The sequence below is a fragment of the Blennius ocellaris genome (genome assembly GCF_963422515.1).
Source record: "Blennius ocellaris genome assembly, chromosome: 14".
Taxonomy (NCBI): domain Eukaryota; kingdom Metazoa; phylum Chordata; class Actinopteri; order Blenniiformes; family Blenniidae; genus Blennius; species Blennius ocellaris.
Genome location: NC_137663.1, coordinates 23,237,435 through 23,377,870, shown reverse-complemented (window position 1 = coordinate 23,377,870; position 140,436 = coordinate 23,237,435). Strand labels below are relative to the sequence as shown.

Below are 140,436 nucleotides of genomic sequence, written 5' to 3'. Positions count from 1 at the left end.
CTCGAGTGTTGCCGGACCGGAAGAATTGTGCCCCAATGACCTTTTAGATTTAAATGTTAAAGCATTTCTCTGCTGTGAGGCAGAATATATGTGATGAAAATGTCTATTTTAACAAAAACCAAATGATTACCACAGAAAATGTCGCCAATCTCAACACCTTTACTGAGTATTAGCAGTGGAACTCCGTTAAAAAAATGTTTGATAATTAATTGGCGACTCAGCAATTTATTCATTCTTTCAAATGATCTATGAATGACCAGTTTGAGGGATTGAATGAGTCGTCTAAATGTTCCCTCCCTGTGCTTTTTTGCTCTCAGGAATTGCGGCAACGTCTTCTGTAAAGACTGTTGCCACCTGAAGCTGCCGATCCCGGACCAGCAGCTGTACGACCCGGTGCTGGTCTGCGTCTCCTGCCACGACCTGCTGCTGGAGTCCCGCACCCGGGAGCTCCGCAGCCAGCAGCTGAAGAAGGCCATCGCCACCCGCCTCCAGCTGAGAGCAGCGTCTCGTAGCGTCGGCCCGCCTCGGCTCTGTCCCGCTCGTTTGAGGACGGATGACGGTGTAACCCCCGCCCCCGCCCCGACCTGTTAGAGGAGGAGGAGGAGGAGGAGGAGGAGGAGGGATTGTTACGTTTTGGAGGGGAGGTGCAGTTGGAGGTGGAGGCTGGTCAGCAGGTGGGAGAGGGAGCGTCCCCGCCACGTCAAGACATTTTAAGGCTGGAGGGCCTCCGTACGGCCCCGTCCAGTCCGAGACACATCTCCGACCCGACCACACACACACACACACACACTCACCCCCCCACCCCTCCCCCCTCCCCCTCTCCTGACAGCACTACAGAGGACAATCACTCGCCCTTCCACGTGTCGGGAACTCCGAAGCCTGTACCTGTTCAACTGGAGGCTTTCAACTTTAAAAGAAACGAATTGCTGCTACAGTATTTAAAAGTCTAATTTTGTATTCTTATTTTGTGCACTACTAGCTGTTGTGTGTTTGAGGGAATCTGAGACCAAACCTGAGCAAAAGGGAGAAATCTGCTGTTTACTTTGTCATTGCATCATTGTTTTTTTGTTGTTTTTTTCTCCCCCCCCCCCCTTTGGAGCCTGAATGTAACACTCAGTGGGGAACCGGATGGAAATGCGTTCATGTACATTTGGTGGGTCGTGTGTGTTCATTGCTGCAATGTGTGCTCTAAACTGTGTATATGCCCGGTCTGTGGTTCTGTCTTTCTCAGCGCTTCTCTGCGGCGCCGACGCCGCGTGTTTTTTTGTTTTTCCGCTCGCTGTGTCGAGACGAAGCCGGCGGGAACGAGGCCGGGAGGCGGCAGGTTTCTGGAAAGTCACTTGTGGTGGGAGTCGAAGCTGTTCTGAAGGAGCTGTTGGTGACCGGAGGAGGAGGAGGAGGAGGAGGAGGGGGAGGGGGAGAGAGACGGACGATCCCAAGGGATTTCTGTTGGAGACGCTTGTGATTGAATCAGTGTCCACGTAAAACTTGATGTCCATCTGACTGATGACTCGTCCTCACGTGTTTGAGGCGGCGGGACACGCTGCTGCGGGGGAAAGACTGAACAGGGTGTCTGGACTTGTTCTGTACGGGGAGATTGGCCACGCCCCCCCCCCCCCCCCCCCAATTCTGTCTTTTAAAAAAAAAAACAACAACAATGTGTTTGTGTCTACTGGTCGTTCCTTGAGACAATAGTGCCATATTTCATTTCGTCTATTTTTAAAAGCCTTTTGATTTCTTACAGTCGGCAGCAGGTTTCTAACTGGCCTCCTCTGTCTTTACTAACGGTACAGGTAGCTCGCTGCTTGATAACACTGAGGCAACTGGAGGCGGTGGGGGGAGTTCGCTAACGAGGCTAACCACGTCACTATACGATGGGATATCACTGAATTAGTTAATCTCTGTGGTTTATCCATCCTTAAGGAATTGGGATACGTTTGCACGGTGGTTATGAAGACGAAAATCCTTTAAGAGGAGCTCAGATATGTAACATATTAGTTATCTGATCTGTAGTGGCTAAAAATTGGCACTAAATGAATAATTGTTGTAAAGAAATGCACTGTAAAAGTTAAATCCCATGGGTTAAATAAAGATTATATCAAGAGTCTTGGGTTTGCTTTGGTTATTTGTTTGGGATCCGCAGCAGGACGAGTTCTCCTGAAGGTGGGTCGTCGCCACGTCGTCTCAGAAAGCGACAACGTGGATCCAGAAAACCGGCCGAAGACTCCAGGACCCACATCCAGCCGAGCACTGGCTGGGAAAACACCCGTACTCGCATCAAACTTGTGACTTTCAAGCCAGCAAGAGTACTTACTGCATCACTGTCAAAGAAAAAAAAAAAAAAAAAAAGATTCATTATCGCCACTAGAGGGAGCCAAACATCAACAATTCTCACCTTGATGCGCCAAAAAGTTTGACCTGAAAGCAGCGACGTCAATAACCTCTATCCTCTCGTATCATGTGTTGAATAACAAATTCACATCACTGATGTTTGTAAATCTCTCTTTATAAGAGCTATTAAAAACATTTGAGGACTTTTTTTTTATTTAAGAACTTTCGGCTCCATAATTTTCTCGTTGTTGCTGTATTTTATGAAATGTGTGTTTTACTGCACCCATTTTATGTACATTTGTTATCCGTGAGACATGATTTATGAATAAACTTTACCTACTTACATTTCCTTTTTTTTTATTGTCAAAGTTGTTCCATTTTTAAAAACCTGTTTAATCAGTTCCATTATCGATCCATTATCTCAAACTGCGAAAGGAAATTAAATAAGTAGCGCCGACGTTCAGTCTGAAATGAGAATGAACCATAAAGATCCACGTCACTGCTGGTTCAACACGTTTTCATGGGCACTCACTAGAAAAACCTGCATTTAAAAAAATACATCTAATAATGAATGGACCGTTTTTATTTCATAATCTGTCACCGAGAGTCGGTACAGGTATTAATATCAGTTGTTCTTCTGCTGGCGGGTGGAGGAAGGCAGCTGGTAGTTAAAGCCTTCACTTTATATCAGTGCATGTTCTCCTGAAAGCGTGGTGCAGAATAAAAGAAGTAGTTTTTAAAAGTGTTGGAAGTATTTGATACATGACTTTAGTTTTTTTCTTTTTAAACCTATAAAGCTCCGTTGTGTGAACGGGGATAAAAAAAAAAAAAAAAAAAGGCCTAACAGTTCTCAAAGAAATACGCAAGCATTTTTAGAATGATAAACCATATTATTTAGCAAGTTAGATGAGATGTGTGAAACTATGTTCAGGTACTGAGCAACTTGAGTGAAAGATAAACAAATGGCTTCATGAAATACATTTTTCTATCATTTAACTGTACAATTCTAGATATTTATGATTAAATTGAGATTTGTTACACGTGAACCAGGAATAGGTGATTACATGAAAATGATTATAATAATAAGCTTAGGAGGCCTTATTTTCCCACAATAAAACATTTTTTTGCTTGAACCGTCGTAATACGTTGTGACTGTATAAATAAATACGTTTTCTTTGACACTTTTATGACGCGACTGTGCTTCTGAATAACCTGGATGTTCAATCTGCGAGAGCTTTGTGTTTTTCTTCCTTTTGTCCACCAGATGGAGAAAAACACAAAGAGAAGCTTTATAACGAGACCAGCACGTTCAGCCAATCAGATCATTTAATCTTCATTGTCGTGGATCTTTAAATATATATCTACATACATTTAAAGATATATATATATAGATATATCACACATCACCTCCATCCAGCACATGAAGCTGAATTCTAATCGTGTGATTCTATGAACGTCTGCACGTGCACGAAGGTTTAACATGACAAAACGTTTCCTGATCTTCTTGTTTCTGGCGAAACGTTTCAGGAGGAGCCGCTGATTCGTGTTTTTTTTATGTGGGACTTCTGCCAATGTGCTTCATTGTACTCACTCAGCATGATCAATAATTCACTATGAAGGTTTGTTGTTGTTTTTTTCACTCGGTGAATGAAAATGAAGGCGGCAGCTCAAACTTTCCTGTGAAAAAGATAGTTGTGGAAAGAAAAATCCACACACCAGAACTAATGTTTCTCCAGGCAGTTTTTTGTTTTTTTATTTCCTCTAATGTATGTGTGGCTTCATTTCCGTTCAGACTGAAGAAGATTAATTCAGTTATGTTACATGAATATAAATGACATTGCCGCAGGGCTATATTATAGCTCACACCACATTTAAATGCGTAAAACAACCTGATCATACATCAGTGACTGGATATTTTATCACAGCTTCTCGTATGATGAATATATATATATATTTTTTTTTTACTTGAATAATTGTGCTATTATTAAACTCTCCTGCATGCTTCGTCTTTGCCAAATCATCATTTATTAATTCCTGAAGTTGTTTTAAAGACGTTGTAATAGAACTTGTTCATGTTACAGACTTTTAACCCTAAAATATAGTCATTTCTTTATTGCGGCTGTTGTTTAATTCGTGGCTTTATAGCATTGAAAATGTGCGGTTTATTAGAATAAGGAATATTTATTTCCATCGTCCTGTCCTCTCATTAATTATGAGAGAGGGAAAAATCAGGCAAAGCAGAATGTTTTGTCACCGTCGAGCCCCACACTTTAAAAAACAGTGAGTTAGAGGGGGGGGGGGGATCATTCAGGACCTGCAAGTGATCATGACGACAGTGGATATTTCGAATCTCACGTGCGTAAAAAAAAAAAAAAAAGATCAGAGGGAAATCAAGGCGTTCGACTGTCTTCTCTGGTCTTCAGCCTGTGAAGATGGAGCCCGAGCTACCTGTGGAGCAGCCTCACACCTCCATCTGATGTCCTCCCACCTTCATCAGCTCGGATCGGGTTCAATCAAGCAGCCCGTGACGCGCTCCGCTCTGGCGCGTCGGGGGCGCACCGACAGGCCGCTTCTCATCCGAGCTCCGCATCAAGCGCACCGCTTTATCTGGAGGCGATGCCCGAAGGGGGAGGGGCCACACTTTCTTTCCCGTTGGGGTATGGTGATAGATAAGTATAAAGACCCCCCGCGAGAATGCGATCACATTGGACAAAATCAAGGCATTGTGTCGCTTCCTCTCGCTCCTCCAGCACGAGACGCACCGACATGCAGCGGCTCATCCTGCCCGTCCTGCTGGCATCCCTCTGGACAACCTGCACAGAAGCAGGAGGTGAGTCTCTCTGCCTCCATCAGGGGCTTTTCTTTTATCTTTTAATACAACCATGCCATAGATCCAGGAGTGCTAATGTCCAATAAAATGGAGTATTGCCTGATGGGGTGCAGGAATTAGGAATTAATGCTTCAGTATTTTTTATACAAATGCAGAGTTTCCACCAATTTTTCTTTCTTTCTTTCTTTTTTTTTTTTTTTTTTGACCAAAATCTGCGAATTTACTTTCTAATGACGTGGCTAAAAATAATACGAAACGAATTCTTCAAACTCTGTAATCAAATGGCTCCTTTATCGGGGCGCAAGTTGCTTTTGATCTCTTTTCTCCAGTCTTGCCCGCGTCGTCATCAATTATAAAGTTGATCTATATTAACGGCTTTAATTCGTCGCATGTTAGAATAAATAAATGAATGAAAAATAAAGATCGCCGTGCTGAGAGAGAAGCCCCGCTGTCTCCTCTCCTCCTCCTCCTCCTCCTCCTCCTCCTCCCCTCCGTCCACCTGCCCGGTCCGTCACGCACCGGAGGCACCTGGAGAATGTCTCCATGTGTCCGCCACGCGCGCTCGTGCGCTTCTCGCCACTCAAGGGCGCGCGGAGACACCGAGATCCCGCATCAGCTGAGACACGAGCAGACAGAGCTGAGGTTCCCTCAGAGCCTCCGCGTTCCGGACACCCTCCTCTCCCCCTCCCTCCCTCCCTCTCTCTCTCCCTCCCTCTCTCTCCCAGGTGCACCTGCTCGGATGCGCGCTGAAACGAACCAATCACAGCCGTTTGCGTCTTCGCCGCAGCAGGCAGGCGCGTCGCGCGCAGAACTTATATTATGTCTCCAAACCCTCCCGCTTGGATGCGAGGCGATAGTTTTGCAGATCAAACCTCGAGGTTTTTGGCACGAGGACTCGGGGGGAATCAATTAAATGTGACTATTGACTGAGACGAAGCGGGAGCTCCAGTCGAGTGCGCGCGCGTGGAGGGAAAACGACCACGCGCTCTGGTTTGAAGCGTTTTGACGACTCAAAGTGTCCGATCCGGTTGTCAAAGCGACATTTGCTCATTAAAAAACGTGTTTGTGGATTCACGTGGCTCGATCGCAGCCCATATGTTCATGCTCAAGTATTTCTGTCACAATTTCTATCGATGTGGCGTCTGGGAGTTTTTTTTTTTTTTTTTTTTTACTGCAGTCTGTTTCAGGCGAATAATTCAACATGAAGCGTCTGGATCCTCCCGAGTTTCCAAAGTTTCACAGATTCACAATTCGCTGCGGTGACCCCCGGAGCGCGCGCACCTCCGCGTCACGACGAGCCTTGGGTCCCAGGAGGAGAGCGCACGTGCGCTGATGACTTGGGAACCCGCACGCTCCGACCTCTGGCGTGACTCGCTCCCAAATGTGCCAAACTTCTTTCTTCTCGCCTCTTTTCTTCTCCGCGCTCCGTTTGTGTCTGGCTCGGCTCGGCTCGGCTCGGCTCGGCGCGCTCAACACAATGGCGCGAGACGTCCCGTCTCCCTGCGCCTGCGAGTTCCCCGCGAGCGGCCTCAGATGTGGTCGACGTGCCGGTTGACGGGACCTATTTGTTTACCTCCAGTCCGCCTTTTGTCTGCCCCGCTGGCAGCTTCCTCCGCTCGCTCTCAGATCTGCTGAACACACGCGCATTGTTCGTTTGCGCCGCTGCCGCGCGAAACATCAAAGCCGGGCGCTGATTGGCGGAGGCTTGTGCGGACAGAGCTGTGATTGGCTGCGCTCGGGCCCAGAATAACAGCCGGTTTTCACGTTCCGTCACACTTAATGGGACCGAGAACGTCGCACAATAAATCAAATATAAAGACTAACGCACTGAAAACACGTGTTGATAGAGTGAAATTTAATTATTCTCTATTCTATTCACAAATATACACGTTTGCCCAAAAGTTTGCATAATCAGCATTTTATTTGATCTTTTTTTTTTTTAGACAAAACTCAAGGGAACTGAGTTTTGTATCCTTAAATTATGTTAAAATAAATCAAAAATAAATATGATATATGTGACAATTCATGCATGTATGTTTAGCTCTTCTATTTCTGGACCTGTCCACCACGCTGTTGTGATGTAGTGCAGAATGTAGCTGACCCTCCAGATGTGCACGTCACACACGCCGTGTGCTATATTAGACCTCTGTGACCTCAGAGGTGTTATGAATCGTGCACACACTGGTGGATGCAGTGATTGTGTGCCGCTACTTACAGAACAAATCTTCACATTTTATTTGAAGGACTCAACTCTATTTAGTCAATTCACAATATGACACTTTGATAACTAAATATATAATTGAGTCAATTCATAATTAGCCTGATTTTCTCCAACTGCATCGTCAAAGCCTGAGTTAGTGTGACACTACCACTCATAATTGTAATAAAAGTCACCAAAAGACGACATTTTTACAAGTTGCCTTCACATTCTGTGAGGAAACTCCTCCAGCCAAGGTCATGACTGACAACTGGCCGACTGTGATGCTGAGAATATCACCATTGGTGCTTCTCGCTCGTCAGACCTTGAAGGCGAAAGTGAGTCAGGGTTTGAAATTAATCATAATCCTTTTACGCACCCAGGCAGTAACCCGCGGAGAGTAATTAAGAACTCCCTGACTTTCTCTCCTCTGTGTGCAAATCCTGCAGCAGAGGGAATGAGAGACACTTTCTGACAGACACCAGTTTGTCCTTTTCACCAGAGAATGATGGCACCACAGAAGCGCCACGAACGTTTGACCCGCACTTTGTTTATTTTCAGTCTCCATTATCGTGCAGGAGCAGGAGGAAAAGAGTTGCCAACATGGCACCGAGAACCAAGGACTTCCTTCACAAACACAGGGAGACGTCCTCATACAATTCTAATAACAGAGCAAGAGACCCCCCCCCCCCCGTATTTTTTCAATGGCATGTGTGTTTTTTCATAAATATTTGATTTGTTAGATAGCTGCAGATATTTGTCTCCGGGTAAAGGGTGGAAACATGCAAACCCAATTGTGAAATATTAATAAACCCACAGACAAACATGTGAGACCAGGACTGTGCTGCGGCGAACGATTGGCTCTGTGTTTATTTAGAGATTAAACACAAACGGCAACTTTTTCTGCGAATAGGAAGACAAGTTCCTGTGTTATTTGGGCGGTTTTGGGCAACAGTTGACTTAAACTCGCCGGAGAACAATCGACTGTTTTGTAATAAGGGGAATAAACTAGACATGGCTCTGCTCCCGCAGCAGGCCGAGGAGACTTGGAGTCCGCGGGTTCAAAGGTTTATGGTCTGAGTCGCGTTCTGCAGCCAACACGTCAGTCCACATGTGTTCTGTGTTGCAGAGTGGTGCTACCAGTCCCAGTTCAGCTGTGATCATCGGTGCAACGGTGAGTTGAAGTCGGAACCACTCAGACACTCAGAAGGGCTTTTTTTTCCCAGTGTTCAACCTCGCCTTTAGCACTGTTGAACTCAAGTTGAAGTTAAGCCTCTAATCCGAAGCAGATCGAGGAATTAACCACGTGAAAATGTGTCTTGATGAGATATTTAGGAAAGAATCGACCAACAGAGGCTTTATAGATCAGGACCAATCGTTGACCGCTGTCAGATTTGTGAGACGTACGAGGTGTGAAGACCACTCAACGCTCACTATTGTCCTGCTTTCAGCGCCGGAGAAATGGGACCACGTCAACAAGGAATGTGCGGGACGACGCCAGTCGCCCATCAACATCGTGACCAGGAAGACGCTGAGAGACGAGCGTCTGACTCCGCTGCAGTTCAAGAACTACCAGCAGACCTTCAGGAGCACCATCAAAAACAACGGACACTCGGGTGAGTCCCTCGCCAAGCGGGCGCCAAGCGGCTCTGAAGCTGTGATTTCAACCTCCCTGCTGTGTGTCCACTGCAGTTCAGGTGGGAGTCCCTCATCTCAGCACCATCTCAGGCGGAGGTCTGCCCAGCAGTTACAAGGCGGTGCAGTTCCACCTGCACTGGGGCAAAGACGGGGGGCCGGGCTCCGAGCACACCGTCGACGGGGAGCAATACCCCATGGAGGTGAGAAAAGCGTCCGGAAATGGTGGGGAACGGTTCAGACCGTTGAGTCTGCTCACGCAGGAGGCCAACAAATTAAAACTGCACAAACAGAGACATTTAATTATTCATCCTCTTTTCAGTGCATTGATTTATGCTTGTTTGTCGGTGGATGATGAACTAAATCATTAAAGTTACTTCCATCAAATAAACAAGAGCAGTAAAAATCTAAATCAGTGGCATCAAACACATACAGCCCAATTTCCTCTTGAGTGGTAAAATAGTGCTATAAAGTACATAAATTTTGGGGCACAAATGTCAACATATTTCCAAAAACAAACAATTGCTACTTACAATCTTGACATGAAGTCAATTCTAATGAAACCTTCCGGTGCAAAATATGGTGAAATATCGAACAAAATGTCTTAAAGCTGCTGCGTCCTCTACGTTTCTTCAGCCCCTGATTTAAAGATTGCATGTTAGTACATCCTGGTGACAAAAACTGAAAGTCTGACACCTGAAACATTTAAATTTTCCAATTAAATTCGCTGCCAAATACAAACATCCTTCTGTGATTGATGTCCTTTTCTGCTTATTTTAATCTGAAAGTCCACAAATAGAAAATCCCCTCCCCAGATGTTGTGATGCATGTAAACTGGTACGGTTTAATACACCATGAGACAGACGCACCCTCCACTGTTTTCTACATGCTCAGCTCAGTATAACCACCGGCACTTCTCGCCAACAGCTGCACATTGTGCACATGAAGAGCCATTACACCGACTTGACGACGGCGCTCAGTGATCCAGAGGGAGTCGCAGTCCTGGGATTCTTCTATGAGGTAAAAGCTTTTCAAACCTGCGCAACATTGCTTTAGACAACAAGTCGCAAACGTGAACTGCGATTTCATCCTTCTTTTTTTTCTCCCTTCTTAGAAATCCAACAGTGCAAACAGGAAGTATGACTCCATCATTACCGCGCTGCGCAGCATCAAGGCGACAAGTAGGAGACAAAGTCCATTACCCCCCGAGGAATCCCTCGTCATACCTGCTGCTAACAGCTTTTATTTCCTTTTCTTGTGACGTTCGCGGTTTCAGACGGAAACACCTCGGTTCCTTCCATTTCCCTGGCGCAGCTGATCCCGTCCGAGCAGAACATGACGTCTTACTACCGCTACAAAGGCTCCCTGACGACCCCCGGCTGCTCCGAGTCGGTGGTCTGGACGGTGTTCGAGAACCCGGTTCCTCTGAGCACGGAGCAGGTACTGCTTCTATTTGTAAAAGGTGGTGTGGAGTGGCGATGGATGGACGGATGGATGGAGGACTTAAAAGCTTTGTTGTTTTTGCATCAAACTATCAAACAAAGCAACAAAACATTTCAGTAACTTGTTTGACTCGAACACTTTCAAACTTTCATTCACCGATTTTTTTTTTTCATTCAAAAGTAATAATTTAAAAAAATACTCCCCGCAACAAAACTTCCAATCTGACACAGTCTGAATGAAAACGAGCAGAAGAGAAGATCAGTCTCATGATATCTGATCCTTTCTTACCGTCCAATCACTTTACATCAGTCTGTTATTTTGTTAAAGTCAAACTTTCTAAATATTTTCAGTTTCATAAGATATTCGTGTATTGTATGTACATTATTTACAATATACAAACACTAAACAATACATTTTTAATTCAAAAAGATGCATTTAGCTCTGATTTTGTCCACTGCTTCATGGAAGCCATAATCGATGTGACTCTCGTCACACTCTTTTTTTTTTTTCCATTTAACCGATTCATCTTTCTCTTCAGCCTGATGCGCTGCCATTTTTTTTCTCCAGCCGCTCATTTTGCAAGCTTATCTTTGTTTGTACTGCAGACACTTTTAAATAGTATTAGAATATTTTTAAATAAATGATACTCTTCTAATGTAAATGCTTAAATTTAGTAGTTGTGTGACATCAATTGATTAAATGCTGAGTCGGCTGCTTTCAAAACAATCTTTTTCCCCTTTAAAATCCCCTTTAAAAAGATTGCTTTGTGATCCTCCATGAGTCTTTCGTGTCCCATGAGGTTTGTGGACAAAAATCAAACTGTGACAATTTCATTCCCTAACATTTTTGTGTCTCCGCTCCTTTTCAGCTGCAGGCATTTTCTGAGCTCCAGTTCCCCGAGGGGAAGCCGCTGACGGGGAACTTCCGGCCGGTGCAGCCCCTCAACGGCCGGCAGGTGTTCCGGTCGGGCGGCGTGGTGATTCTGGCCAGCGCCGCCCTCCTCCTGGGCGCCATGGCGACGGCGTTGGGCCTGTCCCTGCCCAACTAGAGCGACACCTCACCCTGCTGCGCTGCGACGTCCACGAACACGACCCGTCCTGCGATGGACCTCGGCTGCTTTGGGACCACGTCGCAGTGCCAGCATGACTCACCTACTGACCCCCATCCCCCTCCCCGCCCCCCCTTATGACACAGATGACAAAGGTGTTGGAGGAACGCCTTATGATTGGTGCCGTAAGGGTCCGATCGGCGTCCGTGTGCATGTGTAGTGAAGCAGTAGTTCTCATTTCAGCATTATGAATGTGCCATAAAGCAGGTTAAAGCACACAGAGTGACAGCTGGAGTCAGAGCCAGGTCCCTGAGTCACGTCCTCATTTCTTTTTTTTTCTCAGCATCATCCCGGACACCGACACACACACCCACACACACACACACACACGCAGACACACACATTACATCCACCTTGTCCAATGTCAGGTAAATTTAGTCTCTGCTAATGTCAGAGTGAGTTCCCCCCCACCCCTCCAGTGCCAACGTTACCCCATGACCTGGCACGTGATGTGATCTTAATGGGGCATGTGAACTGCGTGGAGCTAAAAATAGCACGCCTGAGTCATAAAAACGAGCTTCATTTCAAGCCAGCGGTCAAAAGAGTCAGCACTTTTTGTTTTGTTTGGGTTTTTTTTTTTTTTTTTCATTACAAAGTCCAGGAGTGCCCAGCACTAACGTCAGGTGAAGCCCTCACAGCCACACAGTCGGCAGGCGGCTTGAGGGGAAAAAAAACAAAAAACAAGGGGCAAGAAGGCAAAAGTGTGTGTGTGTGTGTGTGAGGGTTTAGTATTTTGTTTTCGCCCCAGACTCCAGTGTGAAGAAATTCGACAAAGCACAAAACCGTTGTCCCCGAGAGCAGAGCTGCTCTCTCCTCTCCTCTCAGAGCCGGAGGACGTGGACACCTGAGGACGTGGACACCTGAGGACGTGGACACCTGAGGCAGGAGACGCTGACCGAGGGTCCCGGACTGAGCGGAGAGGAAAGACGAGGCTCTTCTGGGGACGAAGCGGCAGAATCTCCTCGAGACGCTCGTCTTTGTTTTCATGCTTCTCAAACGTGAACTGCATGAATACGCATGCCTTGGTGTTTTCCAGATGTTTACCAGCACACACACACACACACACACACACACACACACACACACACACACACACACACACACACACACACACACACACACACACACACACACACACACACACACACACACACACACACACACACACACACACACAGAGGTCACCCCACTGCGTGTTTCTACTTCCGACCCATGAAGTTGAGTGAGTTTATAGTGAGAACATGTGACTGTTCATGGCTTGTATTTCAGGCTCTGGGATGCACTGAATGTTATCGACTGTGAATTACACCCAACTGAGTTCTCACTCATTTATTCAGGAGGACTTGTTCTGTGTTCCAGTGAGAGATCTGTGCAATTCTCCGCCAAGACTTATTGTGACGACAGAGCAAGGGATCTGTATATTTTCCATCGTTTCATAGGGCATCGAGCTATATTTCTATGCCGTGTCTACTGTACACATTTATTTATGTACTGAATGTGTATATTGATATGAGATGCACAGTTATTGTTATTTATGTATGACAAGATTTATATATATAACAGAATGCAAATCCATATATCGAGCATCGAGTTGTTCATGACCAATCGAGTTGACCTGTGACGTTCAAAATGTATGAGACCGTCCGGTTGTAATGCTTGAAAGTATCGTATATAATATGGAGAATGTGTTCCAAACTGAACAATAAATGACTTGCTTTTTCTTTTTTTTAAATAGCGGTGTCTTCTGCTTGCACGGCTATAATTTAGCCTTGATGTCAGCTCTGCCGCGGTGTCTCGGCACTGTGAAATCTGATATTAGAATACACTCTGTTGGCTCTGTTGTTTGTCTGCTGGCACACACACACACACACACACACACACGCACATGCACGCACACACACACATACACACAGGCTTCTCAGTTTGCTGACCGATTCCCTTTCGGTCCGTCAGGCGAGTTTAAAATCGCTCACAGATCTGAAACTTCTTAATCCCTTTCTAATTAACTTCATCATATAGAGGCAGGTTTGTATTTTATAATAAACCCAAGCCTGCTCTCAGAGGGGAGGAGAGGTGTAATCCCAATTCTCAAAATGTCCAATTAAAAGTAAAAGATATAAATATAGTCTCCCAATGAGGATGAAGGAATTCACCTGTCTGTAAAAAAAGACTGAGCATGAAACCAGTCCAACGAGTCAAGACTGGTGTTTGAGATGATAAAGATTCAGCCCACAGGTCAGATCAGGTCAGGTCAGGTCAGGTCATGTGAGCCATGCTGACCTTCCTGCTGCACCATCTTGGCCGTGAACGCAGAGCTAATTGTCCCTCCGATGTCCTCTCAAAAAGATGTAAACATGCTTCTGTCCCAACTATTTCAGTGAGCGTGGAATTTTAAATGCTGGTCAAATATCTTGGCTCCCAGTGTGAGAGCTGCGTTTGTATACTTGGCAGTAAGACGGACCTGCCCATGGCGCCTTGTCAGCCCTTTCATTCCAGACCTTCGTGGACCGGGTGTCGAGGCGCAGCCGGGTACAGGAGGGCGTCATGTTGGGGGGGGCCGGAGGGGGGCCGGAGGGGGACCGGAGGGGGACGTCGCCGCTCTTTGCGGATGACGTCGTCTATCTGAGCCTCCAGCGTTCACGTTGGGCTGCAGATCAGCGCCTCCAAATCTGAGTCCGTGGTCCTCTCACGGGAAAGGATGGCAGGTCCTTTCAAGGTGTGTGGGGGGGGGTTAAGTATCTCGGGGTCTTATTCGTGACTGACGGGAGGAGGGATCGTGAGATCGGCCACAGGTTGCAGTAATGCAGCGACTGTACCGGACTGTGGTGGTGAAGAGGGAGCTGAGCCATAAAGGGTCGACGTCCCCACCCTCACCTGTAGCCATGAACTTTGGGATCACGGGTACAAAATGCCGAAAATGAATTTTTTTTCCCCGGGGTGGAGGCGTCACTCTTCACGACAGGGTGGTGCTGCTGCTCCTGCATGAGGAACCATGTTGAGGTGGCTTGGGCAGCTGATCGCGACGCCCCCTGGTGGCCTCCCTTTAGAGGGCTACCAGAACTGGGAGGAGGCCCAGCGAGGTCAACCCAGGACTCTGACCTGGAGAGGTCAGCTCTCTGGCTTGGCCTGGGAGCCGGTGAGCTGGAGGGGAAATAGGGATGTCTGGACTTCTCTGCTCTGGACTGCCACCACGACCCCAAATCGACTAAACTGGAAAGAAGATGGATGGATGGTGAAATATCTTAATGTTTCTCTTGTGATTATAGTATTGCTGCATTTATACTAAACCCTCTAAAGGCCACACTGTCAAGAATGGGACGATACGTGCACACGTATAAATTAAGTGATTGAAAAGTATAAAAAGTCAACAAACTGAGCACAATTTATTTTATTACAATTGTCTTTAAACTATCCTCTGAATTGTATAATTTACTGAGTGGATTACTTTAATAGACTGTATATACCAGGTGTGTCAAACATGAGGCCTGTGGGTCAGAATCGGAGTTCGAGAAGGAAAAGATGAACCGATGAAGCCACTGCTGTGAGACGTTTCCTAATGAGAATATGAAAATATCATTTATTTAAAACTTCATAATAAGCAGAAAATGTGGTGAATTTCCTGATAAAGGGTTAAACGAACAAGGGAAATTACTTCAAAGCGTTTTAATTTAGTCTGTCAACCTTTAAAACGACATCACGTCATACACAGAAGTGAAAACCAAGAAATCCAATCCCTTTTTTAAAATTCGCCCCTGCAACAGACGGCAGGTGCCCTTTTAATATTTTACCAACACCCCCCCCTCCGCATCTCCTTCTGCTTCCCACTCGGTCATTAAGGCATCAAAAGTCTTATTGTCACAGACAGGCTGCGGCAGCAGTGTACAGTGACGGGACGACGCCTACAGCCACCCCCCGACTCTCTCCTGGAATACCCCCGCAGGTCGCCAGCCTCTCTGGAACAAAGGGGAACTATTTTCCCTGTGAGAAACCGGAGGCATCCTCGTGTGAATGTGACCCTCCTTCACAGCGGCCCATCAGATAGCTGACTGCGGTGGAAAGGTCACCGGGCCGCCTTTTCTCCTCGTTATTTGGAGAAAAACAAACAAGTGTCACCTTTACCGCCCGTCTCCGCTTCCCATCTCCCGCGTCGCGGTCTCGGATATTAATCCCCCCGCACATCCACAACCTTGCGGCCGAGCTGTCATCGGGGGGACATTTGTGATTCGGTCAGGTTTATGCAAATCTAATTCGTCCACCTGCTAACCTCATTAACGTGACTGTCAGCGATAAAACTCGTGTAGGAGTCAAACCTGCAGCAGCGGCGGTGGTGGTGGTGGATGATAATCCAGGAAAACGCAGCCGCAGCCTCCCTTTTTCCTCTTGGGATCATAAAAGAAAACAACTAAACATCAATTTCCCTCTGTATCGAACTCAAGGGAGATACTGAGAGTGACGCTTTGAGCTACACGTTCTAAAAGAAAATGTACAGAAATAAAGCAAAGGACCATTAACTTCCAATACATTTCAGGAGCCTGCTTGTCGCTGTGCCGAGGCTCTTCCAGCCATTAGCATGCGTTTCCCCATCTGTGGGGGAATTAATCTGTCCTTCCTGCAGAGCGGCTGACACAGTTCGCGTGCGGCGTCGTTATAAATGATGAGAAGGAGAATGAGGCAAGTCAAAGACTTTATATCTCACAGAATGAGGAAATCTGTGGATTTAAGTGGGAAACTTTACTGTCAAAAAAAAAAAAGAAATGACTGCTTTTATCAGTACGTGTGATGTTTGGGGTGTTTTAGAGGCAGACATGCTAAATATACATCAAATTATCACAATGATTGGTGTATGTCAGATGGAAATAAATTCCCCGGGGTTCCCCTATGATTCAGTCAGTAAACAAAAAACTAAGATGACTGAAAGCTACATTTATTGGCTCATTAAATAGATTTTGTGGAAAAGTTTAAATGACATTCAATGCCCAGTCTGAATTCATGTACATCATATACGAAGATCTGCAGAGGTTTACACCTCTGCAGATCTTGGTTTTATTACACCGTCGCTTCTGTCCAATTCATCTTCTTGAGCTTATTCGTCTCTACTCACTGCTCCTTAAATTAAAATGATCAGTCAGCCTCTCTGAAGCTGCGGGGCGCCTCTCCTCCCGACGACACTTTTTATCAAACGGGCGCTAATAACCGACTCCTAAACATTTATTCTGAATCACTTCAGCAAACATTGTTAATTGTCTTTTGGTTTTTAATGGTCCATCAATCTATAAATTGCCATGTTCACTGGTGTCTATTGTTTATTAGTGTTTTCTTTGCTACAAATTGACAGGCTGCAGTTTTAGAGGCTCAGAATTACAGTTACATTTTTATTGATGTATTTTATGATGGGATATAAACCATGAGGGGGTATGAGCTCCACCGCAGCTTGCTTTTGCTGACGTGTCCTTGAGCAAGACTCTGAATGATGTGGCAGCCGCATCAGTTTGGAGGTTCGAATCCCACAGCCGACGAGCTGCCACTGTGAGTCCCTGTAGCGCCGCATTACGTAGTAATGGTGCAATATTCAATCATGTAATTTCAAACTCATTTTGTAATAATCTGCGGCATTTTGTAATAAAATCCTTGAACACATTTTCTAATAAACTGTGCTACATTTTGTAATAACTTGTTACAAACTGCTACATGAGTGCAATTTCTATTTTCTTGAAAAAAATTAAACCAGATTCTAATTTCACTAAGGGAATTTAATGATTTAACTCATGTTTTGTAATAACTGTTGCACGTAACAAGTTATTACCAAATGCGTTCAATAATTGTATTACAAAATGCGTCAGTTTATTACATAATGAGTTGAAAATGTATTACATATTGCACTATTATTACATAATGCATCGCGACAGTCGCAATCAGATGCAGACATTTTTTTTAAATTTCCCAGATGGGATTAATAATCCACACGACTTTCAGGTCATTTCGCAGGTGAATTATTGACTTCAACCCATTTAGTGATCGTTGTAAGTGTCAAAGAAGTACAACTGTTCCTCAAAGGGCTTTAGATCGCTCTTTCATCTTGGCTTCATTCACTGGCTTCATTAGCAAAGAGGACAGCAGCTCCAGAGCCTAAATGTCAGAGAGAGCTGTCACTCTCTGAATGAGGTCGTAGTCATCTGATCCAGAGCAACGACTTCATCGAGTTGTATTTTTAGGTGTGTGACTTTCAATTGATTATGGTTTTAATTGTAAAACGAATAGTTGTACAAGTGTGTCAAAAAGCCAAATATCCCTGAACTTTTCTCACCTTACCAATAAGACGCACTTCGGTCTGGAGGTCGGAGGGTGTGCAGCTTTGAAAAGAAGCGAGATTTACTCTCCGTGAGCCCTGATAGCGAGAAGCCCTGCGACACAAGAAGTGCTATTGTCTGAGAACCCGAGCAAAGATATGTGGAGTTTAACTTTAACAAACCATTTCAGAGTAAATTTGCTCAAACGGGGTTGAACATCGGGCCCGGCCGGAGAGTGAATGGAGGGAAATCAGGAAAGGTGATTTGAGTCTATGTTGTTAAGGACACTCCTGCTGACCTGAGTGCCAATTTGGACTGAGGTGGCGTCAAGCAACAGGAAGGCAAGCTCGGGTTGAAACACTCTCACAGAAACAAAGGCACCTTAAGAAACAGCTCCGACAAAGAACCGGAGGCAGAGTACTGCTATTTTTTGACAACAATGGTTTTGTGCTGCTGTGTTCTCCAGACACTGCACGTTCAGAGGGGTTGGTGATTAGTGAGGACCGTCACGAAGAGCGAGTGGTTGCGCCCTGGATACAGGAGGACGGCGGAGGAGCCAGAATTTAATAAGTGGGTGTCTGCAGGACATGGTGCACATCCTCTCCAAATACTTTGCGACCCAATCATCATTGATTGCCTGAATTCTCCCGTGAGGATGTGATGCCATCGCACGCTCTTTTGTGTACCCGTCCCTTGAATGCAAATTCTTTCCACTGCTCCCAACAACTTGTCTCCCGGCTGACGCCACACTCTCTCCACCCAAAACAACCCGAGGAAGCAGGAGGGGCAGGGTGGGGGGGTGGGGGAGATTCTAATTTTCCAAATCAAATCCCATGAATCACTGCGAGCGCTCACAATGACGGCGAAGGGCTGCTGCCCGCACGCTGGTAGATGATGACAAAGCCCCACCTCCACCTCCACCCCTGGCACTCAGCCTTGTTGGTATTGGGGAGGGGGGATGGGGGGGAGGGGGAGGGGGAGGGGGGGGGGGGGGGGGGTTGCTCAATACAGCCAGGTTTTGGACCACGATCAAACAACATAGTAGAAAAAGACAGTTTGTCCTTTGCTAAAAGTAATATTTATGTGTTTAGTCGCGGGTGCGGCCAGATGAAGAGGTCAGTGAAAGAAGTGTCCTTGTATGGCAGCATGGCGATCAGTGCCGTCTAACAGGAGTACAAACGACCTATTACGCCCCGACAATGGCCGACATGTCCAGTTTTGTGGTGGGGTGTGATTATCAAGCTCGCTTTCTAATCTTCTTTTGCTGTGGGAGACTTCAAACCGCGACTGTGGAGATTTAGTCTTAATTAACGCCTCCTCTAATCGCACCCCACACGAATCATTCAGATTAACCTCCCAGGAGAGTATTAGTTATTATACTCCTACTCGTGCACAGTTCGGGTAACAGCAGATAAATGAGGGTGAGAAAACTTCCAAGTTTTCATGTTCTAGGAGATAAATTCAGCATTCTGAAGTTTCACGTGTGTGATGTTTCGGAGTCAATCGAGAAAATTTACAAAATGTCATTATTATTTGACAGAAATCAGACGAAAAGTGTCAAACTGACCAAAATGACAGGTACCAATGTCCTGAAAGAAAACGTTTTTAATAAAAGGTCTTTGATCTGTATCTGTTTAACAAACAGGAAGAATCTGTAAGAGGCCATATATGGTCATTTCTATATAATAAAGTTGCAGTTTTTAGTAATAACTTCACTTAATTGACTTAAAAAAGTTGTCGTCAGTGAATAAACACATGAAAACATCTCATTATCACAGAGACAATCTATATTCAGCGCATATGTGTCACAGAGTCTGTAGGTGTTTTATTATACCTCATTCTAATATAAATATGTTTTTTTTATGTTAGCAAACTCTATTTCAAGGTCATGAAAAAACTTGGATTTTCTCTCATTGTGTGCTTGGATGAACATTTCCTTATTCGATTAACATAAAATATAATCTGGCCACTGTTTTACTCCTTGTTTTAATTGTGTTTTATTTTGCAAATGTTAAAATAGAATCTCCCAGAGTGAATGAAAAATTACAAAGTGTATTTAGATTTTTGGTTTTTGGTTTTAAATGGAAGGAGAAAATCTAGTAAACTTTCCAATTCCTGCATTAAAGCAACATCTTCCACTTGTAAATCCCACAGAAGTTCATTAAATGAGAATCATCATTGAATTTTATTTTCTAATCTGATTTTTGCTCAGTTGGCAAATGTACACGCTATAATGAAATGTCGAGTGTGTCTGGTAGAAATCCAGAATAAACTTCTTTACTCAAGGAAAAGTTAAAAAAAATCAAACATCCATGACTTCATTCGATGAAGAGTCGTTGGGTGAATAATGTGTTTTGAAGCCAGGTGTGCACTTTAAGTTCACAGATGTTGAATAACTGAATTTGCCGACATCTCTTGATTACAAATGTCACAAATTTGTAATCACAAAAATAAAAATAAAAAATTGTGGTCGTTACCAAGTTACCAAGTCTTTACTTCCATGTTTGTTATGCATGAAGTACGATGATAGTTTCTCTAAAGCCACATTTCTTTTTCTCCAAATGATTTAAATCAGTGACAAATGACAGGATAACAAAGTCCTGATTTCTCTCAAACTGCAAAAATTTAAATAATCCAACTGTTTAAGTATCTGTCTTAAACAGGCTGCAGTTGAACCTTAAAAGGAAAAGAAAAACTTGAGTAGAGTTTTGGAATTTAATTTCCTGTAGAAAACAATGAAAGAAGTGTTTGAACTTGGTTACTTCCCACCTTTGTCTCTGCATCCAAACCAGTTTGTTTCTTACATAATTTTGTTTTCTATTACTTACTTTTAGACAAAGTATGAAAAAAAACACACGGAATAGTGTGTATAACTATCTACAGTAATTCTACGAGTGGAAGGTAACCAAGAGGAAGTGGGACATTGTAAGTTTTAATTATTGGCATCTCCTACTAATCATCAAAACTAGTTTTTCTTTGGTGCTCTTTGCAGAATCTTAAACTGTAGAATGGAGTGACGGAGGAAAGAGACGAGGAACGAGCGAGCTTCAAGACTGATTCCCGTGTTTCATCATCGGATTTTATCGGATTTTTTCTTCTCATCTGAAGAAATGGGTGTTTGATAACTTAAGCTTTCTTCCACTTTCTCACTTTTTGATCCCTTTTCTGACATTCTGGTTGGTGATTGGATGATTATGATGCTTAAAGATGAAAAAAAAAAAAAAAGGCTTAAGATCAAAGTGTTTTCTGAATTGAACCCAGACTCTGATGGGACGTCTCACTGTCGGATTCTCAACTGGCAAATAATTTTAATGAAACTACAAATTTAAAGAGATTGCTCTTATATCTACAGGAAAGGGTTAACTCAAGTTTAGCTTATACCCTGAAAACTGGCTGAATTAAGCAAATAACACAGCAGGATGTACTTGGATTTGGCACAAACACTAAGAAGTCGTCCACATAAAGCTAAATTTGTATTCCGCATTTTTTTATAATGACACCTGGAACATCTGAGCTGCTATAAAGAGTGTTATTCCAGAGATGTGTCTAAACAGAAGTGGGCTCAGGGGACATCCTTGAGGAGTTCCTCTTTGTAGGCTGAAAGGTTGTGACGCCTGAGAGTCTGCCAGACGATGAGGTTTGAATCAAAACAGAATTTTCCTGTGACTTAGAAGAGACAACTCCATTCCACACAGTCTCACTGTTTCCTTCTTACAACAGTAAGGCTCTGGGAAAAAAAACAGACTGGCAGAGGAAATTACTTATTTGTGCAGCAGTTTACTGGATCTCTCATGTGTCACTTCTGAAATTACGGTTAGGTGTTGTGAAATTCCAAGAAATGGTGACGATAGTTTGGTAAACTATTGTTGCATTGCTCGGTTAAACCACTTCAACTCACCTGAGTATCAGTTTATTTAAATAATTACAGGAAATGTCTTAGGAACACTATTTCTAAGCAGTCTACATTGTGTCTTATCATGAAATTCATCAAAAATTTATCATTTCCTGCTTCGTGAAGGCCAGTTCAAGCTAATAATAACATACGGTAGCATTTACCAAAGAATTTAAATATTTTGAAATCATTTATCGACACTATGTCAGACAAACAAAAAAAAACTGTCTTTCATTTTTGATTTACTTTGAAGTCACATGACCCGAGCAGTCAGTCCCAATAACCTGATGTACTTGAGCATCTCAGGTTCCGCGGCTAAAGTTAGCGACGGAGACAGCTTCTCTGCAGCGGTTCATCTGCTTCCATGATCTTTCCCAGATATAATTGGGAAAGAGCGGAATGTTTTTTTTTTCTTTCTGTATAGCCTCCGTAATGGAAAGTCCACTTTACGTCAAAGGGAAGGTTGTGTCACCTCTCCTCCTCGCAGGCATATATCCATATATTGTTACACCGCGCCACCACCTTTCCCAAGAGACGCTGAGGCAGAAATCCATGGATCGGTGCGCAGCCACCGTGCAGACGGTGCTAAATCCTCACCCCTGACTCATTTCTAACAGAGGAAGGAATCAGGAAATATTAAACACTTCCCCCTCTTTCTCCCTTTCTTTTCTTTCTTATTAGTCGACTTCCAGCGGCTTGTCATTAGTACCGTGGAGGACCATTAACACCAGGGAGAGCTTCCTCGTCAGACATTCATTTTCACGGCTCGGTGAAGTCCAGGGGTGCGGCGGCACGCCGCAACCCAGAGGCGCGGATCATATTCGACCACTTCAATTTAACGCTGAATTGGACAAAACACTCCAGTTTCAAAGGGGACGCGTCGGCAGGATTTGGTGGCCAAGTCGATCAGGAACAAGGACACTGAGTGTGGCCTGCAAGAAAAGCACCAGGGTTGTTGTGTTATGATGTCCAAACACAATGAAATGAAAGTAATAAAAACAAAAAGATCCGCTTGTGTGGTGGCTGCTTGTATTAAAGGAACGGATATTATTATTATTATTATTATTACCATTCTTACATAACATTGACAAGCTAGAAATGTGTCACAGAGCTAATCACACGTCGTCCTCCTCAGTGTCCTCTTGGCATCTGATTCCCGTGCTGTGCAGTTTGGGACACTGCAAGCCTCTCAGATGTCTGCTTTAACTTCGTCCCCCCCCCCTCTGGCCTGAAAGAGGACAAGGGCCTTTTCGCCCCCCCCCCCTTTGCTCCTGCTGACTTTGTGCTGATTTGGAATGAGAAGCCGAGAACTTTTCAAAGGTTTCCGCGAGACACCCCACAGAGAGAGCACAGCTCTGCTCTCCGTTTCATTTTTTCGGTGCCCTCTTTTTTCCCCCTCACATATATATATACACCCCCCCCCCCCCCCCCCACACACACACACACACGCACTGCATTTTGTTTTGTTTTGCCTGTGTGATCAGATGCTAGTGGGTGTCCTCATTCTGCCCCGAACCAGGCTGCACAGATTACAAGTTTTGCCAGCGTCAGATGGCTGCGTGGCTTTTTTTGATCGGGGGGGGGGTTATATCTCTCAGATCACACAAACCCAATAAGACACTGAAGCTGCAGGCAGGAGTCACTGGTGTAAAAAAAACAAAAAAACACAACGGTGACCGTGAGCGACACGCCTGCGCTGGTGGAGGAAGGAAGCGGCTCACTGTGGACGACTTTAAAGCGATGATGTCACGGGAGGAACAGAGAGCAGCTCTGCTCACTTTGACGCGTCTGCCGTTCTGACACGCCGGCATCACTTTGAAGTTTCTGCCTTTACTGCCGCGGTTTACGTTGGGAGGGAGGGAGGGAAAAAAAAGGTGGAAGAAAAGGAATTGTATTTTTAGATTTTTATCATGACTTATTTATATCGGAACCTTTCTAAAGTGACTCTGTTTTACCCCGAAAATACTAAAGACGCTTCCACTCACTTGTCATTCATTCCTCTTTAGATAGATAGATAGATAGATAGATAGATAGATAGATAGATAGATAGATAGATAGATAGATAGATAGATAGATAGATAGATAGATAGATAGATAGATAGATAGATAGATAGATATCTTTGCAATTTTACACGTGTTTCTGTTTTTCTTTTCGTTTTTTTTTTACAGATTGCTAAACTGTCACCATCTCCTCTCTGATCTAATTCATTGAAAGTGAATCATTTAGCTACAAAATGATCCGCCTTTTGCTTCCCATGCCCCCATACAGATTTATATGAATTATAGATCAATTAAGTTTTATTTACATTTTACACTGTGTCGTAATCCCTCTGGGAGTTGGATTTTTGACAATCGTAGTCACATGTAACACAATGCCATATTTATTGTTATGGATTTTGGTACATACATATTTGTATGAGAACATTTTCTAACAAGCAACCGCATCTATACACGAGTCAGAGGTCAAATGAAACTGTGTTAATATTAAGCTATTTGGTATCCGCCCACACAAAGTTATCACTTTTCCTGAATCTGTCATTTCTAATGTTTTCCCACAGTCGTGTCTGCATGCGCCGAGGCCTGTTTGGGTTTTTCCTGGTCCTGAATTTTCTGTCAGAAGTGTGGCTCTCAAAACACTGGCCCCCTGGATTATTAATATTTATCACTCGCACATCCTGCCGTGAATTATTCTCCAGAATAGGATGAGATTTTGTCACTGGCAAACAAAACGAGTTTATTTATGAAAACAGGGGCGCCTCTATGGGGGGGGGGGTGTGGGTCTTTATTTGTGCCTCACACGCTCTCACAATGACCTTGGATTCAGATGCTGATGTCACGAATCCACACAGTCGGCAGCAGCATTGTTGTCAGTCGGTGAAATGGTGAAACGAGTGGGAGCCGCCGTGATGTAAAGCAGGTCACGTAGACGGACCCCGGGCATCTTAAGCAGCTCATTAAATTTTGTCTTCAGCATAGATGGAATTTTTGATTAGATGAGCTAAAATTGCCTGCGAGACAAGGAACATTTGTGTTTACCTGCTATCGTCTTCTCGCCTGGATCTTTTCCCTCAGCAGGAAGGCTGCCAACCCCACAGCCTGCAGGAACACACTTAATTTACTAGTGAGAGCAGGAGCCTTTTAAGATTCAATCACACAATGCTTTTTTTTTTTTTTTTTTTCAGGTTTACACATTTTGCTGTGAGCTACACCTCTTCAGAGAGGAAAACTGTGACTGAGAGTATCTCGAAATAGACGTCTGCTCAACTTCCTCATTATTCTTGTCAAACCACTACTTTCATGTTGTTACTAACAACTTCATCAAAGGAGCATTGGGTTATTAATGTTTTATGGGAATATGAGGAAGCCTTCCTGTCATATTAAGAATATTTTATTACGATATAATGTATGGCTATGTTTAGTCTCCCCCCATTACCTCCACAAGTTTGACACGGGTGGGTTTGATATTCCTTCAAAATATATTGAATTAACTCTAACGGTGTCCTCTGACGTTAACTCCTGCCATCATTACCGGTTAAAGACCAGATATTTAAGAATCAGAAAGAAAAAAGATCTGCACTTCCTACTTGCAGTTTTGTTATATTTGGGAATTCTAGGAATAGATGTGCAATTTTTTGTCTTGGTCAAACACTAAAGTGCCCCCCCCCCCAAAGAGATGGATTCCTTTACGTGCTGCATTCAAAAATGGAATTGAATTGAATTGAATTGAATTGAGCCAACATCTTAAGCCGTCATCACTGTACTAACCTAATTGACGCCTCCTGCTTTAAGGCATCATGAGGCCTCATTTTCATAGTCTGGATTCAAACTGCAAATCAAACTTCTTCCGCTCTCCTCCTCTACAGGAGGTTTCTGTCCTTCCTGAGCTGAACACCTCCGATCATCCGAGTTACATTTTGACACTTTCCACAGCATATTGCCGTCTTAATGGCCTAAAATCAGTTTTCCATGACCGATGGTGTCATTCAGTGCTTGAATTCTACATAATCTGCATACTAAAGGTCAATCTCTAAAATATAACACCTTTGTTAATGTGCATAAGGCAGCAGCTTTCATGGTACATGGGAGTTTTTGTTCTGTCTATTATATCAATAAAGTGATATCTGTATATGTGGAGTGTAATAAGAACATGTGATTAAAGGATCTGCTTGAGGTCTTTCTGCAACGTGTTTCATAACTTGGTATGCCAAAGCAAGGATTTTTTAACGATCAATTCAGTGATTATAAACAAATCTGATTCACCTATCCACCATGTGGACCTACTTTATCTAGAACCAGGATGTGGCAGAGTCAGGGGGTTCCAGGCAAAAGTCACTTGGAGGGACTCATAAGGAACCAGGAATCCTTCATTTAAAAAAAAAAAAAAGATCAGTATCAGCATAGGCCAATGCTTTGCTTAAATCATACAAAAAAAACGTAATTTTCACTTCTTGTCTTTGCACTTTTCGTCACTTCGCAATGACATCAGGTAAGAAGCCAAATAAACGGGGTCCTCATGTATCAGGAGATCATCAGGAGGCAACAGGAGGCTTGAACCTCCCTGAAAACCACAAATCTGCGATTGTGTTGTAACATTTCTCATTCCATATAAACTTTCCAATGTTTTGAAACAATGGACTTTGACAGCGATGTGATTCCTCAAACCAACCCAAACACGTCTGCTGTTTGTTTTGTTGCAGATGGCACGGCGTGGGGCCGGACCGCCAACGCTGACCCGCGGGTCTCGTCCATATTGTGCGGCGGGGGGCCGGGGTCACAGGATACGCGGGAGAGACGATTGGTCTCGATTAGTGACATCACACTGGGAGGATGTGCAACAGATAACCACGGCATTGTTTTGCGTTCGGCCACGGGGAAATAGATGAGCTGGACAACTGGAGATAAAGAAAACAATCCCTCAGCCTCTGGCTTCGTATTCTCTAGTCAGGTCGTGGCACACAAGAGAAACTGACTCCTGACGGTTTAATTAAAGGCATTCGATGTATTTTATCATCGAACCGCAGCCCTGATGAGGAATTCTCACAGTATTTGGGGCCTAAAACCTCCCTGACATTACAGGCCAGTCCAGATGTTTCACCCTGGGTTGTTTATTGTGGTTGATCTGTGCGCAAGGCCACGACTTTCTCATGACAAGTGTCCTCTTCCCACTACAATCGCTGCTCATTCCGTCGTGATTTTCCCCTTAACTTATTGCTTTGAACCTTCCTGCTGTTCTGAACACTTTCTCTACCCATATACAGTCATTTGAAGAGTAAAGGACAATAGAAATGCTCGTTCTTGTCCTGCTTTGAATCCTTAATTCCTTGTGAAACATTAAGTGTGATGTGACGGCGAGGAAAAATTAATTACAAAAAAAAAATTACATTCAAGCTCCAAAGTATTTAAAGTGCTGCTTTGGGCGGATGTATCTGTGAGGTGAAGTGAACCAAAAGCTTTCAGGGGAACAAAGAATCTAATTATGTGAATAAATCTGCAACATCTAAACGATCTAAAAGATGGGTTTTTTTTCGTAATGATTTCCCGTGTGAGCGAACCTTGACTTTACGTAAGGTTAGTCATCCTGCAATTGAGCCCCGAGGTCACGCTCTGAAAAAATCAATATTTCTCCTGCGTGCATCCAGTCGGACGTTCGCCTGCAAACACGAGGCAAAGACGAAGACAAGCGATGATGTTGCCCGTCAGATCAAAACCACAGCTGATTAAACTTTTACCGTGGTGTTGGTGAAAAGAGAAGGAAAAACACATGATGTTGTGGACACATAATCTGCGTCTGAACATTAAAACACTGACACAACGGCAAAACTCGCTTCACGTGGCCTATTGTTTTTCTCTTACAGAATGTACCAGTGATAAGATATGATCACATTGTTACCTCGCATGAGACTGACTCTTGTATTTCCAGCTTCTACAAGGATTCTTTCTAGAGTTTTTAATGTTATTTATTTCCCACCTAACAACAAATGAACAAACATCTCATTTATCTCAGGTCACAATCTTGTCATATTCATTACTTTTACTTATACACATATACAACAATGTACATTTCTTGTCTTAGTAATAATAAACGTAATAAAACACTAGTTTCTAGGAAGACAGGAAGTGTCCGTCTGAAACTGAGACAGGTATTGGAAAAACAAACAAAAATAAATCTATACATGTATATACATTTACATTCAAACTCTCCAAGCTACATATTCATTAGAAAAAAAACTCAAAGTGTTAAAAGCATTGCTATGGCTTCTATTTTCACATTTTTCTAGTTTTAGTTGTGGTCTTTGCTGTTTGAGGTTTGAGGTTTCAGCCGACACATTGTTATAACTGTCCCTCCAATTAAAAGCAAGACCCTCCACAGTCTCTGCCCTTTAGATCTCCAGGTAGTTTCTATCTCCAATATGCACGCTGCAGGGTTAAACTTTAACTCAATTCCCTCTGTTTTTCTCATATTTTTTGCACAATTTTCCCCAAATCGTCCATCTTCAGGCAATCAGATATGAGTAAAATCATCTATTTTCTCACCGTTCCTCCGACACTAATCAGAGACATTATTATATTTCTGTGTGACAATTGATGTGTTAAAAGATCTTCACTTTCCAACTCATGACCTGAATGTTTCCTCCCATTTGTCGTCTGTCATCATTATATTTGCTTCCAATTCCCTTTTTACCTCCATGATTTTGACGCTTGATTCATATTGTAGCTCTTTATAGATTTTTCCAAATCAGCTCTATTTTTATTTTTTTGATTATAGATTGTTTTTCTTCAGATTTCTTCAAAATTTAAAACATGAGAGTGATAGAGGGGTCGTCTCTCAACCGGAAGGTTGCAGGTTCAATTCCCCTTCTCCCCGTGTGTGTGTGTGTGTGTGTGTGTGTGTGTGTGTGTGTGTGTGTGATTAACAATGTCAAGTGCTTTGGCGGCTGTTCAAGCATTGAAAAAGCACTATTGTATATATAAGTTAAATCTATTTACCATATTAACAAGATTGTCACGGCGTTGAGTTCACGCTGTACCTCATATCGACCAGATGTAGGGACCGCGCGATATCGTTTCAAATAGAATAGAATAGAAAGTACTTTATTAATCCCAGCGGGAAGGTCTTTATGTCCCACAGGGAAATTCTTTAAGAAAGGCACAGGAAAGACCATAAGCGCAGTCTGCGGGATGCAGCCCCAAGAAATTCCCAATGGGGAAAAAGGTCGAGACACCTTATCCAACATGGGACAATGGGAAATAAAACCGTGTCACGTCATGCGACACAGTCGCCGGGAGTCCACTCCTGTCAAATAAAGATAGAGGCTCCTGATGTGAATTGAAATTGAACCGAGCTGAAAGCCTTTAATGTCGTCATACCAGGCGCATGACGAAAAAGAATCGACTTCCACTGATGCAAAACCGTAATTTTAGAATACATGAGAATGATCAGCCATCAATATATAATACGTCCAACATAGAATATCCCAAAAGTTCTTTGGTTAAATATTGTGATTATTGGGTTTGTCCAGTCGTCCTGCTGGAGTTCAGGGATCTGAAGGCCCACAGATAAAAACTTGGAAAGTTGAACGGCAGCCGCCCGAGACGGGAGCGATGGTCGTTTTTGCCGCTGTGCCTTCGCCTCTCCGGGACGAGGCCAGACATGAAGTCGATTCATTAGTCTGTGACGTGTTTCTGTACGTGAAGCTGCCTGGTTTACCTGCGGCGTGCTCTCACAGTCCTCTAAACATAAACACCCCCCCCCCCACCCCTTGCGTTGATATGATCTGAAAAAGTGATTAAGTTTGCCTTTTGCAAGCACAAGATAAGAGCTGGGAAAATGTTTGTTGTGCTGATGCCAAGAACAATAAATGTACAGGTTGTTAAACAGGAGGAAGTATAGAAGAAAACATGACTATAGGTTTTTGTTGCACGTATAATGAGTACTTTAGAAGTTTTAAATGTCCGAAGAACATTTGTCGGTTAGTCAGTTAGTTAGTTAGTTAGTAAATTGACACAAGAAAAGCAAAACTATTCAATACAACAGAAAAACAGACGTTTCCAAACTTCTGAGTAAAAGGGAGCAGAAAGAAGAATAAGGTTATGGAATCTGCCCCCTGATATCAAACAATAATTTTATAATGAGAAAACTAAAGAAGAAGAAGATGACAATTTATTTTTATTCGGCTCTTTATTGCTTTTATTGTTGCTCTTTATTTCAATATTTCAAGAAAACATTGAGTCTGTTTTCATGCTTATTTTCAAAAAATGCCAGTGGCTCTCGGCTGTAATGTCTGTCCCCAATTTTGTGTATTTCTCAATCAGAAAACAAACTAAATGACCAGTTTACATGCATTAACACTGTTCACATACACATTTACTCTGTACTGACAATAAAATCTGTGTTAAGCACAAATCTGTGTTCTGAATTCGCCTCACCACAGAAATTTGAGCCACATCACTTCTGAAAGAGCTCATAGTATCCTGTCGTCTCATCTGAACACTTTGTTTTCAGAGAGCTGCCTCAACCAACGCTCCTCCAGTTCCTAAAAATAGAACTGGAGGCAGATCGAGCTGTCAGCTTCAAAAGCTCATCTGACCTCTGGTTCACTTCAGAAAGGTGGGAAATGTTTCCGTCTCCAAAAACCAGAATTTAAAACTTTCCTTTCCGTCTCAACCAGGCGGGCAGTTATGAGCCTGAGACACGTTCTTAGTTGACCTGCTGTAGGTTTTCGGTCGCTGGGAAAACCTTCTTGAATGGCTTGAGATTTTATGATCTTTACGTCTCTTCATCCCTCTTTGTCTCTGCACCTTCCTGCAGTTTCCTCGAGTCATCCTGATCTTATCAGTACAGCTACGTTGAGTGTTTAATTATTGAGCTGTTGCTGATAAGCAATATAAATATCATAGTGATCAAAATGAATCCATGGGCTTGAGGAATTTTATATGTTGTCAAAATGTCATGTTTACGTGAGTTTGTAGTAATATCAATTACAAAAAGTTTTTTTTTTTTTTTTGTCATCTTACGATACTAACAGAACTAATATATCATACATTTGTAGCAAAACGTGCCAAATGTTGTGTCCCGACTTCAACGTCTGCAGTCAGAGTCCAGGAATAGTTGGACCTGGAGTGTGACACACGTTTTCCCAATAACTTCTTGCGTGCGCGCCTTTGTTTGGCTTCGCTTCAGAAGGCCAAAATACTTTGTAGTCTGAATCGCTGGACCCTGCGACCTTTTCGCATGTGTTTATTTACTCACCGATTTCAACCCTTGAAGGTTCGGTTCGAGGGTTCGAGGGTTCGGGGGCTTGGGGGTTTTACGACCAGGTAGCCGCGGGGCGGGACGGTCAAGGCGCGTGCGTGTTTACGTGCCTGTTGTGCGGGGCTCCATGAGAACTGCCCTCTCCCAGACATCCTCTGTGTCTGCGTCGCTGTGCTCGCGCTGCTGAAGCGCCTGCCTCGTAGTCTCCTCGGGGCGCAGGAAGAGGAAGCCGAGTGTTCAATTGTGTGGGAGCCAAACACTAATCACAATTTCTCCAGAATCCGACTCTTCTAACAACAGACGATGCCATGAGCTCAGAGGTGGCGCAACGGCGATCGGCATGTGAAAGAAACTTTCACCTGACGTGCGTCATTTTGCACGCAGACTGTGTTCCTGCTTCGAGCGCCTTCGGCGAGTTCGGGGACGGGCGGGGAGGAGATGCTTTATTGTCTCAGCTGACGACCAACAGGACATCGGTCCGACCTCGGGACCCCTGACCCTCGGCCGGGAACATGAACCTCATCTTGTTAGAAACAAATCTGAACGACTCACAAAGGGAATCACCTCAGATTGCATGTCATATTTGTATGGTAATAAGGCATCGTGGCAAATTCACTTCAATTTACACAGAACTCACCTCACTGTTTTAATATATTTAAGTTATAGTTGTTGTTTTTTTTGTTTTGTTTTTTTTGAGGTTGCGATTGTTTTGGTTCAGTCTCACTGTTCTCATCGGCGTGTGTTCCAACAACAGGCGGCAGCTGTTTGATGCCTCTCTCCGCCATCTGCTGAGCACCAAAGAGCAAACACGTCCATATAGAGACTGTAAAGTCTCGATATAGCCAAAGAACATGCAACTCCAAATACTGGAAAGTGGCCGTGTGCCAACAAAGTGACCAACGTGTGCTCGCTTTCCACATGAGATTTCTGTCCGGAAGACGGTAAATATCTTTAATACTTCTCCACAGACACCAAGTCATGAAAAATTTAAAGCGCCCAGTCTAATTTCCCATCGGTGTGGAGAGTTATTGCTGCGGCAGCAGCCAGGTCTCCTTCGCAGGACATCAAATACCGCGGTTTGTCAAAAGCTGCTGGAAACTCGGAGAAACACACAAGGTGCCTTTTGGCGTTGATGACAGGAGGAAATCAGGTGAGGGAGATAAAGAGATAAAAAAACAAAAAAACAAAAAACAAATATGAAGGTACATGCAGGGTGCAGGTCTTGAAAATAATGAGTTCAATATGGTTCTTTTTCTGTATCTTTACATGTAGTTTTAATTCAAGTAGGATTGTACATCCGTCAGCTCTGACAAAATGTGGTGTTTTAAGTGAAATAGGAGAAGTGATTGACGACACACTGAAACCTGAGAAAATAAATAAGAAAAGTTTGTCAACACACAGGATGATGGTCTTTGGTGTGAGAAATGACCGATTGAGAAATTTATAAGCATTTTTAGGAAAGTCACTGTGAACAAGTTCTTGATTGGCTCTGGCTCAGTTGATAGAGTGGTCGTCTCGCAATCGGAGGGTTGCAGGTTTGATTCCCCATCTCCCCCCTGTTCACATGTTGAAGTGTCCTTGGGCAAGACACTGAATCCCAAATTGCTGAGCAATTTGCCTGGCAGCCATGTCACTTGGTTTAAAGAATTCCTCCCTTGGGTTTAATAAAGAACCTCTATTCTATTAGCATATATTATACTATTTATCGTTAGTAAATATAAGAATAACTAAGACTCATCCAGACACCTCTGTGAACAATATGTGAGAAAAATAGGTCTTTTGTGCACATAGAAAGAGTCTTTAAGTTCAGCTCGTGAAAAATGGGAGGGAAAAAAACAAAAGTGCAGTGTATATATTGTTCAGTATATGAGGCATCAGATTGTATATTGTCATTTCCAGGTTCAGCCACGCAGCCTGTCCAATTACATATTGTTCATTATGTGTCGGCGTAATGTATTCCTGCAGTACCTGCTGAATGAAACATCCATCTGTCATTAAAACAGGGAAGCCCTGAGCGCTTCTTTAAAACAAGCGCGGATCAGCTCAGCTCGCTGCACAGTGTTGGCACACACGCCCTCGCGTCTTGTCGTCATACACGCTGCTGTACACCGAGTAAACTGTGTCTGTGAACGGCGCATCCGCCTCTCTGCTCTTTGCATGCTGAGCCGCTCCGCGGCGTGTTGCCACAGCTTCAATGAAACTCTCGGGTTATAACCTCCACCACGCGTGCACATCTCCCCTCCACATCGCTTCAATAAGTAAAAAGTGCAGCAGGCTCTTTTGTCTTGCCCGGGGGGGTGTGTGTTTGCTTCTTCACATACATGTGAGGTGTATATTTAGAATGATTCTGTGTAATGGTGGGTGCCGCGTGGGCGGATGAGAGGAGTTTACTTTTAAAACTGGAGGCGGTGACCCGTGTCCGAGAAAACAATCACACGTGCGCGGGTTCAAATGCGCAGGCACGGGCCTCGTTGCCATGCACAGATGCACGCATTTATTTAAAAATAAAAAATAAAAAAAGGATGGGGGGGATAACAGATCAACCAGCTCCATCTCCACTCCCCCCCTGCATAGGAAACCCCAGCGTGCAGACACTGCTCTGCGTGATGCTGCAGTGATGCATTATTTACCATCTTTAAACATGGATTCTCCTTTTCACTCCATTTACACAGTTTTATTCATTCAGAGAGCTTCAGTGCAAGAACAAAAAAAACAAAAAAAAGCTCAAGCATGTGAATGCAACAAATCCAGCTCGGAACAGATGAAATGAAGCCGATCTGAGCTCTTCCAGCACTTCCATAGATTCTGTCTTTGTGTGTGTGGAGAAGATGAGGGATCATTCAGAGGGGGAAGCCCTTCTCCCTCACTCTCTTCCGCTCATCAGCATGCATCCTTTAATCACACACATATTCATTATTCACCCTCCCACCGGCCATGAATTATTCAGCTCTCAGATTTCCACATGAGAACAGTGAGAGGAGATGCGAGGAATGCCTGTTCCCTCTCTCTCTCTCCTCTCCCTTCTGCTGCATCTCCCTCTCGACGCTTCTCGTCCATGCAGCGCCGTCACTCCGACACGTCCGGGACACAAACGAGGAGGAGAAAAAAATCGCCCACCTCTGATTAGTGTCCATGGTAAACCGTCAAGGAATTTAAGAACTGAAGCCAGATTTCACGTGTAATTCTAAAATCTGTCGTTATTGACTCGTAATCAGATTAAACCAAAACTTGCAGGATTAAAGACGCTTAATATCTTAATAAATGCAATGGAGGGAAACTTCCAGATTGATTATGTTCAGCATGGCTTTGAAAAATGTGCGGAATATTCTAAAAATTAAACACAAAAGGGATGATAATCTCTCATTCTTAATTCACCACTCATTAATATTCCAGTTCCACACATTTCTTTACATTTACCCTAGGTAAAAACTGTATACTATGATATACCAGTGACCCAAACCTGAGGTCAGGGACCCCCGTTAGAGGGTTCAAGACTTTCTCTGCTCTCAACATGTCAAAGAAAACCAAACTGGAAATGGCCTTTTGTTTTCATCTCATCTTGTCTGACGGCGTGAGAGGAAGTGTCCACATCAGTGTGAAGGTTTGACACAACGAGGCTCTGCGGCACCTTTCTTTAGGGCCCATTCACACAACAGCGTTTTCAAGTAAACGCAAAACTTCCGTCGCGTTTCGGGTGCCAGTTTACACAACAACGGTGCCGAAAATGCAACTTTTGCAACGATCCGCACTCTGTCGACGTGTAAACGGGGGGAAAAAAATGCAACTTTGTGGAGACCGTCATCACACGTTGCTCAAATGGCGGCAGCAAAGTATGACTGGTTGCACCAGAAGATAATAATCTGAAACACATGAATTTTTTTTTTTCCTGATCAGACCCTAAATAATCAGAACATTGGCTCCACTAATAAAACAACTTTTATTAGTCGAGATAACAAACCCGGTGCCTGATCCGTTATTCATTGTTGTCGTGCTATCATTCTCCTTGTTTGGCCCCACTGCTGTGGTTGTACCCTTTAATTGAAGCAACTTGGTTTGAATATTCAAAATATCAGTGTTGAGTTTTGAATGCAGAAATGTCCTTGCGGAATCACGTCATTTATCACCGATCAACCAAGATCGACCTTACAGCTGCTTCCCGCCACCGAAAAAAGATGAGGCATCCTCATTGCCACTACGTTTCTCTCTACGGCTTCAGCCACATGATGAATCTTCAGCAGGTTGTGTCCCTCACCTATATATGCAGGTAACCGTGAAAACAAGGCTGCCGACTGATGCAAGATGTTTGTTTTGTTCAGCCGAGATGCTGAGAAACGCCGTGTTCCTCTATCTCTCCTCGGCATCAGCTCCATTTCCTTCCTCACCCTCTATATCTCTTTGCAGCGTCTTCAGACAGGGACACGATTGGAAATTGAATTGGAAATTGATCGGCGGGGGTTTGTGCGCCCGTGCAGCTGAGGCTCCCAACGTCTCCCGCGTCCTCCGGCGTGGAGATCCGCCGCAATACGTCTGTGTTACTGCTTCCACCGGGAGCATCTTGCACTACAGGGGAAAGGACCTGTTTTATTGCTCCTGTTATTCGCTCACAACCCAGCCCGACGCGGGATATAAATCTCTGGCTCCAATATAAGACACGCAATTCAACACACACTTTGACAGATGGCAAACCCTCTCGGCAAGCTTAAAACTTGGGTGTGCTCCTCCTGTTGAGAGCCGGGGAGATCATTCCACAGCTGTGACAGGGCTAGTCGGCATGTCACCTCCTCAAACTCGGCATCGCTGGAGGAAAGTGGTCATTAGCGGGGGGCGGAGGAGAGCGGGTGCTAAGGTGGAGGCAGTTCCGCAGGCGACTGATCACAGCCGGGGGCTTTGGCAGCACCAAACCTTGGCACAGAGGGAGGCACAGCGGGACTTAAGAGATGACTTCCTACTCCGTCATGCATGCGCCCACACAGCCAATCTGCCACTACTGCTATCCCAGTGGCCCCAGGACCTGGACTGCACACACACACACACACACACTCTCCCATTTGGGCTTCTGCAAGAAAATGGTGCACTGTGTGTTTTATGTCACGGTGAAAGGAAAAGGGTGGAACAGAAACACACAGTCGTGTGCGTCGGCATGCGAGTGTCTGGTGTCAAATTATACAGTAAATTATCTGGATGTCAAACAGCAGTTTTGGTTGAAGAGAGAGGTCATGATGGACAAATAAGCGTCAAATAAAGACACATCTCAAAGTTACAAGTTTAAAACGGCCATCAGGTCAAATGAAGGACGCCACTGACGTCCCTCTTTAATATTTACACCACTGATTGGAAATATACCATTTATTTGTTAATTTAAGCTTTCTTTTAATGTTAATAATCCCACAGTTTAAATAGGGCTTCATTTTCCACCTTTATTTATACCAGTTCTGAGGCGTCGCTTCATCACAATGTTCTTTTTACACTTGTGATCGTGAAATCGGTGACTTATTAAACTGAACCCTGAGCAGCTTCAGTGGTGCAAAACAAGAACACTGTTTGAGCGTAGAGTTCCATTTATTCCATTATTTCCTTTGGAAAAAAACCCCACATATAAACGTCCTCAAAGTGAAATCAACTCCAGTCCAGTACTTAGTGTCCGTGCTGCTTTCAGGTCTGGCAAGTTGCCGCGACGACTGACATCAGAAAAATGTGGTGGTGCGGGTAAATGACGGACGCTCGGATGCCGTCGAAGCCCTGAATGTGGAAAAATGTAGTTGTTTTGCAGTATATAATGCAAAATGCTGTCAAATCCCTGTCAAATCTAAATATCCATTCATCTCCTTTTAGAATCTCCACGTATCCTCACATTGATTGTAGAGAAAACAATCACATGCAAACTGCACAGAGAAAAGACCCCCGAAACAAGGGCTCGATGTGATGCTCGTTTTTAAATGAGCGTACTGACCGCAACACCGCGGAGTGACCCAAATGTTTAAAAAAAGGTCAAATAAGAGACTCTCATGCCTGACGAAAGTCCAAATGCATTATGGGGCGTAACTTCTTAGCAACACATTTACACGCCTATTTATAGGTGTGTAAATGTTCCACTGTTCAAATGTTAAACTCATTTCATAATAATCTATCAGTGACTTAAAGACACAGTGACTCAAACGTCATCTGCATTAATACGTGTTAGAAGCTTCACCACGGGACGACTTTATCCTGTTGTTGTCTGGTGTTTACGTGTCTTTTTCTCATTAAGATCCAATCCACTTGAGAATATTTCAGGTCTTGGACACGTGACACGTCTGCGCCGCCCTGTACAGACGGTGTGGATGAGAGGAAGCCAGCAGGATAATGTCACCTTGTAACACATGTTCACTTTGCACAAGTTGTTAGAACTGGAAGAGGGCCGAAGAAAAACCCGAATGCCTCTGGAGCGACACCTTTTTAACCTATTTAAAGTGCCGCTCTGGTGAGGGCAGGAAACTGGATTCAACACGGTACAGGCGAACATAAAACCTGGTCATAAGCCCAGTTTACAGGTGAACACGGAAACACGAATAAACAATTAAACATAAAAAACACAAACTGCCTCCTACAGCCTCTGTCTTAATTGATATAATAAAACTAATTTGAATAAAATGTGTAGCTTTAAATGTTCTTTCTTTATATTTTTATATTGATTCTCTTAATTCCCCCAGTAATTATCACATCTAATTTGTACATGATTCAATCAGTGATGTAGAGGAAACATGCACAAGGTCACCAGACTCACAAACTCATGCATTAACTACAAGCAACTTAGAGAAACGTATTCACCTAATACGTGTTTAACTGCGAACTCTGCCCAGAATCAAACGTATGATCTTAACAAGATCGCAAACCACGACACCACTGCACAGCTTTTTTAGTACGTGTCAATATGATTGCCTGATGAATCAACAGATACACAAACCAATGTCTTGTCTTAATCACTCACACATTCACTCATACATACATTTATGTTATTGCTGATGAGATTTAAATATGTTTAATCATAATGAACATCTTACAACATAAAACTGTTTTTTTTTTTTTTAATCAGTAGTATAAATGCATATTATATTCAGTATTGTTATGTTGTTATGTAATATTTGCTATTTGGATACATTCATTTACAGAGAGTAAGCAAACCAGAAAAAATCCTGGTGTATCGCTGACTTTTTGGGACTCACGGTGGAGAGACGCTTATCAGATGTGACCTTCAGCAGCGAATGTTTATCCGACGATCCCAACAATAAAGAGGAAACGGATGCAAAGTGCACCATAGGAAACGTACAAATACATCTGCACTGGAACCAGTTAATTAGCAGCTTGTTTTTGATAAATAACTGGATTACTAACATAAGAACAAATCCCCCCTAAAGAACGATGACGTTATATTGTAAACACCCTGCAAAAGGAACGAGTGTTTCACTGCAGTCCATTCATAAAACCAAACGCAAGCTGCCAGTGAGGAAATGTAGCCGGTGTCTATTCCTGATGAGGATGATAAAAAAAAAAAAAAAAATGTTAAGACTGCATCTCTACAAAAATACAGAATGAGGTAAAGATTTTGCAGTGTGATAGTTCTGACAGAGGACATCCTGTACTGCTCGCGTGCTGCAGCCTGAGCGGTTTTCTGCGCTTTATCTGTCGCATGTTGGTGGGTTTTAACTCTTTCTGGTGGGAAGGCGTCTCACTGTCAGGCTGTTGCTGCTCCTCACCACCAAACGGCTCCTTCTTTCTCCATCAGCACTTGTGTGTGAGGTGTAAACACAGGAGCCGCAAAAAAAAAGCACATCAGCAGAAGCCGTGGCTTCAGGGAGTCGTACTCCCCTTTATTCCCAGTGCCTTTTGTGGTGTGTGGCTCTATTTTCGCATCCTTCTCAATAATGCAATGAATGAGCCCCCTCTAGAAACAGCTCTTCCTGTACCCTGCAAGTTTTTGTCGATTTTTGCAGACTGACATGTTCATTGGGAAATACATGTGGGAAGAAATGAACAAATGCAGAACAACTATAATTCGTCACAATCTGCACCGGCAGGCAAACATCGGTGTCTCAGGACGGATGACGAACGGGTCAAACGTCAGTCGCCTCGTTGTTGAACAGCAGTCGGGGACATTTTGGGGGCTGAAGGACAGAGAGGACTCGAGCGACGTCACATGGATGGACACACTCGCCAAAAGCGAAGCCCCCTTTCCTCATGCTGATGTGACCGTGACCTGCCAGTTTCATTTTGTTGGTCGAGGTTGTGACTTTTGTTCAGCTCCTCTCCTTTTCTTTTTTTTAAAAATCTGATGCATCTCTGAAAATGTGTAGAACATAGAGAGTAGAAGTCAAACTTGTAGAAGCAACACCTCGTTGGAAGAGAGCGCCAATTTTCACCAAATCCTAAAAAAACTAAAGCATATCAGACAGTAAAACTAATCATCTTTTGAAAAGAGATAAAATGATTCTGATAAATAATCTAATAATAACATTTTTATTTTACCAGGTAGGTCAATTAAAAAGCATATATAAACATATGTATATGTAAGCACATGCAACCTGCTGCTATAAAGCCACATGTCGCTCTTCAGCACATCTGTATCTTCTTCTTTTTTAAGTTTTATTTGCAGACCTGGCTAATTTTCAAAAAGCTTATTCAGGCTATAGTGGTTAAAAAGACAAAAACTGCAAAAAAATATTACTCAAATAATCAGAGGGGAAAGTGTTAGAAGGAGGATTGGCTGGTCAAATGGTTAAAATGGCAAAAATGACTCCACACATGAATAAAAACATACTTTTGTGGATAAAATCCGAATTGAAATAGTGATATAAGTACAGAACATGGAAACAGTTCTAACAGCAGAGGCTTAGTCGATATTTCAAAGTCTTATTTTGAGAGTTAAGCTTCTTATTGTCTGTGGATCCTTTAAACAATAACGTCTGATAATGTGGAAAAAACATTAGAAAGCCTGACATTCGGGCCATAAATTAGTCCTTGATGTGAAAAGGGGATTCATCCTCCCACACATTAAAAAAAAACCCTCATCTATAAGGGAATGAGGTTTGATGCAGCAAGTTTTGACAATAAGCTGCAAACGGAAAGAGCAGGTTTCTGCAGAGGGAAGGAAAACATCCTGTGTGTTGATGTGGAACCACAGTGGTGGAAGTGGACAGGCTGAGGATGGCAGGTCGTTTCTCCATTCAGTGGAGCCTGTCGGGCTCCATGAAGCTTCACATGGTGTCGCATAAAAACCTGACGCTCTCGTCTCGGGGCAAAATTTGTAGCGGCTCCTTGTAGCTTTTGCACAATAATGTGCACACAGCAGATTACAGATTACTTCACGATTGCTCCTCTCATGCAACAAGTGTGACGGTGTCACCTGTTCAGTCTTTTTCTCAGGGCAATAAATACATTTCAGGCTCAAGCTAACAGTAGGAAAATTTCAAAAAAGACGTCTTGGTGGGAAATAAAGAGATTAATTAAGAGATATTGCTGTTAAATACAGATTATAGTTGATTGGTGGTTCATTATGAAGATTTCAGACTGTCACTCTGTCCTACGACATGTATTTGCTTTTTGATTTTAGAGTCGCCTGTAAGCTTGAGTGCCGGTCTGTGTGACTGTCCAGTGTTTCAATAACGAAAGTTTCTTAAATGTTTCTGTGTTTACTTCCACAGAGCTGTGTGATGGGCCTCACTACACCGTGGTGGGAACCAACAAATGATTCATGGCTCCAAACATACATTTAAAGAAGTTTTATATCAAAACACGTTTAATGAACTGGTGGGAAAATGCCTCGGGTCGAGACGTCACACAGGAAATTAACGCTGAACTCACCATGAACCTTACATTATTTCTTCCTATGGCAGTGGTATGGATTGTCTGGATGAGACGCTCAGTCAAAACATATCTTGTCTGTGTTTTAATGCTACAAGAAATGGAGAGTCGAGTCACATACATCACTAGAATGTTCCGATTTCATGAGAAAGTATGTTCCAAAAAACGGCAAGATCAAAGTTTCATCAGTGGAAACAGGAGGTCGCGTGTGAAAGAAATGTCAACCATGAATAATTAGAAGAAGAAATAAAACAGAAAAACTTCAAAAGAAACTATTAAGCTATTTGGAAATTAGAAGGATTTACAAATACGATACGCGATAGTGACGGGAAAATTAATCTGGAGAAAGTTAATCAAAATTAACTTTTAGTACACTTAACTGTCAATTCAATAGGAATCGATTCATCATAGTCAATTAAATTACTTAATAGGAAAATTACAGAGAGAAACCCTAAGAGTCTGCTTTCACCTGTGATGCCCAGAGCCATGACTGTTTTGGACAAGAAGCTGTTGTGAAGTCAGAACAAGACAAACGATCCTCCAAAACTATTCATTCATGTCATATTCTTAACTTTTTACTCAGACAATTGCACCACTTTAACTCCTCTGCTGACTTTCAGTGTCTCCAGGCCTCCTTCATTCGAACAGAAAGTCTGAACCAGTACAAATATTGTTGCATGACTATTGTCAAGTTTATGATAAACCAGGGACAAGTTCAAGGTTTATGGTCGGTTTCCTTGACCCATTGACAACAAGACCCCTCGTGACCTCATCGTAAAACCTGCAACTGGCCTTAAGTGACCGCAACCTTTCCTGTTTACACTGCTGGTCACAAACACTCTCGGGACAAAAAAATGCAAGAGCACCGAAGAAAAATCACTGTGAAGGAGATTGAAGACTTGATCCAACAGATCCTCTATCTACCTTCTATATTGCTTTACCTTCTATATTGCTTTACCTTCTATACTGCCCATTCAGGATGCAGCCTGGACGGGCTGCCAGTCCATCACAGGGCAAGCAGAAAGAGGTGAAACACATTTTTCTGAACTGTGTGAAGAAACCATACAGAAGAGAGAATGTGCAAACTGGATAATCTGGGATATTTTCAGTGAAACGAGCACACGAACCACTGCACCACTGCCCTGAGCCAATTAAAAGGCTCACAGCTTCATAAAAGTCTAATTATATATATATATCTTGCACAAGTGCTTTTGATATTTTTTATAGTAAACTGTTTTCTTTATTTAGACACCCCCCCCCCCCCCCCCCCCAACACACTCACTCACTACATTCATTTATTCATTAACTGTTATATATGTAAAATACTTTGCAGGTGTGCATTATAAGCTGTTATATAATGCAGAGTTAATTAAAAGGATTGAAGTTCTGCTGCAGCTTTCCGCATTTTATTTTATATGTATGAGTGTGTAGCGCCTCTTGGTGTCAGTTATACAGAGGTGCAGCTGCATTGTTCCAGGCATTTAGAATAGAATAGAATAAAATAGAATAGAATAGATAAGAATAGAATAGAATAGAATAGAATAGAATAAAAGTATTGATCCCAGAGGGTAATTCCTTAAAGCATTGGTCAACCTTGGTTATATAGAAATAAAGTTAAATATCAAATTAGACAGGATAACGTTTAAATAATAATATTACAAGGTTTAACAGTGACTAATATCAACACAGAAATGATGAAAATAACCAAAACACAGCAACACAATTTACAGACAGGATTTACAGAGGCTTAGGGCCATTTTATCTGATTTCTAAGCAGTTTAACTTATTTTATTTCCATTTTGAAGCTTTATATTTGAAATTCTCATTCTACCATTTTTTTTGTAGTTGTGCCTTTTTTTAAATTCCTTTTTTTAAATCCAAGAGATAAAAGTCATTTCGATAATAACTCTGGTGTGTAAATAAAATAACAATGAATGTTTATTTAGCCGATCGTCGCAGACTTGCTGCTGCAGCCCCTCCTTTTCTTTCTTTTTAACTTTTAGTTATTATATATTGCATCAATTGCCATTGTGTTTAAATCAAAAAATAAAAAACTTTACTCACAGCGGTGATGTTTATGACGGTCAGTGACGTCATCAGCTTCCCGTCTGGTCACGTGGACGCGGTCATGTGACTGAAGCAGACGAACTCGTGTGTTTGTGAAGCAGTGGAGGCTGCGAAGCGGTCCAACATGTCTGTGGGTGAGAAAGTCTGGATGTTCCGGGCTCTGTGGCTCCTCTCCGCGCTGGACGCGGTATTGCTGCTGGACTCCGGCATGCTGTACCCCCGGGAGTCCGCCTCCAGGGAGCGGAAGGAGCTGGACGGCCTGTGGGCCTTCCGGGCGGACAGGTCCCCGAACCGGAACCAGAGCTTCGAGGAGGCTTGGTACAAACAGCCTCTGGCAAAGGTGAGCAAAGAAAGCTGCAGGTAAAACTGCTCTTGGTGTTTGTTTGAGCCGAGGAACGTTTAATGGTTTGAGGTTAAGTGCAGATTCCTGCAGTGGAAGTCTGAGCCAATAGGAAATGGAAATAAAATAAAAATAAACATCCATCTCCTAAAATCATTTCAATAATCCATAAACCTTTGTAAAGAGCCGCAAGAATGTGCTTCATATGTCTCTTTTAAATTCCGATTACAAACTATTAATCAAAATAATATCCAAAGCACTAATAATTATAATAATTCATTTTATTTGTATTGCAATTTACATTAGTGAATCTCAAAGTTTTCCAAAAAAACCAATATGAACTGAATCAATTATAGAAAACACTTCAAATATCGGCAATAAAACTCAATACAATCGGATATATAAAACACCTTTTAAAAAAACAGTCTCGAACCTCGCCTACCTTACGCCATATCATATAAATACCGACCAAACTTGTTTCATAGTCACGGGATTATCCAACAATATAAGATTTCACAACATGATACTCGGACTACACCCTAAGAAAACCAGATCCTGTCTCTTGATGCTGAAAACACCTTTGATCGTATGGAACAGCCCTACTTATTTCGACTTATTGATCAATTTATCGATTTTAACTGGATCACTGTTTGACTCTCCCAAAGCAATGGTCACATCCTCCAAGCCTCCAGAGGCAGCAGGTGGCGCTGCACTCTTTGCCCTGTTCACTGTTCACATCAGGCCTAATGTTAAAACACTTTATTATATTGTCCCCGTTGGTGTTCTTGCAGACGGGAGCCGTCATCGACATGCCCGTCCCCGCCAGCTACAACGACGTCACACAGGACCCGGCTCTGAGGGACTTCATCGGCTGGGTGTGGTACGAGCGGGAGGTGCAGGTGCCGAGTCGCTGGATCGCCGACGAGGGGACAAGGGTGGTCCTCCGAGTCGGAAGCGCTCACTATTACGCAATAGTGGTGAGTGTCTCCGGGGGCGTGTCTGCTGAGGGGGGGGGGGGGGGGTCTCGCTGCTCGAGGAACGTCCCGTTGATGCCTTCTCTCATTTTGTTAAGTGGGTGAATGGGGTGCGGGTGACGGAGCACGAGGGCGGCCACCTTCCCTTCGAGGCCGAGTTGAGCACTTTGCTCCGGAAAGACCCGACAAACCCATGCAGGATCACCATCGCCATCAACAACACCCTGACCCTGGAGACTCTTCCTCCGGGCTCCATTCACTACATGACGGACACCACCAGGTACTTTTCTCTTTTTGAGGGTTCCGGTTTGGGTTTTACCAACAAAACTCAGAAAATCAAACATTTACTATCCTGATCAGCCGACACAGAAAATAAAACATGACGTTGATGTTTATAAATATTTCTATTCGTGATTATTTAGCGGTTATTGTTCATTAAACAGTCTGACAGTCTGTCCTGCACTTTGGTGAAATCCGATCGTTCCGTTTCCCTGAGCGCCTCCAGGTGGCGCCATTGATCAGTGTAAAGTAGTTTCCTGGACATCCTCACCTGCTCCTCCTGCTGTGTCTTTGTCTCTGTCTCAACATCTTGAATGTCAACACAGTAATAAATAGGCCGGTCTTTATAATGATGAATCAGTTGAAAGTTATTTGTAGGTTGTGAAAAGAAAATGACTATTGGTCATTAATGGAATAGTTTTGAAATGTTTTGTTGAAATAAGGTGGGATTCCATATTTCTTCTTACTCCTTAAAAGGCATGCGTTCTTTTTTGTAAGATATCTTTTTTTAATTATGTGTTTTAAAACATCTGAATCGTTTAACTTTTCTTGTACATTATGAATCAAAAAGAAACTGCATTTAAACTTTGTCATAAATGTTTGTTTTCTGTAACTTTTCCTTTACTCTTTATTTTTCCAACATATATAAAGAATTTTTTTCTTTTTGAGTTTTTCCTGCTTCAGTTTAAGATTCTAGAATATGTGAAACGGTAATCCTTCATAAATCCTTGGAGCACTTTATCCTCACTTCCGTTTTTTTCTTTAAAACTGCGTTTTAGCTACAAAGAATCGTTGTTCACCAGGTTGTGATGATCCGCAGGTATCCCGCCGGCTTCTTCGTCCAGAGCACCTCCTTCGACTTCTTTAACTACGCCGGGCTCCATCGGTCTGTGCTGCTCTACACGACTCCTCAGGCGTACGTGGACGACGTCACCGTGTGGACCGACTTTGTGGACAGCACAGGTAAACCACCACTTTAACTTGACATTTAATCACTGCAGAGACGAGCTGGAGACTGGGGGTTTTTAGTTGTTTCCTAACTTGGGTGGGGAAATTGTCCGTTCTTGAACTGACGTTAAAAATGCCACTGACAGTTTTTGTTTTTTGGGGGTTTTTTTTAGGATTTCAAGTTGAGCTAAGCTGCATTTTCTTTCACGTTGTTGACATATTTGAAGAAATAAACATAGTTAAAGATATATTGTTCAGTATGGAACGTAAAGCAGAGATTCGTGTTCCATCATTACTTTCTGTATTACTTAGATTTTGTGTGTGTGTGTGTGTGTGTGTGTGTACCTTCATCCTTCCAGGTGTTGTGACGTACAACGTTTCAGTCCGAGGAACCGCCGCCGCCTCGCTCAACGTCACACTGGTGGATAAAGACGGCCACTGTGTGGCTTCGTCCAGCGGCTTGTCTGGAGTTCTCAAAGTGGCCGACGTGAAGCTGTGGTGGCCGTACCTGATGCACGAGTCTCCCGCCTATCTTTACTCTCTGGAGGTACGACGACTTGGAAATATTTTTAAAGGCAAACTATGATCCTGTGTTGTTCGATATCTGTTATAAAACGTTCACTTTCATGTCAAACGTGAAGAATTCGACCTGCCGTCTTATCGAAAATTGTGAACAATCCAGTAAAATACCTACCGACGGAGACGCAAAGCCAAACAATTTCTGACATTGGTCATTCTCCCGCCAAGGTTCGGCTGGCGGCGGGCGGCGGCGGGGCGACTGGGGACGTTTACACTTTACCGGTCGGCATCCGCACAATCAGGGTCACCAGCACGCAGTTCCTCATCAACAACAAACCCTTCTATTTCCATGGAGTGAACAAACATGAGGACTCTGATGTGAGTACCGCGGAAATCTCAATGTCCATTTACCCAAAAAAAATTGAGGAAGTGTATGAGCCTGGCGTGTTTTGTTGCTCTTGTGTCGTAGATCCGGGGTAAAGGCTTCGACTGGCCGCTGATCGTCAAAGACTTCAACCTGATGAAGTGGATGGGCGCCAACTCGTTCCGGACGAGCCATTACCCCTACGCCGAGGAGATGCTGCAGATGTGCGACCGCCACGGCATCGTGGTGATCGACGAGTGTCCCGGCGTGGGCATCAAGGACATGTGAGGGCCTTCGCTCGTCGAGAGCCGTGGTTCTGGCTTTTTCATTCAAACTCCTTAAAAAAAAAAAAAAAAACTCCTTTTGACATCATGTCATTCGGTGTTGCTTCAAAATTTGAGTTGGTGTGAGCACGAGGTTTCGAGAATATGTTCAGCAACGGATGCAAACTAACCAACTTTTCATTTAATTATTTCAATAAAAGATGAATGTGCCAAAATAAAACCAATAAATACACCATTGAATAGTTAATTAAATTGGAATGAAATATATAAATGTAATTAAATCATTAGATAATTAAATAGTGAATTCATATTTTAATTATTTAATGGCACATTCATACATATGATTGCTATTTTAAGTAATTAATGACAAATGTAATTATTTAATGATTTATTCATTTATTTAATTTTGGCATATTTCAGCAATGAAATGATTAAATAGTGAAATAATTGTATATTTCTTTTACATAAAATTAAATGCTATTTTAATTATATATTTAACTCCAATTTGAATAAATTCAGGACATTTCATTAACGGTGTATTTATTCATCTAATTAATTTTGGCACATTCAGTCTTCCGTAGTCGAACAGGTTTGAGTTCACGTTCCTCCTGCAGCACCAGTTTAATCTTGAAATGTTGTGAACCAGTAAGAAAATGTCCCAAGAGCTTTTACATTTAAGCGTTTTTAAGTGTTTCTCAGCGTGACTGGTGTCGTTCCAGCCGGAGCTACGGGAACGCCTCCCTGAAGCACCACCTGGAGGTGATGGACGAACTTGTGCGCCGGGACAAGAACCACCCGTCCGTGGTCATGTGGTCGGTGGCCAACGAGCCGGCCGCCAACATGCCCCCCGCGGCTGCTTATTTCAAGTAAGTATGGACCACTTCGCTCCCGCCGTGTCATTGAACGTCTCGACGGCTCAGGAAATCATCGTCTCTGCAGAAAGAAGAAGAAGAAGAAAAAAAAACATCATTCAACCTTTAAAAGGGCGCTTATTATTTATATCTGGAGTATTTCATTTAGTGAATTCCGTAAATTTGTACAAGTGAACCAGTTCAGGCCAGTTATGCTAATATGTAACCGGTTTACATTTCACCAGATGTAGTTCTTCCCTCTATTGCACTTGATTTATGTGCACGTGATACCCCGACCTTAAAGTCCTACTGAAATTCAAATTCGACCTCCAAAACACTCTGGCTGTCGCTTCTAGGGACATTTTTTATGCCAACTGGTCCAAGGGTAAAATGTCAAAACAAGGCAATCTGCGAGAAAATAGCCGCTAAACAGCGGTATTTTCGCTGCTGGGCGGAGCTTCTGGCAATAATAGATGACGTCACTGGATGTGCACACACATTCAAAATTCAAATAACTTTGTTATGCGACAACAGGGATGGGGCAGAGTCAGAGAAACCTTAGAAGTAGAACCCAAACTATCGTTTTTTGCAAAGTAGTGTTTTACATTTCACTAGACCTTTAAAGTGAGGAGGCGCTATTTAGCAGCTCTGTAACAACCTGAAGCGTTAAAGACGAGCTGCTACACCCAGCAGGGTATGGGGACACGCTGCACCCGTGTGGAGGTGGAGTCAAACTGCAGCAGCTGAAATTGAACTTCCAATAAGACACAATTTAATAGGAAACTATCGTGTGTGTCTCTCCCCCCCCGTTGTTATATTGTCTTGCAGGACGTTGATAAATCACACCAAGTTTCTGGACCGGACTCGCCCCGTCACGTACATCACGGCCAGCGGCTACGCCAGCGACAAAGGGGTGAGTCCTAAAAGAACGACGCCGGTTTCTGAGCAGGAGATTGACGGCAGCTCCTAAATAATAACGGACCGCATTCTGCTGGAAATAAGTAACTCCACACATGCAGGCGACGATAAACGAGATTGACGTGTGACTCTGGTTTTGTGTTCGACGACTCAAAGCAGGGACGGGGAAAATAAAGTCCTGGAGAGAACGCCTCCAGAAATACACCTGAGGACAACGTGGTAGAAGTAAATCGTGAACCGAATGGTTGTAAATTTAGATTTTGAAATGAAAAATCCGTTAAAACGTGGAACGGATCAGTTTTTATCTCCATCTAAAGTGTCAATTATTCAACCTGAAAGGTTGTTAAAGCTTTGAATGGTGCAGTAAAAATAATAAAAGTATAATCTTTGGTGAAAGAATTTCAAAAAAGCTGTAAAAGAAAAAATGTCAAGTGATTCAGTTGAACGTTTAAAACACTCACATTTCAACCACTTTAAAACCATTAGGCTGAATTTCATTGGAATGAGTGCGGTTGCTCTTCACCTTATTTTAACTTTATTTTTTAACTCACAAAACCACGATGGGAAATGTCGTTTCGCAGTCTGTGCTGTAAAATAAGAAGCAAAAACAAAGAGGAACCAACAGCTTCCACTGTTTACTTCAAGAAATATGTACATTTTCATGTTGGAACTGAAAAAAAAAAAAAAAAGGTGTTACTTATAAAAACAACCTAATTACGTTTCCTGTTTGGAATCTGAAGCTTTCGTTGACTCGGGAGTCAAACTACGTTGTTGACATGCCTGAAAGATTTTCTGCACATTCCTGCGCAGTGAGAAATATTTCAGGGCGCCGTCGGGTGTTTGAAGACACAAACCGTGCCTTCAAATACCCGACGACCTTGTTTTGTAAAAGTATGTGGTTTGAGGATTTGACACAAGTGGGTGTTTTTCCATTGAGCGTTTACTTTGCAGGGTATTTGTCAATATATTTGAGTGGAAAATGTGGAACGTGTGAGATTCAGTCGCAGATTTTCTGGTTTGATGAGAAGAAAATTGGCGATTTCCGATGTTATGCGTTTCCTGCCTGAAGCACGGCGGCGGCGGCATCATGCAGTAGAAGGTTCAAGAAATGTACAAAATATTTCAAGAATCCTGTAATAACCCATTTCAGAACATTTTTGACATTGAGTGAAAAACCTTTAAGGAGATTCCTCCTGATTCGTGTTTTAAACTCTTGACAGGCGACTTCTACAAACACACAATTTTTTTATTTACCGGTAATTTGTTTTGGGGGAGATTCTTGTCAGTAAGTCCGCCTTCCTCTCGCCTCCAGGCTCCCTATGTGGATGTACTCTGTGTAAATAGTTACTTCTCCTGGTACCACGACCCCGGCCACCTGGAGGTCATCCAGCTGCAGCTCAACACGCAGTTTGAGAACTGGCACGCCAAGTACCAGAAGCCCATCATCCAGACCGAGTACGGAGCCGATACAGTGCCGGGCTTCCATAGTGTGAGCACACACACACACACACACACACAACCTGACTGTACTGCACCAGCCATCACATTAAGTGATTTTTTAAATATTTTTTCTTCTCCCCCTTCCGTGACTATCTTGATGTTCAGGATCCGCCGGTGATGTTTTCTGAGGAGTACCAGAGTGAAGTCCTGCGGAACTACCACAGCGCGTTCGACCAGAAGAGGAACCGTTACTTCGTCGGAGAACTCATCTGGAACTTTGCGGACTTCATGACCGCACAAGGTAGCGACTCACAAAAAACGCCCTCGGCAAACTGCGCTTTTCTCACTTTTAGTGACGACGGGACTTGTTTGCGTTTCCTGTTTTTTAGTGACGCGATGACATTCAAAGTCTTTTATTAATGAGAATATTGAACCTTTGAAAATGAATGAAAACATTTCCTTTGGCGCGTCATTGCCGTCGCACACGACCGTGACCATATCGCATTTTGGCGAATAAACAGAAATGTGTCACTTTGTCCCAAAAAGGCTTCAGAAGGTTCGTTTCCTAACCCGAGTGGCGGTTTCCTCTCTGACCTCCTCCGCAGGCGTCACCCGTGTGGTGGGCAACAAGAAGGGCGTTTTCACCAGACAGCGGCAGCCCAAAGCCTCGGCGTTCATCCTGAAGGAGAGGTACTGGAGGCTGGCCAACGAAACGGGAGCCCTCCCTCCGTGGGTCAAGTACCCCTGTTCACTGTGAGACGCACAGGGGGAAAAACAACAACACTGGGAGTGTTTTAGTCACACACAAGGTTAAATCTTCAGCTGTGTGAAAGTTTAACACGATGTAACATTCCTCGCCAAAGTGCCTCAATAATAATTTTTCAATTGAATAATCACAATATCATGTCATTATATTTGATTTCAAATGTGTAATCGAGCTGTTTGGTAAAACTGCGAAGTCGAAAAGAAAAACAACCACATTAGAGATGGTTTGATGATGTAAAGTTGCCAGTTTCTTCCCAAAATGGCTCCAAATATCTCATTTGAACAAGTTTTGTGTTCTTTCGCCATTTGTTTCTGGGTGTTTTTGCTTCACTGCGCAGAAAGATTCAGGTTCATTCATCCATTTTATCTTTTTAAACAAAGAAGATTCCACAAATTAGAATTTTATTTTTTTACTAAGATGTTTCAATAAACAAAAACACATTAAACAAAATGAACCAAAGGGAGTGATCCATGTCATTATAATTATTACAATTATAATTGATTAGCAGGGATTTTAAACAGTTTGAATTCTGTTAAACTACTTTAGAGCGTGAAAGAATTAATTTAAATCTGTGGGTTAAAACTTTGAGCTTGGCTCACATTTAGTTCAGTTTATTGTGAAGGATAAATATTTTTATATTAATCTATGGAAAAGGTTGTATCATTAACTTGGGGACAAAAGTTTTCACTCTTGCTGGACTGGTGCTTTAACGCAGGTTAATGAGGGACATCTTGAGGTTGTAATCTAGAATTTTCAAATGATTTTCATTTCTTTTTCATCTCATGTAAATGTGAATTTCACTGCTGAATGTTATCAGAAAAAACTGTATTTTTATAAATGGAAATCCACATCTTTTGTTGCGATGTGTCCGAATGGAATCATTAAAGATGATTTGCAAACTTTCTGAATCTCACGGTGGATTTCTGAATATCGATTCAAGCCCAGTATTTCTGTGTCCTCATCCTAAAGCATAAAATCTTGTATTTTAGTCTGAAGGTGTTAAACGTGCTTATCAGGGGGTTTTCTTGTGCCCTTTGAGTGGCAGTAGAGATAACGGTTGAGACTTTTAACTGCTTTGAGGTTTTCTTAATTTAATTTTCACAAAACCATAAGAGACGTGGGTTTATTTATTTTTTTAAATGTTCATGCTGGAGAGGTGCGTCCATAAAATTTTTATGAAAGAGATTGGCTGTGCAGGGTGTTTGTCAGTATAACCATCGAATGATAAGACTGTAATGCGACATCAGCGGTGAAAAACTCATTTTGAGGGTTTTTTTTCCTGTTTATACATACTTAAATGGCCAAATATTATTCATATCATACATTGTCTACAGCGCTTATCGCCTACATCCACCTACATAGAATATGCATGCAGTAAAAAATATGAAAACCTAGAATAAAAAAAAAAAAAAAAGTTTGCAAAACCAAACCATTAGTACTGAAAACTCCTGCAATTTCAACATAAAGACAATATCAATGATACGTTCAGATGGAAGATGCAGTGAAATGTCCCAGAAAAAAACTTCTATATTGTTTGAATTTGGTAGCAGACTCCCTTTTTGAACCCATAAGAACAAGAAAAGTCGGCAGTGACGTCAGCCAGCTACCTAAATAAGGGCTTTTCTTGCCGGACTGGTCACAGGCAGGCCACGCGTGATGCGTTCAGGTGCATCACATAAGCCTGCACTCCGACATTTTAACGAGCTTCGGCGCTCATGCAGTAGCGAAGCTACAAGCTAAATATGATTAAAGTATGACTGATAGTTTGATGGCTTCTTTTTTTACAATTTTCTTGTAAATGTGTGTAAATAAGCAGCAACTCTGCTCAACATACTGAACTCGGCCCAGGTGGACGAGACGTTGCAGGTGGTTTCAGAGGGAATGTTTTAATGGTAGATCATTTCCACATGACAGTGACACAATCAAAAAAATGTTCTCATGTGAACCTTTTCCCAGTTTTTCCCTTCAAAAGTGAGCCGGGTTTCCGCAACAGTTCTCTTCCCCCACCGCCGTTCCGTGTAACACTTTCCATGTAAGAAAATACAGTATTTCAAAACATATTTGGCAACACAGAAGCAAACCCACGAAGATTTCCTCCACAAAGAAAAAAAAAAAGAATTGAATGAACGTTGTATGCTGACACATGGACTCCGAGCCCTCCAACCCCTCAACTTTTTTTCCTTTTTCATTTTTACTAAAATAAGTGTTAACAGTCTATACAGCTAAAGGGCATAATTACTGATGGAAACATTACAATCTTTTCATTGGAACAGTGTTTTCCTAGCTAACAAACATGTCCTGCGCTAGACAAATAAAAGGTGATGATTAGTGGAGTTTGAGGAAAGAAACGGAGCGGTCGTCGATTCGACGGGGGCATTTTGTCGGGCAACTCTTCCGAACGGATCTTTGCACTCGCGCTGGACGTCAGATCTTTGGGAATCACCAATTTCGTCGGGGGTCGCACCTTGAGGAAGGCAAGCAAAAGTGCCGGTTGCAGTTACCATTCTTTAGTTTATTCTTACAAGGCTGTTGCTCGTCTTTGGCTCGAGGCCCGAGTGATCAAACAGAAGGCACTTTCGTTGGCGTTGGTTGATGCGACTTAACATGGCAGTTTTACCTCCGGGGGGGGGGCCGAAATGAATATTCACGAGGATGCAGGGTTCAAATCGGGTTTCGACGCCGTCACCAGGCGGAGATTTCTCACCACCACATCCCAAGTAGCCTCTCACTTTTCAAGCAAAAACACGACGGTGTGAATCCGGATGACGAGCGCTCATCGGTTTTGACGTCGGCACACGAACTGGCAAAAAAAAAAGAAAAAAAATGATCCTTTTGTCTCCTTTTTGAGAAAGAAAGTTTTACTTGTGCAACTAAATCCAACGACGACTCGTCCCAGAAAAAGAGGGGAAACGGTGTGGAGGCTGGTGGTCTCGTTCTGAGATTAAAAAAAAAAAAAAAAAGGCTGACCTGGTTAGACTGTGACTAAAGATACAAGACGACTTCAGGACTGGGTCCATTTTTTTTTTCTTGTTTGAAAGATGTTGGCATCAAATGACAAAAACAATATAAGTGCTTAATTTTTTTTTTTGAGAGCAGTTCCCGAAATGTTATAATTTTTGGTTCCATCGTCTCAGACTGTGATTTTACATTTCAAAGCCCAAAGAAATCATAGTTTGAACAATTTTCACTTCCTGGCAGCCAATATTCACTTTTATATATATATATATATATATATATTTAAAATCTGAGATACACAGGATGTTGCGGTACATTTAAGAGTACGTTTTCTTTGCTTTAAGGCTCAATATTGTTTATTAATGGTGGAGCCCACCGCACAGGATTAAGTGATAACCATCGTATAGAGACAAGAATGTCTGGCTGCTCTTCAGGGAACAAAACTAGAACACGTACGTTTGGAGGGCAGTCGGAACATGCGCAAACAGAAGGAATTAAACTTTAAAAAAAAAAAAAAAAAAAGGAGGACAGGGGGTTAGATTTCCACATTATATCGCTATGATTTTCTTGAACCAGCCTCGATTAAAGAAAGGAGCACCTGAGGTCGACTGAAAGGTGAATGGAAACTTCACTACGTCTCACGTTGTTGGAATTTACCGTTACGGGTCTTCGTACGCTTATAAAGTACTTTAGAACAGTGAATTCTGGACAAACCAGGGATTGATCTGTGCCCCCGCCCCCCCCCCCCCAAACCCCTCCCCTTCCCCCGCCCACTGCCGCAATGCTAGATGAACCAATCAGTGACCAGCATCGGAGCAAAAATAAATAAAAGAACCCACAGACTCCACATATGGCTTAACACACATCTTTTTTTTTTTTTTTTTTTTTTTAAGTTTTCTCACATCTCTGCGACGCCTCGCAAACAGCGACACGTCTTCCAACGCCTTTTGTTCACATTCCCGCAAATGAACTGTAACTCAGCTGGGTAAGATCACCGTCACCGTTCAGTTGACATCACATGTATACGGAGAAATTAAAACAAAAAAAAAAAAAAAAGTCAGGTGAAAATGAAACGCCTCCGCAGACAATCACAGTGTAGCAGCCTTTTGCTACCTCATGAGACTATTTTTTTTTTTTTTTTAAAGAAGAAGGGAGAAACACTTTACTGGTATATTACAAAGAGAAAAATAAATTGGATCATAAAAATAAAGCCTTGGACCTGTGACAAAAAAAAAAAAAAAAAAAAAAAAAAAATTGATGTTAACATGACATTACTCTCCCACACCCAAAATGTTTAAAACAAAAACAAAAAAACACAAAAATAGAAATTCACCTTAACACTCCTTTAGGCACATAAGTCTTTATGGATCCCACGTGTGTGGCGGTCAGGAATGCTTTTTCACACGAGGAAAATGAAAGTGAGGGCGCCTCCATGTGGCGAAAAGAACCCGCAGTTCAGTTTCTGTGGCCTCGGATGAAACGATGGAATCCTGCCCGACCTCGCCCCGGAGCGTCTCGTCCTCCTCGTCTCACCCGACTGGGACCTTGATCAGATTTTGTTTTTGTTCCAGATTCAATGTTTGTTTTTTTTTTCCTTCCTTCTTCTTCTTCCCCCGTCTGTATCGATCCAACCATTTTTCAATTTCTCCTTTTGTGTCGACACTACGTCACGATCTAGCCTGGAATATTGCTCAGCAGCTATTTACAGAATTGCAAAACCCGACGATCTCGACTGATCTACGCGCCTCGTCGTCGTCTCTTCGCGCCGCCCCGTGAAGTTGTAGTGGTCCTCTTTAAAAAAAAAAAAAAAAAAAAGTTAAACCTCATACGAAGTGTAAACATGAAGGGGAAAAAAAATAAATCTACCGTGTATGAATGTTATAACCGTTCCGCCGCCCTCCTCCTCCCCGCCGCGCCATCTACCGGCCGTACGACGCCCTACTTGAGTGTTGTGGTCGAGTCGTGGGGGCCGCCATTGGGCCCCCTCCGAGTGTTTTAGTGCAGAGTCGCTGTGCAGCAGCCGGAGCTGCAGAACCGTTTCAAAATGTCCCGTGTGTCTTCTCCCTCCGTCCTGGATCCTCTCTGTTCAAGTGAGACCCGTCCCGTCCTGTCCTGTCCGTCGTCGTCTTCTACTTCTGCTCACTTAGCCCCGTCCCCCCCCCACACACACACCCCCCCACCCTCAATCACACACACTCAGCCAGCTCCGTTCCTCAAGTGAGAACATTAAACAAGGGGAAAGAAATCAAAAAGAAAAAAAAAAAAACGAAACCTCTTCCACTTACAAAAAAAAAAACCTTCCATGTTTGCGATCCACACTGAGATGTCAGGCCCAACATTTAAGGTAATTTCTTCATTTTTTCTTTTTTTTCCTCCTTTGTTTTTTTTTGTTTTTTTGAACACACAGCAGAATAAACATCGTTTGGAAGCAAGGTCTCCTGGTGGCAAGTCAAATGTTCAAGAGGTCACATTTCTCTCCCCCTCTTTCTTTCTTTCTTTCTTTCATTCTCCCCCCTCTCCTCTCCCCTCCCCGGTTTGCGGTGTGTTTTTTTTTTTTTTGCTTTCCCTCGCCGTCCTCAGCAGCGTTAGTCCTGCTTGGCCTGCAGCTGCTGCTTCCAGGCCTCGTTCAAGTAAACCAGTCGCTTGTAGTTGAGAATAAAGAGAATGAAGTTCAGCAAGTATGTGGTGACGCAGATGACGCAGAAGTCCTTGAGGACAAAGTAGAGGATGTAGCCCAGGTAGAGGGAGCCCACCACCGACAAGATGGACGTCGTCATGAGAATGAGGGCGGCCATTGCACTGACAGTCATTCCTATGGCGAGAAACACAGACTTGAGGCTCGGGGGGGGGGCAGAGGTAGAGAAAGAAAGAAAGAAAGAAAGGAGGAAGAAACAGACAATGTCGCAAAAAAACACAAGCAACCTGATGAGTCGGCTCTTTTTCATGCACAGTTCAGCCTCAGACAACTTTGCGTGTTTACACCGCCGGCGTCCTCGTGACGACGGGTCATATTGTTCTGAGCTCACATGAGCTGCAGTCAGTTTCGTTGCGTTTCCTCGGGTCGACTGTGAAAATGGTGTTCAGACAGTGTTTGTCTGGCCAACAGTAACCTTTTATTATTTTTATCATGTTCAATCATACACGCGTATATGTGGAGTGGAATCTATATGACTGATTCTAGTTCAGTTTCATCTCCAGTGGGCCGGACCGGTAAAACAGTGCCAGAGTTGGAGATGAGCGAGGTTTTTTTGATATTATGGCAAAATTAAAACTTCAATCATGCTGCAAAAAAATAAAATATAATTCTATTTTATAAAAGATATTAATCTTAAGAGTATAGAACAGCTTTTTTTGTAAATAGCATTTGGTGTGTCTTCCTGTCAGTCCCATATTTCCCGTAATAATATTTATCACCGTAGATATTTATATTTAAGGGTCACGAGGAGCCAATAAGCCCCCAAAACTAACGAAAGTTTTCCGTTTTCACTTGGAAAACGTTGAGGTGTGAATTCCAGGCGGCTCAGGGTCTTTCTGTGTGGAGTTTGCATGTTCTCCCGCTACACTGGAATTCTCTCAGTCCAAAGACGTCTGTATTTCCTGTTTTGGCGCCTCTGAATTAACCACAGGAGTGTGTGACCGTCTCCTTTTCTCTGCGATCGGCTCCAGTTAGTCTGGATCCTAAATATGCAACATAGACAATATTAACTAATGTTAATATGTCACTTTGTATATTGTGATTAAGTGTCTCAATAAAGTGTGAAATATTACTTATTACAGAATGACACATTTTGAGTTTTGCTGTAATATTGTTTATTATGACTGAAGTTATAAGATTCCAGCTGCATCAGGATTAAGCTTCTGTAAATCGTATCCTTTCTTCTTTTATTCCAATGAATTTAAAGTGACATGTAACAAAATACACTCAATGCTCACGTCCACAGTTTCGTCTATATTAAAACACAAAAGCAGTGTCTTTCACAAGCCCAGTAAGAAGAGCAGGGGTCCCGGCTGTGGCATTAATTCCAGATTGAGCCGCGGCCGTTCGAAGCTCTATGCCGGCACTGATCACACATTAAAGCCCCACTTGTGCACACTTTGGAGCAATGCCCACTTGTGAATACAGGCCAGTGTGAGGCAATCAAAGTTTTTTTTTTTTACCCCCTGACTCGTTATCTTGAAACTCGCCTGTGGCTAAAAAAAAGGGGGCCGTTGTTCTGCCGGGCCTGGACCGCCGGACCAGCCGGCTGGAAACATGTCAAACCAGCACGACTTGAGTCAGCAACGCCGTCAACGAACCGAAGGGAGGAGAACGCGACGGCGAACGCGACACCCAAGTTCAAGTTCAAACAAGTCCTGGGTCGGCCTGGGCTGTCGGGTGTTGGGCTGTGACAGGCGCAGCGTTATGAGGAAGAATGAGGCGCCTCTCTGCAGGACCGCACGCTTCCCGACTCTTCCCGCCGCTGCACAGATAATCTGCTCGCTGCAGCCAGCGTGTCCAACATTGATCGGACGAGCTTTTACCTGTGGCATCGATTATAGCACGCATGGTGGTGTCATGTGAGGTGGAGGGGGCTCACACAGACATAGAGACATGGGAAAGCAAAAAGCCGAGTCGGCACCTTTTGCTGGCCACCCTAAAATTGCAATACCAACATAAAATTGTCAATAATCTTACCTAAAAGGAGCTGAAAGGCATAAAAGGCGATCCCGTAGACACTGTTGGGTTGGTTCAGCGCGCTGTCGTTCCCAAAAATGGAGCCTAAGAGTCCGAATCCTCGACCCCACCTGAAGAAAGATTCACGATGTCAAAGACAAGCGAGCACAGTTGAACACGTTGAAGAGAAAGAGGAACACCAACACGGCTAAATGTACTCAAGCAGCTGTGTGACGTTTACTTTTTTAACTACGAGCAAAGTGCAACTCGGACATTTAAGGATACGGAAATATTATTTACAATAAAATAACTAATAAAAGCTAACAAAAGAAAACAGGACGTTATTTCATTGATTACTACGTGTTCTGCTCCGGCATGTTTCGAGCATGCAATACCACTTTGTACCACAAGAGGAGCTGTGGAGCAGTGTCACACTCAAAGGTCACAATTTGATCCAATAAAAAGGATTAATAATTTTTAAAAACACACACAGACAACTACAAATCTTTGCTTCAGTGCAATGGTGTAAAAGTAGATGAAAATTCGATTTCATGTCTTATGCAAAACCTCAAAAGTAAAATTTTAACAATCTGCCACTTTAATGTTTGCCTCGGGGGTGCACGATTATTATTATCCTTTATTTAACAAGGAAAATTAAAATCCATTGAGGGTGAAGGGTGGCCTGGCCAAGAGGTCCACACGTCACATCATTGGATTTATGACAAATAAAACTGAGTTAACGTAATACAACAGTTAAAGTACAATAGCGTAGAGATCCCTAAACGTAGCAACTTTTAAAAATACATTTTATAACTTGAACAGACACTCTAAACAGCTGGACTACCAGTAAGTGTTATATATATTACGGAGCCATTTGTTTCTTTATGAACAGATTTTCTACAAACCGAAAAAACAAGAACAGATTCAGCAACTGCACAACTTATTTCTCGCCTCAAATGTTTTCAGAAATACTTTTTGCAGAACTGTTGTAGTAACAACAGAAAAGGCTCGTGTCTGAGCCGTCATATTGGCCTGGTTCAGACTCCAGGAAGTAGACGGCTTCGAGTGATGCCGCTGTCTATTGGCGTTGCAGGAGACGTCCACATGCAAAGTGTGTGATGTTCAGATGCGGTGTGTTTCCGTGCAAGAAAAAAAAAAAAAACAACATCTCTTTACAGCGGAGGGCGGGCATAACTTGTCCCGCCTCCAATTGTGGGCGGAGCCACAGCAGTGATAGTACAATAACTCAGTGCACGCTCATACACACAGAAGAGCATCAATGCAAAATACAAAATTAATTGCAAAACTGAAAACACAACTAGTTAACAGCTTCTGAGTTGGAGCTTTTCGAAAACGCTCCTGGCCTGGCGTTGTGTAGACGGAGATCTCTGCTTATACTGCGGTCTTTTATAAAATAGCTCTTCTGCACATGCATGAATAGATGGAGAACAACAACAATGTTTTCCTCCAGAGTATCCTGACTTGGTAGTTTTAAAAGTATGGCAGAGGTAAGGAACACTGGTCCTCGAGAACCTTCGCCCTCCACGGTTTCAACGCGTCCTCACATCAACACAGCTGACGGCAATAAGTGTCTCGTTATCAAGCTTCCTGCAGAGCCTCATCATGAGAACGCAGGTGTGTTTGAGCAGGGAAACGTCGAAAACATGCATGGCTGCGGCTCTCCAGAACCAGGGTTCCCTACCCCTCGTGTATGGTTTTATTCTCAAAACAACTAACAGTGTCAAGTCGTTGCCCGACATGTGAACTACATCGTTTTCAATGTTATGTCATTTTTTAAAACGTCGCAGAGTGAACTCTAAAACTTTTCTCAGACGAAAATGCAAAAACGAAGCAAACTTTGTGGTGTGAATGAGGCTTTACTCACCAAGTTTTAAAACAGTGATTTCCTTATTCTGTTATTAATTTTCAGCTGATGTCATTTAAGTGCTAAAGCCGGCTTTGTGTGAGTATTCGGTGTTCAGCATTACTTCTAATGCAGAGATCTAAACTTGTAGATCTGCTCAAAATAGTTAAACTTGTAATGATCACACTGACAGTATTGGAAAAAATAACTGAATTGAGGCCTTGCACAGTTATGTTGTGGTTTCTCCTGCTTCAGCTTCCGCTGTAATAAAATAAACAGGCTATATTTGAGCTGGTGGTTCAAGAAGTTACGTTTATAGCACAAGAAAGTGACAATATTGCAAAAACAAAAAAGGTTGTGAACCAGTATGTTTATCTTGGGAACATTTATCCGGTGGTGATTTTAAGTGTGTACACCACAACAGTGCAAGACTGACGACACAATGCACTCAGTCACTGCAGAAATATGCAAGCGGTCTTTGGGCAGGATGCATTCCAGAGTATTACTGAAATGATCCTTCAACCTGCACACTCTCTCTTGGCATAGGTGGGTCCCTCCTGATTCATTCATGCTCGCATACCCACAGCCAAAGCTGGCGTGACAACTTCAACTCGGTGTTCCACACAGAACCTGTGACCTTAAAGTCACGGGATCCTGTTTAACAAGTGGCTACTGTATCTGTCGGTGTCTTCAATGTACCAGGCTGTACTCCTCCAGTAGCCTGGTGTTTTGGGAGGAGGGGGGGTCCTGCTCAGATTGATGGTGAGAGCCGCTATTGACCTTCTGGGTACCGCGGTGTGCCTGGAGGTCAGCTTAAAAGCCCCTCTCACCCCGGGGGTTCTCGTACGAGCTGGGGGCATTGGCACCGCGGCTAAATGACAGCAGCGCGACGGGGTTTACACGCCTGGAAATCACACCCCCTGCTCGTGAATCGAGCCGCCCGGCACACAGCCCGCCTGTGGCCTGCGGAGTTCCCATTCATCGACATCCTGCCACGGGCTCGCGGCAACGTGAGTCCCAACTTCAGAGCTCAAGTTGTTGATACAGATGTGTTAGCATCACACACACACACATACACACCCGTACACGTACACGTACACGCCGAGCTCTGGCTGCAAACACACAGAAACACGGAGCAACAGCTGCCCGACAAAGCGCGAATAAAGCAGCCGGCGCGGATAAGAAGTGAATTAGCTGCTGTGGGGAAACGACTGGGCTCGACAGCTAGCCGTTAGCCACGTTAGCTCTTCGCAGCTACAAGCTAAAGCTGTGCTGAATAAAGCGAAGCCTCCGCTCAGCCGGCGGCTCGCGCTCACGCTTGTTCCAGCGGCGCGCGGCGGCTGAACGCGGGCCGTGTGTGTGTGTGTGTGTGTGTGTGCATGTGAATGTGTGCGTGTGTGGGGCGGCGGAGGGCGGGCAGCCCCGTCCCAGACTGCCACAATAGCGGCGGCTCCATTGAGCGCCACCGCCGGCGCTCTTCGCTGAATTCAAATTACCTGGAGCTGAAGACTTTGGAGCAGCTGATGGAGCTGCTGACGTCGCACATGGCCTTGAAACCCGGGTCCCGAGCCTTCTCGCGCTCGACGTGAAACGCGTAGAGCGACAGCAGGATGCCCAGCAGGCAGACGAGGAGCCGGGCTATTCTCTCCCACCGAGGGGTGGACACTCTCAGGACGGGCGCCGCCATCACTCTCTGGCCTAGCTGGAGACACGCATACAGACGCAGCGAGTCCGCCTGTGAGCCGCGGCGGCGACGTGGAGGAGCGTCACGAGCGTCAGGAGCGTCACGACGTGAGCGGCAGAGAGGGGCGGGGCGGGGCGCACTCAGACCTCCGCGCGAGACCTCTGCCACGAGCCCGTCTGGAATATTTTAAGATTAAAATAAATTTAAATAATCCCTGAAATAATGAAATAATCCACAAATAACAACAATTCTAATTTTAATTAGAAAAAAACAATTTTAATCTAGAGTCCCGAGAGTGTAAAATATCACAAAAAACTATAATAATCTACAAATAACAACAATTCACTTTAATCCAGAGTCCCAATAGTGCGGAAACACGTAAATCTAGAGATATTCTACAAATATCAAACTTTACCTTTAATCAAGGGTCCAAATAACACGCAAAAACTATAAATAATCTGCAAATAAAAACTCACCTGAACCCAGAGTCCAGGGTGTAAAGTAACAACATAAATCTATGAATAATCTCCAAATAACTTATTTCAATCCAGAGTCCAGAGACTGTAAAATAACACAAAAAGTTAACTGACTTCAGTCCAGACAGCTGATTGGTACAATCACAACAACTTCAAATCTGTTCCCTCTAATTAAATCCAAAGAATCAAACGTATCGAAATTGAATTCAATATATTGAAAACATGAAAAAGTTCATATTTACAACGATAAAGAGGTCAACTTCAATATTATGCATCTTTTTGTAACACTTCCTCCAGGTGCAAAATATAATTAAATGTCAAAATATCATGTCTCTTACACTTAAAAAAAAAGACAACAAAGGATTTGATGAACTTCCTCATTTCAAAGGTTTTAAGTTGTTTTTTCATACTCTGTGTTTATTTCTCCTGTTATTTAGACCAGAAAATCCAAAATGTTATTGTTAAAAAGATAGGATAAGAGATAAGATATGTGTGTGGTGCTTTGCTGAGATTATCTCATCCCAGGAAAACCGAGACATTCTCTGACAAATATTTGCCATAATTAAAACTTGTAAGGTTTCCATGGTTTCAAGATCATATCTTCGTTAGTCAAGGGGGAAAAAAGGTGTTGTGTAGTGTTGTTCTCCAAATTCAAAGATAATCATTAGTTTAATGCCCCAACATTACATAACATTGTTCCTTCATTAAATTCATTGTTCTTTCACAATTCTGCAACCATTTCAGTAAAGTAGTTTTCAGTAGTTTAACTTCATTAGGGTTAATTGTAGTTTTCCGGAGTCTTTTGGGACAGTACCTCTGTGTATCTGCCATCTAGCGGCCAAAATGGGTCACTACAAAAATAAACTCATAAATTTAGAAAACTAAACATCTGATTCCCTTTTAAAACAGTGGAAATAAAACCAACGTGCAAATGACTTTGGGGAACATTATCTCTAATACAATGATATGTAAATGTTGTGTGTTCCTTTCCTGACTGCTGTACTTCAAACATAAGCTTTTCCACTGTTAGATGTTAAAAGTTAAATGTAAATCCAGGGTAATGTAAGAGAAACGTATTATTTCAAACGCCCACTAAATGATAAACGAATAAACCAACGACAATGAAAGCTTGGATGTCGTGAGCAGATGTTTTGTCTCTTTGTAAATATAACTTTACACGTGTCTGGTGTAGTTGCAGATTTTGGCCACTGGGGGGCAGAAAAACGCACGGTCTATCATAACCATTAATAACTTTCACAATTTGTTTACGACTCATGACACAAAAGACGACGAGGATGTGATTTAGTTTTTTAAAAATCGTGTTAACTAAAAAGAAAGAAATCTAAATCAAAACAGAACAGTGACTCAGACTGTAGTTGTGCTTTTAAACTCAATTAGAAACTAATCACTTAAAATTTCCAAAGGACACATTTGTTATAATAAAAAAATGATAAGCCCCGTGACATTTATAAGAAAATGATCTTGACGAACTAGCTACATTATATATTAGACATATAACCTGAAAATGGAGTTCGGGAAAGGGAAATTATAAGAATAATAAGATTACAAGAATATAAACACAAATAGTTGGATTTTCTGGACTAAAGTTTACAGTGAATGTTAAAGCCAACATCTTGAACACCCAGCAGAATGCTGGTATTTCTGCTCCCGGACTGTGTGGGAAAAAGCACATGTGGCATGAAGGTGTGTCGGCAGGCAGGTCTGTTATTATCTGAGGTCGTGATGAATGTAGTAAAAACATGAACACAGCCTTCAGCTCACCTGATTATTATCTGTCCTGACCTCATTATAGGACTTTTGTTCTTTCCTATTATGAGCACCATTACAAGACATGATTCTATGTTTTGCATTTGATTATTCTTACATCTGAAATTGCAATTTTTTTAATGTACTATTCTTTATATGCATGTATTTTTTGCACGTAAGTATTCCTGCTTAGTGTTGCACGTATCTCTGTGTGTTTTGCTGCCGGCAGCACTAAAAGATAAATAAAGGCTTGCCTTATCTGAATGTGTGACAACATTGTATGAATTTGAACGTGTGCCTGCAATTGAATTGATAAAGTAATTTTAGGACATGGACTGAATTTTTTTTTTTTTTATATATATATATATATATTATCCTCTTTCCTTGTCCTTGCATTGAGCATGTTATACGTGATCAATACTCTTGATTCTGAAAAAGAATACCACTGGACCGATGGAAACTGAGAGTCGCACAAGTACAAACAACATCGATCTCAGAAATTCACGTCATCAGACAGTAAATATTAAAGAACTCCTGCAACACAAATACAACCCACATCGCTTTATTCAACACGATTTTATTCAGTTAAAATACAGTTTAAAATACTCTGTACCCACAGACACCTATTCACAAAAAGCGCATGTTTACCAAGCACCCACACACACACACACACACACACACACACCACTGGCCTAAATAGCTCAACATAAACTATTTCTTGCACAGCTGTAACGGGAGAGGAGCTGCTGGTGTTTCAGTCTGCTGACTGATCACTGGGCACGTTTCCCGCTGTCACGTCACTCCGATCGCTGCTTCAGGAAAATAAAAAGAGGCAGGGACACTTTGGCCACGGTCAACATCTGAAATCCGACTTGGGTCCGTCTCTGGGCAGAAAACAGAACAAAACAGTGAGCGTCTGAACCAAAGTGCCACTTATCTGACACTGGAAGGCAGAGGTGGAGATCGAGTTCATAAACAGCACGGCACTTATTATATAAAAGCCGCAATTATGGTTTTAACTGCTCCTTTGCAAACTGTTTCTCTTTTGTTTGATTTTTTATTTAGTTTTCCCATATAAGTCAAACATATCATTTTTTTTCACCCCAATCAGTTTAAATATCTGCAATAACAAAAAAGACCAGGTAGGAAGGAAAGCCTAAATTTGCCTAAAGGCACAAACATGAATCGTGAACACTGGAGGATCTGCAGGGTGGAGCAAAACAGACATGAAGGTGCAAGCAGGGTTCAACACTGTTGTGAAATGCTGCTCCCCTTCATCGAGGGTGTGCGCTGATGCGGGATCTTGCTGGTTATGCAAATAAAGGATTGTTGTTGTTTTTTTAGTATCCAACGTGTAAAGACTCCTGCAGAACCTCAACTCCCCCCACAACAAGTTGTTTTACCTGTAAACGCTGGCGGATTGGGGGGAGAAGACCCCCCACCCATCACGACGAGCAGCTCTTCGTCCTCCTGCGCTTCATCTCGCTGTTGTGGAATTTCTCCGCGATCTTCCTCTCGTGGCCCGCGGGCAAATGGCGGTTGGTGTTGAGCTCGATCTCCCGCTTGGTCCTGCCTTTGCCCCCCGCGTGACACGGGTACTCCTGCATGTTGTAGTAGTCGTACTGGTCGTAGTGGGCCTCCTCGAAGGAGACGAATCGATCCATGTCCGTGGCCATCGGGAAGACGCGAGAGGCTCTTTGCACGACGATCGGGACGCGAGTAAACAGATGATGTCAATCTGTGTTTATATACACGCGATCACGTGACCGCCAGTCCTGGTTTCCGTCGACGCGGGGGGTCACGTGACCGCCGCAAACCAACGAGCTGGGATACGGGAAGTTGTCGTCTTTTAAAAATAGCTTAGTTTTTGGGAAGAAAACAAAGAAACGGTCGTCTCTAAACAACGCGAATCATGCAGATGTGCAACGTTTGCAACGAGCAGACGCCGAAATACAGATGTCCGGCCTGCAAGATCCGATAGTAAGTCCACGTTCTGCCGCATGGCTCAGGCGTGCTAACATGCTAGCTCGCTTAGCTTTGTTTTTAGTGTTAAATATCTGCGAAATGAAGAAGAAACGTTCGTTTCAAGAGTATATAATCACGGTGTCCTGGAATTAGGATAAAAACAGTTGTATACTGAGCAGCCTGATCCACCGAGTCAGAAAGTGTTAATTTTATAAATGTTGTTCGCTTTAAAACCAATAATTTTATTCAAATAAAAGAATCGACCAGTGTAGAATTTAAGGTTATTATAGATGTGAGACGCGTCATAGAGATTAGAGTATACTAAAATGCTGAAAAGCGTTCACATAAAACCAAGTGGCTTCACCATGTGGGACGGCAACTCGTGAGGGTCAAATTTCGCGATCGCTCCTAAAAACCCGATATTGCACTTGTAAGTGTAATTTATTTTCAAAACTTGATTTATTGAGTTTTAGAAAAGCAATTAAAGCACATTCCGAAATAAAAAAAAAAAAAAAAGGTAATAAAACAAACAATTAAAAAAAATGGTTCAGATCTGTAAGACTTGGTCACACTTACAAATATCAAGGCCATTTAAACCTTAACTTATTGAAGGAAAGGACACCAAATATTGTGGAATTAAATGGACACTTATCCAACAAGTGTAACAGGAATGTCGACTCGATTTCAAGATGATCAGTATGAGCTGTTCAGACAAAATAGTTGTGAAGGCCATGAAGTAATTTTGGGGCTTAAGTGAAGCTGTGGAAAGAAACAATGTGCATTTGGTTTATTTCATTCTCTTATAACTTCTGACAGTGTCAAAAATATATTTCCAGTATTTGCAGAGAGAGGGACAAAGCCAGAATGTAGTTTCTATCCTTATTAAATAATTTGATAATCAACCCCTATCTGCACACTTGTTTTATAGAGGTAAAACAGATAATTTACTGTTTGTCATTGTATTTTGTCTTACAGTTGTTCTCTCGGCTGTTACAAGAGGCATAAAGGTAAACACTTCTGATCTCTGTATGCAATAACATTTGAACTGGCTGTGGCGCCACTCCCAGGGAGTGTTGTGATCATTCAATGATCCATGAAGGTGTTTTTCTGTCCGCAGGCATGTGCCTTCCTGCTGAGAAACCTGCACCTCGCAATGTTGAAGAGAAGAATGTTCTGCCCACAGGTTAAGATTTACTTTCCTAAATTGTTCGGACACTTTTCTGATCATGCTTTTGGGACATAAGAGTATTTTCCCCCTGTTTACAGTCTCTGCAGATTCGTGGTACGTTGACGATCTTCTGCACCAAGATGACATTCTTGACAAAGTGCCCCTGCAGAGGCTCCAGCTGTTGGGTAACTATGCCAACACAACTTTATTTCAGCAGCAAAGAGACTCCATGTGTTTTAATCCCAAGTCGCTCATTTTGTCTTCAGGCCAGTCGAAACAGCTGAGAGATCTTCTTTGCAACCCTCATCTCAGACGGTTGCTACGCTCCGTCGACGGCGCCGACAGTAAAAACGACGCCATGAAAGCCGCTATGCAGGAGCCTCTATTCGCAGAGTTTGCAGATCGGTGTTTAAAGATTGTAGGAAATGATGCTGAAGCATTTTCAGACGGTGATTTGTAAGATGCAAAATATTGCATCGCCTTTTAGCACATTTTTACATTTTTGTGCCAGTATTTTCATCTTTTTGTTTGATTATTGCACTTTTATGCTTCTCATTCAAGAAATGTGTTTATTGTTTGAATAAAAGCTGAAATCCTTTTTCACACAGTGAAAGATTCTTCAGTGAAAATGACAGATAAACATGTGTAGTTGAATAACAACCACCAATCACAATTTCTTAGCATATTTCAACTTTTAATTCAAGAAAACGTATTTAAATACACATAATTCAAGTGCGCAGGTGGATCTCTTGGTAGCACTGACAAAGAGACGACACACCATCCGATCAGAGGTTACAAATCCCAAATCATACACTTTAAAAACAAAAAACATTTAAATGAACATTAAAAAGGGAATCTACACTGCTGTGGCTGAAAAAGTTAGGAAGACAAACATGGGAGTTGAATTACATGCACTGTTTGGTCCATGTGAATATCAACACACTACTTTCATTCCAGTCAGGCAATAACAAAGCGTATTCTCCCATCAAACACCTGTAGTGTATAAAAACTTTGGTTTGTTACACATAAAATCCACACAAAGTGGTTTCGTCACGTTTTGCTGATTAAACCCAGCATTTTAAATATCCCCCCCGTTCATCTGTTCCCTGCTTCACATCAGTGACGTGCTTGTTTTTATTTGGTGCTCTGCGTGAAGAGGTTTGTGCGTTTTTTTTAAATGTGCAATAAGTGCCTAAATGTGCAATACTTTCTCAGCCACCGTTTCCTCCGAGCACTGGCAAATGCTGAATATCCTCGTCTGCAGTGATTCACCTCTTGTGTTTCTATCCTGAAAATAAAACTAGGAACATTCAGGAAGATAATCTGCCCAAACAAATACACGTGGCAGCAGCTAATCTGTGACTGAAAGAGGTTTGAATGAAGGCACTTGTTACAAGGCCGAATATTCTTAATCAGTTGCTCCAAAGAGACAAAAACCTGCTGGTTCTCTAATGTGCAAATACTCCAGACAAAATGCAATGATAATCACATGATCATAACTCACCCCTCAGTCGTTATTAGAATGTGCAGACCACATGGCACGCGCTCTGAAGACGGCTTGAGAACAACCCGTACATTTGAAATATAGGAAATTCAAAGTTGACCAACTAAGATTTTAACCTTTAAATTAAAAAAAAAAAAAGACTCTGGAAGATACCTGCAATTCTCTACCAGACTACCTGTTAAAACACTTTCAAAGCAAAGATAAAAGTTTTTTTAGAAATCATTGTTCATGCTGTAACTTAACTTAAATTTATAAATAATGCCGAGTTACTACATAAAATGCCAATTTGGTTCATTTTGCAGTGAAAGATTTTTTTTATCAATCGACAGTCTGATTACCTCTCGGCCATGAAACGAACGCTGCCACTATAAGGTTTTCTCCAGCAGGATCTCGTTGAGTCCCGTCACGTTGCTCTTCAGGCCCGGCTGCCTGTGGGCGTACAGGAGTGGAGAGCGCTGGTAGTGCAGCTTTACTGATCCCTGGGTAGAAAGAAAGAAGTCATCAGAATGAAAACTGGACACTTCCACCACTGTGCAGAGTTACACGATTGACCTTGATCAGTGGTTGGTAATGATTCCGAAACGAGCTCCGTGAAAAAAAAAATCTGGATTGGGCTTTTGTCGAGGGCAGACTCACATTCTACTCAAAATGAATACATCTTTTATATATACATATATATATTTCTGTAAGTTGCAATGTTTCTTGCTCTGAATCAATCGGCTTCATTCACTCTCTGCATGTTTTGTTTGAAAATGTCGATTACAATTGTAATCATCCAACACAATAAAGGTTGGTAAAAGTACAATGCCTAGTCCAAAACATTTCCCCACCTTCGGTTGAGCCCGTATGGAGGCCAGCTCCTGCGTGCACTGGTTGGTTTTCACTTTATACTCTCCTCTCCTGGAGGGCAAGTTGATGGAGGCCATGACGGACATCATCTTCTGGAAGCCCGTGGCCGTCAGAGACACGGTGATGGACGGAGCCGAGGCCAGCGCCAGGCCCATGGGCCAGCCTCTCACGGTGACCGGCTCCTGGATGGTGGAGAGCTGCACCGAGCCTCGCTCTCTGACCAGGGAACTCATCACCGGCGCGTCCTCTTCCATCAGGTCCTTCGCGTCATCCAGCTCCGCCTCGGCCAAAGATTTCATCAGCGCCTTTGCGACGAGAGGACGAGAATGATTTAACGCGTTATCCCCATGGTCATTGTGAGAAATATGAAGAAATAAGTCCCAAGATCTCACCTTCCACTTCCGCCACGTGCCCTGAATGAGTCCGGCTGCTGTGTTCCACCTCTGGACCTGCTTCCGCACCAGCCAGGACCGAACCGCTGCGGACAGTTTAAAAGCCGTCCAGATAATTCTGAGCACAGTTCGTGTTATAATATGCAAGAAGTGTGAAGCACCCGCGTGGAAGAACCCGAAGACAAAGTGTCCTGAACTGTTAATCACGTGAGCTGCGTTTATGTGACAGGCTTTGTTCTGAAGGGATCAACCCGCTGCAAGCGAGTGTGTTCAGACTCTAGCAGCTGGTCCCTGTTGGCCAGACAGTTGGGTCAGATCCACACATGGCGGTGCCTGGCTCTGGCCAGGGCATTAAGTGGGGTTTACCTGCTTGGATCAGGGTAGCAGACTTCCGACGGGCGTGGCGTCTGCGGCACAGGTACCGCCGCCAGCAGCACTGGATGGCGAAGGCGCAGCCAGACAAGATCCTCCTCCGCTGATCCTCCAGCAAATCGAGCTGCGGCCCAATTTAGAAAGGTCAGTTATCTCCCAGACAAGAGTCACCCGAGGGCAACAAGAGCAAACTGGAAAAAGAAAAAAGTTCCGAATGTGAGATTGTATATAATTGACTGACCATGGTCTGGGTGAGAAAAACTTTGGTCCTTCCACAGTGCACCAGGGTCTTGTGTTTTTCCCTGGGAAGGTCCCGCAACGCCACGCCGGCGAGCTTCTCCACCTCTGTGTGAAGAGCGCCACCGCCGTCGGCCTCCGACTCTGAGAGGCAACCAGACAAACGGTCAGGCAAGATGTTACATCTGTGGCAGAGATTCAAACTCCTGTTGTGATACAATGACGGAAGTATGGCGCAAGAAGGAAAGATCCATGAGAATGAACGGTACAGGACAGGCAGACACTCTTAACATGCAACGAAGACGATGAGATTATGAGTTAGAACTCAATCAGTGGCAGCGTCTGGTGCGGGTGAGCAGAGGAGTTGAATCATCACACTAAAGCGACAAGTGTGCAGACATAAAAGCTGAATGTGATCGGGTATAACGTACCGATACACACTCTTCAGTTATAGGCTGCATGAGCCAATGCAACACGCAACTAAAGTACAAAAAAAAAAAGGCCAAACATCCCCATTTTGATTAGTATTGATACAGCTTTTACTGCAAAAACCGTGGCGTTAAACATACAGCCCAGAGGCCAAACCTGGCCTGCCTGAGAGTTCAAGCTGGTGTGTGGGAGGATCTTTCATGCTATAAAATCATAGATAATACTAGAAATGCTTCAGTGAAACCAACTGTTATTCCACATTTTTAAACATAAATCTAAAAATTTTATTGCCGCACCGCAGCCCCAAACCTGGTCGTTTCAGCTCTGCTTGTTTGCAGCACCGTATAATAATTCATTCAACTTTATTGGACATATCAGATTAAAAAAAACAAACTAGATACAATATTCTCACGATGGCATCAGTGTAACATTTAAGTATTGCGAATGATTCGTTGTGGCCTTGGATCCTGTCCTTCATGGAGCTTCTGACAACAACAAAGATAAAAAAGCAGCTGAATAACGGAGTGATGGTGAATAAAAGACGAGTCGGCATTCGTCCAGAATGGCACGAGAAGCAGGCATGCAGAGCTCACGCAGTAACGCAGGCAAGTTCATAAGAAGCTGCATATTTAGTTAAAATTCACCACATTTCAGTGTCCCAAGGAGAATAGAGAAGAGAGGATCACTGTGACCAAGAGAGCAAAAAAGGAGGAAAGGAGGAATGAATAAATCGGCAGACGTAAAAGAGAGGACAGAAACTGCTCATTCCTTGTCCACCTTAAACATGCTGAAGTGAGTCCGACATAGATTGTGAGGGAAGCTGCACTTACCGACACCGTGACTCCCTGAATGTCCTGCGATCAGCCCGTAACGTTGCACGAAGCTCGCGAAAGGAATCCTGAGTGACAAAGACAAAGGAGTCAAACCCAAAATCCCAGAGAAAACTCAGAGCGAGGGTGTTGCATTACCTTATTGGAAAGCCGGCAGCACTGATGTGAATGGTCTCAACTATCCCACAGGCCTCCAGCTGCATGATGACCTGGCGGCGGGAGAGAGCAGAACGTCCAACAATGTCTTTGTTTCGCGAGAACGGAAAGCGGATACGCTTGCGAGAGCCTCTACCTCCTCCTTCTTGAAGGTCATGGGCCTGCAGTCTGGGTTTGGTTTGATGCAGCGTGTATAGTGGGGAGTCGTGGCGTGGAGGATCTTCATCAGGCTCTCCAGCGAGTTCTACAACCCGGATGGCAACGTCATCACACTGCAACCGTGCCCGGGGGGAGGGGGAACACGGACTTCCAAGTGTATGGCGGCTTCAGGCGGGCCCTACCTTAAACTTGGACACCACGGTGACTTTGCTGAGCCCCTTGGTCGTCGGGTTCTCCGCTTCCTTGTCGGTGAATATCTGGTGCAGCAGCAGGTTTTCGGACTCCTGCAGCAGGCGGACGAGCTCTGGTGGCACCGGGTCCTGAAACGCAGCGTGTGGTGGAAGATGAGCGGAGGGACGTGTGGATAACATCTGAGCTGGCAGGTTTATAAAAAAAAAAAAAAAAAAAAAAAAAAAAAAACCCTCATCTTGCCTTGTTTTTCTCCACCATGCCCTCGATCTGGTAGTTGACTCTGCCAGCGTAGTGGGCGACAGCGAAATGTGGCACCTTGCTGAACTTGTCCCAGCTGATGTTGGCGTTACCACTGAGCTCCTTCTCCAAACGAACCTTCAACGTCTTGGCATCCGACACCCGATTAAGGCGACTCTCCTTGAATAAACATGTAAAAAGCACCTTGTAGATATGATTTTTTCTTCTTTTTTTTTTTTAGTTTGTCTACACTGTACCTCCCAGCAATAACAATCTGTGATGGAAAAACAGATTAAACACCCCGAATCATAAAAATGCCTTTATGAGGCGTGATCAAAGTAATCCAACTAATAAAATAGGAACCGGTTCGCCCAGACTACCTCATTGAGAAGAGAAAACACACTGATGGGGCTTCCCTCCAGGAGATCCAGGCAGCTCTGATTGTCTTGATATTTGACAAAGGACCACTCCAGCCCCTCCGACACATATTCCTCCTGAAACGAGGCCGGGACAATCATTAACATTTAGATACAAAACACTTTATTATTGTGGGAAAAAGAAATGATCTAAGACTTAAACAATCAAGGCAGAACATGTCATTATTGTATTATATCGCGGTTTGTGCGTTGAGGTGCCGGCGGCATGAACTCACATTGAGAGTGTGTGTGTGAGTGTGTGTGTGTAAACAGAAAACTGTGCGACAGTACCTGCTGAGCTCGGAGGTAATGGGCCACGAAGTGCTGCTGCAGCTTCTCATTGGCGTAGTTGATGCACAGCTGCTCCAGGTTATTGATCCGAAAACACTCGAAGCCATACACGTCCAGAACTCCTGGAGATTGCGGGCGAGGCTTTGTGAGTTTGTTTCCACGTGCGCCGACATTTGTATCGTGTGATTTTTTTTGAAAAGAAGCGAGTGGTTTTACCTATGAAGTTGGACCACGTGGCTTGCTCTGCACATATGCTGTTGTTGATGAACGCAACCAGCCATTCAAATATTCTGTAGGAAGTAACACAGTGTCGTTAGTAAGTATTAACTCGCATATCTTCCTGGCTGTGTACTATAAACAAAAAAGGAATGCTGGTTCACGTGTTTTGTTTTTTTTATGGAAAAGGACAACAGTCAAGTCACAGAACAATAACAAGGCGCAGCCATCATGACTGGTTCATTCTTACTGGGCGTAAATGACTTTAGCCAGACAGTCCCTCCTCACGCTGCACTCTGCTTGGGAACACGGCTTGAGGACACTTTGCTTCCCGGCCTTAAGGGTTCTCACTCTCAGACACGTCTGAAGCTCCTCGCTGGAGACGCGCAGCAACTCGGCAGAACTCTGCAGGAAGTCTAGAAAACACAGGGCGCAGAAGCGTTTTACGATAATCCCGCTCCATACGGTTGACTTTGGGAATTATTAACTTGCAGGGATTAGGAAAACTATGAATCCCCCCCCCAAAAAAACAATTACATCCGCTACCTTTGGACTTTTCATCAAGGCCACAAGGCTGCGACTCGTCTGTTGAGGAAGAGAAGCCCACGTTCCCCAAGTGCAAAATCCCCGCCAAAGTCTGAAATGCAGGACAACAAACGAGTCAATCACAGTGTGGTACGGAGAGAAATCACTTTATTACACTTTTCATTAATGACGGCTGAGACTCACCCGAAATATTTGTTGTTGTTTTTCTTCATCGATGCCCAGATGAACCATCGCGTCCACAGTCTCCACAAAACAATCCTCTATAAAACACCAAACCAAACGGTCAGTGGGGAATTCACTGTCCCACAAATGCACAAAATACATATCCAATTTAAAACGGACCCTCGATGGCTTTTTCACAGTTTGGCAGCCAGACGAAACGTTGGTCACGTGACATCATCCACTCTTTCCTCTGGTCATCTGTTCCCCCCTTCATCATCTAGGAAACAAAAGATCCAGCTCAATATAAACGACGCGTCTCCCACGAAGTATATCGTGGTTCACGACGTGTTTGATGAAGCACCTGATAGAAGATGTGAAAGTTCCTCTCACTGGCTGGTTGGCAGGCCACCCTGGTCTTCTCCAGCAAGTACGTCTGCACCGACGCCCCCACCAGCAGCTGACACCTGCGTGCAAAATTATAGTTCCAACAAGTCGGCGGTTAACTTAAAGAGACTTCTTTAATACGCATTAATGAGTGAGAGTTGCAGGTACCTGTCCAGCTGCAGCTGGATGTACTTCCCGAAGCGGCTGCTGTTGTTGTTCCGCAACGTGCAGGCGTTACCTACGTGGAGGAAACGACGGTGACGGGGGGAATCTCGGCAGTTTTTTAAAACTTTAGACGAAGCGTTTTTCTTACCGAACGCTTCCATTATGGGGTTGGAGTCCAGCACCCTCCTCTCGATCCTCTCCACCGTGTCCTGACTCTTCACCACCGAGGTGGAGGCCGCCACCGTGGCGTAATAATTCATGAGGCAACGAGATGTCCATGTCTGTTGTTTTTTTTAAAAAGAAAATATTAGTCGGTTGATACATGTCTGACAAATCAGGACGACAAATAGAGCCAGAGTACCACTCTGAATAATAAAAGACTTTCAGGTACAAATACGAAACTCATTCATAAACGTGAAGAGAAAAGACCATTTTTAACAATGATATATTCATGCTCATCAATATCTTTCTTTGTTTCTTTGGATTTAGCCGAAATCCAGTACATTTTTTCGTAAAAATCCATCACCGACACTGCAGAACGTCAATTGTACAACGTCAAGTTATTTGGTGGTCGAACCACAAGGTCACTGCAAATCTGCTGCGGCAAGTTTTTATAAATGTGAAGAGCTCAACTCGAGGACTTTTCAGTTTAATCCACTGTAAACTGGCCTGATAAGAGCAGTGGAATTTGTAGTTTGTAGAAGTAAGAAAATAAACCCATTAAATAACATTTAGAAGATTTATCTGGGACTAAAACAAACAAAAAAATTCAAAATTCACCTTTCCTGCGCCGCTCTCACCGCTGACCACCAAAGACTGGTTGACCGGCTCCAGTTGACCCCGAACGTTCCTGTAGGCTTCTTCTGCCACGATGAAGATGTGTGGTTTGAACTCCTGTTGACAAAACAAAACTTGCATTTAAACTGTGGATGTCAATGTTCATGTCAATATTTCATGAGGATCTGGGTTTTAATGGCTGCAACATTAAAGTCTGCATGGTTTGATTCAAGAATAATCTCAAGGTCATGGAAATGTAATAATCCCCACCTGTGGCTGTGCAGCACAGTGGTATTCCTTCATCACGTCCAGGGAGTAGAGGTCAGGGACGGGCTGGAAGGGGTTAAGAGCCACCAGGGTGCAGCCAGCATGGGTGTAAAACACCTTGACGCTGTACCTGGCCTGCAGGCATCTGAGCACTGGCGAGGGAACGAAACCAAATATGACGAGACGGAAACTATCAGCCAGTCTAAGTGTTACTGACGGAAACTATGAGAAGCAAATTCATGCGATCAAGTATTGATCCGACAGCAATGGAACAAGTCGAAACGTCCCTTAAACCTCCCACCCCGAATCCGTTCAAGTAACTATTATTAAAGTTCAAGTAATGACACAAACACTTTTTCCTTGTGGGATTAAATCAATTTTACTTTAAATGCAGACACTTCACAACATAAATACGAGACGAAACTCAAAGCAGGTTTTTAAAATAAACAAAAAACAAAACATTGAATTTTTCCATTATTCACCCAAGTTTGCATGAATATAACAAGACGATTGAGGCCCAAGTGGCATTCCAGTCCAACGCGGTACCTGTGGTCGGGGTGACTGGGTTGACTTTGGTCAGGTCATCATAAGTGTGGAGCTGATCTTCATCGGTGAGGAACGCCTGAACTTCTCCCTGCAGGGAATCGTTCCGGGACGGGGGAGGAGAGCAACCTCTGTGGATGGACTCCTTCATCTGTGAACAAGAGGCAAGCAAACGCAGAAATATTGGGGGTTTTTTAAGCGACATTTAACACGTCAAATAAGATCTTTTACTTCATAAAGTTAAACAGACAAGTCGAAGATGACAGCAATACAAAGAAAGCTGATGATTATTTATATTATAAACCTCAAAAAGCAGAGTCTTGTAAGCAATTTTGTTAAACCATTGATGGCTGAGTGCTAAGTTTTAACAAAATATATAATAATTCAGTTAAAAATCACAATCCAAGGCTTGTTTCATTGTACAAAACGGCACATGGCCTGGACCTGCAGCCCGCCTGACGGCTGTCAGCAGTCCTCACTGCTTAATGTGTACAGACCGATTTAATCCAATAGCAGGTAGCCTACATCCCATCACTCCAAGGCCATTTTTAAACCGTGTAAACAATCTTAATGTAATTAATCTAATACCTAATGCTGCGCGGCTAATACCCCCCCCCAAAGCACACAGAGTTTTCTGAATGGCAATCCGAGGGTTATCTTAAAACAATGCTTAAGTATTAAGATTGTTAATTGTGCAAATACAAAACTACACTTTTACAGGCAGACAAGCAGCAGTAAGATTATCGCTTTGAAAATGTAACGGCGTCAATGTGAGGTTGGGGAAGCACATCTATTCAAAGCACATATTTCAGGAACTCTCTCAATACAAAAGAGAGAAGTACGGTATAAATATTATGAGCTACTGACATTGACCATGCGGATCTAATTCAACTAGTATATGTCACATTAACAAGTGACACAACTTGACATTATTGAGTGACTTTGTGGTTTCTGGTGAGTTTGAACACATTCCTATTCAGTTTGGCTTTTAATTAATGGCTTTATGAGTTTAAACTCACTTATTTTCATTTAACTACTATATCATCATTATTTTTTAGTTAATTCATGGTTCTCTTTTTTAACTATATAGTGAAATCCAGATCAACAAAATCTATGAAATCTATTTAACTATTTTCCACTTGTACAATTTGTTTTATATTTGTGTCATGATTTTAATTTTGTCAATAATATCTCATCGTGATACCTTATGTTTATAGATTTAATTGAAGATTTATCCTCCCTTGCGTATAGTAACAGTGCATCTCAAGATTTTAATTGCTTTACATTTTATTTTGTCTGGTTTCAACGTCACATTCACTGTCATTTTATCATTTAATTTAATCATATTTAGTCGCTGCTTATGGGATATTTAGATTAATCACTTTCAATTTTAATAGTCGCTCACATTATGCGTTTTTAAATAGTTTTTTCTTACTTTAAATCTCGAGAGGCGCTGGATAAATAAGCTTTGCTCGCTTGATTTATCAATTATCTTTTCATATTTGTTGGGACTATTTTCTTCTGACGCAATAAACACAGTTTGAGTCGTTATTCGGCTTCAGGTATGTAGACTTGAAATGACACTATATCTAAAACAGTTTGAAAACCAACAAATCTTAACAAGGCTCAGTTATAGATTCAGAAATATCTCCTGTGCCTTCGTAAAACATGTTTGGCATTCTATAAATAAAAATAAAGTGAAGAGTTGAGTAGTTTGACAGCGTGGTCTGGACTCACCGCAGCCCCTCCATTTCTGTATCCAGCGCCGACGTTGTGTTCGTCCGCAGAACTCATGGGTTCTTTTTTAACCGTTATCCTCGTTTCTGTGTTAAAAACTCACCTGGAAACTTTGGGAAGAGCTGTCTTCGGCGTTTCAGTAAGACACTCGGCTTTTTCGCTCTGAGGACTAAACTCTCAATGTTTCCATTACTGTCACGAATTCCTCAAGGACGACTTCCCGTGGCTCCGGGAGCTTTTGACTGCTTCGGCCCCCAAACGGCTCATTCCCCTCCCGCCCTGCTGAGGACGCTTCACGGCCCCTCCGCCTCCAGTCGGGATTTATGACAGATGTTTCGGATTAACTGGTTTTCGTGTTAACTGATGACCGACTTCCTTTAGCGTCTGGAGTTTCTGCCAATAGCAGCCGATTTTAACACACAAAAGGGACGACTCGTCGAAACTTCATTGTAAATGTCGTTAAACGGCGTTCAACAGGACCGCTACAGATTCTTGTTGGGTTTTTAAATATATATTGTTACAACAACAGACGCTAAAGGAAGTCGATCACCAGCGAACATGTAAACTAGTTATTCCAAAACACCGCCACGTCCGCTACCAACCACAAAGTTAATGACTGAAAGGTTGTTTTTTAATCATATATTAATGTCATATCAAACGAAAAAAACATCGCGTAAATTTCCGATCTCTATATGTAAAACTTTATTTTTTTAAATAGCAATTCGGAAGCTATTAACTGACCTTGGGAAATTCTTAAACATGGTATTAACTGGACATATATTTCAAAGTGTTTCTGTAATAGTACTAATCCAAATACAAATGTATAGAACTGCTAAATTCGGTGGGGGGGCATCAAATTTAATACTGAGTTCAGCTATGAAATGTGACGCATTCTTAAAAAGCGCAAACAGTAACAAAGGACTTTAAAATTAAAAAAAAAAATTACTTTATTGTAGCGACTCTCCAAAAATTGGAACTTCACAAAGATTCACTGAAATATGAGTGTTTATCAGTTGTAGATCTGATGTTGAAATAAATAAATAATAAAAGACTATAATGGTGCTGTGACCGAGCTGTCCTGAATGCCTCATGACAGACAACACGGAAGTGAGCGCTACCACTGCAGCAGACAGACATCATGGTCGGGTCAGGTTCAACTGGAAGCGTTTGTCTGGCGTAATGTAGCTAAACAGGTATTTTGGTGAGTCTACACTTTCAAGCCTTACAGAAAAACCCCGAGGTAAGAGCTGATCCGCAGACAGGCAACTCGTGTATAGCATTAGCAAAACGCAAACGACGTGGAACAGGCCAGACTGCTAAAATCACCTCAGTTCACGAGAAGCAAAAGGGAAAATATCATCAGGGTAAGTTGAGAGAAACAAAACACCACTCCATTGAGCGATCCGTGCCTATCTTCTTCAAAGATCAACACGTATTGATCATAATCTTAATACCCTCGGCAACAAAAGTTAGGTGGCCCAACATATTTATTTATTTGTTTATTCATTCATTCATTGCTTTGTATGTTTTCTTTTTACCAAGTTTTCACAAAAAACTACTCACCCGAATTGCATGAAATTTTCAGGGATGATTTGTCCCTGAAAAACTGCATAATATTACTAAAGCTGACCTGATGTTTCAGTGTCTTTGACACTAATGCAGGAAGTTTTCTCTTTGAGCTATAAATATTGAACCGTTGTGTTTTCAGGCCATGGCTCAGAGGGACGTGAAGGAGGCGTTTATCAGCAATCTCAATGGCACCAGTCTGGAGGAGGTTGCACTGGGCTCTTTTCTCACTCCGGTCTGCCTCATCAGCCGAGGACTTCTCCTGATCCTCTACCACCAATCCAAAGGGACTCCACCGCTGCCAGTTCCACTCATGTCTCACATGCTCCTGGACTTCTGTGTTCTCATTCTCCCGCTCGTCCTGTCATGCACTGTTTTAAGCGATGTTCTTCACCTTATCATCCTGGCTCTGGCTTTATGTTCCTGCTGTTTGTTATGCTACATCCGCCATGCCAGCGGACACGGCGCTAAACGGCACCCACAGAACACCGTCGGCACCTTCCTTCAGAGTCACGTCGAGTCGGACCAGGTTCCGTTCGTCACTCTGTTTAGAGTATTTGTGAACGTGAAAACGGCAATCAGCATCCTTGCCGTGGACTTCACAATTTTCCCGAGACGCTACGCAAAAACTGAAATCTACGGGACCGGCGTCATGGACTTTGGAGTCGGGGCGTACGTCTTCGCCAACGCCCTCGTGTGTCCGGAGGCGAGGGGGAAAAACATCTCGGGATCCAGGGTGAACCACGTCCTGAAGCAGCTCCTCTCTGTCTGGCCCCTGATTGCTCTAGGCGTAGGGCGGCTGGTTAGCGTTAAAATGACAGGCTACCACGAGCACGTGTCAGAGTACGGCGTCCACTGGAATTTTTTCTTCACGCTCGCCATCGTACGGGTCGTCGCGTCCATGATTTTGGCCGTTTTCCCCGCGAACCAGTCGTGGGTCGTTGCTCTCATCCTCAGCGGCTTGTATCAGTTCGCCCTGGAGGCGTCGGAGCTCAAAGCTTTCCTCGTCCACAACAGTGACCGAGAAAAGGGATTTCTGCACGCTAACAAGGAGGGGGTGTTCTCCGTCGTCGGCTATGTCGCCATTTACCTGGCAGGAGTTCGCGTCGGCCTTTACGTGATGCAGCCCAGGTCCCAGGTTCGAGATTGGTTCAAAGCCATTTTCAGCCTGCTGATGGGAAGCCTGGTCCTGTACGTCGCCCTGTGGTTGTGCCAGACCCTGGTGGAGCCTGTGTCTCGACGCCTGGCGAACTCGTCCTTCTGCCTGTGGAGTGTTGCACAGTCTTTGTTTTTCATGTCCTGCCTTGGTATCGCCGACATCGTTCTGCTGTTTTCCAAAAAAGCATCAGATTGCCACTTTGTACCGTCGTCATGGAGTCTGTATAAGAAACAATCTGACCCTGACAAAGCATCCAACCTGAAGAGAGTTGAGAGGGAGAGATTCTGCCTTGTTCAAGCTGTCAGCCGGAATCAGCTGCTGTTCTTTTTGCTCGCAAACCTAATGACGGGACTGACCAACTCCATAGTCGACACACTGAGTTGCAGCAGTTCGGTTTCAGTGTGTGTTTTACTGTCGTACATGTTCACTAATTCCTTTGTAATCTATGTTTTGCATGTAAGTGGAACAACAATAAAGTTCTGGTAAGCTTTATGGAGTTAAATCTGTTCCATCACCCCCAAACATACTGTGGGTCAGTTGTACATTTGACAAAAAGTGTGATATACATGATAGAATTGAGTATTTTCATGGACTACATTCCACAATGAAAGGCACCTATTTTGCATGTGTTTGTATTATTGAAAACATATACTGGCTGCTTTTAATTCACGGTTTCACTTATAAATACGTAACAATAATAAAAGGCACAACTTGCAGTGTACACCTTTTTTTTCTTCTTTTTTTTTACATAATTCGGTCAGCACCAGGGTTGCTTGTTATGACTTACTGATTTCAGCCTAAACAAGTTAAAACTCACACACCTGAATAAAAACTAGCCCAAATCTCAGCCTGTGTAGAAATCATGTTAAAACCATAAAACTATTATATATGTGTAATAATGAACATGCCATAAATGCACAAATGCATCAAAACCAGCATGTTTTCAGTGTGTTTCCCCTGAAACTCTCCTGAGTCTAATGAATATTGCCAATGTCATGTTATGAAAAATAGAATGGAGACTCATTGGGATTTTTTGAAATATATACACCATTTGATGTGCATAAATAAATTATATCTTGTGAAAATATAATTATACAAAAATATATATATAATCTATCTTTAATTAGACCCACACATAATTTTCAACATACATCTATAAACACACACATACATGTCTCATATATCTGATAAGTTTTTGCGAAAAGCTGGTAAAACACGTATATACATAAATACATACATACCAATAAATATTACACGCAGCCAAAAACATAACCTTCAAGACAATCATGGAAGCGTGTGTTGTCAGCCTGCCTGTGAGGTTCTCACCCTCTGCATGACGTCAGCGCCACGTGAGTGACGAGGAACCCGACTCCTTGAACAGACTCACAGATTTTTGAGTCGTTCATCCAAGTGAACCGGTTGTCTGAGTCATTTGAGTCATTTGATTCAGTTGCTATTGCGCACCCGCTCCAGGACCTGTTTTTGAGGTTTATTTGAATCAGAAAATAAATGATTAAACTGAATAAATACCTGGCATCCAGAGTGGCAGATATACAGTATATATTAATATATACATATGATTTTGCAGTTTTGTTTTCCTTCCAACATTCTGATTTTTTTTTTTTTTTTTTTTTACTAGTATCAATAAATAATGCGATGTTCATATGGCAGAATTAATTATAGGGGACAATCAAATCAAATCAAATCAAACTTTATTCATAGAGCACCTGTCATACAGAAAAAAAAACATGCAACTCAAAGTGCTTCACTTAAAATAAAACAAAAAAACAACAAAATAAGTAATAGAGTTAGACTAGCAGCAGAACAGTGACATTTATATTTTCCTCTCTGCAGCTGGAGGCAGACATCACATTCCAATTTTCAAAGTTGTTTTATTTTGAAATGATACATCAGAATTCCTTCATATTGACTGAGTGGTATCCCGGGATGGTGTACTATAACTGTGATGTGGAATGACCCCAGGACAACTAGGAATTTTGGAGTTATATCGCCTCGAAATCAGGGCATGTTTGGTTATATTGAAATGTTTAAATGTATTTCATTTTGAAATGCAACATCATATTATCAAAAATAGAAATAAAAATTAAGTATTACTTAATATCATATTGAACATTGAAAAGAATATTTGATATTCCATAAACTTTAATTAAATTAACCTTTTGTCCCACTACTTTTCTCATTCGGCTGGGCATTATTTATTTAATTACTTACGTTTGGCTTTGCTTTGCTTTACTCTGCTATGTTTTGTGTGCTTTTATTTAAATGTATTTAATTTTGTTGTTATTGATTTGAATTATCAAATGTGTGTCCACGTCTGAAATAAACCTTCATTCTATACAAAAAAAATTAATTCAGAACCTTTTATAAGTAGTTTTTAGCTTGAATAAATCATTCTTTATGGAAATTGACAACCATTCCAGGCGAGGCGATTGGAAGTTTTATTTTGAAATCAGTTGGCGGAAATAGTACACTGCATCGCTGAGGTTGACAGAAGCCGCCAGCCGCACGGTCGGCTCATTTGACTCCTATTTTGAAACTGCGGGCTGGCTGGACCACAGTCGACTAAAGTGAGTAATGGAGTTAGACTAGCAGCAAAACAGTGACATTTATATTTTCCTCTCTGTAGCTCGAGGCTGTAGCAAGAATGACTCGGTGAACGAGTTAATGAACGTGATAACCCGTGAGTCACCGTTCATTAAAGTGACTCGCGGATTTTGAACGATTCGTTCAAATTCGATCATCACGAACTGAAACGACGAGGTGAGTCGGTGATTCGTGTTGAACTACACTTAAAAGCTGACTCGAGCGTGCTAAAAGCCTCGTGTCAGGAGCCGGAAGCTGCTGTGCTTAGCAGCTAGCATTAGCATGACTATTAGCTGCTGCTAGCATGACAGCTGCTTTTAGCATGACAGCTGCTTTTCTCACAGGGCGACTAAAGTGAGTTAGACTAGCAGTAGAACAATTACATTTATGTTTTCCTCTCTGCAGCTCGAGGTTTAAGCAAGAATAACTCAGTGAAAGAGTTAATAAACGTGGTAACTCGTGAGTAAAAGTTCAGTAAAGTGACTCACGGATTTTGAACGATTCGTTCAAATTCGATCATCACTAACTAAAAACGAGGTGAGTCGGTCATTCTTGCTGAACTACACTTACGAGCTGACTCGAGCGTGCTAAAAGCCTCGTGTCAGGAGCCGGAAGCTGCTGTGCTTAGCAGCTAGCATTAGCAGCATGGCTATGAGCTGCTTTTAGCATGGCAGCTGCTTTTCTCACGGGGCGACGAAAGTGAGTAATGGAGTTAGATTAGCAGCAGAGCAGTGACATTTATATCTTCCTCTCTGCAGCTCGAGGCTGAAGCAAGAATGACTCAGTGAACGAGTTAATGAACGTGATACCTCGTGAATCAAAGTTCAGCAAAGTGACTCGCGGATTTCGAACGATTCGTTCAAATTCCATCGTCACTACTGCGTAGAAAGGGTAAAGGTGAAGCGGGTGAGGATTCCGCCGCTCGAGCTGCTGTCTGGCGCACTTGTTTATCATTTCAGAAGAACTTTAAGGAGACGGTAAGCAAAGGGGATACATTTTTATTAAATATATATATATATAGAGAGAGAGATATCAAGCTCAGTGCAGCGCAGCTTTACTTTAATAGGACGGGCACACGTGGTGGGTTTTATGCGGGAAGGAAAAGCAAAGTGACAGCCGCTAAGTAGCCTGTCTAACTTTATATTAGCCGCAGCCGCTAGCTTTAGCGCCGCTAACAAGTGAGTTAGCCAAGTTTGCTGGCACCGACAAGATTCGAGCACATTACACATACGCTCCTGGAGGTTCGGGGTTGGTTAGAATTGCGCGTAAACCGCAAGTGGCACACAGAATATTTGTTGATATTGAGTAGGAAATACGCGAACCCGGCGTCCTCAGTTTCGGAAGTTGTATCGGGGAAACGAAACGAGCTAGCGGGCTGCTGTTAACCGCTTAGCAGCCGGCGACTTCCACACGATTCGCGCGATTGAACGTCCACGAACGGACCGTCGGTGAGCTCAGTCTGTCCCGGTGTATAACGTCAGGGTCGGCGTGTAGATTGTGGTGCTTAAGCGAGCTGGGTTTAAAATCTGGGTCACGGCGAATAATCTGTGGGTTTTTTTTTTTTTTGCTCTGCAGCTGCAGTGTGTGCCTGATTAGCCTTGTTGTAGCTTGCGTTCGTGTCAGATTCAGTTGAAATGTCGTGTAAACGTTGCAGGTGAGCCGCACCACAAGCCGGGCCTCGGAAGCAGCCATGGCACGTCTGGTGGCCTTCTGCAAGGAGGGCGAGGAGGACCACAAGTATCGGGCCAGGCAGGTCCCCCTGTTCATCGACGACACCATCACGGTGAGGAGTCGTGTCACCAGCTGGACCACAAATCCTGCTCGATTGTGTTGTTGTCACGCTTTAACCGGGGTGTGTTGTCATCCTGTTGTCAGATGGTGATGGAGATTTCAGACGGCGGCGTGGACGCCGACGGCCAGGACACAAACACGTCTCATTGGAAACGGTTTCGCGAGGTAACAGGAACGACACACCCGCTCACTTCACCGTCGTCGTCGCCACAAACTCCTTGCAAGAAAGCGACGCCACACGTTTTGCCTCCCGTGTCCCCAGCAATACTCCAAGTTGAAGCAGCAGGACTTGGCCATGGCCCTGATGGTGACGTCCCGGGAGGTGTACGGCGCCTTGTCTCAGCTGGTGCCCTGCGTGGGCTGTCGACGGAGCGTGGAGCGACTGTTCTCTCACCTGGTGGAGTCGGGGATCCCCGCCCTGGAGCCCCTCAGCGTGAAACCCTCCGGCATCCTCTCCGTCACCAAGACGTGTTTGGCTGACGTGAAGAAGCTCTACTCCCTCTTCTACGTCCATGGGTAAGCTGTTTTCAGAAATGTGCCATTTGCGTTCACGAGATTTGCCACAGTTATTGTAACCAAAAAAATCCCCGGTATCCTAACTGTATACTGTGTTTTCCTGATATGTTTGTACATGTGTAACTGACAGTTTACCTCTGTTTTGTTTTTATCCAGGTCAATGTTGAATGACATGATTGATGCCATTCCAAAAAGTAAAAAGAACAAACGATGCCAGTTGCACTCTTTAGACACGCATAAACCTAAACCACTGGGGTGAGTAATGTTCCCGTCTCCATTCATTTATTCCTCAACTTATGTCAGTTAAAATACTTGACTTGTGAGGTAACTTTTGTATGAATACTGTAATTGGGAGGTCGGAAACGTTTTGGCACCTTGCCCTATTTTGTATTTATTTGAGACAAGCGCAGAGAGGCCACGTATTGAAGGTTTGGATACGTCCCGAGGACAAAAGATACCGGGCAGGAAGACTTCAGAGAAGATTAATGATTGTAGTGAATGATTTTTTTTCATGCCGTTGGTTTGTGCCCCCCTGCAGGCAGGTATGAGTGAGAAATAATAGAGGCACTCCTTCCCTCTAAGACAGAAGATCCAGTTTTAGTCTGGAGCTCAACATGAGCCGTGTTCCAACTGTTCTAATAGTAATGTGTGCAAACAAGTTGTTGGACAGGTTGTTTGTACAGTAAGTCTCGTGGATGAGAAGACGGCATTACGAACACATTGCTTCTATTGATCCTCTCAGAACTTCTGCAGTGGAAACTGAAGGCCTCAGCTGTTTTGTATGTTTATCTTATGTTTCAAGTAAACATTTGAACGGCTGCTTTCAGTACAGCTGTCAGTTCTCTAGGAATAACAAGTCGTGCTTACCCCTTTGAATATGATAATTACTCCGCCTCCTGAACAAAGCCATTGCTGCATTTTTATGCCAAAATAATGGCTCTGGACTTGAGTGTTAACGTTAAAATGTGTGTTCCAGGGGGAACTGGATGGACGTGTTGGAGCTGATGTCTCCGGAATGCAGGGATGAGGTGGTCGTCATCGACAGTGTCTGTCTCCTCGAGACACTGGAGACATACTTGCGTAAACACAGGTGACTTTGGCGGCTTTGATTTGACAAGAGTTGGAACATCGTTTCAAAGTTGAAGAGAATTTTAATTTCGCTTAAAAAAAAAAAAAATTCTCTCTCTCTCTCTCTCTCTCTCTCTCTCAACCACAGGTTTTGCACGGACTGCAAGAATAAAGTCCTGAGAGCGTACAACATCTTGGTGGGCGAGGTGGACTCCAGTAAAGAGAAGGGATACTACGCCGCCTTGTACGAGGGACTGTGCTGCTGTCCTCACGAACGTCACATCCACGTGTGGTCCAACACAGAGTTCCTGGCTCACCTTCTCAGCAGGGCGGAGCCCGAGTTCTCCGGAGGATATGAGTACGTTAAATGTGAAACGGAGCGCCGCAGCACACCCACATGCTTCTGTGAAACTTTTCTATTATTGGTCTTAATACAATGTTATGTCCATGAATTCATGTAGAATTTTGTTTTTTTTTTTCTCCCTAATTTCTTTAATTATAGACGCAGAGAAAGACACGCGAAGACCATTGACATCGCACAAGAGGAAGTCCTGACCTGTGTGGGCATTCATTTGTACGAGCGGCTGCACAGAATCTGGCAGAAGCTCCGGGCGGAGGAGCAGACCTGGCAAATACTGTTCCATCTCGGAATCGACGCGCTACGCAAAAGCTTTGAGGTATAGAACGCGGCGTCATGAAACTCCGTATTGCAGATCTGAAATAACGCGACTGTCGTTTCTGTGCTATATATATTCAACCTGTAATATTATGCTGAGAAGAACTTTGGTGAATTCTACAACTTTATTCAGTTGATATTGCAGTATTGTGACTCTCCTCTGCTCGCCAGACGTGCAGCACGTTAGAACCGTCTGTACAATGGATTAACTCGCGTCTCCCTAGATGGCAGTGGAGAAAATGCAGGGGATCAGCCGGCTGGAGCAGTTTGTGGAGGAGCTGTCTGAGGAGGAGCGGGCCAAGGAGCTCAAGCAGGAGAAGAAACGGCAGAAGCGGAAAAATCGACGCAAAAACAAGTGTTGCTTTGAAATGTCGGAGCAGGAGGTGGAGGACAAGGACAAAGCTCTGGATGAGGTAACGAGTCCACCGCAAAATCTCGATTTTTTTTTTGGTTTGATTGATCTTGATTTTAACTGCAGCCTTTGTGGATTTTTTTGTTTTGTTTTTTTCAGGGATCTCTGGAGTCTGTGGAGGGCAGCTGCAAGGCCTGCGGGAGCCACGGCGAAGATGAGGAGGACGAGGAGGAGGAGGAGGAGGTCGGCTGCGGCGAGAGCGTCGCCGTTCACGTTTCCGCATCCTGCCTCTGTCCGGACGACGCCAAACCCGGTAAAAAAAATAAATCTGCAAACGCACTCGGTGTTTGGGAACGAAGAACTTTCCTTGCAAACGTTCCCACTCCGCCTGCAGATTTGTCCCGCCACAGTAACGCCAGCGACTGCGGCTACTCGAGCATGGAGGGCAGCGAGACGTGTTCTCCAGAAGGCTCCGACGTCGCCTGCTCCGAGGGGATCTGCAACCACGACGCAGGTGAGGCTCACGGGCAGCCGACTTCCCCAACGCGTCGTCGCGCTTAAATGTCGGGCTGCGCCTCACTGTCTGGGTTTTTTTTTGTTTTTCCGCTCCTCCTCCTTCTGAAGGAGACGATCCAAACATCCATCACTGCGCTGAAGACAAGGAGGAGGAAGGGCTACACAGCTGCCTGGACTGCTGGTCGCACTCTGAAGAGAGCTCTCAGTGTCAGAGTAAAAAGAAGAAGAGGAAGGGGAAGGGGAAGGGGAAGGCTTGCGGCAGCCAGGTGAGAGAGAGAGGGAGAAACGGTTAATGCGTCGAATATTCAGCAGCATTTTTTGTGTTTTTTTTTTTTTTTAATGGGCGTGCGTGTTTCTGCAGGGGGAGAAAGTAACGGACCACAATCTCACATCCACGCAGAGCTGTCGAACCAAAGAAATCTTTTCGTCTTTATGTGGCGACAAACTTGCCAGTATTGCGCTGCGGTTACCGTGGACGACGCATCACAAGAAGCTCAGCCTCCACGTGAGACTTCCCGAGGAAAACAAGAGTCTTGTGGAACTTCTGGTGAGTAATTAAAAAAATCACGTTAAAGTTCCCTTTTTAGTCACGTGAAGAATTTATGAAGTAAAACTGACGCTTTTAATGCTTTTATACAAGAATGCAATGCATATTTGAAGTTCCTATGCTTTGCGAGTGCATTGTTTTCTTCCATTTCTTCCCTCAGGATGATTCGGAGGGGACCCTGGACGAAGAGAATTGCCTCACGCAGGACGAGATCCAGGCGTTTTTAGAAAGCAATCGGTCCTTCTACAACAACCGCCACCGGTACCGGCAGCTCCTGAAGGAGAAATTCACCAACTACTGCCGTGCCACCGAGACAAGCAAGCCGGTCTGTGGGAAATGGTTCGCCACAACCAGCGTCAGTTAACTGCACTAATGGCGACTTCTGCTGGGAAAACCACTCGTGACCACTACTGCTGCGTTGTTAGGAAATCACACTTCTGGTGTACCTCTTGGTGTCTTGTTCAGTCACTTGTGATTGTTGCTTTCTTTTTCTCTATCTCCCACCAGTTCATCAACACATTTTTTTTTTTTTTTTTTTCTCCACGTATGTGTTTGTTCTCTTCGACCAAGCCGAGCTTTCTGTTGTTGATCTTGTGTAGGGTTGTTGGGCAAGAGCTCAGTGGAATCAATAATCAAGCTTTGCGAAGCTGTGACAGTAGGGATGCAGCTTTAGAAGTCTTCTTCTTATTTTTTGTTTCTCTTGATAACACTTCAGTGTAGTGATAGAAGTTGTACCATTAAATGTGTACAGAAATTCTAATGATTTTACAGAGAATACGCATTCATTTGTAATATGGATTTGGGTGTCATGTCAAAATGTGGAGAAAAAAATTTACTAAATAAAGAATATTTATTAATATGCATGATATGTTGTTCATTCTGTGGGCCGGTTTGGTTTTTGTCATTACAAGTTAAAACTCTATAAGTCTGGGATTTACCAGTCTGCTCGCAGGTTTAGGGAACCTCCACGTTTCAAATCCACAATAATCCAAAATGTTTTTGGATTACGGATAAACCCTGCACGTGTTGTTCCGCCTCCCTCCAGTAGGTGGCGGTGGAGGACCGCACAAGGAGAGGGGGAGCTCCGGGACTGTTTAAAAAAAAAAAAAAAAAACGAAGTGGGAGGTGACGCGAACCAAACAATTTACGCGCTCTCTCCTCTCGGACTCCTCATATTTCCACCGGAGTAGCGCATGGATCTTGGCTTCACGCGCATAGTCGGATGCTGCATTGACTCGCGCACACAAGTAGCTGGCGCATTGAAGACCCACCGTGACTCCTTTTTTTTTTTTTAAAGTCTTGCCGAGCCGGAGGTGCGAGTCCACCAGCTTGGAACCGGGGCCGAGAGAGAGGCAGTGGCGACGGGCCGTGCGGTTCGTGTGGCGGGCATGGAGCGGTGGAAAGGCAGAGTGGCCCTGGTCACCGGAGCCTCGGTGGGAATTGGAGCGGCGGTAGCCCGGGCACTGGTCCAGCAAGGCATGAGGGTGGTGGGCTGCGCCAGGAATGTGGACAAAATAGAGGTGGGTCGTCGACATTTTAAAACGCGTTTATCACTTCCAGTGAAACTCAGAATGTATTTTTTTTTTCTATTTTTTTTTTATTTCCTCTCCTGCGAACTGACGACCGGGGCTAGCTAGCGTTAGCTCCCGAAGCTACGTACGTTTAGCTCCTTATATCAACACCGTGTGGGGGTTAAATAAACGTGTATTTCTGCCTTTTTTCTGGAACAAGTGAAGCTGTGTTAAAAGATTAAAAAAAAAAAAAAAAAAACACAAATTATGAGATGTTTAATCGCTTTTTTTTTAAGGTCACTTTAGTGTCCAAAGGAGCTAAATCTTTAAGATCAAACGTCAAAGTAAAACTGCAGCACAATATAACACTGATATGAGTGGATCCTGAAACGTGGGGGAGAATTTAACGCTCTCACGACCTGTAACGGATCAAGATACTTACTTGTCCCCATCACCTCCATGGACGGTGTCACTTCATTGTGGATCCCCCCCCCCCCCCTCCAGAGGTCACATCCAGCTGCGGCGTTTCCCCCTATGGGTTACCAGATGACCTGTCGTCGTGCAACCGCAGGATTTCTCCCCCTACTTTTAGCCCACGAAAAGCATCACTGTGGTGTCTTAAGAAGATAAATCTTAACGAGATCAAATGTCAAGAGTACCCACTAGTTTATTTAATGCGCTCGTGACCTGCGGATGATCATGTCGGGATACTTGATTGTATCACCGCCTCCATGAATTGACCCATTGTTAAGTGTCACTTTCTGCTAGATTTCTCTCTCCAGCTGCAGCTTCTCGGCTCGCCGGGAGACAAGTTGAGCAGAAATATAATAGCCACACTGTGTGGGGACAGTAAGCAACAGTGGGCGACTGTGAAGAAAGTCTCTCCTGATCACAGATCCAAGCCTGTTTTCATTTCACCCACAAGAATGCCTGAAAAGATAAATGACACAAAACTAAAAGTCCCCCCCCCCCCTTGTTTTACACCACTGTCCAATAAAATCAATCCCTGTAGGTAAACAACCAGCGGCCTCCAGCCAGAAGAAATTAGTGTCTCGTGCTTTGGATTCAGTACATCTGGATACACTTGTTTTCATTTTGTAGGTCAGTTGTTGTATCACGGGAAGTGCAAGTCACACCCGTTATTATAATAAAAGACAACCTTGTGGTATTGAATCCTGCTCTCATTGTACCTCAGCAATTAGTGTCAGCCTCGGTTATGCTTTCGAGTTGTTTGCTTAGCAATTCAGACGACCGCGGCGGTAAAGTACCCGAGGTATGAATAGTAAGTGATGTGGGCACATGTTCCAGCAGAACCACTTCCAGGGGCGTATCGATGCAACGACAGGATCCTCCTCCTCCTCCTCCGGGGCAAACCCCGCTGGAACTGCCCCGCGAACCGATCTATAAGCCGTAAGGCACTTTGCTTATCTTGTCCGGGCAATAATTAAGCCCTGCCCTCCTCGTCCCACTGATTCCAGCTCTGCGCTGCGACGAGTCCACGACACTCCAGCTTTGTGTCTTTATCTCGGGTTTTATTTGAGTTGTACACCTGTGCTTGTGTGTGTTATCAACATTTGCTTCCTCGGGACAGGAGTTATCCACTATTTATAGAACCTCATGCCAGCAATAATGGGCAATGTGAGCTCGTTTGATCAATAGAGACTGACTTGTCTTTTCTTTTCTTTTTAACCTTCACAGAGAAGTGATGGACTAATAATGTGCTTAATGATTATCTAGTTTTATTTCTGAAGGGCTCAGCCATATGACACCGTCACACATGTCCAGCATGTGCTGCTGTATTTAAATGTAAATCGTTTTGTATTGAGTTGTTCCCCTCTGGCTCCTGCGCCACTTCTATAGGTTACAACATTGAAGTTTCACAAAAAGGATTGTATCATTGTCGGTTTCAATAACTGTGATGTTAAGTTACAACTCCGATTACAAGCCACCGCTTTGATTGAGTGTCGCGACTTACTACTGAATCACTTCTTAAGATATTTTCCTACCTTACACACACACACACACACACACACACACACACACACACACACACACACACACACTCATCATGCCCACAGCAGTCAGAATTGCGCAACGGATGCCTTCATTCATACTCTGGTCACGTGGCCTCGCTTGTCAATAGTTAACCGCAACAGCTTGTTTCAGCCCGTCTGTGACTTCTGCATGACTAAAACAAGGTCATCGCACTCAAACACACATTTCGTACAGTTTTATTTCCCAATACGAGCATCACGATACTGGATCCTCTGAAGCAAAACAACAAAAGAGCGAATTAAAAATGTACAAGAATTGTAATGTTCATGTACTCCCAAGTTATTAACGTGAATTATTTCTCTTAAAACACTAAATGGAAATCCGGCATTGATAAATCCTTTCGCCGGAAACAGTTTGTGCTTTTTAAACTTTAATTTGAACAATTGATAAGACAACACATGGGACCGAAGCATCAGGATTTATTTTTACTATTTTGTCACTTGTGTGTGTGTGCCTGTATGTGTGTGTGTGTGTGTGTGTGTGTGTGTGTGTGTGTGTGTGTGTGTGTGTGTGTGTGTGTGTGTGTGTGTGTGTGTGTGTGTGTGTGTGTGTGTGTGTGTGTGTGTGTGTGTGTGTGTGTGTGTGTGTGTGTGTGTGTGTGTGTGTGTGTGTGTGTGTGTGTGTGTGTCACAAAGCCAGCATTGTATCCTCCCTGCTATGTAAACCGGCTGCAGTTGTGCCAAAGCTGGCATGCTGCTCGTGCGGAATGCAATTGTCCATGCATCACCAAGCAATTGTTCTTGACTTCCTTTTTTTTTTCCCTTTATTACTTTACTTGGTAGGAGAAATAAAGCCCTTTTACAGTTGCCGCTTCGCAGCAGCAATATTTTCTGCCTCCAGCGAGGAAAGGGGAGAAAATATATCCAAATGTTATGGGCTCCTGTTTTCTGTGTCAACAGGGCTGTGAGAGAGTGGAGTGGAAAGTTGTGGCGGCGGCATTGTTTTGCTGTCTGTGAGACTATGGAGCTGGCAGCAGTGGGGGGGGGTTTAGCGATGGGGGGGGGGAGTAGTTAGACGTGTGGTCACCAAGGGCTCTGTGCAGGAATGGAGACGCTCGGGCAGCATCCAAGAGGCCGCAACACACATTCTCACTAACTTTAGTGAAACCGTGTGACAACCAGCGGCTTTACTTTTTTTTTTTTTTTTCTTTTTAGAGGATAAACTACCCGTTTGTTAAAGTTACCGAGTGTGTAAAAGTATGGTTCTCATAGCTGTATGTGTGGAGTGTTATTGAGATTATGTGCAGTTTGTAGGTGAGAGAAGCATCAAAAATTCAGGTCGAATTTAAAGTTAAAGCTCTTTTTTTTAATTTATTTTTTTTACGCCATTTCAGCTATTCTGTCCCACATCACCCACACGTCTTATCTTCACATCTGGGTTTTTTTGATTTTCTGTTGGAGTTTTTTTTTTTACAGTTATGGGAGAATGAACACAGATGCTGATCTTTGCCTTTCATATGTCTGCTCACTTTACCGAGCTTTTCAGATTCCCACACGCTCCAAATCAAATCAATCCTTGTTTATATAGCACTTTTTATACACTGAAGTAACACAAAGTGCTTTAACAAGAATGAAAAACAGTGCAAAGATAAAATAGATGAATAAAAAGCAAATCAACATTGCAGTGCACCACCTACTCAAATTTTTTTATTATCTTGGTTAGTCACGTCATGCTTGAATCGAGATCTATTCAAGCTTTTACACATTTTAATAACATTAATTTAAATGGGTAATTGCATAGACAGTTATTTAACTGTCAGTCTCATAATTGCTTTCAAAGTCCATCATGATGATGTCGCCCTGGAAGGACGACACCTTTGACCTACATTGTGGTCATTCGGGACACAAATATGAAGTTTAGAAAAAAAGTGTTCGATTTTGTTTTGTTTTTTTGAGGCCGTCTTTTTGCAACTGCTGAACTTTAGCATTGATATTAAGGATTCTCACAGTTGAAATGAGTTACTTCTGCTGGAACAACTTAAAATGTGTTGCAGGGGATGAAATAAACGGTTGTCTATGACTTGTTCACAAATTGTTGTAACGAAGTGGATTAATTTAATGATTAACAGGATCAACAGGTAGTTTATTATGGATGACAGTTGTTTGTGTACAGCGAGGTGTGTTTAATGTTTTAGAGCAGATTGGACTCTTATTATTTCTGATTGCAGGCGGTTCCTATGGATTGAATATAGCTGACATGATAATACAAGAACTCCTCATATGTCATGTGACTCTTATTGCTGCACCACCCTCAAAGAAAACCTGCAGATGGGGGAAAAAAAACAACTAATATCTCGTTGAAAACCTAATATACTGTCACATTTAAAATGAAGGATTTATTTCTGGTCAAGGTTAAACATAAAAATATAAACGCCATCAAAAGTATTCTTCACTTTAAACGAGCAGAAAAAGGAATAGGCTGGTTTATTTATGTCTCTATTGTGAACTCTATGGAATAACCTTGAATATATACAACTTACAAACAATAACCCAAAATGACAAAAGGGAAAAAACAAAACAGAAGAAATGACTAAAGAACATAATATAATTAACGATTATATCAGTCTAAAACTCTTAATTACTGTTTATTTTACAGCATTCTTTTTTTTTTTTAAAGTTAACATTTAAGTTCATTTACAGAGATTGCGTATGATTTCACAAAGGAAATGAGTATAAATAAAATGTGAATTTAAAAAAAGCCTGATTCCTTAATAGTGCAAGTCTCAGTTGTCTTAATATCATATCAGTAGTTTCAGTATTCTGAGCATTAATATAGAATCGGCAGTTTTTACTTTGGATTTATAGTTTCAACACAAGTTTGTGATTGATGGCGAGATGTATATAATTCTATTTTTGTGGCTGTTTTTGAAAACGAGAACACAATTCCATTTCTTTTTAATTGCACTTGGGAACAAAAATGCATAAATGCATGTTCTTGGTTCAAGCAATACAGTAAATGGTTAAAGCAGTGTCGCAGATCATTTCTTTGACGGCATGAGTTAGTTTCTGATAACTGCGAGATGTTTTTAATCTCGCCTCCACCTTTAGGGATGAAGGATCACCACGACTTGCTTTTTCATGTTGAACAGCCCTCGTCTCATCTGATCAATCAAATCGAACGGTCGCCTATAGAAACGGTCGCGTTGGTGCATAAGCAGGATCAATAAACATCACGAATTAGGCATTGTGGCTCCCTTAAAAAAAAAAAAAAATCTCTCTTCGCTCCTGCTGTGGGAGAGAGCGCTCTGCGTGAGTCGCCACATTTGTTTGAACTGGCACTAAAAGCAGAAAGAGCATCGCCCTCCAGATAATGAATAAACCTATTTGTGTTGCACATAAGCTCATTTGAAACCGACGTGAGTGAAGCAGATAAAAGCTAATAAGGTAATAAGAATAATGAGTTTCGGTGTGACGGGAATCTATAATACGGTCTGTCGGTACGGACAGACGTGGGGGGGGGGGGGGGGGGGGGGGTGGGGGACGCTTCAACCCGTCCAGAGCTCCGGACCCCTTCGCCTCTCCACCTTTTGCATTTGCGTGATTAAAACGGCGGATTAAAACTTTGAGCCCTTCGGCAGGTCGGCCTGGGAAGGTTAATTTCAGACCTTGGCTGACCCGCCTTGGACTCGGCGCCCATCCTGCAGGGAGCAAAAGCTGCTCAGTCATGCTTCACAATCCAAAGCGGCACCGTTAAAAAGTGAGGCGGCGTCTCTCGCCGGTCAGACGCGAGGCCGTCTCCGCCACCTCCTGCAGGTTTCTGCGTCGGGGCTCCAGTCCTCTCGCTTCGGCACTGAGTAGATGTGAAATGGGTCAGGTCAGACAGATTTGCCCAGTTGTCTCATACCCTCTGTCTCACTTTTATCTCTTTATCCCTGATTCTTACTCGTCGTATTGCATGGCGTCTACATTTTTTAGTGATTTCCAAGAACTATCCCAAAATGCTCTGCAGCATTAGAACGCGTTATCCGTCTGTGCGTTGCATTTAGAATCTAATAATAGCTGGTGTCACGTTTTAAACTTTTAAGCGTTTCGCTGTGTCACCGTTCATCACGGCTTCCACGGTTACGGTTTTATTCCCCGTGTCAATTGTCAGCCGGGCTTATCGAGTTACCTCTCGGCTTTTGTCTTACCTCGGCAGAAAGCTTTTTCCACTGACTGAGTGTTTTCCACGCGAGCTGACAAAGACATATACCGAACTCCTAATCCATCGCGTTTCCATGGATCCCCCCCCCACCCTCCTCCCCGGAGAGGACCGGGACTCGGCAGCAGCACAGTAAATACAAACAGCATTTCCCCTGAATGTCAATCCTCCATTAGTCACGGCTGTACAAACACCACTGGACTTTTGTAGATTTAACTATACAGTCATCTCTGTGTACTTTAACAATTTAAACGGAGGTTGCGTCAGGCTGACGCAAAGACCCTGGAGCAGGTGAAATCATTTTAGCTTGTTTGTTTTTTTTTTGTCTTAATTCAGACAGAAGGCCTTTTTAAAAGGCTGGATTCTTTGCAGATTAATTAAATATTTTGTGGAGCAAAATATTAATGGCCTGTTTTTCTAGATCACTGTTGTTTTTTGGGGGGTTTTTTCCCCCTGGTGTAAACGGTGATGGAGCCGGACAGCTCACTGACCCTTATGATCCGGCCTCCATGCACCACCGCCGTGCCGTCCTCTCGGCGTTTTACCATCTTTCAAGGTGTCGGGGTTTACTGGCACTGACGTTTTCCCTCCCTGGGCCTCCCGCTACGATAGGTGGAGCGTTTCCTGTCCTGTCCTGTTGAAGACGACTTCAGCTTGTGTACATAATTTGTGAGTGTGTGTATTTGTGCGAGGAGAAGCGGGGGGGGGGGGGGGGGGGGGGAATGTAAATAACTGTGGCAGCAGGTTGGCGCTTGCAACAGAACGCGATGTCGTGAGGTGAACACATTCCTTTATGAATCTGTTTCACACAAAAATAAATATACAAGTACATCAACTTCAGTTTTTCTACGAAATGATAAAAAAAAAATGCAATCGGGGTTGTTTTTGCTCCAACAGCAGGCAGATTGGATTTGAGAGCGTTGGTCTGATATTGGAAACGTTTCAGCTCACGTACTGAATAGACACAATCCAGCCTGGCCCACTTTGTTAAGGCTTTGCGTCCAAACAAAGCCCCTCCCCTGTCCATTTCTGACGTCTCCTCCGTCATGAGACAAGTATGAGTGATATGACTCACTGATAAAATCGGCAGACGTGCGTGCATTCTTTGTTTAGGTGGAGGTATTGGAAGTACAAAGTGAGGAAACTCAAATTTCTTCATACTTGTTCAGAGAGGATTCTTCCCTTTTGAGGACAATAACGTCGTCCCACTGTCCAAAAAGAGACTCTCGATCACTCGGGGTGGTCGAACACGAGACTCCAATCAGCCGCTAAACTGTTTTGGTTTTTGGGGAAATAATAGACGTTATCATCACGTGTACTCCGCAAAAACTAACTAACCCTGCTTCCACTGTCAACATATCTTGTTAACTTTCCATGGCTCACATATGTCGATACCTATGTTAATTTGTTCTTTCTTGTACCACTATTCAAAATACGAAGATACTCCATTGTATAATATTGATATATGATGATTAATATATATGCTCGTTCCCTTTGTGAATATAGACATAGCTTTCTTCACGTCACTGTTATTTTTCCTGAGTAAAGTAAGCTGTTTGGGAAAGTAAAATCCAACCACACTGGTTGCACCAGTCTGTTGCGCAATACCTGACTTTAATATCCTTAACCTGTAGAGGTGATGAAGACTTTGACTCGTATAGAAATACCAGGCAGTGTGCACATGTCAAAATTAAATTTTCTGCACAGCTTGCGAGGCGTACGTCTGTTTATCGCCTGGAACTCCCTACTGTGAGCAAGAGGGTAGTTCCCAACAAAAGAGGTAATTGTTTTTTACCTTATCTTACCCGTGTAGATTAGGCTGTCCTGAGCAAAGCACTATAAAAACCACCCCGTTCAACCTTTAGACTTTTTTAGTGGCGGCGTTCAGTGCAAACAGGAGATAATCAGGCAGCCATCCCTTCTGCCCTGCTGCAATCCTAATATACAGCCTGCTGTCACCTTCGACCCTGCAGCCTGCTCCTCTGTCAACCTACACTTGGGGGGAAAAAAGGTTTTTTTTAACATCACATTAACAGGAGCTAAGTTAGATACCGAGTTTCTGTGATGACACATTTTCTCAATCTGAAAACCTAAGGAGCGGAGGCTTGTCCAACTCTTCAAGGTGTGTCTGCCTGTAAAAACTTTTATGACACTGCGCTTTAACTGCAGTTTGAAGTATTGCCTGAATCTCAGTCAGTGGGGTGGGTCTGTCCTTGAAGCCGCACTTCGTACAACATGTCCCAGAGAAGGTTGTAGTGCGGCGCTGCATGTGCTTCGATAACTGTTAATGCATCGCGCTTCGGCGTTTTCTCTTCCTGTCACTTTCTCTTAGTGGCCGCCAGCCCTCCCCCCTTGTTCTCCCTCCTTCTGCACACTTTTTGTGATCACCGGACATCACTCTTGATAATGAGGACGAAAATGCGCCATGACGGGCTAAACAGTTGGGGGTTTTTGTTTTTTTGTGTGTCACAGGTATTGTAATAGTAAGAAGGACGGAGTAGCTCTGCACTACGTCTCCCGTTTCTCTTTTCTTTTGCCACCTTTTAACAGCCGGTATATAAAGTATGGGGGAAGGCATGGCGCCAGGGCAACACGACCCCTCCCCCTTTTTTTTGTAAGCGAGAACTCCTGAGTGGACCTGAGACAAATCTAATTTCTCCGCTGCCTTGTGCAATCGATCTCGGCTCTCCACCGAGAGCCTGTTTCCCTTCAGCACTTCAGCATCCTCCTCCTTATCGCCCCCCCCCCGCTCTCCTCTGGCGACTTGTTTTTGCCGGACGATTTACAACGGTTTTCCCGTGAATGGGTGAATGATTGATGAATATGATGTGGGACAATGATGTCCATTGCATCGTGGAGATTACGCAACAGCCTCCCCTTGCAGGGGGGCTCCAGGTCATGAATGTGACTGTGTAGGCGTCGGTCGCGGAGGGTCTTTGTAAAGAATTAATGATCTGCAGTACATTTGTCAAATACGTTACATGCTTTTTTTTGTGTCTTGGTGTGTCGATCTTATCCACACTGAGATTCATTGATTTTGAGTTAATATATTGAAATGACGTATTGATGTGAAATGTTTTAGAATAATATCAAAACACCTTCCCTGGTTTCATCTCTCTGGGTGGTTTGGGGCAATATAAGGGCATCTAGTGGAGGAGTGGCAGATTACAACTGACTGAACAAAGTAGAGCCCGTTTCCTCTTGGTAGTATAGATTAAATTATCCAGGGGTTTCAAACACACGCTGATGTGTGGGCAGCGTTTGTTTTAAAGGGCCTGTACCTCTTGAAAGTATTGACTTGTTTCAGCTGCACACATTTATCCACCTGGATGTTTAATTAAAATAAGACCATGTCATCGCCACAGTGTGAGGAACAGTTGATAATGTCCACAACCTGCGAGAGGCAGGTGTGAATTAGTAGTATGCAAATTCCGTTTTGGGTCGCCGGAGGTCGAGCTCCAGAGATCTGTCCATCTTCTACAAGGACTCGTATGAAGGAGTGTAACTCGACTGCAAAACCAACTGAAACATGTCGATCTATCTGTGAGACTGTGGCTGCTGGTACCGGCTTGGGGGGGAAAAAAGCTCCACCTTGATGTGACGATAACGAGACGAATAGAATTCTATAATAGAGAATTGACCCGTGTGTCACTTATTATATTTGACGCTGTTAAAGTAGTGCCATTAATAACCTTAAAATTCCAACTTTACAGTTTTTCTGTGTTGTGGCGCAGAGTATAGGTGATGAAAATGTCCATATTTTTCAGAAAGCGTATAATGTATGCTGAAAGCCGATCGACAGTACAACAAGAAATGCAAGTTATTTCAAGGTTGATTAAATTACTTTTCGTCAACATAATTTTGACTTATCTTCTATTGACTGCATATTTAATATGTATAATTGTGAATCAATAGTAGGTTAGGTCACATGTTCATGCTGTTAAAGAACCACTGCACTGTATGTTGTCGATTATCAACTTTAAAAGGTTTGTACCCTGAGAAAATGTGCAAAATCATCACGTTTGGTTTGATCTTCAGAGCCGCTCTATATTTATTCGGTTGCTTATCTGTGGGGAGGCTCGCTGCAGCGCTCGTCATGGGTGTGGCGAGAGCGCGAGGGCCGGGTCCCGATCGCTACGGTGCAGCCGGTGCCAGATACACACCCACTCACACAAAACACACAAGAGACTCACAGCCTGGGACTTCCTGGAGCTGGACCGAGATCACAGCCGCCCTCACTTCACCCTCAGTCGCCGTAGTAATTCTTCCTCTCCCAACAAAAGAGCGGGGCCCCCCCACCCCCCCTCGCCGGCTTCCCCTTTACATTAACCTCCTTTCTGAATAAAGACGAGCCTCTCTTTTTAAAGAGCAGCCTGTCCGGAGCAGGCCCCCTGCAGGGTGACGTTACAAAGCTCGGGGCCGATGTCACGTCGGACGTCGAGGTCAAAAGGCATTATTGTGGCCGAGCAGGCTCACAAAACGCAGCGTCGCATCAGACGGGAAACGGTTCCCCGTTACGTTCTGTGGTGTTTTGCCGGGGCGGCGCACGTTTTCAAGTGTTTTTAGCATTTTGACAGCTTTGCCCAGGTAATAGCTCGTCTCTCGGATAATCCCGGTTAAACGGCTTACAGGCGGAGCGGCGAAATCTGCAGACTGGCGGTGAGGGACACGACGAATATCTCTCCGCTGCGTTTTGTTGGAACACAAAGGCAAGATGACGACTCGTTTATGGCCAATATTAATAATTAACGACCGGCGAAACTAACCGCCGGACCAACGAGTTGTGCTAAATCGGCGCTGCCTCTTTGTTTCTATCCACAACATTCACAAAACAGAAACGCCGCCGTCGCATGCACTTTGCACATGTGACCTGTTTACAGCCGCTCTTCCAGTTAATGCACCAGATATGACAATACCTCTTCTAACGTGATGCACATGAGGCGAGTGCAAGTGACTGTAGTGACACGCACCCACTGCATCCAGCAAGCCATATTTTCAGTTAGGGGGTTGTTGTTTTTTTATTGCATTTAATGCTTTATTTTGTTGAAAATCCACTACGGTGTCAAATATACACGCGCTCTGCAACACATACAGATGACTAACTTTACACCCGTGTGTCATATTCGCCTGCAAAGTGTTTTAAAATGTCATAAAGTGTCGTGATCTCCCTCGCTTCGTGAGAAACGCAGTGAATAGATAATCGTTAAATGTGTGCCAGCTCCCTTTACGCCGCGCCGCGGTTCCTATAAAGCAGCGTCAGTCCTCACTTTGAAGCCACGGTGTCTTTATTGAGCAAGTAACTGATGACGGTGTGAAAATGGCATCGTGAGGTTTTAACGTTGTGATTTCTCAAGTCTCTCGCTGGCCAATGTCAGGATGTGGTTTTGTATCAAGACCGTTGTGCAAAAATGGCTTCTTTTTTTTTTTTGTTTCTTTCTTTCTTTCTTCTCGCTGGCGGAGGCGGCAGCACAAAGTGATTTGTTTCCTCCCATCAGAGAAGAAACAGAAGTTTCAGAGGCTTATGAATGTATTTGGAAGAATTATATTTAAAGAACTTTCATTACACCTTCCGGAGATCAGTGATGAATATAGTCTGCAAATATATGCTGTGTGCACTTGTCCATGAATATAATGTTTGGACGGCGCCTGCACCTGTTGTGTGTTTAAGAAACCTTATTTGTCTGCAATAGGAAACGTTTTTATGGAAATGATGTTTGTTCCTTTCCACTAGAATGGTTTTTATTTTTTATGATTATTTTGTGAGTTGTTTCAGTCAGAGATTATAAAATAGGGCAATTTATTTAATCCTCTTAGGTTTTTACTATTTGACTTTGCTGCACAGTAATAATAATGGAAAAAAAAGAAAACTTGAGAAAAGTGCTGCTTTTTCATTGCTAAATAAATTAAACAATTGATGTATGATTAAAACTTGCGGATTATTTCAGATTGCATGAAATAAATAAGAAGCTCTTTTTGGATAAATTAAATTTAGGGGGGGGAAGTAATTTTTGTGATTTTATAGCAGTGTAAAAGTAATGACGTTATATATCGTGTAGTTCACAATATCGGTGTAACTTACCAAACAGCATTCAGGCTAAATTAAGAATAACCAGTGAATTATTTTCAAGAGATAATATAGTTATAATCAATCATTTCAGCTTGTATCGTTGTCTTTCCGATTAAACGTTGTTTTAGATCGCGTATCATGTAGAGCTTTTAATAAAAGGAATTTAACAACACGAGAAATGTAAGATAGGATTGTTGAGTTGAGCGTTTGTAGGACGTCGTCGATCCCGTCGCCTGGTGTTCAGACCGAATCATTCCCACTGCAGCATTAACGTGTGTGTGTGTGTGTGTGTGTGTGTGTGTGTGTGAGCGTTCACGGTCAACGTCCTAGACGTTAAATCCCGTCACCGGTGTCACGGTCTCAGTGTCAGGAGCCCCGCCCTCACCGCCCGCCGGGCGTCCGGAGCGAGGCGTCAAGTGAGACGTGTTGGTCGGTCACCATCGTGACCACACACGGCGATGGGCCTGTTTTACAGCTCTCCTCTCGTCTGAAGTTTGATTTTTGAGCAGCATTTAACTGCATTCTTCCTGGTGATGGTGGCGGTTTGAGCAATGGTGCTGACAGATTACCTCTGGCCCTCAGCTGATGTGCTGTTGGTTTTATGGCTGCACGGCCTCCCTGCGTTTCCTCCGCGGGAGCCGGTAGGGCGTTCTATCAGCCGACTCCCATCTTTATTACCGCGCTTGAGAATTAATCATCAACACCCTCTCAGTCCAAGAGATCAAAATAAGCCACTTTGTCCAACGCCCATGACCTCTGTTAAGATGAATTTTAAATTAAATGGAGTGTTATTTTGTGTGTTTTTCAGAAGCTGGCAGCAGAATGCCAGAGCGCCGGCTACAGCGGCACGCTCATCCCCTACAAGTGCGACCTGTCGAACGAGGAGGAGATCCTGTCCATGTTCTCGGCCATCAAGACGCTGCACAAGGGCGTGGACGTCTGCATCAACAACGCCGGCCTGGCCCACAGCGAGCCGCTGCTCAGCGGGAAGACGGAGGGCTGGAGGAACATGATCGACGTGAGCGAATCACCGGCACATACAAGTTTAACGCACTGTAAAAATGAACAGAGGGGAAAAAAACGATGCCGAAAGCCCGCCTGCTAATGTTCTATTGACTCCATAGTGGTTCTTCTGTAGTGGGAGAGCAGAGGGAGGAGCTGAAACGGCTGCTGAAGTGAAAGCGGTGATGTGTGGAGGCGTCCCTCCCCTCACAGAGGCAGTTTCATTGGCTCTGAGGAGAAGCTGAGGCCTACTCATGAAAGCCAGCTCTAGTTCTCATGTTTGGACTCCACATTGTCATTCATTAAGCCCTTGACCACTGAAGACCCCCACCCCCCCACCACCCCCGGCTCTAAAAGTCTCTTTTCTCCCGGGTCCAGCATTCGTAACACTCGCCCATCTGTTGTCATGGCAGCCCTCACGAACGCGTACAGCAGCGTGTATTTTTAGCCTGTGTTTAATCTGCCCACTGACCTTGTTTGGTCACCTCCTCCTCCTCCTCCTCCTCCCCCTCCCCCCATCTTGCTTCCACACTGCCGTTAACCTGCTATCTATCAATGTGGCTCCCGCGAGCGGCTTTTCGCCCTCAAGCCGGCCGGGAGCAGCGGGTTTCAGACGGTTGAACGCCGTGACCCCGGGGGACACGGAGCAGCTGAACACAGACGTCTGTGATTAAACGCAAGAGAGTTAAACCTAAGGATTGTAATTTGGTATTTTATAAAGACCGATTATGACACTATGATGATACGACGCATTGTCATTGGGATGATAATCCCTTCAGTAGGGAGGAACAAGTAACACTCGGACCGACGTTGCCCAGAAATAAGTCGACTTCGGTTTTGCTCAATAGAGACGTTTCAAGTGAAAATGCGTCGTTTTTTGTATTTTCGCTCCAGGAAAGTTTTGTGTTTGTATGGCAGCATTTTGAAAACTGTAGTTTTTTGCATTTTTTTTTTATTGTCTTTTATTTAGTCAGGAGAGCCACATTGAGATTAACGATCTCTTTTACACGTGTGTCCTGGCAGAAGTACATAAAGTACATTTACAGTGTCAATACTACTAAAATGTTCTGAAAACAAACAAATTTCCACGACGCGGATTCAGTGTTTTCAAAAAGTAGCGTTTTCCCCGTTTATATGGAAACGGGTGTCGGAGCGTTTTTTAAAAATTGCACCTCGGGAGCCGTTTTCAGGAAGTTGCATCATCGGCATGTAAACAGACACCCAAAACGCAACGGTGACGACCTGTTTCCCACAAAATACGTCCCAATACTTCACCCCTGAATCCCGGTGTCGGCAAACAAGCTCCACATTTTAAAATTCCTTTTTTTTCCTCCACAATAACAAGTTAATTTTCAGCTCCAACACCATAACAACTTATAAAAAAGGTGCCTGCAAACATGAACCCTATTCACTGGGAAAATAAATCGCACTCCTTCACAAATGAAAACAAAGCACTTAATTGGATGCGTCATGTGAACACATCATTGTTTGATCGTTTTTTGTTTGTTTTTAACCATTGCACCTCTTTATAAACGGACAAAAGAGCAGAAGCAAGTGAGCGGACCGAGAGATCCCGTGTTATCAGACGGTGTAAAAACCAGTGACATCATTGAGTTTGTCACCGCTGCATCTGGGAATATTGATCATTTTTATTGGTGTTGTAACTATGAATTGTTGTTTTCTATTTTGTGAGCTGCGGGAAGGGCTTGAATTTCCACCTTGGGATTAATCAAATAGTTTGTTTTTTTGTGCAGTTTAGATTAGATATCAAATAGAAACAACCAGGGAACAGAAATTGTTGTGTAAACTTGTTGTGTTCCTTCCCTTCTCCTGGTATTGCACATCACTTTTACTGAAATCTGCACATGGAGGGGTTCTATTAGTCTGTCCTGCACTGAAACAGACTCCTAAAATGAAATAATTTCTGCGCCTCGATTCATATGAAAATGTTAAAATAAGCGTCTGCTCTCGCCGCCTCTGCAGGTGAATATCTTGGCCTTGTCCATCTGTACCCGCGAGGCTTATAAATCAATGAAGGAGAGGAACGTGGACGACGGCCACATCATCAACATTAACAGGTGAGGAGTTAAAGCAGGATGGAATTAAAAAAAACAACAACAAAAAACACTTATGGAGCTATAAAGCCTCCTGTTTGCAAGTTTTTTTCTCAATTCCATTTGAGAACGTGACTTAATAAAACTATCTCTAATGTATTCATCTGAACATTCACCCCCCCCCCCCCCCCCCCCCGGCGCTCCAGTATGAGCGGGCATCGGGTGGTGCCGAACGCCGACGTCCATTTCTACTCCGCCACCAAATACGCCGTGACCGCCCTGACCGAGGGGATCCGGCAAGAGCTGCGTGAGGCCAACACCCACATCAGAGCCACGGTGAGCGCACGGCGTTTTGTAAAAAACGTGCAGTCGGGAGCGGGCGGCGGCACGGCGTCTTGTCTGTGCAAAACGGCGAATAAGTCTTGTCCCGTCCCGCAGTGCATATCGCCCGGACTGGTGGAGACTGAATTTGCCTTCCGGCTGCACAACAGCGACCCGGAGAAAGCGGCGTCGGTGTACGAGAGCATCAAAGTAAGTGGGCTTGGATGGATCCCGTCTCCCGCCATGCCAGCGCCGCCTTCCTTCCTTCCTTCCTTCCTCACTGACTGTGTCACGTTCTCTCCGGTTCGCAGTGTTTGAAAGCAGAAGACCTAGCCAGTGTTGTCACGTTTGTCCTCAGCGCGCCGCCTCACGTCCAGGTACCCGCGACTCGCCGTCCTCCCGTACGGAAGTCGGAGCGGCCGGCCGGCTTTCAGCGCTGACCAGAGTGTTTGTTTGTTTGTTCAGATCGGAGACGTGCAGATGAGGCCCGTGGAGCAGGTGTCATAGCAGCGAAGCAGGAAAACCTGCCGGGAGGAGCAGACCGCACAGCAGCCATGGTGACTCCTTTAGCGAACTCCGCTGGGCAAAGGGAGGGAGGGGAGGAGGGAGGAAGGGAGGGGAGGGGACACACACACACACACACACACACACACACACACACACACACACACACACACACACACACAAAACAACCACAGCTGTGTTGGGTCTGCAGGGACGTGAAGCGAGGAGGACCGGAGCCTTGAGGAGGCTGAGCGGAGGTGGAACCGACGGGCGTGGACTTTGTTTAACCAACACGAAAATACTACTGAATGCAGCAACCCCGATATTTGTGAATTGAGCCCCTCCCTCCCTCCTCCCTCCTCCCTCCCCCCCATCCCCGCAGAGCCGAAGCTGACTCCAAACTACAATAGGAACAAATAAAGCGAGAGTTGCTGTCCACATGACCGTCGTCACTTCAGAGGGAAGAGTATGCCATTGATTGCACATGTTTTCTTTCTTTTTTCTTCTTTTTTTTTTTGTAGGTCATTACAACATATCTTTTTGAAATTAAATTGAGAGTAATTGCTGTTTATAAGAATTTTTTTTTCTCTCTCTCTCTCGTTTTCATTTTTATTAAATATTTTTAGCTTTTGATTCTAGATAGAGGTGGTCTCACATTAACTAACCCGACGCTATAACACGCCGTACCCACTCTTAAGTAACAGTCATTCTGCCACCTTCACTTAGCATAGACCCCCCCCCCCACCACCGTTCTGCCCCGGGTTGACGTCGTTTGGATCAATAATAAACCTCCTCTGATGGGGGAGGGGGGCATAAGGAGAGACACCGGGGTCTGTAAATCACAGGCGTTCTTACGTTCTACCTTTCAAGCCTGTGTAGATTCAGTTATTCTGCACTTTGAATCGCGAGGAGTCACATGAGGGAAACACTGGCAACTCACGTAGGAGGAAACTAACTGTGCACATGTATATTGTAGAAACATGTACCCTTCTGTTGGAAATTTCACATTAAATGAAATTATGATGAATAAGAATAATAATAATAAAAAAAATTAAAAAAAAACATTGCCCAGAAGGAAGTTATCCTTTGTGTCGTGTTTATTATCCTGAGTCAGATGCAGATTCTGAACTTTGTGACAGAGTTTTTATTGCACCTTACATATTATACAGTTGACATGAACCATGAACTCCTTTCATAATCGTCTGCATGTCGATTATCAGCTCTGAAAGTCATTTTGTTCTAATACACAAGTCTGCAAAAATGTGGCTCGTGATTTTAAAGGGGAGTGTGGGGGGGGGTTATTTTGCTGTTTCTTGAGAAAATAGGTCTGTACCTGGTCCCTTGTCTCAACCGGTATGACCAAAAGATGGCGCTCTTAACCTGCATGTATTTTCACAGACATGAGATCAGCATGGAAAACTTAATTTCCCATCATTTAAAACTCATAATTACACATCAACATAAAGATTTCAACTTCTTTTTTTAATTGATTTATAAAAATGTTAGCCTCAAATCAATAAATCAAAACCAAATGTCTCCTTTTTTTTTTTTTTTTTTTTTTAACCAGGAAACTCAAAACAATATACAACTGATGCACATAAATAATTCTCAGCACCCTTTTTCTAAATGTGATAAGTTCATTGGCTCACAAAAAAAAAAAAAACGGTCGCTCCGGGTTAATCTGCATGGCAGATATGTAAAGCATCACATTTCCACAATCAAGCAAATGATTTATTCCAAAGTCGTCATTTTCTGAGCGGAACTTAAAATCTCGAACGTCACGCCGGAATTCTCCCCCCGAATTCAACAGCCACTGGCGCGGGAAATACTGGGTGTATCACAAGTGGGTCTGGACGGAAGCTTTTTCGGTTTGATGCCCGTCGGGGCCGACGACTGAGACGACGGGCAGGGCGTCCGTCCCTCCCTTCTTGTCCTCCGACTGCTCATTCAGCGCGAACGGCGTAATGGACAACCTCAGCCTCTGCGGGACAGACGACGACGTTTGTTTGTTTACAACTCCTGACACGCATGGGTTTAGTTTTCATTCACGGCCAGGAACTATACGTCACCTCCATCGGTGAACCGGGAAGCACCCACAGTGTGTGGACGGCCCCCAGCGGGATCCAGACGATGGAGGCCAGGGCGATGACCCAGCCCACGCCCTGGGCCCACGGAGGGAACACGTAGTCCTCGTAACGGGCCGGTTTGAACTGGATGATGGAGAAAATCAGGAGCACCTGCAACAACGGAGACGGTGGAAACGGTTATCAAAGTCAACTGTGAGTTTTATATTGATTAAAATAGAAGAAGGAAACAAAAGCTCACAGTGATCAGGGCAGGAGCAATGATCAGCCAGCACAGTCTGAAGAAGATGTTTGCTCTTTTCCCAGTCATCTCCTCCAGGTTGTCTGAAAGTCGCTTCACACCTGAAGAAGAGGTCATGAAGTTACTGCGCATCTATTCACTTCCACCTTCATTGTTTTTTTGTTTTTTTGCAGCTATTAAAGGGAAAATAAATGTGTTAAGACTGTTGGTGGTGGTTCAATAAATCTATTAGTGCAATAAGTGTTTCACTAAGTAAAAACTTAATTAAAAGTAAGTTTCTCCCAAAACAACATTTAATAGATATTATTTACTATATTTTCTAAAGGGAGAATAAAATGTATGATGAGACCAAATGTCCTTTTTTGAATTTTCTCATAATTTTCATAATTATTGAACAAACTATAAAGCATCATGGAAAAACCATCCAAACATTTACATATTTATGATTACAAGTTGAATTATTTTTTTAAAATAGATGTTTTTGTCTGCAGTGAATTTCACATATTACTGTAATCTGATTACATTGGCCTGTAATATCTGCACTGTGCCTTTAAAGGTCAGCTCACCTCTTTTTTTTGACATGAAAAGTGTTTATCGTTTATTTACATACTCGTTAATGTCTGTCATGAACTTTTAACCATATACATAATAAATTTTTAGCACCTTTTCCATGTTTTTTTTTTTTTTTATCCTGTTTATTCCATTTTTGTTGCTGCAACATTGCTTCTTTTGTGGTTTTCACTCATATTCTCGCCACAGTTCCTGACAATAAGGGGTCGTAGGTGAACGTGTTCTCACCGTAACACCAACACGTGGCGATGACCTCAAAGAAGGCCAGAAACATGATGGACACGATGGCGGTGTAGTGGTCCATCAGCTGGAAGATGTAGATTCCTACCTGGGAACAGAAACACTCTTCAACAAAGGGCCGCAGCCGGAGCGGGACAGAGGCTCGTTGTCGCTCGGTAACAATCTGTTAGACGTCAGATTCTACCTGCATCACGCAGGGGATCCCAAAGATGAAGGCGACGCAGCACACCGCCAGGACAAACAGCTCCTTCCGTTTGAAGATTCTTATCAGGGGACGGTAAAATTCGTCCATGAGGCTCGTCACCATCACCTCAACCATGGCAAACTGTGAAGAAGACCAAAAAAAAAAATAAGGAATTTAATCTCACTATACAATGTGACATATCCCTGAATATTCTGTATGTACCTCGCTGTCCAGGCCGAGGCAGAGCAGCATGAAGAAGAAGAGCACAGCCCAGACCTGAGCTACCGGCATGGTGGAAAAGGCTTGTGGGTAAACAACAAAAACCAATCCTGGACCTGGAGATATACAAACAAATAAACAAACAAAAGAGGGCTATTAAATCTCAAATGCACCTATTGAGTGTGGTCCTATGCGAATCGTAACTTTTGCGCAATATGTGAAAAACAAATATGTTTTCTTCAGAATTCAATCATGTAATCCCGATCAGATTTTACTCAATTACTCAAGGCTGCAATCCACATACTAGTAGATAGATTGATTGAGGTAGATTGAAGCCATGATGTTGTAGTATTTAAGGATTTTTTACTGGTGTATACTGAGATCTAGAGTTGGATATCAATGACAAATCATGACACCCTTTGATTAAAATAAATTCTCCTTAACCTTTAAATCAGTGGCTCTGAAACACGTGAGGATAAACGTCTTCAGTTGGAAAAAAAAACATTTGCTGACATTAGATGTTGGTTAAGTCCTACTCAGGGAGATCTTATCACCTCAACATGGCAAAACACCAAATCCTATTAATTGTTGGAATAAAACCGCTGCACTGCTTGTGCTTGGTCACACAGCAACACAGTGGTAAAACCTCTTAATCTTGGCCTCTTTAATCTTTATTGACGGGAGTTCTCCTGTTTCTCATTCACGTTAATGATCAATTCACCTGATTACTTTTCCAGCGCCTATTGTGTTTGGTATGAAACCGAAAACAGGTTTACATTTGACAGACACTGGTAATATTTGCGCTTAAGTTAAAAAAAAAAACATTTAAATAAATAATCATCCACCAACCGTCTACAGCCAGATCTTTGATATGGAGTCCCTGGAGATGAGACATGTAGCCAAAGGCGGAGAAAATGACGAACCCAGCCAGGATGCTGGTGAGAGAGTTGATGATGGAGATCGTCAGTGTGTCCCTGTGGAGGAGAGGGGGGGGGGGGGCCTCATTTATTGACGTGACTCTTCTTGAGAGCGTGAGGGAAAAATGCAGATCGTCTTTCGATCCATTACTTGAGGACGTTGTTGTTGAAGGCGTTGTAGCTGGACATGGCCAGGAGCGAGCCGAACCCGATGCCGATGGAGTTGAAGATCTGGGCCGCGGCGTTCACCCACACCTGCACGGCAGACGACACCACGGCTGTTTCATCACCTGTGTGGCGATGCAATTGTGTGTGTGTGTGTACCCTCTCCTTAGCGTGCTAGTGACGCGTCCTGCGCAGTAGTAGTAGTGCTTTAGAGTTCTGCTTTCAGCTACTGCTGCTGACGAGCTTCGGCGAAAGAGGAAGTATTCCTGGTGAGCCTCCCCCTGTCAGTACGTAGCCTCTCCTTAGTCAAGACTCCCCAACATGGAGACTGGGGCTCCCTGCGGCCCCCAGGCTGAGTTGTTGGGGGATCTTGGAGCAGCATGAACCTCAAGGGTCAACCGACACCCCAACGGCCAAGAAGTCCTGGCACTGAGCATGTCATGAGGGACACGTCCCCAACGGCCATCGTCAGCCAAGGTCAGCCCTCTGGTCTCAAGTTCATTGACGGCTGCATGTAGCTACCGCAGTGACAGGAGTAATACATGCTTTTATTAGCTGAAGACTGGACTACTGTAATGCCCTTTATGTCGGCCTCAGCCAGTCTTCCATTTCATTTTCAACTAGTGCAGAACGCCGCTGCCAGATTTCTAACAAATTCATCCAGACGTGAACACATTACTGTGCTGTCGTCTCTCCACTGGCTTCCAGTTCCTTTCAGAATCGATTTTAAACTTCTGTTTGTTTTTAATGCCATCGATGGCCAGGGTCCCTCTTACTTGTCTGATTATTTTAACTATACGTGACCCGGGCAGGGCCCTGCGTTCTTCAGTTCAGCTTCTTTTAGACGCTCCAAGGTGGAGATATAAACAGTGGGGCGATCGCTCTTTTGCTGTTGCTGCTCCCAGACTGTGGAACAAACTTCCCCCCCGACATTCGCACCACCACTGATCTCGGCCTTTTTAAATCAAAGCTGAAAACTCACTTTTTTAAGTTGGCTTTTAACTCTGTCTAGGCAGTGTATTTTATTCTGTATGCTCTGTTTTTATGAATCTCTGGAAGGCTTCCAACAACATGCAGCACCGCTGCACCTCCCACAGTCAGCACCTGTGTTTTATTTATTCTTTTTATGTATTATTTATTGATTGATTGATTGATTGATTGATTGATTGATTGATTGATTGATTGACATGAGTCTCTCTGAGGCCACCCTGTGGTGCACCTCCCGAGTATGGAAACTTTAAAACGACATCAGTGTCCCCCATCGTCAGGCATGACGGGGACATAATGTAAAAAAAAAATTATATATATATATAATTTATATATATATATATATATATATATACCCTCCGCCCACCTCCACCAAAAGTAGCTTGTCCCACTCCGGTATGATAAAGAACTTGATTCCATCCACGGCTCCGGGAAGCTGCGCGTTATTGATCAGCAGGGCGATCAGGATGATGTATGGGAACAAAGCGGTGAAGTACACCACCTGGACACAGAGGAAAACTGTGTTAAGAAAGAAAAGAAAAAAAAAGCTGTTTGAGTTTATTTCATTCTGTCCGTTTCTCTCTGTTTACTCACCTTCCCCGTGGATTTAACTCCTTTGAAGATGCAAAAGTAAATAATGATCCAGGAAAGGATGAGGATGAGGAAAAGTTCCCATCGCAGCTCTCCTGCCTCCTCCACCCCGCTGGTCTGCTCCAGCATCCTCAATCTGCAGGAACGACCAAATAGACGTGGGTACGTATGTGTTTGAAAGCTTGAGATTTTACTAAAGCTACTTTCTTTCCACTGACTTTGTTTATGAACGTCGTCATTTCTCACTGCTGCTTCACAGCTCATGTATGAAGTGTGATAAACTGACTAACTCACTTAATGTTGCATTCAGACATTTTATATAAATGTTGGTGTCGTGCTGGAAGGGAAGTGAATGAAATGCTTTGTTTTGTGCAAGTATTACCAGAGAGAACATGTTTTGCTCCTTGAATCCCTGATTTATATTTACAGGGTAAGTAACAGATTGACATAAGATATAGCTTTTAATGGCTCTGTAGCTAGGTGGACAAAGAGTGAGTGACAACATTTTATATAAGGCAAAGTCACACATTTTTTTTTTGCACACAGTGATTAATGAATGCGTTTCAATGGAATGTTGGAAAAACACCACTTTCTGTATTGTGTATTGAGCTTTTCATTAACAAATCACTTTAACTGAAGGACATGTTAATCGAAAAGATGGAAATAATGTTGATTGAATGTATGTTAACTAAACTTAAATACGTTTTGGTAAACAATGCAAAACAAATCAATGTCTTCATTGAGATTGTTTTTATAATTCTTTCTTTCTTTCTTTCAGTTCTTCTGTTTTCTTTTAACTGAGCTCAGTTTCCACCAGTGAGTGTTGATATGTACTCATCATCTTCACATCTTCCCAACCTGAGCAGCCTTTTTTTGTGTTTAGTCACTTTTCTCCCTCGACTGATAACAACTTATATTTATTATTCTTTAATATTATGAGGTTCTCTCTTTGTTTTAAAAATGTCTGTCGCCCCTGATCTACTGTATTCACATCATTAAAAAAAAAAAAATCCTTTTCGATGATCAATTTTTACTTAAAAATCGTTGTAAAACTAGGAAATAAGTGTCTCCCAAGCGTACCTGAAAAACTCCTGGCTCGCGGTGGACGTTTGGCTGCTGTTGGTGGCGTAAACGGTGCAGTTGGCAGTGTTCCAGGTGTTGTTGCAGTTTTGCCACGGCAGTGGATCCTGGAAGGAGCTGAAGAGATAATAGAGGGCCCAGGTGATGACGATGTTGTAGTAGGTGCACATGATGAAGGCGATCGCCACCGACGCCATGCCCACTCCTGAAGCCAGAGAGAAATCAAAGTGGGAGACGTCGACAACTTTGCCCGACCGGTGCGCTCGCGGACACGCGCGTGCGGCTAAAAGTACCTTTCAGCAGCGGGCAGACGCTAGTCAGAGCATGGACGGGCCCCCTCCTGGTGTACTGGCCCACGGTCAGCTCCATGTAGAGCAGAGGGATCCCCAGGACCACCAGCATGAGCAGGTACGGCACCAGGAATGCCCCTGACACACGGGGAGCAGAGGTCAGCGGCGCTACCGGGTCCCGCCATCGCTCACTTTGGTGGGAGGCATCCCACGTCTGAGATATTTGTCAAATTATTACATATAACAGTCGGATGAGGTTCCTCTGGAGCAGGGGGGTCAAACTCATTTTAGTTGAGGGGCCACATCCAATCTCATCTGACCTCTGGAGGCCGAACAAGTCAAACATAACATGTTAAACTGCAGATACGGACAAACGCAAAGTCTTTCCTTCTTTTGATTCTTTTGTAACTGCAAGAATTTGCCAGTCTATTCTGAAATATATATATTAACCCTAAACCCTAACCCTCATTATTATATTTGCAAAAACAAAAATAAAACCCTCAGTCACCTTTATCGGGATTAAAACAATTTGTCATCATCTGGAAATTGTTTTGAGTTTACAATGTCTAAAGTATCATTTCACATAAGTTGGACTCATCGTTTTATTGTGAAAGGTGATGAATTATGTGTCCTCCACAGATGCATTAATGTTGGGGGTCAAATTCTGACCAAGGGCGGTTTTGAATGTCATTTTTGCCAATCTAGTGTTTTTAGATTAGCCTCTTGTCAGTTTTCATTTTTATACTTCACACTTCAAAAATCACGTGGTGGGCCGGATTAGATCGTCTGGTGGGCCGGTTCCGGCCCCCGGGCCGCATGTTTGACACCCCTGCTCTAGAGTTTTACGTAGGAGGCCAAGCAGGCCTTGGACATTTGCTGAAACTGTGCCAGTAAGTGAAGGAACTGAAATACAAAACAGAGTTGAGTAGAAAAACAAAGCATTACGAGTTCAGTTTTCAATCCAACAAAACTCAGGTGAGCTACAAAGCCTCCAGTAAACGTGGATACATTTGTCAGCCGTGACGTTTACACACTATTCAGACATGAACATCGTGTTGCAATGGATTTAAAATAACACTACGGGTAAATGTTCCTTATTAAAGTGGAGAAATGTGAGTGAAAGTGTACGTTTCTGTATGAGAGGCTGGCAGCGTCACAATTTCATCTCCATAAGATGAACAATCCCAGATATCTATTTTCCATTGTATAACCCTTCATCCACTCATCTCATGAGTTAATCTCCAGAATCCTTTTCCAGAAAAGATCCCTGCTCTTATTTTTTTTTAACTGTAGGAAGAGACTTGCTTTACACTCCAGAATTGAACCAGGGGTTATGTGTCTTTGAAGTCATGTTGCATAACCATGAAACCACCATGCAGCAAGGCTGTAAAGAGGCATTCTGCTTCCAGTGTTGACAATAATAATAATAATAATAATCATCATAAAATAAACTTTGAATAATTAATACATTTTGTATCCAATCGTGTGGCTTCCTCCCTCCCTCAAGTATCTCTCACCCAGTGATGCTGCGACAGAAAATGCAAACAGTAGGTTCTGTTTGGAATCGTTTGCGCTTGAAGAAATTTCTGGGGGATGCAAAAAAGCATCGTGGGAAAACTGACTGTGAAGCACGGTGGTGATGTTGGAAGGTTTCATGTGTGCAGCTGTGCCTCAGCGACTGGGCAGATGGTCGCCATGGATTCACATGTGAATTTCAGCGTAATATAACCAAGTTTAACTGAACGGGTCAATCATCTTGAGCACTTGTGCAAATCACCCAAAAATAAGAAACAGAGTTTGGAGTCATGATGCCCTGAAATGCTCAATGAGTGATTTTTTATTTTATTTTTTTAACTTAGGGTGGCTGTTTCAGAATTTCACAAAATGTACTTTTTTTTTTTTTTTTTTTTTTTTTTTTTTTTACTGCTGTCTTTACATTTTCCACAATCCAAGGTTTTATATTTTCCAAAGTCCAAAGAGGTGAGAAGGTGCACCAGTTCTCAATGGATCCTTTACATTTTACTGTGCTTTTATTGTGCTTTTATTGTAAAAGCACTTTGCAACACTGTTTAAAAAAGTGCTACATAAATAATTGTATTATTATTAGTAGTAGTAGTAGTAGTAGTAGTATTAGTGTTATTATCATTATTATTATTGTTGTTGTTTTTATTTTCACATGACTGCATGCTTATAGAATCATGCTCTGAAATACCTTTAAAAATATACTGTTTCCTGACATGACAACACAGATTTATGTGAATGGATACTTTACATTTTACTGTACTTGTATTGTGGTTTTATTGTAAAAGCACTTTGTAACACTTTTTAAAAAAGTGCTACATAAATAAGGTTATTATTATTATTATTAGTAGTAGTAGTAGTAGTAGTAGTATTAGGGTTATTATCATTATTATTGTTGTTTTTATTTTCACATGACTGCATGCTTATAGAATCACGCTCTGAAATACCTTTTTCTTTTTTAAAAAAAACACTGTTTCCTTTCATGACCACACATATTTGGAGTCACAGTTTGTGTGTGTCAGTGTCCTGCAAAAAATAGAATCCACAGTTTGTGTTTCATTGTGATATCGCGGCCGTTGGTTTCTCACCTCCTCCGCTCCTGTAGCACAGATAAGGGAACCTCCAAACATTCCCCAGACCCACGGCGCAGCCGATGCCGGCCAGGGTGAACTCTATCTGCCTGCTCCATGTTGGTCTGCTGGGCGGCTGGTCCATGTGCGCTCGCCACTGCCGTCCGCCTGGGCCCAGACGAACGTAGAAAGCCTGACTGGGATTTAAGTGGCCGTGGCTGATATAACCGTTCCTTTTTATTATCTTTAATGATTAGCCGAGCAGAAACAACACAGCCTTCGGCAGCTCCATGACAGAAAAGTTGGGTCTGAGTTAATATTTGTTTTAAACGGCTCAGATTTGTGGTTACATTACTGACAGTGGAGAGCGGGGTGGGATTTTTTTTCCTTTCTTTTTTTTTGTGGAAATATTGTGATTTACTGTCATTTTGAAAATCTGACTTCATCACAAGTGATTTTCTTCCAACATTTGCACAATTTAATCAACTTTTAATAATGTTTTAAACATGTGTCTAATTGCTCTCTCTCTCTCTCGAGGTAGAAACATTGTTTTTCTTGGGATTTAAATGTATATTGAAATATTTCCAATCAAAATCTCCTGTATGACCCACACGTGCAGGATGTGACATACGGTATGGCAGCAGCCTCTCAAACAGCCACACGTGCTGTTGCACTACTTTCACGCTGGCTCATCCATTGCCAGGCAAACTACGTTACGAGCGCGGTAATCTCCGACTTTTTATGGTGACAGATACGGTGTGTGGCAACTCGTTTTTTTTTTTTTAGATCTGAACTGTGAGCTGCTCTGTGCGAGTCACAAGGGTTAACGCCGTCGCCTCGCGCCAAGGAGGTCAAGGTTCAAGTGTGGGCCGGAGTGTGTGCTTACAGGCATTGTTGCTGTTGCGGGTACCTGGTGAAGTTCAGGTTACAGGGTAAGGGTCGGAGTTATACAAGTCGTGGTTATTGGAGAGGCTCCTGAGAAAGCGCAACAGGGAGCCTCTCGCTGCAGTTTTGTGTGTTGTGAGACCTAAAACGTGCAGTACAGAGACATTCCTGGACAGGCCCGCCCCTCCCTACACGCAGAACACGCGCTGTGCGTAGGGCCCCGCGATCCATGGGGGGCCCCATTTTGCGCAAGTGAATTGAATTTCCCTCGGGATCAATAAAGTATCATCATACTCTGCAAATGCGCAAAGGATGCACATGCATTTTGCCGAGAGGCGCGCGTAGTGCTCTCATAATAATAATTATTATTATTATTATGTTATTGGAAGGGGGCCCCCAAAATAAAATCCTGCTTAGGGCCCCCACTTGGCCAGGGGCGGCCCTGTTCCTGGACATGTGTTCTGTTCCCTTGGTAACAAAAAAAACAAAAGAAGACCAACTAGCACAAATCAAAGAGCGATGAGACAAAGTGCGTGTGGTAAAATAATTCAGTTGTATTTTGTATCAGTATGAAATGTTAATGCAGTGCATGCACCCAAAAGAATACAAAAGTTCACACATACAAGTGTGGGAGGAAGGGATGTAGCAGACGAGCCGAATTAATGAAACTGATGTAACAAAACGAGGCGTAGAACGTTAACAGGAAGAGAAAAGGTCTGGATGAAGCCGTGAAACGACTGAAGACCTACGAAGAATCTCAACAATATACAGTATGTTGGGGCACAAAGCAGTCCTGGACTCCTGCTGAGCAGTTTGCTTTTGGAGAGCTGAAAGCTGATTGGTTGAACACTGGTTGAACAACAACAACAACAACAACACACCTGAACCTGTCACGTCCTCTTACCTGTAGCATATTTAAAAGTCATCCTAACTTTGAATTCCATGCTGTAATCTTCTATGACAGGAGCAATACAAGCTTTATAATTTCACACCATAAACCCTCATAAAACAATCACCCCATAAAGTTTATTTTATCTTTGTGATTTTAGTCATTATATTTATCGGAAACATGCACAAGTAAAAATGAATGCACGCACTCAGAAATTAGAAGTAAATGAATAAACTGTGAAATAGTTTGTCTGTAATACATTTGGAATCAATAAGTTGAACCTTTCTAGAACAATAATAGCCAAGTTAAACCATATGTTTAAGACTACATTTTTAAAACAGGTTAGTTGAATAAGAAACATATTGTTGACATGTACATATTTATAAAAACTCTTCTGACTCAAACTTCTACTTAGGATCTATTGACCAAGTTTACAAGCGTCTAATAAACCTTCAATGTAGACTCTTATGTCAGTTTCTTTCATATATATATTAATATTGTACTGCAATATATTCAAAATGATCCTCATCAAAGCAGAGAAATGTGTATTGTACCATTTTTATTCAGAAGTAAGCAAAAAGTTCTGGTCGGATAATTAAATTAAATTATTATTATTTAAATGATGAAATTAATAAAATCACTGTCAGGTCATCCAAAATATGATGGAAATTGATATGTCTGTATATATTCTATATATCTTCAGACGAAGTAACGAGACAGGAACTGTGTGTAAGATGGAAACTGCAGGCAAATGAAGTCGAGTTTCAACAGTAAACTGCTATTTTTTAATAATAGTCAATAATAGTCATACAATGTGTCAAAAAGAGGGGAAAAACAACATAAACTGTGTTAATTGTGTTTGAGTGTGTGTGGTTTGATTACAAAAACAATAGATTGATGAGATTCCACTTTATTTGTGTTGGTTAATACTCAGTTCAGACTAACGTTAACTTTGGAGTTCCACAGGGTTCTGTGCTCGGATGCGTTCATTTCACAATTTGCTTCACGTGCATGAATGTGATCAGGAAACACTCCGTCTACTGACACAAACCCATTTATTTATGAAGCCAGATGATACCGATCAACGTGTCAAACCGAGAGTTTACCTTAACAACATAAAAGCATGGATGAGTCGCCCATTATAAAGAATCAGAAAATAAATTACATTATCTACAGAGGCAGACCTGCTGCTTGTAGCAGTTTAAGTAGTTGCTGCAGAGGAAGTTGAAGCAGTTTGATGTATATGGCAATTACTAAAACAGCAGTATGAACCGCGGAATGTACAGAGTGCTAACATATTACAGTGTAAAGTCAAAGTAAAAGTGACCGTCTAAGCAAAAATCCTATATGACGTCATTGTCATATTGCGCGTGAGACAATGATGCATGAAGTTTAAAGTTGTAACCCCTTAGGGTTTAAGAGGAGAACAGCATTGGGGACAAAGGTCGCTGTCCTTCTCTGGGCCTCTCAGGCCAGACAACAGAACCTGCGACCAGATGGCAACTCGTTTATCAGCGTACGTTGATAAACGATTGGATAGATCAACTGCTATAAAACTGCTTTATGAGGTTCTGTAATCCTTCAACTTTTGTGAAAGTCATCATACATTTCAAATATATATCCAATTATCCTTTAACGACAGTCAGATGGGGGTATACCTCTCGAGAGTTTTACATACGTAATTATGACTGTGAAAGAGTCCAAGAAGCCTGCTTTTATGACGTCCTCTAATATGTAACTTATGTCAAAGTCATTCTGCCTTTGCAATTTGTGCTAAAATACAATTACAAAACTTTAGCTGAGCAGAAAGAGAAAGAATATTTCCGTTTTGACATATTTCAATCTGCAAATTCATAACATAAAGTTAAGATTTTTAGATTAAAATTATAAAATTGTGTGTAACACAATACAATTCCCCTCTCTGGGTGTCTTGTTGAAGTAGATTTTTATGTGTTTGTCCAAATGCGTCGTAAAAGCTCACAAGCTTTCTTGTGTTGTATCTACTTTTTTTTTCACGTGCGTGTGTTACTGCATGATTTGCTCACTGACGTCATTTCAGAACATTTTTTTCTATCCCAACATTTGTAAACACACACACAAAAAAAGAAAGAGTCATCCTGTGTGGTAGGCTATGTACAGTGACTCTGCTGAAACTGTGCCTCCTGTCAGTGTGACGTCTCGCCTCCTTGACCGGAGCAGAGATAAGAGAATCTCTCAACACTTCCTCCAGCCGAGTGTCAAACAGACCAAAAAGGTCTTTTTTGGTCAGTAATACAGTTATGCTTTTTGGTTCTGATCTTGGAACTCAGGTAAATGTTAATTACAGAAACGTTGACGTCTAAGCCACACTGTTGCAAGTATGTTTTTAGTTGTGCAGAGTCAAGTCATGTGTTGTATGTTAGATATTTAAAAAAAAAAAAAAAAAAAAGTGAAGAGAAAATAGGAGCTGCAATTTGGGTGAATTGATGAAATCCAAAGGTCCATCTGGGCATCACATCTTATATATCAAGTCAGGAAGCTATGAAGAAATGAACTATTATTTATATAAATGTAGTCCGTTGTTTAAAAATGAAATAGAAAATAGTTTATTCAATCAAAGGCCAGAAGTTGCAGGAGTTTGGTTTTTACCAAAAGACTACCTGAGAAGGGATATTACGCATCTCAACATATCATGTGGACTCTGTGCCACAGCGACCCCTGCTGGAGGAAATACGGAGGTGCAACAGATCGAGGATTAAACTGAATTTAAAATTACGTCATTTCGTGAGCCTAAGAGGAATAAATCTTTTAATTCTCTTGTGCTGGGCAAATAGCTTGAATATGTGTCACAATCTGTTTAATTAGTCATCAGCATGGAGCGCGTATTGTTTTCAAGAAGAAATATTTAAATGTTTAACACATAGCTTGAACAGATTCTTCCAATCATCTTCTATCTTCTGTTCCAACTTAATGCAAACTTAGCGAGATAAAACGACCAACAGATTATTAAAAATATGATTATTATTATGATATTGAGCCTTATTCCTCGACACAATTCTTATTATTTTGTATATTATTTTCTATATTGCATTTATAGTCATAGTAAATTAAAAATGTTTTAATTTGAATTTTATAGAGTGGCCTTCACGATGGTATTTACACTTGTGGTTTGTTATTTAAAAAAAAAAAATCATTAGTTTAATCTTTCATGTCCTCCTTTCCTTCACATGTCTGAACTATTACAGCTATCACCATTAGTTAGCTTGAGTGATAGTATTGAGAAATGGCGACCTCTGCTGGATGTCGAGTGTAGTGATTGGCAGAATTCCATCCATCATCCATCATCCATCCTCCCTGTGTTGCTTTTGCAATACATTGACATTTAGTCATGATCTGTGAAATACCAGGAAGTTATATTACTTTGCAATAATAATAATAATAATAATAATAATAATATACATTTATTGTATGTGTTGTGGTTAGTGGCAGAGCCAGGGGATGGCCAGGGCCTCAAACGTGTACATTATTTACTGTGGCAGGTCCATAGTTTCCCCACCTGTATATACAAAACAGCCTTTTTTTGTCTGATTGCCGATTCCACAAAGTAATTCAAACATGTTTGTAGTTTTTATTTTTTATATAGATGGCTGTTTTTGTGTTCTTTTAACAGAGTTTTATGTGCCACCCCAAGAGAAGCAAATGTTTCATCCTGGCCACCCACTTGAAATCCTTCTGGCGCCGCCAGTGTATATACTGTATATCAATTTCTGACCACTTGAATACGATGTTTTGTTTGTACTTTCTTTTGCTTGTTTGTTTTCGTATGTCACGTGCCCATTTCCCCCCACTGTGTGTGAACTTGGTCTTGTTTTCTGTCGCATGTTTAGTCTTAAAAGCCCCTTTGTGACACGTGACGTGCAGCTCAATCAGACCTGCCAATGACTACATTTCAGGGAAACGGTGTAAATGATGTTGGATGAGCTAAGTATCATGTGATCCGGTCAGTGAAAACAAGAGACTCTCGTTGACTTGCGTGAGAAAGCTGCCCTCCAACCACGCCCATTTTATTACTGTGAAGTCGTGCCTTGTAGTAGGGGGCCGCATTGAGGGGAGGAGCGGCAGAGGAAGTTCGTCAAGTTTGCAGTGACACAACTGAACCAATCCAACAATCGAGTGTTAAATGTAAGAACGGCTTGAGCACGTCGTTTGCGCGTGGAGCTTTGTTTTGAATTGAATTGACCGGAAGTGAAACGTTATGTGGGCGTTAACTTGACTCAGCGTTAATTTCCAGACGCCATTTTGAAAAAAAAAAAGAAAAAAAAGAAGAAGAATTCTTAAAGTGCTCGGTAGGGGCGTGAGGAAAATAATCCAACGTCAACGGCACAAACATCGGAGAGAGAGAGAGAAAAAAAACATCGGAGTTTAGTTTTAAAAGTGGTTTTGTATGCGTCGAGTGGGGAAGGATTAACGTTTTGTAACCGTGTGTAAAATGGGAAACTGTCACACCGTTGGACCGAACGAGGCCCTTGTGGTTTCAGGTAATGTGGACGGTTTTTTTTCTTTTTTTTCCCGACGGTTTGTTTCTGCAGCGAGCTGAAATATCACCCTCACATTTCCTCGAACATATTCCAACTGATGTGTCGCGTTAAGGAAACGTTGAAATAACGTGTTATATTGACCGCAAACCACCCTTTTAACGGAGTGTCGTGTGGTCGTGTGTCGCTCCCGACCCACCCACTCAGCACAGAGGAAATCTGACGCTTTTTTCCCCAGTTAAATCTCCTCAAATCTAGTTTGTATTTGTGGAAAAATGTAAATATTTAACACTGAGAGAAGGCGTGAATACCCAGTTACACTTATTCTTACTCTTAAAACTTTCTAATGAATCCACCTGTTTTTATTTTGCGCAATATTTTGCTATTACTACTGCTTTACCATATTTATTGCACAATAACAAGATGATCTTTATTTTGGGGATTCTGTACTTATTCATGCACTTCTTAAATTGGTGCCGATTGAGTACACAGCGTTTAATGTGACTGTATTTGTTTTTCGTGGTTTGATGGCTCTGCTGCAAAGTTAATTACATTACAAGGGAACGGCTCATATCCAGCATCCTGCTTCACTCCACCGTGGGTTGCATGGAAGGTTTATCCACTTAAATCTATGACATATTTGCCTCAAAACACACAATGTTTTTTGTTTTTTTCCCCCTTCAGCCACCTTCTCTTAATGCTAAGGTTTTGAGCCGATCTAATTTTTCTCCCTCATTCAAAACCATCTCTTCTAGTAAATTATCAACAAATCTGTGTCAGATCTCTGATATAAAACTTCACACCGCACAGTGTGTTATGAATTCGTCATATATAATAGTGCAGAGAAAGGAAAAGAGGAAAAACATAGGTCCTGAGACAGAACCCTGTGGAACTCCATGTTTAACTCTGGGCTGAGCTGGAGAGTCATCATTAAGATCATTAAGAGCGTAACCTGTCTGATAAATAAGATTAAAACCAGTGCTTTGCCTTTAAACCTGACGATACTGTATGTTCCAGTGTCAGGATGTTCTGGTCAATAATATCTAGGGTTTGTACGTAAACAGTCACGTAGTTGACTTGCAACCACTTTTCCCAGGAGTTTAGGAATAAAGGAGAGGTTGTATATTGGCCTGGAAGTTATTAAATCACCTGGCTCAAGGGTGGACTTTTTAAGAAAGAGGTTTAATAACAGATAGGCGCTGGAAGTGTGTTTTCCATGTGGCTGTGTGTTCTCTATGGATCTGATGTATCCTTGGCTAACCTCCTTCTACCCATGTGACTTCACTCTGAAAACCTTCCCCATACTTTAATGCTGCGGTCAGGTACTGTTGAGGAGTAGAATATTTCCTTGGCGTTGCATTGTAACTGGAGCCCGTGAGCTCCGTTTCCTGTATAAATCCACTTGCTATGAGCTGGAGGCCGAGCACGGCGGCGTTGGGATTTTCCACTGTGTACAAACTTTGAAGAGCGTGTCAGTGGTCACATAGTGCAGTGTAGATTGAGACCAGAAGTGAGTGGGCGGGCGTACAAAATACCACCACCAGCTCATTCCTCAGTGATTAAGCCGAATGCTCAATGTAAATACAGGTGCTGTGACAAAAGGCCAATTGTGAAACACTACTTAAATATTGTCTCGCTTTGAGTTAAACATTTCAGCTATGATGGACTTTATTCTTATAGTCATTCATTGACGCCGCCCCCCCCCCCCCCCTCCTCACTGTACACTCAATTCTTTTAGGAATCTCAGTTATGCTGCTGGTAAATCAGTGGGGCTAAAATGGTGCGTTGTATTTCCAGAGAGGCGAGCAGAGGATTGAGGTTGATTTTTTAATATATCTATATATATATATATATATATATAGTAAAAACCAGTCACACCCACATTTCTTCCTTTAAAATAAAGCACACGCATTAATTTGATTATCAGTATATACATGTCAATCTTATGCGTTGCTCAGTTTTCCAGGATACGCCGTGACTTATTCCTGGCTTGCACAATAAAAAGCTCCTGTTTCCTGTGAGATAACTGTCCAGTGGCAGGAAAAGTCTTTGTCTGTGTGACGTAGACGTTTGGGAAACATGTCAGAAAGTGACATTCACCATAACACAGTTGTACATGTTCTGTTGGGAGAGTTGTGATGGCGTGTCCTCATTAACGGGCTTCAGTTTGGGCGTGTGCATTAGTAAAGGTTAGTTCAGCTGCTCCGCCTCTTCTTCATGTCTGTCAACAAGTGGCAGCTGGGAATGTCACACCAAACTCTACACATTAAACACTCTGAGCCTGGGACGAGTGACCGAGGTCGCTCTGTCGCATGACCCAACTCACCCTCGTCTAGAAAGACCTCAACCAAAGTCTTGTCAGTTGTAGTTGGAAGTGGAATTTCATTTTTTTTTTTTAAAACAACAAAAACAACAACTTCGAAATAGGACAATTCTGCCCTGAAGCCTGTTGACATAGAAACTAAATATATTAAATAAATGGGTTGTGTTGTTTACCACATAACTGGCAAGTCTGACAAACTACCTGCAAAGAAAACCACAATCAGACTGGATTTATGTGGTTAAAATATATATATGCTGTTTATCTATTTGATTTGGAAAGAAGAAGAAAAAACAGTTTATAGAGGAAATGTGGCATCGGATGTTCAGTCAAAGCTGAAATGTCAGAGAAAACAGATGTAAACTGATGGTTTAACACGTGGATGTGGTTTAAAAAAAAAACTGGTGCAGTGCACTGTGAAGTGCACATGATCCTCCTGCAGAGAAACCCTTTTTCAAAGAGCGTGAAGACCAAGTCACCGTGAGAAACGTGTTCGCCGCCGTGGCGCCGATATAGAACTTGACTTGTTGGATTACAAAGTGAGGTTGCAGGAAAACAATCCGCCGCTGAATATGTGAATTCGCTCCCCTCCGCTGTATCATTCAGGAAATGCCGCGACAACGATTTACGTTTAGCACTCAAAACCCACAGTTTTCTGTTTTTTGTTTCATATCAAAGGCCTGCTGTTCTCCACTTGGACTTGTTTGGAAGAGGCAGTAAATTGGGGGAAAAAAAAAAAAGTCTATAACGCAAGCACTTAGTGGCTGCTGTAATGAGCCGGCTGATTGCATTTCTTGCCACGTGACATCCGTTTGGTCTGTGCTCCTCTGAAGGTGGCTGCTGTGGATCGGACTCCAAGACGTATGTGGTGGGAGGCTGGTCCTGGGCCTGGTGGCTCATCTCCGACATCCAGAGGTAAGACCTGTCCGCAAACAAATGTTGTCGTAAGAAGCACAACAAAGACGCTTTCCAAAAAGTCATAGCAGAATATAGAACGATGAAAGAAAAAGTGCTAAAATATCTTGTTAAGTCAGATCTTGTTTTGACTTAAGCTGTATAAGAGAGATCATCTTTATTTTAGCATCTGTGGCTTATTCTTATTCTAAGACACCAAGCTTGAGAATACTGGTAAAATAAAGCTTCAGATAACTTTTCCCTGCTAATTTCAAGATCTCCGTATTCAAAAAATCACATCTTATGTCAAGAAGTCTCCCCAAGACAATTGTCCCTTGTTCTATTTTCAGATTTTAAAGGTAAAAGTATCTTGAAATAAGAAAGTGAGCTTGCTTCAGTGAGCGTGCACTGTTATTTTCATATATGTGTGTGTTATTGAAATACATTGACATGATATTGGTTTTATGTTACATTTACAGCTAAATGTGAGGATATTAAAATCATCTTAGATTTTTTAAATTTTTAACCTTCTTTCTCTGTTGGAGAAATGTGGAGAACCTTCTATAATATGTACTTAAATTGTTCTTAAAGATTGCTGAGCAAAATTATTTGTACTGAAGTTTTCCGTCTGTATGAAACGAATTCTCCTCATGAGTTTCTTTGTCTGACGTCCACATAGTTTTATGAAATCTATACAGTTCTGTGTGGTAGAGATTCATTGTTGTCCAAAGGTCATTCAGGCATGAATCATCACATGATCCCGTGTTTGATGTTGAAATCACATATACATTGTTTAAATGTACGAAATGTACACACAGCCTGGAAATGCTTCTTACACAATAATGTCAAAAGCTGCTTACAGAGATTGATATTTATTTGTGATTAATTCTGTATTTTGCTTTAAACGTTTAACATTATGGTTTTGTTTTTTTTTCTTTCAGTTAATAAATAATTGTGTAGATTTGGCTTCATAAACACGTTGGAAAGCTTCACTTTCCAGATCAAATTATGTATAAACTAATTCAACTAATTTTTTTTTTTTTTTTTTTTTTTAGCTACACCGTAATTTCGTTGTGCAATTTATTGTACAATGACAATAAAAGCAATAGAATAGAATAGAATAGAATAGAATTCCATTTTTTTTTCGGTCTAAACTAAAATGCAAGTCATAGTTTTCTGTTTCTTACTCTTTCTATCAGTCAGCGTGCGTAAACACAGCGACTCAGCAGCGTCTGCTGCTTTTAACTTAAGCCCCAAATAACCAGCTTCACCGATTTACTCTGGAAAAATCAACAGACGCTGCGTAATAACAGCAAAGGGTACAAACAGATTTGCGAAACTAATGAAACGTTATCGTGAACCGAATGCACATTTTAAGCTGCTGACGAAAATATATAAAAAAAAACCCAACTAAAATGTAGATTTTGAGTTTGTATACAAGTCTGACACACTATTTTTAATCCTTTTTCAGTGTCTTAATCTAAACCTGTGATCTAACTAAACTAACTTTCAAAGATAAACTGGCATTTTTTTTTTTCTTGTGAGTTTTTAATTTTGTATTTAAATAATCTTTTTGTTTTGCTTCTCCTTTATTTCCACTTTGCCAACTTGCTTTGCTCTGTCTGGTATCGATCTCCGCCCCTGGTTTTTCCCTTGTTTGCGCTGCTCCTTATCTAGAGTTGCTAGGAAACATATTGCCAGACCTGAAAGAAAACGTTGCCACCTGTCTGGGCTTCATCTCCAGTTAGAGAGAGAGACGGTGCCCCCAGTAATCCCTTCACGTCTATATTTACTCTTTTTTTTTGGAAGCATCTTGGACGCTTCCTTGGATGATCGGAACAGGAAAGAGGCTCTCCAGAGTAATGACCACATCTGCTAAAAGCCCCGCGTGCACCGACCGATGGCTGCACAGCTTTATAAAAGCGGTGGGGGGGGGGGGTTGCGGTGTCCTGTTCGTGATGCAGTAATCACGTTAATGTCCAGGCCTGTGACTCATTGATCCAGTGGAGGAGGCGGAGCTTTCAACCAGAGAGTCTCCTGTTCCAAGTCTCTTCCCGCCTGCAGCCCGTGTCTTCGCCTGTAAAGCTGTGACGTGAACAACCGAGGCCTCCAGCTCAGCCCCGTGTCTAATGTCACCGCCGAAACCCAATCCCGTTACAAGCAGCGCAGCACTGAGGCGACACTGTGACTGTTTAGTAGTGAACACGCTCCATGCTAATGTACCTTGGAGAGCCTCCGGCATCAAGAACCCGGTCGACGTTGGTGACAAAAAGCTAGAGATCAATCATTTAAAGGTGAGATTAGCTGTGAGGACGCCGTTTCTCTGCGAAATGTTGCCAATCGACACGCCACACATTAAACAAACGGCAGGGCAGCGAGACAGAAGGTCAGGTTGTGTCCTTTGACCCCCCCCCCCCCTTGTCTTCCTTCTTCCTTTTGACCTTGGTTACTGACATTCCTAACAGCTGTTGTCCAACTTTACTGTTTTGCCTCTGCTATTCCCGCTGCCTGCCCGCCTGCGTAGAATGTCTCTGGAGGTTATGACCATCCTCTGTCGCTGTGAGAATATCGAAACCTCGGAGGGTGTTCCCCTGGATGTGACAGGGGTGGCTCAGGTAATGCATTCAAGACCCCACCCCAGAAAAAACAAACAAACAAAAAAAAAAACCCCGAAAAAGAAAATGCAGTGGCCGGCGCTCGGAACCAAAAGGACGACGAAGCAAAATGGTTGAAACCTGCAAGCTAACCATGTCTGTGTGTGCTCTCATCTTCATTTCTTTTTCCCCTTGCAGTCTCACAGGGAGGCAAACAGCTGACACTAACTTGGCTTCACCTAAAAACTGAGCTCTGAGTCACCTTTGGCAACGGGGTTCACTAAATGAAAGCTTTCACTGTGTCTAAAAAGAGAAGTCGGGGTCCCTAACGCTGAAGAAAACTTATCCTATTTGACTATTATCCAATTTTTAAATAAAACTGAGTTGAAGACTCAAAGACATTGGAGGTGTGGGTAGCATTTCATTTTGGCTCCGTTGTTGGTGATCTGGAGTCCTTGGGTGAATGGTTTCACTTTGTCTTGTTTTTTTTCCTCCCCCCCTTGTGTTCTGTTAATTCCCTTCATTCCCTGCCCCTGTGAACATGTCAATTTTTATTTTATATTCTTTCCACATTCTTCACAGGATAACGCTTGAGATTATGACCCTGCAGCCCAAGTGTGAGGATGTAGAGACAGCGGAGGGTGTAGCTATTACTGTCACTGGGGTGGCTCAGGTAAATCACCACACTTTTCTAGGAATGCCAGTTCAGACTCCACTAACCCAACCTTCCCCCTTCCTTTCTCTGGCATCAGCCCAGAATCACTGAGGTGAGGCGGTTTTCATTCAGAGGGCTCACGTTCCCATCTTTCCCTGTGTTTCCTTCTGAACGTACCGAGGTCCGTCTTCCCGAAAGCTGTCGGGTCAAACTGTTGTTCTGCATGATTGCTTGTCCGATCTGGGCGGAGAACCGACCGTCTTGTCAGACCGAGCTGCAGGACGACCAGCGGTAGCACTGTGTCACCACCTCCTCGCTGGTTTCAGTGAGACTGACGGATTTGATCGGCGACGTCCGTCGACTCCAAAGTCGCTTTGCGGGTTTGCTTTGATTGCGTTACAAACACAAACACCCGTGTATTGTTGACACAGTGATATTGAGGCTTGGTCCGAGTTCGATCGACCACGGTGTCCATCTAGATACATATCATCACTTAGTTTTTTAGTTTTTTTCATTATTAATATTTTGTTTGTTGAACCAATTTAAGAACAGGCATGATTTATAGGAAATGTAATTGTTGTTTTTGAGGGGGGGTGGGGTAAAAAAATGGAATTAAATAATGCAGATGATGTATGAATCAAAATGTCCCTCCACTGACTACCGCATGGAGAACAACACGATTGAAGAAAGCAAATGTTTATCGCACTAAAGCATCTCATCTGTGAAGATTCAAGGTTACATCAGGAAAAAGTCAAATAAACGAAGTTGGCCACAAATGTAAAGGAGCGTCTCAGTCGAGACCAGTTTAAAACTCGTCTTATTTAAGGGGCCACATCACGCTCAATTGATCTTGAGTCGGCCCGATGAGCAACTTATTAAATTCAATTAAAATGAAGTGCTGTTTTTAACAATGCCTCCCAGTGCCATGTATGTGAATCACAGTTTCTCTTCCAAATTTTGTTGCTTCCAAAAAATGCAATGACTTTCCTTTGTGCTTTATTTGGCAAAAAAACTGTCGAAAGCTAGAAAGTCCTGTGTGCCACAGCGTTTGTTTTCAAACTGCTATTTAACTTTGGACAAAAAACAGGATTCCTGCAGCACTCGGCCTGCGTGTTTTCACAGTTACGGCCTCTGTTGGCCTCATTGTCGTCAGCCATTCTGACTGAAACAGTGAGATACTGAACAAATAAATAGGAAACTTTTTAACTCTTTGTCGTCGCGTGTTCTGGATTGGATCTTCTCTTGAGGCTGAATGTTTGACCCTCCTGCTGTAAACTATAAACAAATCTTATGATGCAGCAGCACGCATAGGAGTAACACATATTGTAGTCTCAAGTTTGTTTAAAGTAACATTGTACATTGTTTTTCCAGTTCAAAGTCAACAAAACCTGATTGGATGAAAGTAGCCATGTTGTCTGGTTGATTAATAAACTGTAAAGAGAAAATCCTCCATAAAATACGACCCTCTATTTATCTATTCCATGACTGCCTGGGTAACTAATCAGATAAGTGGAAACGTACTGTTGTGGAGTCAGAGCTCCAGAGGAATGAAGCCACTCGGTAAAATTCCCTAATATTTGACCATCATATATGTCATGCATGCGTAAAAGCTAATAACACAGGCGTAGCGCTCGTGTTTGGTATTTATGGACCACAGTGACCTCCCAGATGTTCTACGGAGTTCTATTGGACCGTAAACATTCTTAATTACTTGACAAATGAACCAAAACTAATTGAGACAGAAAAGTGTAATTGGCAAGTCACTGAGTGTTTTTACTCGCCACTTGCCGACTCTTGAGTCTTCAAATGATCCGGATCACATGCTGGTGCCCTGAGAGGGATTTCACAAAACTATTTATTCAAACAGCCACACAAAGAGACAACGACCAGAAATCCACACAGAATAAAAAAGGTTTTCCCCAGGCAGGTGACCTTAAACATCTTTTTTTTTTTTTTTTTTAATGCTTTGGCACAGATCAGAAGATGTTTTTGCAAACGGGTTTGTCCGCTTCTATTACAAACTTGCGAAACCCAATAGTGTAGTGAGCTTTCTGTGATGTGCCGAGTTGTGATGACTAAGCAGACGAGCGTCTAACGACAAGTCTTGTCGCTACAGTGCCTGATTATTAGCCCTTGCTTGTGTTGCAACATGAGGGTGTATGTAAATAAAGGATTAAATGATTTGAATCCATCTCCACCCACTGCTAAAGTCTACCTGATAAGGAAATGTTGTTCTGACGGACACACAAATAATCGGTGAATTGATATCGACATATCAAAATGTATCTATTAATGATTTATAATGCATTTGCTTTTTTTGTTGTTTTATTTTTAAAGGATTTCTAATTCTATAGCGTATGAATACAAAAGTCTTGCACTGTTCATGTGTCGGAGGCAAAGCGTTGTAAAGTAAATACATAACAAAGCAGCCATGGAGGTAAACAGAAGTCAGTCCATCAAAGTGTGGAGTTGAGAAGAAGCTGTTGATGGTGAAAACATTTGACCTGCAGCAGAACCACCTGCTCTCTCCAACCATTTCTATTTTATGAATATATCCAGACCAAACAGCCTCAGTAAACTCTGTCGTAGCACTTGAATTAAATTAAACAAAATACTGTGAGCGATATAATCTATTATACGAGCATGTAGTTCGTCATTAAGTTTAATATCGTTTAATCAAAACCCAGAAGAAGCTGAGTGGACTGTTGTTGGTAAGTAGAGGTTTTAGTTGAGTTCAGCACTGAGACTTCAGTAACAAACAAATGTCTCATCTCGTGAAACGTTTAAAGTCTAAAAAGGGTATTTTGGGGGGATTTTTTTGTGGTGGATTTTCTCATTAACGTGTTACATGATACTTGAATCTTTCCTGCATTTCCATTTCAGATGATTTCATCCTATTCATTTCCTTTTTGTTTTTTTGTGTGTATCTGCATGCCAGCATTTGTTCTCGCCTTTGAGAGACGTGCCTCATTATCAGTTCTCTATTTTGACCGCAGGCGAGCCAGGGTTCCTCTCCTCTGTTTTTTCCTACATGCATGCTGACAATGAGCCCACTGTCTGGAGCTAAACTACCCCTCACTTTCACACAGTGCCCTTCCCAGAAAGCCTCGCCGTCGTGGCCCCTGTTTGATTGGTCCAAACCTAAATCAAAGCCATTGTGGAGCACGTGTCCCATGGCAACAGGAGTTGTGTGTCTTTAAGTGCAAGCGATATAAATATTGGGGGGGGGGGGGGGTAGAGCGACGGCTTTGAGGAAACTCTACATTGCCTGAATTAAAAGAAAGCCAGAACAGATATCGAATCTGGTACATTAACTTCTTCTATGTACACATGGGACCGGGGTGGTAGATGGAGAGTTAAAGCCAAGCAGCTATTCCAGCCTCAGTCGTGGCATGGCTCCCCCTGCTGTCTGTCGGAGATGGCCTGTGTGTTTGGTTGCGTCTGGCTTGCGGCCTTTTTTTTGTTCCTGTTTTCAGACGAGCGTTTCATCGGAATGACCACCATCTTTCCCGATTTGTCTTTTATTTCCTCTCCTGGTATGAGTGCATGTCGTAAAAGTAAACCATGTGCAGACCTTTCGCCTAAGGACCCAGCTCACTCTCTCTTTTCCTTTACAGCTCCAGTGGACAGCTCCAAGCCTTCTTACCCCCCCCCCCCCCCTTTTAATTCTTTTTGACAATTTTATGGGAGCTTTTTTTTAATTATTATTATTTTACTGACTGTCCATGTCTTGTAAACCTCAGGTCACGATAGCTCAGTTTGAACGTTGCATCTCCTCATGGTTCCTCTGCCTCTCTTTGATTCACTCAAATTAAAATTTCATTCTTGACCATTTTTTGGTCTGAACTGGACTCTTGCAAAGAGAAAATCGATACCAGCCCCTTCTACAGTGTAGTGTGATCCAGTACGATGGCTATAGAGTTTACACGTCACGGTGTGTCTGATTACTCTGCTTAATGAATAACCGTCCAGCCCCTAACTAGTTCCCACCACAAATATTATTCTGTCACACCTGTTGGTGTTTGAATTACTTACAAGGTCACTTATTAAGATTGATTGATGGTTAAATTAAAAACCCTTCCCATTATCTCAACAACAAAGTCAATGTCATTACTTTTATAAAGGCAAATGTGTTTTACTGGATCACATTAGATATTACAAAAGAGCTTAATGAAGTGGCTGGTAGGTGTATCTTTACATTATAGATGTGACTTGTCATCATAAACGTTTGGAATACATTTGAAGTGAAATTCCATTTAAAAAAAATTATTATTATTATTGATCACCAGAACACAACAACTGATCATTAATATTCTTTTGACCAAGTCCACACAATCGTATACTGAATAGTTTAATACATCTGGAGCTCCAAGTACAAAACTGTTTATGATGACGCTGGCAATCTTGATTGAATATAGAATTTCTGCTCCGTCAGTAATTCTATGTGCAACACTTCATGTGCTAACTGTGTATGAGACTATGTTAGATTCTATGTCATGTTGCATTACCAGAGGTTTGGCACACATATTTCAAACACTGCGAGATGGAGACGTCGATAAAGCAGTGTGATTGTTTGTAAAACCTTTCAAGTATCCTGTTTTGGCATTGCTGGCATTTAGTTTTACAGTGAAGAATGATATTTTAAGAAAATTAGGTGGACGATACCACGAAGCCAATGTGTGCCACACCTGTGTGCGTGCGTGTATCTGTGTGTGCGCGTGTGTGTGTGTGTGTGTGTGCGTGTGTGTGTGTGTCTGTCCTTTGTATTTGTGCCTGTGACTGTGTGTTCAGCTGACGATCTGTGTTTATGTTGGCGCCAGGTGAAGGTGATGACCGAAGACGAGCTGCTGGGTTACGCCTGCGAGCAGTTCCTGGGGAAGTCGGTCGTAGAGATCAAGAGCGTCATCCTGCAGACCCTGGAGGGTCACCTGCGCGCCATCCTGGGTGGGTTTATTCTCAAACGCGGATCTCAGGAGCCTGTCGCTTTTGAAACGCGTCTTGTTCGAGTTTCCCCGCCGTGACCGCCGTGGTAACGTCGCTTGCCGTTGGGCGTTTCAGGCACCCTGACCGTGGAGCAGATTTACCAAGACCGAGACAAGTTTGCCACGCTGGTGCGAGAAGTGGCGGCGCCCGACGTGGGCCGAATGGGCATCGAGATCCTCAGCTTCACCATCAAGGTATGAAACGGAGTCGCTCTACTGCACGAACACTCCGAAATGGTCCTAATAAACATTTCCTTATCCCGATGCCCGGCGGGATTTTGCGTCATTTCATTACACGCCTCAATCTCCGTTGCTCCTCCTGACAGGATGTGTACGATAAAGTGGACTACCTGAGCTCGCTGGGCAAAACTCAGACGGCCGCAGTCCAGAGGGACGCCGACATCGGCGTGGCGGAGGCAGAGAGAGACGCTGGCATCAGGGTGAGAGGAGCTTTACGAGGCCATTAAAACCACGTCCAACCTCAGTTAGATGACAATCCGTTGTTCCACCGATGATTTGTGTAATGACTCCGGGACGCCAACAAAATGCTCCCCGTTCACAGGAAGCCGAGTGCAAGAAGGAAATGATGGACGTGAAGTTCGTCGCGGACACGAAAATGGCCGACTCCAAACGAGAGCTGGAGATGCAGAAGGCCTCATTCAATCAAGAAGTGAACACGAAGGTATCGAGCCGAACACGAGTCGACCGTACGAACGTACGCCGGCGCGAACGTCCGGGTTTGTGACGAACTGTGTGCCACTTCTCCAGAAAGCGGAGGCGCAGCTGGCTTACGAGCTGCAGGCGGCGAAAGAGCAGCAGAAGATCCGTCTGGAGGAGATCGAGATCGAGGTGGTGCAGAGGAAGAAGCAGATCACCATCGAAGAGAAGGAGATCGACCGCACGGAGAAGGAGCTGATCGCCACGGTGAAGAGGCCTGCCGAGGCCGAAGCCTACAAGATGCAGCAGCTCGCCGAAGGGCAGAAGTGAGTTCAGCGGAGGGAATGGCTCCCAGGACGGACACGCGTTGTGTCCTCGGTAGATCTCGCTTTGTGTTTCCAGCGGCTCCGGAGTCGGCTGAATATTTAACCCTGAATCTTTCAATCTAATCCACTTTCAGCAGCGTATTAGATCGAAAGGTTCAGGGTGAAAACTGAGCTTGATTGGATAATAAAATAAAGAATGAAGCGTTATTTTTTTAGTTTTGTTCAAAGACGATTCACTCGTCTATATCTATTCTAAACACACAATTTACAGCAGGTAACTGTTTGTATCCAACAAAACCTTCTGATGCAATAGAAGTATGTTTATATTAGTACTGAGTTGTTGCCACAAATGTACTTTTTGAATTTGCGGTGATCCCGCAAACAAAAGGTTTCTGATTGAGGCTCGTCGTGACTCGTTTCTCTGTCTCGGCCGCAGGATAAAGAAGGTGCTGACCGCTCAGGCCGAGGCCGACAGGATCCGCTGTATCGGCGAGGCGGAGGCCGGCTCCATCGAGGCCGTGGGGAAAGCCGAGGCCGAGAAGATGAGGCTGAAGGCCGAAGCCTACCAGCAGTACGGCGAGGCCGCCAAGACGGCTCTGGTCCTGGAGGCGCTGCCCAAGGTACCGGCTCTGATCAAACAAAAAAAAAACAAAAATCAACGTTGTGTTCGGCGTGTGGCTTCACCGTTTCACTCCGCTCTTTCAGATCGCCAGCAAAGTGGCCGCGCCGCTGGCCAAGACCAGCGAGATCGTCATCCTGAGTGGAGAGAACAGCCGCGTGACCGGAGAGGTGACCCGTTTGTTAGCCGAGCTGCCCGTCTCCGTCAACGCCCTCACCGGAGTGGACCTGACCAAGGTGGGCGTGGCACGGTGCCTCACAAGGCGTTTTACTATAATCCTCAGACGTCTCACCTTTGTGATTGCTGGAAAATGTCCCGTGTTTGTTTTCAATGAGCTTCTGCAGCATGTGACCACGGGGCTCTTAGACTGAACAAACACCCGCCGACACTCAACAACGGCCCCTCGCGTCGAGCGTCAGCCGCCGTAGTCCTCACTTCTTCAGGCGCTCTGCGGAGAAAACGACTGGATTAAAGTGGAGAATTCAACCTCCCACACAAGTAGTGAAAACTGACGCCCCTATTATGTCAACAGCCAGCCTTGTTTGCTAACACGGTCGCCATAACAACTTAATGAGGCGATGAGATGTCGGCGTGATCCGTCTTGAGCTCGCTCAGCTGCTCGTGGCTTCATGTTTTGTCGCCTGCGGAGAAGGCAGGAGCGCTTTCATGTGATCACGTTTGGATTTTTTTACAAAACAATTTTAGTGAGTCCAGATCAACGTGGACGGTGTTTTTAATAGTTGAAAACTATTCTCCTGTAACGCTGTAGGGCCTTAACGTTCCTGCCGTGCATTTCCCCCACATTTGAGTTTCAGATGAGTGATTGTGGTTGTGTCCTGTGCTCCGCAGATCCCCCTGCTCCAGAAGATGACCGGCTCACAGTGCCAAGCAGCCGTGTAGTGAAGCCGTCAGGCCGGAGACGCCTCACTCTGTCAATGTGTATCTGCCTCAAGCATGAAACCAGTTACTTCAGCCTTCGACCCCGTATGCAAACTGCCTTCGACCACAAACACTTGACACCAACCAAGAGGTTTTGTTTTTGGGTTTTTGGTTGTTTTGTTTTTTTTTTCCTTTTTTCTTTTTTAAATATTTTTAAGAAGTTTTTAATTTTCTACAGGAAATGTTTCTGGGGCCTTCCTTCTCGAGGAACCAGACTGTACAAATCATTTGTTCTTCACACTACTCGTTGTACTGCACTAGTTAGTCAGGATTCTATGCTGTAGCTCCGTTCAGCCTCCAAAGCAGCTGCAGGCATCAAGAGTCACGAGGGAATGAAATCATGTCAGAAATCTGAAGGACGGATCTGAATATTGGACTGTGGCGCTAAAGTCCTGCTGCTTTCCCGTCGGGGGGGGGGGGGGAGGGGGGCTTTCAACAATTAGCTTAAAAAAAAAAAATCTTTATCCCTTTGAAACAAACCCGAGCTCTTCATCACAGTCATTTCAGTGAAGTCGCTCACAGCAGACTGAAATCATTGATCAATTCTTACCCTGTCCAATTTGAGTTCCCCCCCCCCCCCGAACTACAAAGATAATCAACTGTTCTCGTCCAGGCTGATTCAATCTGTACTCACTGTGATTCTAAATGTTATATCGGTGATCTCGGGATCACTTGTAGGATAATCTTTACCTCCTCAGTCTGTCACGTCTCCTCGTTCTGATGTGCAGTGCCTGTTCATCACTCAAGTGCCCAAACCTTGTAGGACGGCGGTTTGGCTTCAGATGGATTTAATGTGTGTGTATGTGTATGTGTGTGTGTGTGCGCATCACTGTTATAGAAAGACAATGTTTAAATGTGGCTCTAACATTCTGCTTTCACTAACGGCAGCGCTTCACTTCAGACGTTTGAACCCGTCGGACAGCTACTGCAGACTAACACAAGCCATAACCTAGAGAAGATTAGCCTTAACACAGACCTGGACGCCCGGCCTACTGAACACTACGGCTTGATCTCAAGTAGCATATGGTGGAAGTTCAAGGTTCTGAGCTTTAGGTCATTTTTGTCACTCCTCTCTTTTCCCCCCCCTCATCTTTCTCTCGACACCGGTATTCAAAATGTCCACTCGGCCGCCGCGTGTCGCGGTTGGACGAAGCAGCAGGTTCAGTTTGGCGTTCAGTTGAGATGGAAAACGAGACACGTGACGACGTTGGGAACACCGTCGGTGGTGTTTGTGCTCAGGTGGTTCCCGGTCGAGTGAATTGTGAAGTGAAGCGTGTGATTCGGCGGGGGGGGGGGGAGGGGGAACGTAAACTGCTGCGAGGTCAATTGTCTACACGCGGGGAGAGTTTGAGATAAAAACGTGACCGCCTCAAAGCTTCAAACTTAGTAAAGTAAAAAAAATTTAGTAAAAAAATGTCAGGTGTCAAGGTAATTTGATGTTATTGTTGAATTCTACACAAATCCAAACAGTGGACAGTTCACGTTTCAGCCTCTAGGGGGCAGAATGTGAACAGATTTGAGCCTTTTCTTGATGCAGTTTTTATTTTAATTTTTTTAATACATCATCCTCTGTTGGTTTGAGCTTTTCTTACACATTGTAAAGCTTCTGATCCACCACATTGTGAATAATTATGAACCACTCTGAGACATCTGTGACTTTTTATGTTTTTATTCCATGTTGCCACTAACTTGTTATAAAGTCTTTTATTTTTTTCCTCCCTCTCTCGCATGTAAAATAAACCGAACTTGTTCCTGTTCCTGACACGTTCCGTTTGTTCCTGGTTTGCCATGAATATGATCCCAACGTGTTGATATCTTACAAACATCACCTGATAGTAAACAGGAGTGAAATCATTCGTCTCCCTACCCAGTTTAAATGTTTTGTTTTGTTGATGTTTTGTTTTTTATTCGACTAATGAAGTGATTGTGGACAAAACTTCATTCGCGCCCACAAAATGACTGATGGCTTCTACTACTTCTACTCTAACGCTCCTATTTCGAAAAGTAGATTCGTGTCCACAGTGCCTTTGTTAAACAAAAAGGATATTCATACTTGGATGTGCAGATTTATAGACTGTCTTCATAATCTCTGGGATGTTCGATAGTGGATTTACTGTAGGATAAAGAACACAGTCTAGGTCATGCGAAAATAATGAATATATAACTGTTTAACTGTAAATGTTTCCTCGTTCTATTTTTGTTGGATGTAAAACAAAACCTGTAAGGGAAGCCACACAGCTACTTATATACAGCCTATATATATTTACATAGTAAAAAAAAAGATTTTAGGAAGCTTTATGGGATTCCTTTGGAATCCGGACCATCGTCTTTCTTTTTTCTTTTTCTTTTTTTTTTTGGTGCCAAAGTGTTTTCATTTCTATTCACTTTGCGTTACTTTCAAGAGGAGAATGACCAAACGTAGACCCACGCCTTAACTCTCATCTCCACTTCAAACACCGCCTGTCTCTCATTGATAATAATCTGTAAGCTTTCCTTAGAAGGATATTGTGAGTTTATCTTGTGGCTTTCATGTAACACTTCGCCTGGGGAAGAACTGAACCAGTCTGGCATGTCGAGCATGTGTTCACATTATTCCGTGTCCTGTGTGCCGCCCTCTAATAAAACTTATACCACTTCCTGTAAAGCCCGCTGTCTGTCTGTCTGAATTTTGGAGCAGCTTCTCACTGAGGTCGCGTTTCCAAAGTGATCCGTTTAAAGGAAGCTGGAACGCTGTCGACGTACGAGCGTTTGGAAGTTTTAACCCACAGAGGTGTGTCCTCATGGACGGCAGCTGTCACTAAACTGAGCAGAGGTCAGAAGTCTGAAATAATCTTTAGTCAAGTCAGTTTTGGAAAAAAAAAATAAAAAAATATATATATATATATATAAAAAGTCATGAGTCTGCTCACATTTACCCCTGCGGGTGATTTAAGAGTCACCAAATAACCTCAAATAAATATTTGTTTTTAAGACTGTTGGGTTGTTAGGATCTTAACCTCAATTTGTCTGGATGAGGAGTCATTAGGAAACTTTTGTAAATTCACCATCAGGCTCATTTAATCTTCATCGGATGCTCTCGGACATCTCTTTTGATAAAGCATGCTTTAATTGCATCCATCTGGTAGACTTCGGGATTAACGGAGTTGAATGAAGAACACTAGTTGTATCATAAAACAAACACACACACTGATGGTCATAACCACTGATATTCATGCCTATGAGCTGTTTAGACACTTTTTTTTAATTTAAAGAACATATCAACTCAAAAATGATCAAAATGACTGAAAACAGACAAAAAGTAAAATGTATTTGTTTCATGTTTATTACAGGGCTAATGGGGGGGGGGGGGTGTTATAGGGGACACTAGATGATGCAATAAGTTTTGTGTGTGTGTGTGTGTGTTTTTTTTTCCTTCCTATAAAAGTAAAATAGAAAACCTCACCTCTCCTAACCGCCAACAGTTCCCTGGTCACTACAGATAAAGCCAAAAAGAAAAGCATTCTCCACTTTTCATTTCACGAGAACTTATCTGTGAGTGCAAACGTCGAGAGAAGCAGATAAAAAAAGAAACTAACTGGAGGGACAGCAAAACCCCTC

The 140,436-nt window shown here is 43.1% G+C and overlaps 12 protein-coding genes across 22 annotated transcripts in view; 8 read left to right on the top strand and 4 right to left on the bottom strand.

Annotated features, from left to right (window-relative positions):
• The window catches only part of mtmr4 (myotubularin related protein 4), a 39,749-nt gene extending 37,651 nt beyond the window's left edge, over positions 1-2,098 (top strand). For all 9 annotated transcript variants that reach the window (XM_080509163.1, XM_080509161.1, XM_080509162.1 and 6 more), the window contains one exon: positions 318-2,098. In XM_080509163.1, the coding sequence (XP_080365289.1) occupies positions 318-591 (274 nt within the window). In that variant the 3' untranslated portion in view covers positions 592-2,098. The remainder of the gene's footprint in view (positions 1-317) is intronic.
• Positions 2,099-5,025: 2,927 nt separating this feature from the next.
• On the top strand, positions 5,026-11,484 carry ca4a (carbonic anhydrase IV a; the record flags this gene model as incomplete). The annotated part of the gene is made up of 8 exons (XM_080508948.1): positions 5,026-5,161; positions 8,488-8,532; positions 8,810-8,974; positions 9,051-9,196; positions 9,921-10,013; positions 10,108-10,174; positions 10,270-10,433; positions 11,305-11,484. 8 exons carry the CDS (start codon positions 5,026-5,028, stop codon positions 11,482-11,484), a joined length of 996 nt encoding a protein of 331 aa, XP_080365074.1.
• Positions 11,485-42,949: 31,465 nt separating this feature from the next.
• gusb (glucuronidase, beta) lies at positions 42,950-51,459 on the top strand. Its single transcript, XM_080509147.1, has 12 exons — positions 42,950-43,220; positions 44,012-44,197; positions 44,293-44,474; positions 45,294-45,436; positions 45,781-45,968; positions 46,169-46,318; positions 46,410-46,588; positions 47,308-47,454; positions 48,268-48,352; positions 49,670-49,846; positions 49,963-50,098; positions 50,403-51,459. Exons 1-12 carry the CDS (start codon positions 43,005-43,007, stop codon positions 50,552-50,554), a joined length of 1,941 nt encoding a protein of 646 aa, XP_080365273.1. The 5' UTR covers positions 42,950-43,004; the 3' UTR covers positions 50,555-51,459.
• A 4,302-nt stretch (positions 51,460-55,761) lies between these two features.
• Positions 55,762-61,760, bottom strand: vkorc1l1 (vitamin K epoxide reductase complex, subunit 1-like 1). The gene is made up of 3 exons (XM_080508402.1): positions 61,533-61,760; positions 58,194-58,303; positions 55,762-56,330 (listed from the first exon to the last, which is right to left on the bottom strand). The coding sequence occupies exons 1-3, from the start codon at positions 61,721-61,723 to the stop codon at positions 56,104-56,106; spliced, it is 528 nt and encodes a 175-aa protein (XP_080364528.1). The 5' UTR covers positions 61,724-61,760; the 3' UTR covers positions 55,762-56,103.
• A 2,770-nt stretch (positions 61,761-64,530) lies between these two features.
• LOC308139300 (nuclear protein 2-like) lies at positions 64,531-65,682 on the bottom strand. The gene is made up of 2 exons (XM_080508697.1): positions 65,367-65,682; positions 64,531-64,847 (listed from the first exon to the last, which is right to left on the bottom strand). Exon 1 carries the CDS (start codon positions 65,637-65,639, stop codon positions 65,409-65,411), a length of 231 nt encoding a protein of 76 aa, XP_080364823.1. The 5' UTR covers positions 65,640-65,682; the 3' UTR covers positions 64,531-64,847; positions 65,367-65,408.
• Positions 65,683-65,793: 111 nt separating this feature from the next.
• Positions 65,794-67,577, top strand: znhit3 (zinc finger, HIT-type containing 3). Its single transcript, XM_080508871.1, has 5 exons — positions 65,794-65,943; positions 66,904-66,935; positions 67,046-67,111; positions 67,195-67,281; positions 67,363-67,577. The coding sequence occupies exons 1-5, from the start codon at positions 65,876-65,878 to the stop codon at positions 67,554-67,556; spliced, it is 447 nt and encodes a 148-aa protein (XP_080364997.1). The 5' UTR covers positions 65,794-65,875; the 3' UTR covers positions 67,557-67,577.
• Positions 67,578-67,788: 211 nt separating this feature from the next.
• Positions 67,789-78,172, bottom strand: myo19 (myosin XIX). Of its 2 annotated transcripts, none has more exons than XM_080508281.1 (24): positions 78,061-78,172; positions 76,224-76,371; positions 75,681-75,829; positions 75,414-75,527; positions 74,782-74,914; positions 74,637-74,706; positions 74,446-74,548; positions 74,265-74,361; positions 74,106-74,182; positions 73,923-74,013; positions 73,627-73,792; positions 73,377-73,450; positions 73,161-73,282; positions 72,834-72,947; positions 72,457-72,633; positions 72,207-72,344; positions 72,002-72,109; positions 71,848-71,918; positions 71,710-71,777; positions 70,455-70,594; positions 70,208-70,337; positions 69,842-69,927; positions 69,431-69,754; positions 67,789-69,079 (listed from the first exon to the last, which is right to left on the bottom strand). In XM_080508281.1, the coding sequence occupies exons 2-24, from the start codon at positions 76,369-76,371 to the stop codon at positions 68,966-68,968; spliced, it is 2,814 nt and encodes a 937-aa protein (XP_080364407.1). In that variant the 5' UTR covers positions 78,061-78,172; the 3' UTR covers positions 67,789-68,965. The 2 variants fall into 2 exon arrangements, with proteins under 2 accessions (XP_080364407.1, XP_080364406.1); XM_080508280.1 differs by having other exon boundaries at positions 77,958-78,102.
• A 1,055-nt stretch (positions 78,173-79,227) lies between these two features.
• On the top strand, positions 79,228-81,240 carry pigw (phosphatidylinositol glycan anchor biosynthesis, class W). The gene is made up of 2 exons (XM_080508682.1): positions 79,228-79,321; positions 79,666-81,240. The coding sequence occupies exon 2, from the start codon at positions 79,669-79,671 to the stop codon at positions 81,166-81,168; it is 1,500 nt and encodes a 499-aa protein (XP_080364808.1). The 5' UTR covers positions 79,228-79,321; positions 79,666-79,668; the 3' UTR covers positions 81,169-81,240.
• A 2,892-nt stretch (positions 81,241-84,132) lies between these two features.
• Positions 84,133-89,613, top strand: ggnbp2 (gametogenetin binding protein 2). Its single transcript, XM_080509282.1, has 14 exons — positions 84,133-84,263; positions 84,941-85,069; positions 85,162-85,242; positions 85,340-85,593; positions 85,750-85,848; positions 86,570-86,683; positions 86,810-87,019; positions 87,164-87,338; positions 87,562-87,750; positions 87,849-88,002; positions 88,084-88,203; positions 88,314-88,471; positions 88,567-88,752; positions 88,913-89,613. Exons 2-14 carry the CDS (start codon positions 84,977-84,979, stop codon positions 89,114-89,116), a joined length of 2,037 nt encoding a protein of 678 aa, XP_080365408.1. The 5' UTR covers positions 84,133-84,263; positions 84,941-84,976; the 3' UTR covers positions 89,117-89,613.
• Positions 89,614-89,984: 371 nt separating this feature from the next.
• On the top strand, positions 89,985-107,431 carry dhrs11a (dehydrogenase/reductase 11a). 2 transcript variants are annotated; one of them, XR_013936922.1, is made up of 8 exons: positions 89,985-90,272; positions 103,334-103,543; positions 105,511-105,605; positions 105,788-105,917; positions 106,020-106,112; positions 106,214-106,279; positions 106,368-106,459; positions 106,618-107,431. XR_013936922.1 is itself a non-coding variant. In XM_080508931.1 (7 exons), exons 1-7 carry the CDS (start codon positions 90,141-90,143, stop codon positions 106,407-106,409), a joined length of 768 nt encoding a protein of 255 aa, XP_080365057.1. In that variant the 5' UTR covers positions 89,985-90,140; the 3' UTR covers positions 106,410-107,431. The 2 variants fall into 2 exon arrangements, 1 of the variants encoding a protein (XP_080365057.1); XM_080508931.1 differs by having other exon boundaries at positions 106,368-107,431.
• Positions 107,432-108,243: 812 nt separating this feature from the next.
• On the bottom strand, positions 108,244-116,710 carry LOC308139583 (sodium- and chloride-dependent GABA transporter ine; the record flags this gene model as incomplete). The annotated part of the gene is made up of 13 exons (XM_080509045.1): positions 108,244-108,387; positions 108,476-108,643; positions 108,732-108,832; positions 109,530-109,629; positions 109,726-109,866; positions 109,948-110,054; positions 110,794-110,918; positions 111,013-111,116; positions 112,381-112,515; positions 112,608-112,740; positions 113,685-113,889; positions 113,978-114,112; positions 116,584-116,710. 13 exons carry the CDS (start codon positions 116,708-116,710, stop codon positions 108,244-108,246), a joined length of 1,725 nt encoding a protein of 574 aa, XP_080365171.1.
• Positions 116,711-122,635: 5,925 nt separating this feature from the next.
• On the top strand, positions 122,636-139,477 carry LOC308139465 (flotillin-2a). The gene is made up of 11 exons (XM_080508925.1): positions 122,636-122,856; positions 126,007-126,088; positions 129,244-129,334; positions 134,137-134,260; positions 134,375-134,493; positions 134,625-134,738; positions 134,861-134,980; positions 135,067-135,281; positions 135,718-135,901; positions 135,987-136,136; positions 136,750-139,477. The coding sequence occupies exons 1-11, from the start codon at positions 122,808-122,810 to the stop codon at positions 136,798-136,800; spliced, it is 1,299 nt and encodes a 432-aa protein (XP_080365051.1). The 5' UTR covers positions 122,636-122,807; the 3' UTR covers positions 136,801-139,477.
• The last annotated feature ends 959 nt before the right edge of the window (positions 139,478-140,436 follow it).

What these genes read in the sequence shown, in the direction of transcription:
- LOC308139300 (XM_080508697.1), bottom strand. Translation starts at nt 65,639, where the DNA reads ATGGCCACGGACATGGATCGATTCGTCTCCTTCGAGGAGGCCCACTAC.
- dhrs11a (XM_080508931.1), top strand. Translation starts at nt 90,141, where the DNA reads ATGGAGCGGTGGAAAGGCAGAGTGGCCCTGGTCACCGGAGCCTCGGTG. An exon ending in CGGTGTACGAGAGCATCAAA is followed by an intron (nt 106,113 to 106,213) that starts GTAAGTGGGCTT and finishes TCCGGTTCGCAG; the next exon opens with TGTTTGAAAGCAGAAGACCT. An exon ending in GCGCGCCGCCTCACGTCCAG is followed by an intron (nt 106,280 to 106,367) that starts GTACCCGCGACT and finishes TTGTTTGTTCAG; the next exon opens with ATCGGAGACGTGCAGATGAG.
- LOC308139465 (XM_080508925.1), top strand. Translation starts at nt 122,808, where the DNA reads ATGGGAAACTGTCACACCGTTGGACCGAACGAGGCCCTTGTGGTTTCA. An exon ending in TCCTCAGCTTCACCATCAAG is followed by an intron (nt 134,494 to 134,624) that starts GTATGAAACGGA and finishes TCCTCCTGACAG; the next exon opens with GATGTGTACGATAAAGTGGA. An exon ending in CCGGAGTGGACCTGACCAAG is followed by an intron (nt 136,137 to 136,749) that starts GTGGGCGTGGCA and finishes TGTGCTCCGCAG; the next exon opens with ATCCCCCTGCTCCAGAAGAT.
- znhit3 (XM_080508871.1), top strand. Translation starts at nt 65,876, where the DNA reads ATGCAGATGTGCAACGTTTGCAACGAGCAGACGCCGAAATACAGATGT. An exon ending in GAAGAATGTTCTGCCCACAG is followed by an intron (nt 67,112 to 67,194) that starts GTTAAGATTTAC and finishes CCCTGTTTACAG; the next exon opens with TCTCTGCAGATTCGTGGTAC. An exon ending in GCAGAGGCTCCAGCTGTTGG is followed by an intron (nt 67,282 to 67,362) that starts GTAACTATGCCA and finishes TTTTGTCTTCAG; the next exon opens with GCCAGTCGAAACAGCTGAGA.
- ggnbp2 (XM_080509282.1), top strand. Translation starts at nt 84,977, where the DNA reads ATGGCACGTCTGGTGGCCTTCTGCAAGGAGGGCGAGGAGGACCACAAG. An exon ending in TCATCGACGACACCATCACG is followed by an intron (nt 85,070 to 85,161) that starts GTGAGGAGTCGT and finishes TCCTGTTGTCAG; the next exon opens with ATGGTGATGGAGATTTCAGA. An exon ending in ATTGGAAACGGTTTCGCGAG is followed by an intron (nt 85,243 to 85,339) that starts GTAACAGGAACG and finishes CCGTGTCCCCAG; the next exon opens with CAATACTCCAAGTTGAAGCA.
- myo19 (XM_080508280.1), bottom strand. Translation starts at nt 78,014, where the DNA reads ATGAGTTCTGCGGACGAACACAACGTCGGCGCTGGATACAGAAATGGA. An exon ending in ACAGAAATGGAGGGGCTGCG is followed by an intron (nt 76,372 to 77,957) that starts GTGAGTCCAGAC and finishes TCTTGTTCACAG; the next exon opens with ATGAAGGAGTCCATCCACAG. An exon ending in TGTTTTCTCTTCTCAATGAG is followed by an intron (nt 72,634 to 72,833) that starts GTAGTCTGGGCG and finishes TGTTTATTCAAG; the next exon opens with GAGAGTCGCCTTAATCGGGT.
- pigw (XM_080508682.1), top strand. Translation starts at nt 79,669, where the DNA reads ATGGCTCAGAGGGACGTGAAGGAGGCGTTTATCAGCAATCTCAATGGC.
- vkorc1l1 (XM_080508402.1), bottom strand. Translation starts at nt 61,723, where the DNA reads ATGGCGGCGCCCGTCCTGAGAGTGTCCACCCCTCGGTGGGAGAGAATA. An exon ending in TCCAAAGTCTTCAGCTCCAG is followed by an intron (nt 58,304 to 61,532) that starts GTAATTTGAATT and finishes ATCTTTCTTCAG; the next exon opens with GTGGGGTCGAGGATTCGGAC. An exon ending in TGCCTTTCAGCTCCTTTTAG is followed by an intron (nt 56,331 to 58,193) that starts GTAAGATTATTG and finishes TTCTCGCCATAG; the next exon opens with GAATGACTGTCAGTGCAATG.
- gusb (XM_080509147.1), top strand. Translation starts at nt 43,005, where the DNA reads ATGTCTGTGGGTGAGAAAGTCTGGATGTTCCGGGCTCTGTGGCTCCTC. An exon ending in GCTACGCCAGCGACAAAGGG is followed by an intron (nt 48,353 to 49,669) that starts GTGAGTCCTAAA and finishes TCTCGCCTCCAG; the next exon opens with GCTCCCTATGTGGATGTACT. An exon ending in CAGTGCCGGGCTTCCATAGT is followed by an intron (nt 49,847 to 49,962) that starts GTGAGCACACAC and finishes CTTGATGTTCAG; the next exon opens with GATCCGCCGGTGATGTTTTC.